The 139,763-nt window shown below is 36.9% G+C and overlaps 1 protein-coding gene across 3 annotated transcripts; it reads right to left on the bottom strand.

Annotated features, from left to right (window-relative positions):
- Positions 1–30,589: 30,589 nt before the first annotated feature.
- Positions 30,590–136,856, bottom strand: Ntmt (N-terminal methyltransferase). 3 transcript variants are annotated; one of them, XM_090396501.1, is made up of 4 exons: positions 136,432–136,856; positions 79,489–79,678; positions 50,671–50,989; positions 30,590–32,247 (listed from the first exon to the last, which is right to left on the bottom strand). In XM_090396501.1, the coding sequence occupies exons 1-4, from the start codon at positions 136,579–136,581 to the stop codon at positions 32,175–32,177; spliced, it is 732 nt and encodes a 243-aa protein (XP_090252627.1). In that variant the 5' UTR covers positions 136,582–136,856; the 3' UTR covers positions 30,590–32,174. The 3 variants fall into 3 exon arrangements, with proteins under 3 accessions (XP_090252627.1, XP_090252626.1, XP_090252628.1); XM_090396500.1 differs by having other exon boundaries at positions 50,691–50,989; XM_090396502.1 differs by lacking the exon at positions 30,590–32,247 and having other exon boundaries at positions 50,477–50,989.
- Between the last annotated feature and the right edge of the window lie 2,907 nt (positions 136,857–139,763).

The following is a 139,763-nucleotide window of genomic DNA, read 5'->3' as shown; positions in this document are numbered from 1 at the left end:
CACACATGGATATTAGAAGTTTGAGTCCAGTTCACAATGTGTTGGTGGCCTTCATCTGTAAGAAATATCTCTACGGTGTTCTTCCAAACGTAGAAGGATGGATTTAGCAGTTTGGCCGTAGTATGGCTTTCCACAATCACTTAAGATCTTTTACACTCCTCGAAACTGAGTTGGAAGATGTTTCTCTTTAGGTTTACTAAGTATAATAATACTTTCAGATCTGAAAGTATTTCTAGACCTGAAACTTACCAGATGTGCTGAAAGTATTAAAATCTCAATTTTTAGAAAGCATACTCATACTGAGAGATACCTTCATGCTTCTTCCTATCACTATCCTCTGCAAAAATTTGGTGTTATTTCCACCGAGCAAAGTCTTTACTAACAGAAGAAGCAGAAATTGAAAATGAACTCCGTTTTCTTAAAACAAACTTTTATCAATAATGGTTTCTCTCCTACTAAGATTGAAAAATTTCTTTCTCTCCGTCACTCAACTGCTTCTGAAGATCCCTCTTCCCCCAGAGCCTTCATCTCTTTCCCTTACATCAGCTCTCTTTCACCAAAACTAGCTTAAAATTCTCAAGAAATTTAACTTCAGAACTTGCTTCACTACGCTCCCAAAACTTCGTTCAATACTTAGTAAACCTAAAGAGAAACATCTTCCAACTCAGTTTCCAGAAGTCTACAGATTTTATGCGATTGTGGAAAGCCATACTATGGCCAGACTGCTAAATCCATCCTTCTACGTTTGGAAGAACACCGTAGAGATATTTCTTACAACAGGACTAGAGCCAGAGCTCTCTCTCTCTCTAGCCACGTTCTTTTCTCCGTTAACTCAGACGAAGGCCGCCAACACATTGTGAACTGGACTCAAACTTCTAATATCCATGTGTGCTATGATGAAGTTGAAAGAAAGCTTGTGGAATCCAGAGAAATTGCCTTAGATTCTTCCCATATAAATAACTCCCTAAGTTTCAATCTTTCTGGCGCACACATTGCCTCTGTTCAATACTGGCATACTCGTGACAGCACGTAGTCAACTTTTATTTGGAACTCAAGCTCGCATTACTGTTTTCAAAATGTTTGGACTAGTACTGTTAATGCAATTTTTAAGTCTCTGTTATTTTTTTGTATATTTCTTTGGTTGTGATAACTGAAGAAGGTGATCCATTCAACGAAACTAGTAAACTAGCAGTATCTTTTTAAATAAACCATGTCATCTCTTTATCTCTCGGTATCAGTCATTTAAAATAATATATATATACTTTCATAATTAATGGATAATCTCAAAGAATTATTGAAAAATTCCTTCTTATCCTCCTAGTAATCACCGAAGAAATAAATGCATTTAAAGGCAATCTATCTATTCCTTACATAAGTTCAGTGTCACAAAAATTAGCAAACGTTATAAGAAAATACAGTATCAGAACTTTGTTCACTCCACTTCCAAAAATCCGTTCCTTAATAAGCCACCCAAACCCTTGTCATCATCATCTTAAATATCCTGGTGTGTACAAAATATGGTGTGTGTTAGATCCTAAATGAAGGACTCTTAGAAGAAAATCACTCATTTAGAGTCTAACATATAAAACTTGCTGGCAAAGAGAAACCTGCACATCAGCTGTAATTAAAAGTGAAACTTCTTCACTTTATGTAAAATTTGTATTCTTTATTTCAAGCGCCTTATATTTAAGCTGATGTGATTATATTAAGATTTCATTTTTAAGTATGTCTAAAAAGAGAGATAATCTGATTTAAATTTAAGCCTCACTTAAGCTATGTAAAATCTACTGTGAGCCATCTAAAAAGTTGCTAAGTAATAATTCCTGGAAGGCCTAAAGCTACACGTGTACAGCATAACGCTAGCGGCTATGGCTTACTCGGAAAGTTACGTTGCCATGTATTCTGTGAATCCAAGTATAACAGCGTCGTAAAAGCGAAGGATGAACCCAAAGGGGTGAAAAGATATAGGATGTGTGAAAAAGGGACTCCGAAAAAAGGGGCGCTCTAACGAAGAATATAAGGGGACGAGCGTATCGGAAGACACTCTGGTCGTAACGTTTTCCTGCTTTGGTGGTTCGGAAGTTAGCGGGCAGTTTCGCGTAAGGGGGAGGGGGGTTAAGTCTGTGATAAGATGTCGGACTGCGAGTGTTCTCAAAATGAAGTAAGATTCTATGCAAAGCTGAAGGTAAAAATTCCAGTCCTAGCAGAATCAAGCCGTCGCTGAAAAGTCCCGTCGAGTTGTTCCTGAAACGCAAAGATTTAAGTCCATTTTTCGGCAGAAGGAATGAAGATAGCGTAACCCCTACGTTGGCATATGGACAATAGATGAGAAGTATCCAGACATACACGTGGTGCAGAACGACGCGGAAAAAGCTCGGTAAAGTGCAATTACTCTAATTTTGTGTGAAAGTTCATTAGAAGAGAGAAGATTGTTTACGAATGTGAAATTAAGAACTGTATTCTAAAGAACTCTGTGGACAGTCTCTATTTAGAAAGTTAACCTCCTTTGAGAGTAAGAAGAATTGTTTGGAAGAGATCTTTTATAATTTTGTATGTGATAGGATTAACTTAATGCGATAAGAATAGTAGAATTTAGTATGTCAGTAACATGAGAATGTTTGTTAGTTTTCTCTTGCGAGTAATACTACTGAAAGGTATTTAGCTTACCTTCATATCGTTTGCTATCTATCCCAATATGCAGTTACTGTGTTTAGCATGCTTTATAAGACTTAATTAATTTAGAAAGTGTTAATCTCTTAATTCGAGTTTTATTTGGTATTGAGCATAACTGAGTGTATGAGTTTTGTATTGTGTTTTAGATATTCCAATAAACATGTCATATTTGCCTACCACTTATAAAAATAGAACCTATTTTGGCGGGAAGGATTTAGAGAGTGAATATAATAATAGATTTAGGTCACGACTGCAATAATCTGAATCTATACGGCAGTTTAAATAAGATATTGTGTAAGAAAGCTAAAAATCTAGTATTGTCTCTCTGAGTAAGGATCTTTTCTACTATAGGATACTGGCTGGTGCAGCAAAATATAAATTCGCCAGTATCCGAAGAGGAAACAATCCTAGATATAAGAATAAGATTAAAGTAAGAGAAGAAAGAATAAATAAGGAAAGGTAAATATATATAACAGTAGAGCAGCCGGTAGGATTTTGATTGTATAAGGTTTTAGGTAAGAAAGGATAGATATTAGTAAGCAACTAATTAAGCATAAATTAAGTATAATATAGCAACATCCACATAGAAACAATCAATATAACAGTGTGATTGTGATATTCCTTATTTTGGCCAGACGGACAAATCTATTGAATTACGTATGGAGGAACACATGAGGGACATTGCTTACAAGAGACTGTGAGCCAGTGCCTTATCAAGCCCTATCCTTTTCTCGGCTGATCCTAATGATGAAAACCCAAGCCATACAGTCCGCTGGGACAGATCTACCAACATCTTTCGTTGCCATGATGAACTGGAGAGAAAAATCGTGGAATCTAGAGAAATCATCCTCAACTCTGAATGTCTAAATAATAACTTAAGCTACAACTTCCCAAATAGTCATTCAGCTGTAATCATGTACTGGCGTTCACGTGATGCTGCAAGCACGCACTCACCCAACCACCCCACAATGCAACAAACGAAAGAACTTCGTTTGTTGCATTCAACAAATGTTTTTTCTTTCTTTTATAATGTTACCTGATGAAGGCTGTTATAAGCCGAAACTAGTCGTGTTTTTCTATTACCTCCCCCTTTTTTTTTTTTTTACCTAACTCTCGGTTTAAGTCATTCAACTCATTTTACAATATGTATTTCAACCGAGTCAATGAATCGTCACACACACACACGAAATATATATATATACACACCCACGAGAGTTCGGAACCTACCGTACCTAATCGTACGAAGATTCGAAAGCGGTATGGTGAGCAGGCTAAGGAAAAATGTTCATTATTTTATTCCTTTTATTATTATTTTTTCTGTTTATCTTTACATAACTCGGAAAATCTGATCTAAAATCCAAACAAAGAAATTTCTCAAGCGACTTCTGGCAGCTTCTAATAATCGGGATTAACCAGGTTTGGACCGCTTACCGACAAATAAAGTTTATATTTTTTAGGTGAGAAATTCATTTTCTTCTGTTCCTGTTTAATAAGCGGAGTCGTTTGTCTAACCACGTTATGGGTAAAATAGGAGTGGGTGAATTTAATTCTCAGTTGCGGAGAAGGGACAATTGCAATCTCATTAAATTCTGCACTTCAAGAAATATAATGCTCGCATCTCCCTCCCACTAACACTTGAAATGTGGATGCATTCATTGTGTAAGCAGCTTGATTTTGAAACTAGGAACGCGACCGGTCAATCAACGAAGCTCGGCGGTCAGAAACTGAGACGGTTTTATAGAAGTGATTTTTCCTTTTCCTGCTGTCTTAGGCAGTGTCAGTAGATCCCGTTGTGTATTTGTGTAGTTAGTGCACATCAAACGGAGTCAGTACGGAGTTTTGACCTCATTTTATTGGATTCAGAAACGGGTATACTGTATTAAAAGGTCAGCACTGTAGCAGCACTCACGGTCTGTCAGCGGAGAACAGGGTCGGTCCTCGTAGCGCCTTGTGGGCAGAGAAGTCGAAGGAATGGCCCGGTGGAAGTTGTCCGTAGCGAAAGCCTCCGAGGTAAAAGCAGCACTCTTGCAGCCCGTGGCGACAGCAATTGGCGAGCACTAAGGGAGGAGCAGGAGGAGGAAGAAATTCAGAAGTTCCGAACTGCATGACGGCCAGAAGGACGAGCGCAAATCCCGGATTCATGTCTGCAACAACAAAATACAAGATTCGTTAAACCAAGAAACACGACCTTCTTCAAAGTGGAAGAAAATTATTGGAGAAGTCACCCGCAAGAAACCGCACTTGTATCTACGAAACCTGAGGAATCGCATGTTGCAGCCAGCAACCGGCGTCATCAAAGTTCTGGAGGAGCAGGTTTGGCTCGTTTGTAGGGACATAGAACAACGTATGATGGTAAAGTATAAATGTGAAGAAATTATGTTATCATTTAGACGTATACTGGTGCAATTGCATATGAATTAACTTCAAGACTTTGTAACCAAGCGAAAAATCTTTCTACAAGACTATTTTAATAACAATAAGGTGGTATGCAAAAACTTTCTACTGAATTTGTCTAAGGTGGTTAAGGCTGGCTAAGAGGTCAGCTGTGGATCAAAACTAACAGATTCATATTGGTGATCGCTGACCAGCTGGTGGACTTTCATGTAATGAAGACGTTGGTTGTTAATGACGTGCTTCGTTATTTTCGAAGGAATTGAGGTGAGGGTCATGAGGTGACAGTTTTACTGATGACTTATCTCCCTTTTAGGGATAGCCTGCACAAAGTTTTACTTCCACGTTGTTGATCACATTCCAGAGAATATGACAGACGGTATGCGTTACAGGATGGGTTTTAATTCTAGAGCAAGACTTCATTTTTATTTTTTATATCTTTATTAAAAATAAAATTCTTTGTATTGTTTGAATTGTTAATTTTAGGGTTTGGAATTTTAGGGGAGGTTTGTGCACTAAAGGGAAAGTATGATTGCAAAAGGTTTCGGAATCCTTGCTTTTCCATAACGACATTCAAACCGTAAATCGGATTCCAAAGAAAAGGAAAAAGCAAGGCTTGCCAAGACCAGCGCCTGTCACAGTTCATCTTACAAGACAAACGGACAAACAAAAAAGAGGTGCTGGATTGTTCATAGTTACCGAAAATAAATTAATAGCAAAAGAAACTGTGTATAAGTTTGAGCACGTATCGAAATAATTAATTCTGCTAAAAAGAAAATCAGAATTCTCCAAAAAATTCTTGCATAACACAAAACATAATTTTAGACATGCACAGGAATGATATCTGTGGAAAGGATTCTATGGATATGATTAAAACGAAATCCAAATAACGTTGCTTTAAAATATAAGATACAACGCTTACAACGCAGATGAGGAATGCAAAAAGAAACTACTACAGAGACAAATTAACCTCCGTACAAAACAACATGAAACAAACCTGGCAGCTGATCAACGAGATGAAAGATTGTGCTCCCAACACCAACGCCTCTGAAACCATAAAACACAGCTTCATGAAAGACGCAAAATCTATCCAACAACTGGCAAATAACTTTAACCAATACTTTGTAGACTCCATCCAAGAACGACAAAGAAAGATCCTGCAACTCTTACTAAACGCGATCCTCCACTCGGACCACAAGCAAAACAGACATTATGGTTTCCAATCATCAGAGAAGCAGAACTACTCTTTGTAATCGTCAAAACAAAACAAACCAAAGAAAGATCCAGGTATCGACTGCACGAGACCTAATGATATTAGGCAACACGTAGCTAGCCTAAAACCGATCTTATTAAAATTGATAAATAAAATCTTTAAAACTGGACAAATACCCAGTATATTAAACACTGCCATCATCACACCCACTATACAAACATGGAAAAAGAAATTTAATCAATAATTAAAGACCCATAGCAGCACTACCAATTAACAATCAAATTATGGAGAGCATCGTGCGTAGCAAACTCGCAACATATGCAGGAAACTTTCCACTCATCCCCAAAACACAGTACCTTTTTCAGAAGAATAAGTGAACACCACCTCTCTTGCCAGATTTTACAGAAGTAATTAATGCCGCCCTTAGACAAAAACAAAAGTGTCGTGGTGGTTTTTATCGACTTGACTTGGGATGCTCGAGCCGCTGCACACGTGTGTTAGAAACTACCTAAACAGAAAACAAATCCCACGTATCGGGTCAACCTGTAGTAGAGAGGTACCAGTAACTGGTGGAGTGCTACAGGGAACTGTTCCCTTCCGGAATTCTATTCAGCGTTCCCTACTACTAAAAAAAAAAGAGAAGAGTAAATCTAAATTGTGAAATAAACAGCAAACATGGTTAAAATGAAAAAGATCTTTCTTAGTGCATTAAATGAAGCATTGCAAATAGGATTGTAATCTCGACTGTCTCTCTAAGCGTATTACAAACATCTCCTCCTCAGCATCCAAAACATAAACAAAAAAGGTAAAATACATTGTTGTTATTAATATTGATGCATATTTATATAACATTATTTACTCAGTATTCTGTACTGAATATTAGCAGTGAACAGAAAACGTGATAGCAATGGTTCAATTGTATATTTTGAAATATGCCGTACACATGATGAGGTGAGGATAATCAACTTTGTCATTGTCAAAACACACACACACACACACACACACACACACACACACACACACACACACACACACACACACACACACACACACACACACACACACACACACACACATGTTTTGTACTGAATCTTCATACAGACAGAAATTATATTTTTAATCGTAAATACTCTTTGTGACAGTAAACTCATTATTACAACATGGTGTCCCAACGAGTTCTCAGGACCCATAGCAAAAAAGGTTTTATATTAAAATACTCTATAAACATCTTGTTAAAGCCTTTCTAGTAAATTCTAGCTTATTTCTTTGCAGAAAAAAATGAAAATCCTTAGCTCTATTCTTCTATATTTTTGTCAAGACCCCACTCTTTGAGCAGGATGTATCTCTCTCTTCTTGGGATGATTACAACATCGACTCTCTATCTAAGCGTATTACAAACATCTCTTCCTCAGCATCCAAAAGATTTGGTTTCTCACTTTTGCTGAAGAGGTCTAATGGTCTGATCGGCCATTATCTCTCTATAAATTGCAGATCCGGGCAACCATGAAATGCTGTTCTCCCATTTGCAACCGAGTCCTAATAATACTTGGCTTAGCAACAGAGGAGAGCGGCAAGGTTGATTAATGACCCTTCTCTCATTCCACCCACTCTCTTCTCCACTGCCATTTACTTTCTGCATTTCTTACAAATATTTGCTCACCTTCGTCAGATTTACTATTATTAATTCGCATACGTTCTTCTAAATCTGTTCAATTCGAAACTCGCAGAACAAATTCTTCTTCCTTTCGTTCATTTATTCATTCTTTCTTTCTTCCTTTCTGGTGCTGTCTATTGGCACACTCTTCCTTCTCTCACGTTTCCTCAAGAGTCCATTCTGCAGTCTCCAGTGCTCTGTTGTGTTCCTTTCGTATATCCCTGAGGAAAAAATAACACTTAATTCTGCACCTGTTTAATTGAAATGGAATTGAATTTCCTTCTGCTGTACAAACTTTAGTGTCCCTTAATTCGAAGCCTTTCGAGGAACTGCATTGGAAACGAAAGAAAGAACTCATCGAATGCTCTCTAAATTTCCCATCTTATCCATCTTAAACTTTCCATCATCATATTTGCAGATTGGGGTGTAATGTAGATTGCCTCCACGTGGTGCATCCTGGATAACGCCAAATAGTCTACAGCGAAGATGGTGCCGAACTTCCCGTCCAGCGCTCCTGGCCAAAAAAAAAAAAAAAAGCGAGAAGGATTTGTTTCATTCTACCAGACAAACAGGACGCCCACTTCAGATATGCCAACTTAATACTGAAGGCTCGAGTAAAGCAAAAAGTGAATTTCTATCTAAAATGCTATCAACCCACTCAGTGGACATCTGCTTTGTAATCAAGGATCATCAGCAAAGTCTCAGCATAAATAGGGAGGTTCTTGGGCCTTTCAGAGTAGTCAGCAGACCAATCCTATATTCTCTAGGAATTCATATACTACTTACGTTGTTTGTCTGTTCCAAATCCTAGATGGAACTTCAAAAAGACAAACTGGAAGAACTTTGCTGAACAAGTAGATGCCAATATTAGATGAATAAAATCTAAAACTTACGGCAGATTTACAGGAGTGATTAAAGAAGCTCAAAGAGAACTATCCCTAGAGGTTACACGAAAGAATATATTCCGGGTTGGAATAGTAATAGCAACAACCCCTATCATGAATCTATAGAAAAAGAAGATCAGACAGTAGCTAAGGATTTCCTGCACTCCTTGGATAATGCAAGGAGAAAGAAATGGATTGAGGCAGTTGAATATCAATTTTACACATTCAAGAAACTGCAATCTATTGATGTAGAAGAGAAGGCAAAACATACAGTTACGACTTTTAAACACCCTTATGATCGCCAATCTGTAAAAATCAACATACAACTATTGAAATTGAAGACAAACTTAAAATCAAACCCTACCCTTTCCAGACCGTTTACCATTGAAGAGGTAAATGAGGCTATCAAAATACTTGAAAATGGCAAAGCTGCTGAAGAAGATGGAAGTTTTCCTCAATTTCTTAAAAATTGTGGCAAGAAACATAACTTTTTGTGTGGCAAGAATGCTATAAAACAGTTAACTAACTTATATAATAATATCTTGGTTTCAGGAAATCTTCCCTCTCTCTCGCTTCAGAAGAGCGAATATAATAACCATTCTAAAACCAGGCAAAGATCCATCATTAAGAGCTAGCTACCGACTCATAGCTGTAATGGGTATTACTCTTAACCTTTCGGAAAGGATTACATACAACCGTATACCTCCCATCATAAACAACCTGAGAACTCCTGAGCAAGCAGGCTTCTGGCCAGGTAGAGGATGTTTTGAACAAGTACTACTCGCTCTTACATCAATTAGTGAGAATGGTTTCGAGAGACATCTGAAATCTATTGCTGGGTTCATTGACTTAACATCAGCATATGATACAGTTTGTAGAAAAGGCCCGATATTTAAATTTCTAATGATGACTCCATGTAGAAGGTTTCCCAACTTATTGCACCATATGCTTAGTAACAGATGGATACAGGTATTTGCAGGCAATTCAAAAAGTTGACCACGCAAGTGAATGATCTCCCTCGACCAGTTCAAGGAAATTTGCTTATGCAGATAACCTTGCAGTAATCACACAAAACAATAAATTTAATAAAGCTGAAAACATGATTACAAATGATTTGAAAATTCTGGACTCATAGTTCAAACAGTGGCACGTAAAGTCAAACCTATCAAAAACTGAAGTGCAAACCTTCCGCCTTAATAACCATCAGGCTAATTTCGAACCTACTGTCTTCTTCAGAGACACACATTACTGAACTTTAACAGTACACCTAAACATTTAGGTGTTACCATAAACAGAACACTCACCTTCAAAGAACACCTAGTAAAAGTAGCTCAGAAAATAAAAACTCATAATAACATAATTCAGAAGCTGACTGCTTCAACTTGGGGTGCAGATTCTGAAGCGTTACGTCTATCAACTTTGACCTTAGTTTATTCAACTGCGGAGTACTGCTCCCGAGTTTGGCTCAACAGTGTTCATACTTCTAAGGTGGACACCAAACTTAAGCAAGCAATAAGAATAATAACAGGAACTATAAGCTCTACACCAAATTACTCAGAAAAGCAGCTCTTGCTAAACTATGGGCAAATTATCCAACAATGTTAACCTACATATCCACGAAGACATACAACCCCCCCCCTGCAAGGAGACTAAAATCAAGAAATCCTAGTTGGAGAACAGCAAAGGAATTAATAGGTGAATCTTTCAACTTTACTGATAGATGTAAAGATGAATGGCTCCAACACTATAACAATTCCAGATTAGCTATATCGGACCCCGCATCTAAACCACCTGGATTTGGACTATCACCAGGGGTGGCTCGTGCATAGGCCCTGCAGAACTGCAGCATCCCCAATTTTTCCCGATATATAAATGTATTTATTATTTTATTTATATTTGCTTGTAATATTTAATTTTATAATCAACAATCCTACACAATTCTCTTATTTTGTATAAAAAATAATAAAAATCCCCCTTGTAGCACTTAGGAGGGCGTTAGCAGCACTGTGCTTACCACAGTGTCATAGTGCTACGCGGGAAGTATATGCATGTCATAGTGAGATGCGAGCTATTAGAGTAATGCGACACTGTCCGTCGCGCAGTTCCACTGTTCTTTATATGCAGTTTGCTCTAGTAGTAGAGTGTTCGTAGTGCTTGTCGTGTTTACTCCGTCTCTTTAAATATTTGGACGTTACAATTAAAGGATTTAATTGTAATGTCCAAAAATTGTAAATCCACTCCTTTAATTGTAATTAAAGTTTATTTACTTATTTTAAAGTAATTTTAAATTATACTGAACTGCATCATTTTATCGATAATAAACAATTTTTTTTATGTTTAATATTTTTTTTAATTTTTACCATAATTTTGATATTTTATCCAAACACGTATACACTGTACTCACAGTATCACAGGGCCTGCATTGCAGGCGGCGCCACTACAAGGTGGGCGTCGTTTCGAAGTGTTAGTATGAAGTTTCATTCTTTCTTTAAATTTCTGTAAACGAATTAAGTAATAATAATTAGGTAAGTCAATAAGGTAATTGCTGAAAGCAATATATTCTGCATAAAAACAGATATGTTACATATTCTTATCTTATATATTCTGCATAAAAACAGATCAGATTTTCTCCCACTAAGATTGTCATGAACACGCCTTCTTAGGCAGCAAGCGCACTGCTTCGCTCAGCTCAAAGCAGCCCTGTGCAACGACCCTATCCCGTGATGTATTTTCTACGTGACCTTAGAGTCTCATTCTGCAAAAGCGCTAGTAGTCGTTTGGCCCGGTTCAACCGGTGCAGAACTCTGTGAAATGGTCATGTCGCCAATGTAAGGACAGTAATTCTAACGATTCTAACTGATAACGAACATCCTGATGAAGAGCCACAAACACCAGAAGATAAATTTAAAGTCAATGTATTTTTATTCACTTTTGGATACTGCATGGACTTCGTTAAACGAACGTTTTGAACAACTTAAAACTCACGTTGATGATTTTAGTATTTTGTATAGACTTTTCCAAATTAATAATGAAGAGTTAAAAAAAAAAAAAACTGCGATGAGTTAGAAATTCTTTTGAAAGATGGTAACAATAAAGATATAAATGCCATGGAACTCTTTGACGAGATACAATCTTATACAGATATTTTTCGAAACGATACTTCAAAAATTGGAAATCCTCTCGATATTCTTAAATATATTATATCGAATAATTTATCTTTTCCGAATTTCGCAATTGTTTTAAGAATTATTATTTAAATTAAGGGGATATTAATTCCCAGATTGTTTTAAAGCCGAATCAAAGATCGGAATCAAAGAGTTCCATGCCATGTAATTCAATGGTGCACCTTTTTAACAACTCGTACAGCAAAGCATAGAAGTTCTTTTCGCCATACCCTTGGTATTAATTTGGTCTAGCTACTCACTGATGAGATCTCAATAAAGATCGAAACCGGTCTGGGTAATGACCTCCCACCATAATGTACAACATCATACATCTCATAGGAGATGGGTTTTACATTATGGGAAATACTAAGAATAGCGATCAGAACTTTCTCCACCTTTGCTACGAGTTGCCCTAGTTTGTACTACGCGTTTTGGCTTAATGCTAGTATCCGCCGATACTTTTATAGTTTACAAATCCCACATTGTTTTAAAGCCGAATAAGAAACTCAAAGATCGGCTTTAAAACAATGTGGGATTTAATACCCCTTAATTTAAATAATATTTACATCGCCGAAATGAAGCCTATTGGCTCTTTATTTTAAATAATATTATTAACTATTCCTGTTAGTAAAGTAAGTGGTAGCGTTTTCGAAACTTAATTAATTAAGACTTATTTAAGAACAAGTATGTCACAAACAAGGCTCGAAAGTCTAGCATTAATAACTATTGAAAATGTGAAAACAGACATTAAGAATATTAGAGATAATTTTGTTAATATCAAAACTAGGAATTTAAATTTTAATTAATAAAATGTTTTCAAGAACAAATGTGTAATTTAATTTCTTTCTTGTAAATTCTTTCCACATGATTATGACAAAAATAAAAAAAAATAAATAAATTGCCATTTCAGCTGGGTGACGTGTAGTCTAGCGCCGGCCCTGCTGCCACACATCCTATCGTAACATTATCCAATCCCGATCTCCTAGACATGCCATCTACCGTTCACTAATAGCATTTTCCCTATTATAATATATTATTATGTGACACCTCCAGGGTGTCCAAAGACTCATCGAGGGAGAGTGTACAAACAGCATCGAACGATTGAACCCCTTCATACTACTAACCGCGCTCAAACTTGCTTAACTTTCTGCGTGAGCCATTAGTAGCAGAGGCTGGCTCTACCAATCGACCAACCTTTGCTGGCATACAATTATAATAAAAACTGCCACCTCCGTACGAAATCGGCTAACTCGCCTTCTGCTGAAAGAGCCAAAACACGAAAGTAAAATAAGCGCTGCATTGGTTTGCAAAGGTGAAGGGGGAAAAGCAACAAACACAAAACATGTTACGCCGAATCACTGTGAAGAAATGCTACGAATGGCTTTGAAAAATTTCTGATTTGCGCAATGTTTCGAAGCAAGGTAGCGACGGACGGCAATTTGAACTGTCGATGACGGTGCGTAATAGATGGAAGGAGGAGAGGAAGCGAGCACGAAGAGCGACTTCCAAGTCGGATCCATCCAGCAGAGCGGTGTTTCCGAAAGTGTGGGACGCGTACCCCTCAAGGGTACGCGAAAGGTCTTTCGGGGGTGCGAGGCACTTTTTTGATGCTGTATCGTTTCAGATGATTGCAATTCCCGAATTAATTTTTCAGTTCGTAAACAATCGAAAGGATGTTTTAAACGTCTTGGCACGTATCGACTGACCTCCGTTAGGACCGCATTGTTCAAATTGTGCGCATTAAAATTTTAAATTCAAATAGTTCGAACCACGAGGTCGGAACTTTCTGCTGAATTTCATTCGTCTCATGAAACTTTTATTGAAAATTTGAATTTCGTGATTTCTGTTTTTGCTGTGTGCGTGTTAGATTCGTGAAACTCAAATGCATTTGATTACTTAAAAACTCTTTCATGTGTTTGTATGACACATATGAAAATGTTTCATACCAACTTATTATCATGCAAATGTTTAAAAATGCCTTCGTAATTATTTCTGTTTTAACGAAATCTTATTGTGACTTCTCCCAGATTGCCTTCGCCTGAGGAAGGAGGTGGAAGGGGGGGGGGCACCGAAAGCAGGTATCGCGCTTTCTTGAAATGGCCCACTTAGTAGGACTCGTAATCACTGTTCCAGTCACTCTACTGCAGCGTTTCCCAAACTTTCGGTGCCCGCCAACCTCCTGTCTCAGGCGAAGGCACAACAAGATTTCGTTCAAAGGGGAATAATTGCAAAGGCATTTTCAAACAATTGCATGATGATGCACCAGTTTGTTTCATCTGGGGGGGGGAAGCATAATATTCACTTATAATTTGTTTTACAATGCAGTGTTGCTCCCCAAACCTCAGTAAGTAGAGCGTCGATCACTTAGCGATTCCCTCACTGCGAAGTATCACACACACACACGGTACTTACCAACTGTAGAAAAAAACAAGATGACGCAAAAATCGAAACGAAATTTATCTCCCATTCAAGATTTATTCTTTTTTAAATCGAAAAGTGAAAAATGTTCTTCATTCTATGCACGTTTCGAAGGCAGAGAGACCAAAACTGGCGACATTACTCTAATACTGACAAATTCGCACCCCGAAACATGAACACATATTTGTAAATGAATGCTGCAGTGGATCTTCCACGCGTGTGGAAGATCCACTGCAGGGGATCTTGCACACATGCGAGGAATATCCGAAGAAGCGACTGAGCAAAACGTACTTACCTAGACGAGGACGGAGAAGCGACTGTCCTCCTGATGCGATGATCCCGCTGATTTGTCGACTCTCTGCATTTAGCGAAGAAAGAACAGACGGGAAATAGGAGTGGCGGACAATGACCTTCACTTTCCCAGGCTGTAATATCTCTTGACCTTTATCGAACAGGTTTAATAGCCTCCGGAAGTAAAACAAAAGCTTCTGTTGGTCGTTTGTCAAGATGCCTGCGTGAGACAGAGAGGAGGAGGATTTCTGGAAATCCTGCAGCTACGTGACTGTCTTCCACAATGGGGAACACGCCTGTGCGTGCGCGAGTTCATTTCATGTCGGTGCAACCACAAATGACACACGCGAGCAACTCGGGAGATCGGATTTCAACGGCGCGGAGGCCAAGGTGATTAGAAATTGCCGTTCTGCCGCACTCCTCTTCCACCACTGGAAAAATTTCTTCCGTTGTTTGGGTCGTCTTCGACTGCGCTTACTTTCTTGAAACGCGACCCTCGCCCGTCTGATGAGATGGCCCTACTGGGTTCAAGATCCGAAGTGATCGAATCACGTGAGCCTCTCCCCACGGCGAGTAGGGAGCAATCCACGGGGGCGAAGGTGCCGGAAATGAAAGTAAGTTTAAAGAGGGATGATGCTTGCCATGAACGGAGGAAAGAAATTTTGTTTCGAATCCAATTCTAATAATATCAAAGAAGCTTCATTCCACCCCCCCCTACAATATTGGACTTCGATGAAAATGACGAGGTGGGGGAAGATGGTTACTTCCATCACTTCCTAACATGCCCCTAAAGGGAATATTGCTTTTCTCGGGCATTTCAGAGCTTTCTGAAGTTACCGTGAGATCGATTTATTGAACGTCAGATTAGACAGACAAGGTAGATGAAAGCTGTCGTCCTGACCAGAACCTCCTTCATACCTTGACTGTAATAACCTTTGCCATACTGCACGATTTTTCTCCTTTTTATTTTAAACTCCAAGATTAGGATTTCAGGAGGATTCGGTCTCGTTGACTGGGCAAGCACCACTTTGAGATTGCTCTCCTTTATGAAGCAAAATGCCGGACATTTTCTTGTAAGTGAGGGGCTGTTGTGGAACACTTACTCCACCCCACTTCGTTGCCAGCACCTCCTCCCACGTGGATAATTTGAAAGAAGCAATTCATTGCACGCATCGAATGAATTAGTGCGACTGGAGGTGACTGCTGAGTATTTCTTTCTTTCCTTTTTTTTTCCCCATGTCTTTTCTACACACGAAAGTTTTTCTGTAAACCTACAGAACATTAGCATTGTGGGTGACTATGGATTTTATTTCTTTCTCCTATTTTGTAATCAATTTTATTTTTTGTATTTTAAATTCATTTTTACATAGTTCACAAACTCTTCTCTGCAGACCAAACGTGGAATTTTTTCAAGCCACTTCAGGCCTCCAATAAGTGATGAGGTGGGATCCCACCAGGAAGGCAATGAAAATCATCTTGTATTCGAAATTTTGTTTACTTGAAGGCGCTATCACATCAAGAATTTTGCTAATCGTCTTCAGTTCGTATCCACTGAGGGAGAGAGAGGTAACGCAGTTCATTTCTTTTTTCGACATGCTGTCCAGTAACGTTTTTATATATCGTGTGGATGGTGGTGGGAAGCGGCACGTAATATCTTTCTGTTGTGGTTAGTTTGTCTTCATACTGAAAAGATCAATCTTTTTTCTTCCTCAGATAATTCGAGATCAAAGAATGGTCATTTTTAGTGATTTTCCCGTCCAATTTTATATGTTTTTTGAGGCGAACTGTCCAGATCATCTTTAAATAGAAAAGATTTCACGTCACCTTCCCTCAAGAATGTTACGGATAAAGTTGCAAAGCTGCTTCGTAATTACATGTTAAATCCACTCCTTTCCCTTGTTTTCGAAGTTCTTCCATTCACCAGGGTTCTTCAACACATGACCCACGGGCCACCTCTGGCACACGGAGCTCTTTGCCGTGGCCGGCCTGCCATTTTGAAAAAATAACTACTTAACATTAAAAAGCGATTAAATAAAAAGTAATTTCAATGAAACCCGCGAGCCAGTAAGCCCTACTGCGGTATTTAGAATTGTAAGATGCTTTCCAGGTTCACAAGGAACGCTGTGCATTTGATACTTTACATAAAATCCTATAAAAATAAATATTAAATAGACATGCTTCTTCAGCCATCTACCAGCGCCAAGCGGTACTTAAGTACTAGTACGAAACGTCGCAGGTAGATGGCTAAAGCAGTAGTTCGTTCGAGTGCACTCTCTATTGCTTTCCAGATACATCTCGAAGGTTCTCGATACTTCATTCTTTTCACATAAATTCAAGACGATCTCATCCGCAGTCAGTCAGTGAGTCCTGAACAGTAGTAGGGGTGGCACTTCTGACAAGATCAAGATAAGATAAGGAATCGTGACATCATTGGTTGACGTCATTGTGGGGGCGACGTGATGAGATTGGAATGTTAGGAATTTCCCTGGGGGCATATGTGTCAATGGGTTCAGTCCTTGTGTTTTGGTTAACGTATGGAATTATGGGTGATGGTAGAGATAAGGATTCGTGTTGTGATTGGTGGTGCACTTCTGACAAGATCAAGATAAGATAAGAATCGTGACGTGGGTGTTTGTTGTTATCAGATGTAGATAAGTGACGTCACTTGTTAGTTGTAAATAAGTGACATTATTGTTTTGAATGGAAAAGGGAGATATATTAGTGGATAAGGAATCTGTCGTGACTGGTGGGACACTTCTGACTAGAACAAGATCAAGATAAGATAAGGAATCGTGACGTGAATGTTTGTTTTAATAGAGTTTGGAACGTTTGGAATTTCGCTGGGGCCCTCGTCTGTCAGAGACATCACATATGTGTTTGGTGATATTTAGAGATAAGAATCGTCACGTTATGTGTTTGGAAATTTCTGGGGAACATATGTCTCTCTATGATATCACATGGTATTTTGGTTTGGCTATGGAATTGTGGGCGATGTTTTTGAGATAAGATATCTTGGAATTTTCCCAGGATGACACACATCCGTCATTGTCGTCATGTTTTGTTTGGTTGTCTATAGATGGGTGTACTAATTTCCAATACATTATGGGGTATTTTTTTCCTGTTAAAGGGTGGGAATTCTTAGAGTAGAATAGAGTCTAGTGGCGGCTGTGTTTTTTGATCATTTCTGAATAATTTAATTATAAGCTGGTGTCCCTCAAACACACATACACATTAGACATGAAAAGTTGCTAATGTATCCATGTTGATACTCTAATATCTACCCTATGATCATTCTTATGCAATAATAAAAAAAAACTATTCAGTGTTAAAATCATGCTTACCAAAACATACGAGCAGTGATTATTGAAATTACAATTATCAATTGTTATGTTCAACTTTAAAAAAATTAACTTACATTTATTTCTAGAATGGTAACATCTTGGTACTATCTAGGTTTTCTGAATATTCCAAATTGTTGATTATTAACATATATTCACAGAACACAAACACAAGTCTGAAAAGGCAGTTCACTTTTTCATTATAGGTTACTGTAGCTAACATATATTCACACCACAAAACACACAAAACATAGGAGTTGAAAGATATTTCTGTAAATAGAAAAGCTAGTTGACTACTTAATTTAGATTACTATCCGATTTGTTCTCTGTATTAATTCCTTCCCACAGTTGCTCATGCTATGATTTCCCAAGCTTGGTGGGAAAGTCTACGCGCCGTTTTGTTTAGGGTAAGTGTCATTTCGGGTTTCGAATTCCGATTGCTGTTAGAGTATGAATTCTGACAAGTCAAATTATTATTATTATTATTTTTTTAAATTGCTTGGTTATTTTCTGTATTTTACTTTTAATGGTGATATTCTAACAGAATAACCGAGCAAAATTAATTCTGAATATTCCAAATTGTTGATTTTTAACATACATTCACGAACACAAACGCAAATCTGAAAATGCAGTTAACTTTTTCGAACCTCGGCAATCACCTAGGGGTGCTCAGACTATATATATATATATATATATATATATATATGGGCGCTAAGACTATATATAGAGAGACAATGTATAGGGGGTGCCTAAATTTTCTTTGCCTAGGGGTATCAGATACTCTCGGACCGGCTCTGAAAAATTGCTAAAAAAATTGCTTGGCAATGACATTGAAGGAACTTTAAAAAACCATCGTCCGAATTTGTCGTATTCACTTGCTTTAGATGAGAGCACAGACGTGAAGGATACAGCACAATAGACTATCTTTCTCCATGGCTTTGATCAACAATTCAATGTGACAGAAGAACTACTCGCGCTCGTATCTATGAAGGATACTACGAAAGGCGCTGATATTCTTATATTCTTATAGCAGCCAAGAAAACGCTCCAGCGTTTCGACCTCAGCTTAACCATCCTCTAGGGCAGCGTTTCTCAAACTGTGTTCCACGGAAGGTGAATAGGTATTCCGCGAGAAGTTTTGGAATTTGTTATTTTAGTTTTCTAAGCATTTTTCATGAATAAATATTTTATAGTAAAAATATACCGAGGAGGATAATATTCGTGAATATGTTGAATAGCTCAGACTAGAACACCTAATAACATCTGTGTATCGTTAGTTTTCACACATCGAAACCTTTCAACATTTGGGAAAGGGAATAACGCTGTTTATGACGGGTCATAAAAATTGCCTGCAAGCCCATTACAACAATTGGTGTCATATCCTCTGTTCTCAAAACTGAAGGAAATGACATCTGTGTAGCAAATGTCAGTGACCAAAAGGCGTATTTTTAAACGTGGAAGTATTCATGAATTATCGTTAATTTTCACACATCGAAATCTTTCAACATTCGGGAAAGGGAATACCGCCGTTTATGACCGATCACAAAAATTGCCTGCATGCCGATTACAATAATGGGAGGCGTATCCTCTGTTCTCAAAACTGAACGAAATAACGTCTGCATTGCAAATGTCAGTGACCAATCAGCAAGGAAGTAGAAAGAAAATTTTTTCACTGAAATTGAAGATCAAGATAGTCTGTATCCGATTCTCAAAGCTATTAATACTGAATACTTTCTTCGCAAGTTCGTATTGCAGTGTGTAAGCGCTTGTTATGAAACCGGAGTGCCGTGATTTTTTAAAAGTAATAGGAATACAGATTTAAATTCTAATATGAATAAGAGGCAAGGCACCTATTTTAATTTTGGTATTAAGCAATCTCTTATTGAAGGTGTTTGTGACGGAACAGATAGTGAGTCATCCACTTCAAGCCTACAAAGATCTCCAGGATGTACAAAAGGAGGAGAAAACTACCAGCACACAGGAGGAAAAGTCTGCATTCACTCGTAAGTAATTATAATAATATTATAAATATATTTGGTGATCAGAATGGGATATGTCAATGAAAACCAGCACAAATTAATTTAATGATGTTTGCCCGAAGAAACTACGACATGCCACAAGATTTCATTAGTCCAGTGATTGATAACTAATTTAAATGTAATTTATATTTGTCAACATGGCACACCGTATACGTACGTGTACTAATACTCTTTATGATTATGTCATAATTAATTATTAATACCTATGTTAATGTATGTATTTAAAAAAAAATTGGAAAGGTATTTACGAGTAAATTTGTTGGGACTGGGCCCTCGGAAAAAAAAAATCAGCTAACGCCTTTTTATTCCCGTATATAGGGAGGAGGCGAGGCGGCTTTTAAAAAAATAATTCTTCTTATTGCTTTTACATTATTTGATACGGTTTAGTACTTTTCTTACAAGTATTGTTACAATTCATATTTACTTTTGTGTGTTGCAGTCTTTTTTACTATTTTGCATTATTCATTTACTTTTATATTATTCGACATTTCTTATTTATAATCTTATTGTTTTTCATACTAAAGTTACCTTTACAACACAATTCTATTTGTTTTTATTATAGCTCTGACAAATATTGGAATTTGAATATTACTGAAAAAATACCCATGGATTCTTGTTTAAAGACAGAAACTTTAACACAAGGAGGAGCAAGTACTTCTGCTGACACATCTGCTCATATGATTGGAGAAGATATGGAATTGCAAACTGTGGTTTCTTCAAAAGCTAATATTAAAGAACAAGAGTCATCTAAGAACACACCAGAACGGAAGTACCATGAAAGTTATTTAAATTATGGATTTACGTGTATTGGCAATACATGTGCTCCTGATGCAATGTGTGTTTTATGTAATAAAATACTAGTAAACAGTTCTTTGGCTCCAGCTAAACTTCGTACGCACTTCGAAATGAAACACACTGATTACAAAGGAAAAGAAATACATTTTTTAAGAGACGACGTGACTCGCTAGAAAAATCTAAACTTCAAATGGCTACAATTGCTACAACTGAAAATGCAACAGGGGCGTCTTTTCGCGTGAGTTACCGCATTGCACTTCAAGGTGAAGCTCATATAATTGGTGAGACGCTCATTAAGCCTCGTGTGAAAGACATTGTATCATGCATGTTAAACGAGTAGGTTGCTAAAAAAATAGATGCAGTACAATTATCAAATGATACTGTTTCACGCCGCATCAAAGATCTTTCTACTGACATAGAAAAAGAGCTAATTCATCGACTTAGACTTTGCAGTGATTATTCATTGCAAATGGATGAATCTACAGATGTCGCAGGACTCGCTGTATTACTAGTGTTTGTTCGTTACATATTTGATAAAAGTATTGAAGAAGATTTACTCATGTGCGAATATCTACAAGAAAAAACTACCGGAGAAGATATATTCAACTGTATTAATAATTATATTACAAAACAGGAAATCGGTTGGGAGAAGTGTATTGATATTTGTACAGATGGTGCTCAAGCAATGGTAGGAAAGATGAAGGGAGTCGTAACACGTATCCTGCAAGTAGCTACAAGAGCCACCAAAAGTCATTGTGTTTTGCATAGACAAGCACTAGTAACAAAAAGAATACCGACATATTTAAAAATTATTTTGGATGAAGCCGTAAAAATGATCAACTATGTAAAATCTCGACCACTTCAATTCGGATTATTTAAAATTTTGTGCGATGAAATGGGTAGTGCACATAACGCACTTTTATTACATACTGAAGTGAGATGGCTATCCAGAGGAAAATCATTATTGAGGCTTTTTGAACTTCGTAGTGAGTTAATGGTCTTCTTGACGTCACATAATTTAGGACAAAATTTTCAATTTTAAATTATCAATCAATCATTGAATTATTAAGAAATTCTTCATGGTTAATGAGTCTTGCGTATCTGGCAGATATTTTTAGAAAGTGCAATGAAATTAACTTATCATTACAAGGAGAGAATATTATAATTTTTAATACAAGAGATAAAATTGCATCTTTTGATAGGAAGTTGCAATTCTGGATTTCTACAATTAAAGAGAATAATTTTGATTGTTTTTCCACCTTGCATGCATTTTTGACTGTAATAAATTCTAAAGTAAATGAAGAAGTATCTAACATAATTTTAGAACACTTGCATGACTTGCAATCAACCCTTTTGCAATAATTTCCAAAATCCAGTGAGGACAATTCCTGGGTTCTGAATCCATTTACAGTGACAACTAAGCCAACAGGCTTCAGCGCAAGTGACTATGAAAATCTAATTGACTTAATTAGTGACTCTGATTTAAAACAAAAATACAAGGAACTGCCAATAAATGATTTCTGGATAAATTTAACAGAAGAGTACCTCAGCTTGTCAAAACTAGCTATTCTTGTTTTACTTCCTTTTACAACGACATATTTATGCGAGGCAGGATTTTCATATTATGCTGCAACCAAATCAAAGACCAGGAACAGATTCGACGCTACACCAAATATGAGAATTCAACTTTCTAATATTGTGCCTGATATCAAAAGAATTTGTAATTCAAAGCCCCAAAATCATCGGAGTCATTAAGAACTTAATTTGCAATATACGTTTTACTATTTTTGTGTTTTGTTTTTACTAATTAACATTTGACAATAAATGAGTGCTTTTTCTGAACGCTTAGATTTACTCATTTATTTTATTTATATTTACCTACCCTACAAAACCAGCAGACAGGGGAAAAAGTCTGCATTCACTCGTAAATACTTATAATAATATTATAAATTTTTGGTGATCAGAATGGGATATTATCAGTCATTAATTAACAATAATATTAGCTAAATTACCAATTAATTATTAATCAATACATTACAAAATAACCAAGGTGTTCCGTGAACATTTCAGGATTTGTGAAGTGTTCCGTCGTAGAAAAAGTTTGAGAAACCCTGCTCTAGGGCATAGATGGCGAACCAATGGCACGCCCGAGAATTTTGCTGGCACGTCAACGATTTGCAGGTGATATCCTTTTATACGCTTATAAATTATTCAACTTTTTTTTAAATTGTTACAATATGTACAAGTTAACTTTTTTTTTTTACACCAGAGAGCAGCTATGAAGACATGCATATGATTGGTGCGGTATTAACAAAAGATCGCGCGACCCAAAGACAAAGGCAACCGACAATTGTTGAGTTGAAATGCTAATTCTCTTCAACCAAATTCCATAACATCTGAAACCATCATAACAACATTCACTATATATTTCTTAGTTTTAACACATTCATGACGGGGTGTCATTTGTTGTTCCGACAGGATTTATCGTTACCGGCAGGCTCAACTCACACAAAGTTTCCACCCTTGGTTGATTTTTATTGCTGCTTGTTTGAGCTGGCAGGGGAACTCACACAAACATTATACGTAGGCTGACCATACGTACTGTTTTGAACAGGACAGTACCGTTTTTTTTCCATATTTTCCGGCCGTCCTGTTGTTTTAATAAAAATGTAAGTTTTGCCCGTTTTTTATAAAAACTATAAATACACTTTAATGTTGGTCAATCATAAATTATTATTCATAACCTATAATCGTACATCGATATCATGGATAGCAGTAATTTGTATAACCATGGAGTCCCATTGTTCGATCCTAAATATCGAATCTGCAGTGATTTATTCAGAGAAAATAAATAAATATATAAAAATACGTATTGGCAACCCTTGCTCTTCTCAGACGCGGCATGTGCTCTATTGTAGCGTTACTTTTTGTTTTGCCTGTATGCTAACCGGTGGCTTTGTTATTCGACGGCGGTGGTTTAGATTACGTATTTTTCTAAGTTTTAAGTTTTATTTTTTAAAGCTTTAAGTCTATCTTTGCAATGTCAAAGAGGCGAAACTGAAGTTTTAATGACGATCTCCAGAAAGGATTCAAATTTATTAAACTGGACAAGCTGTGTAGTGATGGAACAAAAGTGGTAAACCAACATTGTAATGTCCATTTTTCCGTTATTCACGGAGGCAGAAGCGACATCAACCAACATCTACGTAGACGGTAGCCAGAAACATAAGGACGCTGAAAAGATTCTGGCTTCAGTCAAAAACACCAGCTCGTTTATGGTGAGACGTGATGGTGATAGTGTAAACGATAAAATTGCAGCAAGTGAAGCACTTGGTGCTTATCATACTGTGCGTCACGGCCAAAGTTTTCGCGCAAATGACTGCTATGAAACAAAATTATAGACTTTATTTCCTTACCTGGTGAAATAACCGACCCACAGTGTGCTATGTTGAAGAATCGACAAATTTTCCTTACAAAACAAAATTGTTGTTTTGCCTGCAGATAACACGATCACCAGCTTTGGTGGTTGCAAAAGACTTGACAAAAATAATGTGTGCAAAAACTTGAAGCAGAACCGAAGAGGCAGATTATCGGTATTGGTCGTGGGACAAACATTATTCACAGTTGTTTCCAGTGTGCTGTCGACTGTTTACCAATTCATATTGAATGTGTTGCAGTGAAAGTACTTCAATATATACACAGTCAGAGTTGAAGAACTGAAAAATACGTTTGTGACTTTGCAGGAAACAATTATGCTAAATTGTCAGAACATGGAAATACAAGATTTTCGTCCTTGGATCCATCATTGACAGAATTTTAAGCATGTTTGATGGGCTTCGTTCTTATTTTCTTTCTCAAGAAAAATGCCCTGTTATGTTGCGAAAATTGTTTGAAGATCCCTGTTTGAAATTGTGGTCGTCATTTGTAAGAGATCAAGTGTCTACGTTCCAAACAAACATCAGCTTAATTGAAAAATAAATTTTTCAGCCACAGAAGTAGCATTGAACATTGGAAATCTTGTAAATAATTTAGAATCCAGAAAAAAGTGAAGTGTTTGTAAATACTGACGTCAAAAGCAATTGAAAATGTTAGTCGATTCAGGAGAAATTAATGAGGCTAAGTTTTTTGAGGTAGTTGAGAATTTCTATGAAACCAGCTTAGAATATGTCAACAAGTGGAAGTGCAGTTTAGGAAACACTGAGAAGTTCAAGTGGATGCTACTAAGGAAGACACCTGAATGGAAAGAAATACAAGAAAACCTGAACGAGGAATCATCACACACACAGAAACTCGTGAATTCGATCAGTGGGCCCTGATAAAATCCATAATTGTGAGGCGGTTGGATACATGAAGTAAAGAAAACATTCCTGTATGATGATAGATGGGTATAGATTTTTTTTTCTGAAATGAGTGTAAAAACGCCTAGACTTTCAAGACTTTTGTAATATTGTAGAGAGTTTATTCTTTGTCTTCCAGGAAGTACAGCCTGTTTATTAGAGAATATTTTCTTTTATGAACAGTAGTATATGGTCAAAGGAGAAATCTAGATTAAGTGCTGAGACAATGAGGGTTATGTTAGTTGCAAAACAAAATCGTCTCATGGAGTGTGTGAAGTTTTATGATAAGATGTTGAAAGCCCGAAATTTGATGCGTAAGATCGCTTCATCGGAGAAATATTCATGGTACGATCGTGGTGAACTACAGTGCCACTCTACATCTACATAAATTTCTGTATGCGTTCCGTCACTGAAGAATTATGGGAAGCTCAATATGTTTATGTAATAAAACTTTTTTATCGTCTTACTCTTTCATTAATACAGAACATTACATAATCCCTGTCACGTTTTTGCCATCCCAATGTCCCGTTTTTGTCTCAAGAAAATATGGTCAACCTAATTATATGGCATATTTCAATTCGTGGTAGAATTTTATTTGAAGTTAGCCTTTGTGACATGCAAAATTTCAAATGCAATCAAACAAACATTTATTTCATAGAATTGAAAAATTGGACAATAGTTTTTAGTTTGATACTGTGTTTCCTGTGCAACATATGGTTTTGCTTGTGTCTATATAGCATAGTTTCTGTGAGAGGGGACATGTGATTCATTAGTTAGTGCTGCTTTTATTCCAGCTGTCTCTAAATGCACTATTTGTTGAGAAATATATTACACCCTCTGCAAATGTCTCTGTACCTTATTCAGGGATACAATAAAACTACTGGCTTTCTTGCATCTGCAGTATAATGGCTGTTGGGGGAGGGCGTGTTGTTAACCGCGGGGAGCTAGTCACTATCACCTCGACGTGAACATGTTTAAACATTTTTCGTGTGAGAGGTATATGCAAAACTTTTTAATGTTTTTTTTCATAAAGTAAAATCAGGGGTCCGAGTTATACGTGCAGGCGAGTTATTTTCGAAGAATTATGGTAAGCGTTTCGCCGACAAGTTGACATCCTCCTGCTGCTTCCCCTGCTCAGCTGAGTTCGATGGTGAGTTACAATGCATAATATTGTTCTCACTACCTTCTTTTTTCAAACCAACATCACTAAAATCAATTAAATAATACAATAATCAATTTTACTTAGTAATATTATAAATTTATATATAAATAAATATTACAAATAAAATAAACTATTATTTATAAAATTATAATTATTTATAAAATATTATAAAGAAATGTATATATTATAAATTTATAAACGAAACAAATAAATTTAGATTAATTTTCTATTAAATTTTCCCCTATTAACAACTGCTCGCCACGTCAGAAACTGGATTGATAAGCTTTTGGCACATGCCGGCACGTCAGCAACTCGACTTGTAAATTTTTTCCACGCGCACATAAAAAGGTTCGCCACCACTGCTTTAGGGTGTGGTGACTGATAACTGGCTATTTTTGTCCCTGGTATTGATTAACAACTCAATGTCACAGAACTGCTAGCGCTCGTACCTATGAAGCGAACGACGAAAGGCACTGATATTCTTGAAATCACCAAGAAAACGCTCGAGCGTTTCGACCTCAGTTTAATCAACCTCGAGCGTGTGGTAACTGATGGTGCCCCTGCTATGGTGGGAAAGAACGAAGCTGCTACGGAAAGAACGGGAACTAGAAGGAAAATATTTCGCCCATTACCACTGTTTAATCTTCCAGAATTTGTGCGCGAAAACTGTTGGATTTGAGAATGTCATGAAAGTTATTGTGACTATCGTGAACATTATTAGGCAAGAGGATTGAATCATCGTTAAAAGTCTTTGACTTAAGGAGCTAAATACAACAATTCATGCAAACCAAGGGGAATCCGATTGCGTAAATTAACGATCTGAAGTGGATGACAGACTTTGCCTTTGTGACCAACATCTCATTGCATATGAATGACCTAAATACGCGGCTACAATCCAAAGATCAACTGGTGCACACTCTGTTTGATCACATCAAAGCTTTTGTGGCCAAGCTCAAACTTTGGGAGGCACAACTCGCAAAGAAAGATAACTCATTTTCAGCTTCTTGCTGAGTCCAACTGTTCGTCTCTTGATGAATACGCTACAAAAGTAGCCGTGTTGGGAAGTGAGTTCGCAGAGAGATTTAGTGATTTTCGTAACCAAGTCTTCTTTAAATTTATTTTCAATGCCATTTCAGGTGTCAATGCTGCCGAAATGCCAAGCTCAGTACAAATGGAGCTGGTTGAACTCCAAAACAACTCTTCTTTGAGATAAAAATTATTCAATGTGCCCTTGCTTACATTTTACAAAGACTACATTTCTGAGGACGCATTCCCTAATCTTCGCTGGCATGCTTTGAAGATGTGCGCTTTGTTAGGAAGCACATACTTATGTGAGCAGTTCTACAGAATGAAGCATGTGAAGTCCAAGACAAGAACTCAGATTACGGAACAACACCTCGAGAATACCCTGCGCATCGCGGCTTCCAACATTGATGCCAACATCGACAAGCTGGTCAAGGAAAAGCATTGCTAAGTTGCCCATTGACATTGTAAAAAATGAATGTTTTCTTCATTATATCAAAAATAAAAAAAAAATCAGCTAACGCCTTTTTTATTCCTGTATACGGGAGTAGGTTATCTTTTTTTAAGTACTGATTTATTTATCATGACCACGACTCCTACCTACGCTCTTAAAGCTGAGTTCGTTTATTTTTATAGGATTTTATGTAAATTATCAAATGCACAGCGTTCCTTGTGAATCCGGAACGCATCTTACAATTCTGAATACTGCCGTATAGCTTAGTGGCCCGCGGGCTTCATTGAAATTTTTAATGCGGCCCGCACAGTCTGAAAGGTACCTTTCCATAAAGATACCAGGAGTATACAAAGGCCCAGACAGGACGGGCTTGAGATATTTGCATGTCCGGACATATAAAAGACGAAGAAGAAAAAGGAAAGAAATAGAAAAAAAAAAAATCACGGATCAGAATTAGCTTTCCACAACAGAACACCAAGTAGATTGACAAGAAACAGAAATATCATATATTGATCATAACTGTTTTTTAAGAAAATTTAAAGAAGCCTCAAAAATGCTCTGCATCCACAATGCGAAAAAATGTAGGTTTAATCCTGCACGAAGTTTGGTCTCTATTCTTCAAAAGTCAAACCGCAGAAGTAGGATATGACACGCCTTATGCCACAGCGCATGACAGCAACTATTAGCATTATTCGAATGTTGTCATGTTATATTGTTTAGATTAACAAGCCTGTTTATTTGTGGGAAGTTTTCGGTATTGAGACCACATTATGATGTATATAAAGAGTTTAATAAAAATAAGCAATTAAAACCCAACAAGTTTCGTACGTCGTAAGACTTACAGTACACCATCAGTGGGTGATGGTACGTAGACGTTTACACAACAAAAGCCTATTAACAATTCTTCTTCTTCAACCTTTTGGTTCTGTCCACTGTTGGAATGAAGGTCTCCCTCATTATTTTCCAGACCACTCGGTTTTTTGCCTCTCCCATCCATCTCACTCCTGCAATTTGTTCCAGTTCATCCCTCCACCTTCTTCTCGGTCTTCCTCTTTTGTCTTGCTCCATCCATTGTTCTCCACTCTGTTGTTTTTCTAGTCCATCTCCCGTCACTGCATCTGGTAATATGGTTAGCCCATTTCCACTTAGCCTGTTTAAGGTATTTTACAATATCAATGACACCTGTTTGATATCTTATCCAGGTATTTGTCTTCCTATCTCTTAATGTTATTTTTAGCATACTTCTCTCCATGCGATGTTGTGTTGTTCTCAGCTTTTTGTTTAGGGCTTCTGTTAAAGTCCATGTTTCTCTTCCGTATGTTAGGACAGGAAGTATGCACTGGTCGAAAGTTTCCTTTTTAGACTCATAGGGATGTCACTTCTGAATATGTCTCTCATTTAATGTATAATTAATTGTTAACATAAACGAAAGATATATTAACAATTAATTACACATAATAGATGTTTTTTGCTATCTTCACAACTGTTAAATATAATCGACAAACCAGAACGCAAATGGCAAATTCGTTACTGTATGCGTCTTGGAACATTGCATTGGAACTTCGGAAGAACATAAATCAGGCCTGGCATTCCACACAACCACTACCAGAGTACTCAAGTACTCTGGCAGTGGTCTCAAGTACAACAAACAGACAGATCGTATATTGATCGTAGCTGTTTTACAAGAAAATTTAAAGTAGCCTCGCAAATGCTTAATATACAAGGCAATAAAAACCAAGGGGCTTCATTTTACATGAAGTACGGTCTGCTTTCATCAAAAATTTAACTGCCACGGACCTACCAGTAATACCAGAAGACGTGTTCCTCCGTGGCTCAGTCGTTATAGACGAAGCTCTTTGGTCGAAAAGACCTGCGTTCGATTCCCTCCGCAATGTGAGGAATTTTTATCTGGTCTCTTTCGACGAAAGGTGAGTTAGCCGGTGTTATACAGAGGTAGGATTTTTTTCGCCAGGGAACTCGGGTTTTTCGTCTTCCAGAAAAGGCAAACGGGCCCAGTGAACTGTAATGTGTGTGACACATTACAGCGAGGAACACCTAAGACAAAGCCATAGGCCTGATTCGTCAGCTATGCCGGTCCCGAACCGGATAAAATTAGGGGGGATTGAGATGGTGCCGTACTTCCCTGTAAAAAGGATCTCGCGGCCGTTGTATCATCACACGCTAGATAAATAAATTAATTATATTTAACAATTAAACTAAATGTTAGTAGGGCTTTGTTGTTTAAAACTTTTATGTACTACTATCCCTGATCATGTAAGTCTTACGACGTACGAAACTTGCCGGATTTGAATTGCTTATTTTACTCCTTAGTTATACAGAATTATAATGTGGTCTCAAATCCGAAAACTTCCCGCAGAACTGCCAAACTCTCTCAGGTTTGCAAACCTGTTAATTGTTTAGAAATATGTGGTCTCCATACCAGAATTAATTGAAGATTTGCCAAAGCACAGAACTATTCGTCGTCGTATTTTGTAACTGAACTGCCGATTTGTATAGTTTGTTCATTAATTTCTTGTATTTTTACCCTATACGCTAAATGAATAAATAAATACCTAATTCAGACGCGATATTATTAAAATGAAAAATATTTCTTTGACTTGTGTAATATGGAGATGTAAATGCTGCATTGTGAAGATATTTATAAAAAATATAAACAGAGCATTAATATTTTAGAAAAGTTTTACTTTCGTGTAATAAATTCATACAAAATATGTACAAGTGTGGTCTGAAAAGTTCCCGGCTTAACAATGAAAAAACGATTTTATAATTCAAACTTCTTTTTATTTTTCAACATAATCTCCCTTGGGACTAATACATTTCTTCCAGCGATGTACCAGCGCCATTATCCCGTCCCTGTAGTGGTTCTCAGTAAGATCTGCAAAACACCCCTGTCCAGCTGCAATCACCTCTTGATTCGAAGAAAAATGCTGACCAGCGAGGAAGTGTTTTAGTTTTGGGAAGTGACAAAAGTCAGAGGGATCCAAATCTGGGGAATAGGGTGGATGTTCCAACAATTCATAGTGCAGATCCCTTAATTTTCCCATTGCCAAAACACCTTTCTGGGCAGGTGCATTGTCCTGATGAGAGATGATTTTTTCTTCTGCACACTTGGTCTTTTCTCACGAATTTTTTCATCTAGTCTGGTTAAAAGATTGGAAGAATATTCCACGTTATTGTTTTATCCTTTTCAAGATAATTAATAAACAAAATGCCTTTAACATCCCAAAACACCGATACCATGAACTTTCCTGCTGATGGAACCGACTTTGTCTTCTTTGACGCTGAACAACTGGCTTCTGTCCACTGATTTGACTGCTGTTTGGATTCTGGTGTGTAACGGTGAATCCAAGTCTCATCCCTAGTAATAAATCGACGCACAAAATCAGTTTTCAGTTTTATTGTTGTTAAAACGCTCCAAGCACTTAAGAGATTTTCATGCGAGTGCTTTTTTGATCTCCTGTGAGCAAGTGCGGCACCCCTCTTGCGCAAAGCTTTTTCATTTGCAGTTTTTCATTTAAAATATATCCTCCACGTTCTTTTGAAATGCTGATAGTTTCAGCAATTTCACTCGCGGGCTACCCAATATCATATCGCGGACTTGATCAATGATTTCTGGTGTTGTTACACTTTTTTGGACGTCCTTCACGGATCATCCTCAAGGCTGGTACGGCAACGTTTAAACTCGACAGCCCATTTCTTAATTGTCGAAAACGAAGGAGAAGAGTGCCCATAAACTTTTGTGAACTTCGAATGAATTTCTTTTGGCGTTAAACCTTTTTTAAAAAGAATTTTATAACCACACGATACTCAATTTTATCCATTCCAAGGGACACACACAACACCTTTGCTTCAGACAGCTGTATGAAACAAACTACTTGATAGAATGACTTGCAATTTCATGGAAGCTTACGCCAGATGCACCAACTTGGAAAAAAAAAATCTTGCCATCTATGATCGAGGCCGATAACTTTTTAGACCACCTTAGCATTTCTGAATCTTTGTTGTAAATAGAAAATGTATTTTCTATTAATAACAAAAATACTGTATTATATAAATATAAGATGATGATGATGATGATAAAGTTTGCCATTTGTCCAAAAAAAAAAAATATATATATATTATTTTGTATATCTTGGGACTTCCAGAAATGATTCGTGATGCCGGACATCTTGACAGGACGCCATCTTCGACTTCAAGCGCCTTGAAATTGTTGCTCAGCTCACCGGTTCTTCTTTTCTTTTCATTTATTTTAAATGTGCTTTCCATGCTGTGTTACTTTTTCTAGTATTGTGCAAGTACCTAACCAAACAGGGACCGCTTATTTCTTTCTTTTCAAACATTTTGTTGCGATCCTTAGCAGTGGCGGCTCGTAAGAATTTGTAGTAGTGGGGCTGTAGCAAAAAAAAAAAAATAAATAAATAAAATAAATAAATAAATAAAATAAAATAAAATAAATAAATAAATAAAATTAAAATAAAATAATAACAATAATACGAATTAAAATATATATATCATTAACCACGCTACCGGCCAAGACGTCTATAGACGTTCACGATATCATGGATGCGAAGTGCTTATTAAAATTATAATGCCATTGTTACAACAATGAAATATATGATGGATACGAAGCATATGCGGATGCGTATTTGATCCATAACGGCCGGTAAGGTGGTTAATAAAACTAAAATATAACAGAATTATCCTCTTGTTCATTTCTACAAAGATATAAATTAAATGCTATGAATTAAACAGAAAAAAGAAAAACCGCAAATTATTTACCTACGATAACGACGTTAATTTGTGTTGTTTGTGCTAATAGCCCAAACTGCGTAAATCGCGCGTTATCCCCCAGAAGGTAGTGGTTTGGTGCGGTCTGCATTGAATGCAGCTCCAGCGTTGAGTATACTAGCCAGGCCAGTACTGATACTGGCCGTAGCCCGCACAGCACATTGGCTATTGAAAAATACAACTGTTGCAACAAAATGAATTATATAAAACACTATCGAGTGGTATTGTATTACAAACAAGAAAATAACGGTTTTTAGATAATTATATAAAAATTTAAGGAAGGCAATAATAAAACAGGGACTTTCCTTTTGAACTGGAGGAGCCTTTATGGACGAGCAGCCACTGATCCTTAGGGAGTTCTGCATTTCCTTTACTCCAGCTGCTCTCACCCTTCTAAGATTACGATCTTAGAGGTGGGGCATTTTTCATTCTCCTCTTGACTCATCGCTTTCTTTTCATAGTGGCGGCCGACTGAATATTTACAGCGTCAACTTTCTTTTCTAATAATTTTTGATAGCCTCGAACTTAAGCCGTAATACCAAAAAGTCGTTGTAATCCCGGAGTACTCAAAAATAACTCCAAATAGACAGAAACCTGTCTACTTTTTTAATCTATCAAGAAATTCATCGCAATTGGTGGCCACTCGTCATCTGTGATTTTTTTTTTCTTTTCCTTTTTAATTTTTTTTTTCTTTTATATGAACTCCACAAAGGGCATGATGCAAAACCTCTGTTACACATTAATAGTGTTCGTTGAAAAAAAAAAAAAAAAGAAGGAAAGAAAGAATGCTTCGATAAACAGATGGAATAAATGAGGACGATGACAAGCTGAACTGAGAAGGAATGTTGACCAGCAGAGGCTGGCATTTTTACAGGCTTTTCATAGAAACAGATTTATTTCACGTGCTTCATCTTCCTGATTAAGTCAGTCCTTTTATAAATGTTCTAGAATTACTTGAATAATTATGAATACCCGGAACACTGCACAACTAGGTTCAGAACAACAACAGGATCGCAATGGACATTTCCATGAATGTGAAGATGAAAAATGCATTTCCTAAAGAAGTTCTGTCCTGTTCGCTAATTCTTCACACAAGCACGTGCAGTGCGGCGATGGTCCCGATGGCTGCTATCACTGTACCACATAAATACACCGTACTTAATTAAACGGGGGTTTAATACTTCTTCCATTTGAGGGCACAGTAGAAACCCCTGGACGCTACAGGGCTGAGCCTTATGGTAATGCAGCATAAGGTGGCCTTCGACCATCTTGCTGATCACTTCTCTGAGACTATTCGGAAACGAGTCTTAGTATAGCAGCTTACATAAAACACTGTCGAGGCCATGCATGCAATGAAGTCTGGGTACTCCAAGTGTGTGATTTATGTTCGAATCCTTCACCTCTTCTGTATGTCCCTGCTCTATAAATTTGGAAATTCAGCATCCACGAGATACACCGTAATACAAGGCTTGACAAATTGTGCAAAATCCTATTTGCCACTCAAAAAAAAAAAAAAAAAATGTATGTACTCGTCCAAGATCCTCCTTTTTTTAAAAGGATACATCCCAGTAATTCAACAGAAGTTCCATAAACTATCGGCGATGCTGCATCTTTGTATTTTCAAATTGAAAAATATTTTAGAAAGCTATTTTTTATTGAATAAAAAAATATTATACTTTGTCAAGTTTGCAGCTATTCTCCACGGGCGAGTGTAGTTCTCGAACCATATATATATATATATATATATATATATATGACAGAATGATCATTGACTCGGTTAACATACATAGTTTTATGAAAAATATTGAATGACTAGAACCGAGATTTAATTAAAAAGGTTTTAATATAAACACACTACTAGTTTCGGCCTGTAACAGCCTTCTTCAGGTGACATTATAAAAGAAAAAACACTAAACATTGAGGGTTAAAAGACTGTGAACATCATAGACAGTCTTTATACATAATTAGCATTAAAACGTTGTAGTTGTATTTGAAGCTGTTCTTTCATTTGTTGCATTGTTGGGAGAGTGCGTGCTTGCTGCATCACGTGAACGCCAGTACATGATTACAGCTAAATGACTATCCGGGAGGTTGTAGCTTAAGTTGTTATTTAGATGAACAGGATTGAAGATGATTTCTCTAGATTCCACAATTTTTCTCTCTATTTCGTCAGTGCAACGGAAGATGTTAGTAGATTTTTCCCAGCAGACTTTGTGACTTTGGTTATCATCATTAGGATTAGCCGAGAAAAGGATATGACTTGATAATGCACTCGCTCGCTGTCTCTTGTAAGTAATGTCTCTCATGTGTTCTTCCATACGCATTTCGACAGATTTGTCGGTCTGCCCGAAATAAGGAATATCGCAGTCACATAATATCTTATATACGCCAGGGTATTTGAGCTGATGATGACAAGATTTTGGGTGGCTAATTAAGGAACGGATCTTTGGAAGTGGAGTGAACAAGGTTCTGATATTGTATTTTCTTAGAACTTTTGCTAATTTGTGTGAAACAGTACTTATGTAAGGAATAGATATATTGCCTTTGAATCATTTGTTTCTTCTGAGTGATGTCTAGGAGGATTAAGAAAGAATTTGTCAATGATTTTCTTGGAATATCCATTAACTTTGAAAGAAGTTTTCAGATGGTTTATTTCTGTAAGAAGTTCATTTGGGTCATCAGGAAGAGACCGGGCTCTATGTACCAAGGTGGAAATTATTCCAAGCTTATGAGGAGGGAAATGATGAGACTGACTGTGCAGATATCTGTTGGTATGTGTGGGCTTTCTATATATCGATATTTTTAGTTTACCAGAAGAGCGAGTCAGTTTGACATCAAGAAAAGGCAAGGAATTATCCGTTTCAAGCTCAGCAGTAAAGTTAATACTTTGATGTCGGCTATTGAGATGTTCGAGGAAAACCATAATGGATTCATGTCCATGGCTCCAAACAATGAAGACATCATCCACATAACGTTTCCAAACTTTAGGTGTTAAAAATAACAACTTAAGCTACAGCCTCCCAGATAGTCATTCATATTTATATACAGGGTGTTCGGGATAAATTTGACAGTTTCGTAAGGAAAAAGAAAATCTTCTTTGTATCTATTAAATTTAATGAATTGACAAAAAAACATTACAGGCAGAGTTAATTACAATACTATCAACAAGATTTACTCAAAATAACCACCATTAGCATCGATCACAGCTTCAATTCTGCTTCGGAACCTCGAACAAGCTGATGCTACAGTCTCCCTGGGAAGGGCCGCAAAAACTGTTTTAATTTTATCCATTAACTGGGCTTTTGTATTACTGGAAGTGCGATTGGTGTCTTTTTCAACTGCGCCCCATACAAAATAATCCATGGGGTTAAGGTCTGGGGAGTTTGGAGGCCAAACATTTGGACTGGTGAAGTCGTAGAAATTTTCAGACAACCATTTTTGACTTTTCCCAGAGGTGTGGCAAGGGGCCGAATCCTGCTGCCATACATACGGCCTACCATTGGCTACCCTTGTTATCCAGGGCTTGACTACAGTTAGCAACTCCACGAACAAAGCCCGAATTCCAATGCCAGGGTTCTTCAACACCTGTTCCTGCAGATTTGCGAGGAATTCTGCTGTACGAACGCAATCAGATCGTCTGCTAGGGATCTTTCTTCTTGTTACATCCTCGTAGTCACCATTGCAAGTCTCTAGTTCATGCCTGATTGTTTTTACTGTATTCAGGGAGCATTGGGCAGCAGTCGTAATATCCTTATTTTGATGGCGGGCACGAATCATCATGATACAAGTTATTCTCTTCCATGATTCAGGTGGGTTCCAGCTATCCATCCTTTCTGACATCTTGTATATGAATGAAGAAGGATCCAAACTTTTAAATGAAGAGAAGTGTGTGTTAATACATGTAACTTACGGAAAAATATAATTAATTATAAATATGTCAAATTTATCCCGAACACCCTGTATATATATATATATAAATCTTTTACAGCACTTTACCAAAATCTTGTCTGTTATTATTTCTTACTGAAACTTACTCTTAGTCTCATCACATATAGTTCACCTCAAAAAATATCCCAACTTTTACATCCCAGCCACCGAATTAGAACCTTTTATTTAATACCGCTTTAGATCTTCTTTCTCCCGAGTTGCAGCGCATATGCAGTTTGAAATTTTAGGGAAGAGGCCTTTGATCTCGGATTTGTTTTTCTAACATGTCCCATCTAACACGGACCCACTGAGGATGTCCCATACATTCTCAGTGAGTTCAGATCCGCCCCACAATTCTTGTGCAATGGACAGTAACATTGTCTTCCACGAAACAACAGTCACGTGCTCGATAAGTCAACATTGCAGGATGGACTTGATTGGCAACAATGTTCCGATATTCCTTGGAGGACGCCCGAACTTCCAGCAATATCGAGGATCCGTTCTATACCAGTAGAACATGGCACCGCCTCGAGAACCTTGAGTTGTGTTTACAAGGCAACCTGGGTTCATTTCTTCATGGATCACCTGGCAAACTCTCTACCTACCGTCGGTAGAGAACAAGATATACTGTGACTTGTCGGACTACGTGACTTTTTTCTAGTGTGCAGTTACGGTGTTCCTGGAGCAACTGTAGATAAACTTTCGAACTTTCCATTCTTAGCAAAAATCAGTGGTTTCTGATTCCCAATACCGATCTTCTTCAAATCCCTGTGCATAATTGGCTGATATATGGATCGGGAACAGCCTTCATTAAATGTTTGGGTTAATTGCTGCACACAGGAAGTTCTGTTTGTCAGCATTCTCAGACAACGGCGATCTCGTTCCTGACCGAATGTCTTAGGACTAGGGACTACAGTTACTCCTCTTAGACAAGCAACGTAGGTTATTTTGCCACTGATTAAACACCAGAATATCTCATCTTTTGAGAAAGTGGTCTGCTCTCCTGTTTAAAATCTTAGCTCCAGCCAGTAGGGCACCACAATAAGTCTTTTATCGAACTCCATAATCTACTTCGTTTTTCCCATTGTGATTAAAACTATTGACGATTATTTACCAACAGCAGTATTAAATAGTTGTCTAGAACGCATGGTGACATGACACATGATCACGTATTTTGCATATGCCCTGGGTAAGTGACGTTCATGTACATCTTCTGCATAAACGTTTCTAGTTCAGTAGCTGGTATTGTGCATATTCTGCATAATTCCTTTCTTCAGAAAGGCAGGATGTTCAGATTCGATATTCCATCTGGGAATTGATTACTAAATCTTAAATTCCCTTTATATGATCTTCTATGGCTGAAGGTTTCCATACCTCACCATGTTACTTTCATTTTTGCTCTTAATTCCATCATCATAGTGACTGACCTCTTTGATTATTAATCTGTGAAGATCGAGTTTCTGTAGTCCAAGTGTTAATTTCATAGACCAAGCCAGAAAGGAAGGAGGCCAACCGTTTTGCTGAATGTCGTGATCTGACAGAAAATTATTTAACTACCAACCAAATAATGAATAATCCTCATCACTCTCTCCCAAAACTTCTGGATCTTTTCTTAACAGATCTCCTCTTAGCAACTCCAATAATCGCCATGTTGGCGTGTCCTTTCTAGAGATCGACCATCCAATGGCCAGTCTCGTCCTCGTGTCTTTTCTCACTACAACACCAAGTGAGATGACCATCGGTGTCTTTACGCCTCTTTCCCATGGTCTGATTACTGTTTCTCCCGCTCTCTCGATCCCAATACCTCATTCAAAAATTTTCCAATTTCTCACTCTGCCTACACTACAACGAAACAAGCATAAAAAGATCACCAAAAGTAGACTACAGAAGGGGAAAATGCAATAGGATTGTTTCCGTCTCTAACAGAATCATGCCTTCTGGTCCCATGCTAAGGCTGTTGGCATGACTTCTCTCTCCCTCTTTGTTTCCACTTGTCACATCTTCATAGTATTACAGTAACATCATCCAAAGACAGCCGATTTCTTGGCATGAGTGTTTTCCTTCAACTGGTATAGACAATAGAGGTAAATAACCTTCTACAATACCACGACCTGCTCACAGCATGTTTCCTTTGTTCTTTTGCTACAAGACAGAATAATTCTAATCTAGATATTAACGTTTCTCGTCTTGGTGATATCCCCCCAGTTGTATCTTGTAGTACAGAATTAATACCCATCGTGTATAGCTTACATAAGCTGTTACATATACCGCTTACTTCTATTCATCAGAATAGAATAATACTTTTTCCACCCTCTCCCTACAAACGTGAGGAAAAAGACAGCCGTCAAAGTATCATTCCATTCGAAAGTGATTGATGTCATTAGTAACGAACTTCACTAATTAATCACTGATGAATTAGTGAGTCTCTAATACGGTGTTTACCACTCATGTTTCGCAGCAGATCGCCATGGAAATGTATCTGGAGACTTAATAAATATTTTTAAAGTTTAACCCTTTATCCAGTCCGCACGGTTAGCCTAGTGGCTATGCGCTTCGCAACCATATGCCTGGGGAAGGAGTGTCCTAGGTTCGATTCCCGTCGGTGACGTGAGGAGCTGAAGGATCTTCCTCAGCCATAGCCAAGTTAGCCAGTCTTGGGCGTGGACAGCAGGGTTTTTTTCCCGTTTATTCTGGGGTTTTTAATCCCGCAAAGCAGGTAAACTGGCCTTGAGAACTCAACACTACAGGCCATAGGATACACCGGGGCATAAGGCTGACCACCTTATCCTGTAAATGGAGTGAGGTCCAATGATCAATGAACCCTCGACACCGCAAGGTAAAAGAAGGTATAAGGAAGATGATGATGATGATGAACCCTTTATCCAAGTGCATGCAAATAAAGTTTGAAGTATGAAGTATGAAGTATGCGCCTGAAGTATTTTCAGGACTGAGGCAACTCGTAGCAAAGGTGGATCAAGGTCTCATTACTCCTTGTCTCAGTATCTCCTATAATGCAAAGTATTATACATGGAGATGTGCTTTGCATTATGGGAGATACTGAGACAAGGAATGATGAGAACTTGATCCACCTTTGCTACGAGTTGCCTCAGTCCTGAAGATACTTCAGGCGCAAACTTTGTTTGCATACACTTGGATAAAGGATTAAACTAAATTTATTATAGTCTAATCAAGTGGAAAATAAACTTCCAATATCTGGAGATGTGGTCATTCGATGTCTAAAGCATTTAATCGAGTCTAGCATAGAGAACATCTTAGTAAACTGCACTAATGGTGTGTCTTTTGCCATTTATGATTCTCAAATCTCAGTCTAGGGATCCTCCACATGAAGTTTCCGTAGTAATGTCAATGTGAAATGGACATGCAGAGGAACAACAGCAGCACAATCTGGATTTAGTGGGAGTCATAAATTCACAGAGAGACCATCGAGTGCTGAAGTGAATAGCGCAAAGAAATTGCCTGTCTTCGATTGAAACTACAGAATTCTGAAATGCCTCTCCAAGCAACGGCAGCACCAGAACTGTTCGTGTAGAGCTGGAGAAAATGGGTTTCCATGGCTGCACACAAACATAACATCTGCAAGGGCAGACGCCAAATGTTGGATGGAATAAGATTGTTTTCATTGGTCAGCAGACAAATGCGTTCTCTGAAATACTGAATTGCACTTCACCAGTTGGCAGTCCAACAGACTCGGTTTAGCAGATTCCAGGAAACGCTACTTGCACGAATGTGTTCTATCAACTGTATAGTTTGATGTTGGACTGTTTTATATGGTTTGAGATGGGCCTCGTATTCCAGTGACAGGTAATCTTAATGCTGCCTATATAATGACATTCTAGACAATTCTGTGCTTCTAACTTTATGGCAACTGTTCGGTAAAGGTCCTTCCCGGTATCAACAAACTTTGTGTGTGCAGGAATGACTACAGTCCTGATATCGATCCCATCGAATGGCTATGGGATGAATTAGAAGATCGATTGCGAGGCAGGCTGATCTGCCTAAAATCACTGACTGACCTCATTACTCTCTTCGGGAAGAATGTAAGGGGATTACTGCACCAATGTACCAAAATCTAGTGGATTGGTTTAGTTTATCGAGATTTTATGGCCAAAGCAACTCGGACTATGAGGCCAGCATATTATGTATGTTAATTGCATGTGTTATAATGACCAGTTTGCCTGCTTTGTGGGATGAAAAACCAGGAGAAAATCTACCACCACTTATGTGACTGGCTAACTCACCTTCATTTGAAAAGCCTTGATAAAAGTTCTTCGCATCTTAAACGAAATCTAGTGGAAAACCTTCCCAGGAGATCAAAGCAAAGGACGGAATTCAGGTAGAGACAATGTCGATGCGTATTTAATAATCGTCGTGCTTACATGGCAAGTCAGATGTGTGAACGCTTCCAGATATGTTGCTGAAAATGTAAAGATCTGAGTCAGTAAGATTGAATTTGTGCAGCTCCGTTGGCAGGATACTGGATGATAGTAAGCATGGCTGTCAAGATGATGATGCAGTGACATCAGCGAGCGATAATTTCCTGTAACTGGTGGGAAGTTAAGGGTCAGGTGATGTCAGTTGGAAAGTAGGTGTGGGCAGTTCCGAATTTTGGTTGGTGGATATTTGAATGCTTTGCGAGCATGCAAGGTCTGGAAAGGTTTTGTGAATGTTTCAATTGCTAATACGATTTATTTTTTTCCCCCCACACAAATGCACTGGGGCTTTCCACTTGAATTCTTAGAATATCTGATGATTCTCATTCCTGCTTAGTTTCATTTATGGAAGAGAAGATGTATTTATTTGTGTGTATAGCGTTTACATTTCCAGCTCTGGAAAGCATTTCGATAAAATTTAGATATTTGGAAAGGTATTGACAAGCTAGAAATTCTGAGGATCGTGGATTGCAGGTGAAAAGTATGTCGTAGCTTTTTTTTAAAGGATATATTACAGAGTAGGTGAATATGAGTGCGTGTGTCACATGCAGTCTTGAGGAAGATTATTCTGAAGAATGTTCTTTTGGTTGCACAACAGACTAGTTCCAGACCAGACTTGCGGTTGTTTGCAAAGCAACATTTTTAGTTTGCCTTATTCCTTGTAAAACTGCTGAATTTAATATGTGGAATAAATCTTCAAGGGGAGTAAGTTCTGAGAATGCTGCTATCTGGTTCACGCCTATCACTCTTTCCCTGAGTGATGTGACGTTCGCCGTATATTTTCCGATTTCACAAGCACTTTTCTGAAGCGACTGCGTAGGTCTGTCCTGTGCAGCATGTTTCCCTTTGGGGTGGTGCTTCAGTTGACCCTAGACACACTCCTTCACTTGACCATTTGCTTGGCTCTGGTTTTACATAAGTCATATCTTTTTTAATGGTTTTAGCAGATTAGTGTTCTGTGTATATTTTGTGATGCAGAACGAGTGTTTCTTTCTCGTTTCGGTTGACTCCATCGATGTATTTATCAGCGTATGCCGATGAAGATCTAAATCCACGGTAGAAAATTACTCGGTCATTTTCAATTAAAATTAAATGAATCCTAAAATGCCTATTATTTGGCAACTGAGAGAATGCAAGAAAAGCTAAACAAGTTTATTTCCCTAATTAGGGAGTAGGAAGAACCATTTTAAGGTTTCTTACAAGAATTCCCTGGGAATGTAAGAAGAAATTTTCTAATTTGAGATTTTTTTTTTATTTAGATAATTTCATGAAAGAAAACCAGTGATATTGTCAAGCTCAAGTAATATCTTATTCCCTTCTGGTTTAGAAGGGAATAGGATTTCATTTCCCTAGAAACAGGAAAATGAAAAAATAACCAATGCAAAATAATCAAGTAATTAGTGTTTTTTATTTGCATGTACATATCTTTTATATATTGTTCTTACCAATATTTTTGTGCACTGCAGTGTTATATATTGTGTATTGAGCTCTGAGGTACGGTATACCGGTGGTGGATCTCAGTACTTGGTCCTCTGTTTAATTTATACATTAATGATATAGGAAATAATTTTATGGGAAGGATTCAGTTGCTTGCTGATGATGCAAAAACTCGGAATAGCCATAGTCAATGAAGGTGATTGTGGACAGGGAACTAAAGTTTAGAGAGCATGTTACAAAGGTGGCAAAAACACCACATCAATTACATGGTTGTTGAAGAACACATTGACAGGGATACAGAATTACTGTTCCGCTATTAAGGCCATATCTGGACAGTGGCATTCTGCGGGAATGAAGAAGTGGTGGAGAGGATTCAGAGGTAAGTGTAGCAGATTTGTGGACTCCAAAAACTAGCTGATAGGCATCAGAGATATGATAGAAGCACATACGTTATTAAAAGAGAGTTTATAGGATCGACACGACTTTTTTCAGTACAGAGGAAGAGGAGTGAGAAGAAGGGTTCGCCCCTAGAAACTTGAAAAGACTGGTTAACAACAAGAGTGTAAGGACTAGATTTTTTGCTTGAAGGGTAGTGAATGGGTGGATGTGTTGCCAGGGGTAGCTGTGAGTGCTTCGTCTGTGAATAAATTTAAGAAGTATGATAGGTATTGTGTGAATAATAGCTAGTGTGTCAATATAGGGTTTCCTATGATGAGTCTTCTGACTCCATGGAGACACCAGCATAATCTTTGTGTTGTTTATGCTGTAACTACTGTTTCCTGATCACTTTCTACCCCCCCCCCCCCATTCCAAATATAACATATTATAGTTATTATGTAAAAGTATTTCACCTGTTCTTGTCTTATTTCAGCAATATCAAATTATGTCGCTTGTAACATTTCTGTAATTCTAGTATCTGATTTTTTACTGTTTTGCCCTGGTTTCCTGATAAGGAGCCTCCTTTCACTTGGTCATATTTCAGATGTCATGATCATGCCCACATTTGGTTTTGTAAACATAATTTTCATATAAGGTGGCCTTTATGCTTAAATATATATTCTTGACTTATTTAAGTTAAGGGATATTACATCCCATATTGTTTCTTAGCCAAATAAGAAACTCAAAGGTTGAAACCGGTCTGGGTAGTGACATTCTCTCATAATGTAGAACAGTAACACAGCTCCTAGGAGCTATATTACTGTTCTACATTATGTTCACATTATGGGTAAATACCAAGAATAGTGATCGGAGCTTGCTATGAGTTGCCTCAGCTTGCACTATCCAGGAATTTGCTTACGCTTGGAATCGCCGAACTTTATATGGTTTCTATATTAGGCATGAAACTCTTTGAGTTTCTTATTCGGCTAAGAAACAATATGGGATGTAATATCCTTTAACTTAAATTAGTTCATGTCGCCGAATTGAAGCCTTTGTTTCTTCATATAATTAGTAATTTATTAGGACACCTTCTTGGCACTGCTCATAGAAGGGATGTAAGTTCTGTTCGCTACAAACTTGGTATTAAGAGGCATAAGGATTTTTTTTTTTAAATTGTATAAATGCTAAATAAATAATGTAAATTAATTTGAATCTAGTATATATAGTTTTGCGATTAGGGAGTAGTGATGATTTTATGCTAAAATTATTGATCTAAGTGTGATTTAGTGACACCGAGTGAGTTTTGATTGATTGAGTTAGTGATTTACTGAAACTTTGATGAAAATAGTGTATATTCGTGTCTCAGGATTACGGATTATTCTCAAAGTACTGGAACCTTATTACAAAAAGGACCAGGAGCGTTTCTGAGTGACAGAACTCAGAAAAACTTATTTAGGTAAGTAGCAGCCAATTCTCTATTTAACTTAGCAATAACAAGACCATGGAAAAGCCCCTAACATTCGAAGAAGTTTACAGAGAGTTCCTAAGATTAGGAAAACTCTTAAACGATAACTGGCCAGGGAAGGTAAAACTGTACGACACATTCGCCCCCCCCCCCGAAGCTGCCACAGACGACCAAAACAACGAAGATGACACACACCCTCAACAAGACTTAGTATTCTTGCCACAATCAGAAGAACAAGCAACACAAAGCAACGCCTACCAAACAGCAGAATCACACACAGACTTCCAGAAAGTACAAAAGAAAAGAAAAATATCTAACACGACGGAAATACCCAAAACAAGAGAAACAGAAACAGACAAAGGAAAGAATACCCCCAGTCATCCTAAGTCATCCTGGATGACTGGGGGTATTCGATGTCCAAAGAACACTGGACATCGATCGCCACCGCTCTGAAAACAACAGGAATCACCTTCACAAAGGCAACAAACACAGAAGGAATACGCATTCAACCTAAGACATCGACAGACTACAGAAACATAACAAAATTCTTGGATAACAGCAACCTACCATATCACACATTCCAACTCAACAGCGATAAACATCTGAAAGTAGTACTAAGAGGAATCACAGAAACAATATCAACAGAAGTCATCACAGACCTACATAACAAAGGATTTAACCCCATTAAAGTAAGCCGAATGCACAGAGCTGACAAGACTCCCTACCCCTTGATCCTAGTCGAAATCTCAAATGACCAGAAAAATATATACGACCTCCAAACCATCTGCGACCTAATTATAAAAGTAGAATCTCTGAGACGCAAATCCACAACACAATGTCACAGATGTCAGAAGTTCGGTCACGCACAGCAATGCTGCAAAGCAGAATTCCGATGCGTGAAATGCGGAGGAAAACATGCCACACCAGAATGCAAGAAACCACGCACCCAGCCGCGAAATGTGCTAACTGCAGGGGCCCACACCCCGCCAACTACAGAGTGTGTACAGCACATCCTCAAAACCAGAAGATACAACCCCAAAACAGCACACCCACCCAACAAATCACAGCCTCCACAATAAATGGAAGATCATATGCAGATGCAAGACCAACCCAACAACAAGACTCCAAACCCAAAACAAACCACCAACAGCAAACCAGCAAGACCAATCTTCTCAACATAACAAGCTGTATAGGAGAGATGCTTGCAGAACTCCGACAAACTGACCCAACACAAGAGGCCAAGGACATCATTCTAAAACACACTCTCTGCAATCCTCAATGGATAAAAGCAAAATAAAACCTCTCTCTCTACATATCAGCTGGAATGCTAACGGACTACCCAACAAAGCAATAGAACTACAAGAATTCGCGGCAGAAACCCAAGCAGACATAATCTTAGTAAATGAAACGCACTTGCGTCCATCTGACAAGACAAGAATCAACAACTACACCACAGATAGAACCTATGCAAGAGGAGGAACTGCCATCTTCATTAAAAGAAGTATAAAACACAACGCAATCGCCACACCTCAAACAGAACACATGGAAACAACAGTAATTGAAATACACATGGAGAACACAAGCAGTATCATGGTATTTGCAGCCTACAACCCCCCCCTCCCCCAGATAAAAAAACTCCTAGAATCAGATCTGGACGAAATATTAAATGCAGGTAAAGCAGTAATTATAGCTGGAGATTTTAATGCCAAACATTCAGCCTGTAATAGCAGAAACTCAAATATCAACGGAAGAATACTCAACTCTTATACTACTTCACGAAACATAGCAATAATAGGACCCACAGAACCAACAAACTACGGAGCAACCGGACGTCCTGATGTGCTTGATATATCTATATTAAAAAAACAGCGCACAGCTATCAAATACATGCAGTCAACGAATTAAGTTCTGATCACAACCCCCATCATATTGCACCTAGGCACCACACAAGATTTAACGGAAAATACCTCCACCTTTATAAACTGTAAACAACTTCCCCTCAGCCTTCCAGGAAATTCTTGGCCCAGTACCACATATAATATCCACTGAAGACATAGAAAAAGCAGTAAAAACCTTTGAAAAGCAAGTACTAACAGCAGTATCACAGGTAACATATACAACCAAATGCGCACCACCAAATAAACTCCCAGAGGACATAAAATGTCTCATCCGAGAGAAAAACAGATTAAGAAGGAAATATCACAGAACAGTGAATCTCACAGATAAGCAGGCAGTTAACAGAGCTACAAACCAGGTTCGGTATGCCCTAAAGGATTACCGTAACGAACTCTGGAATAACAAAATACACCAATTAAACACAGAGGATCAATCATTATGGAGAATGATGAGATCACTTCGTTCAAAACCTAGCACGATTCCCCAATCCAAGGAGAATATAGTCGTCTACAGTGACGAGGAAAAGGTAGAAGCATTTGCAGACAGTTAGAAAGACAATGCATTCCAAATTATGCCAATGTAGCTTTAAGTTTCATAAGAAAAATCCACACCCAAGTGCGCAAAATAACTCAAAACGCTTCACTCCAATCCAACAACAAATTCGTGTTACCAACAGAAATATATGACATCATAAGAAAACTAAACAACAAAAAGGCTCTGGGTCCAGATGGTATAAGGAACAAGGTGCTCAAGCTACTCCCACGTAAAGGGGTTATACATCTGGTAGCCATCACCAATGCCATCCTTCGGCTAAATCAGGGGTTCCCAACCCTATGCCCGCGGGCACCATGGCGCCCGTCGACCAATTTGTGTGTATCCGCCGCTGTTGAACCGTGTGCCGTATAGTTTGAAATAATCACGCAACAATTAATGGCATGCTATATGACGCATGCGTTAATGACACATGACGAGTATTAAACGCACACTATGTAAAGTAGACGAGCATTCGAAGTTGTTCATTCCAGTTTAAGAACTGGAATATCATCATATTCTCCTAATTATGAAGTACTGGCCAATGAAATGAAATGCCAAAGATCACACTAACTTACATATATATATTTAAATTTTTATATAATGTAAACTTTTAAGTAATAAAACATTTGATTATAATAAAACAAATGATTATAATGTAAACTTCGTATGTATTCATTTAACAAAATAATTCAAAAAATTTGCTTAAAAAAAGATGGCGCCCGTCGCCCTACTGGTATTTTGAATGTGCTCTAGGAAACAAAAAGGTTGGGAACCCCTGGGCTAAATTATTTCCCAGAGCGATGGAAGCTTACAGATGTCTTCCTAATTCCAAAACCTGGAAAAAATGCACAATTCCCACAGAACTATCGGCCTATCAGCCTTCTATCATGTGTAGGCAAGATAGCCGAACGCGCTATACTAACACGAATTCAAGAAGCAACAAATAACAACCAAGTCATACAAGACGAGCAATTCAGATTCAGAAAACAGCATTCTACGTCCTTCCAAATTTACAAAATCACTGAATACATCATCCAAGGGTATGAATGGCAGCAATATTCTGGCGCATTCTGACATAACACAAGCATTTGATAGAATTTGGCATCATGGTCTAATTTTCAAGCTACACCAAGTAGGAATCCTAATACCACTAGTTCTATTTATCAAATCATATCTCAGTAACATAAAATTTAAAATAAAACTGAATGGAATCAGATCTACAGAAAGTCATGGCAGGAGTCCCACAAGGCTCTCTGCTATTTCCCCTAGTCTTCTCCATATACATGGCAGCTCTCCCCAAGTTATCCCCATCCATCACCGCTCTCTATGCCGACGACACAATTATCGTAGCCAGATCCCTCCGTCCACATCTGGCCACAAACAAGCTATAGAGAGCAGTCAACGAATTAGAGGACTGGTACACCAATTGGCACATTGCCATCAATCCAGGAAAAAGCTCTGCAGTACTTTTCACCAGACGTAAAGCAGAACCGAACACAAGCATACAAATGTTTGGAAAAAATCATCCCTTGGCAAAACTCTACCAAATATCTAGGAGTTCATCTTGATAAACGTCTGAATTTCAAGACACACATAAATAGTATCTTCACCAAAGCAAGTCAGACAATAGCACAACTATATCCACTTTTGAATAGGAAGAGCTTCCTAAACATAAATAACAAAATCCTCCTCTATAAATCTGTAATAAGACCACAACTCACGTATCACCAACCTGGGGACACACAGCTAAAAGCAACATGAACAAATTACAGACGATGCAGAACAAATGCCTAAGAATGGCTTTTAATGCCCCTTGGTTCATGAGAAACCTCTAGTTACACCAGGAAGCCAACCTTCCAGATATCAAGACCTATATGACAGGCATTGCAGAAAAATTCTTCAGAGACAGATAATCACCCAAATCACCTAATTCAACAGGCAGCAGACTACAAACCCTCAGATCATTTCAAACATAAAAAACCAAAATCCTCCATCGCAAGATAAAGCTAATATAGCTTACAATGCTCACAATGGGCGGGTAATTTACCCCAAATAATCTTCTCATACACAAGCTAAAATCAGATGAAGGGATAAAGAGTCAAAGACTCGGTCAATCTCCCAAAGAAGTTCCCAGTTGGTATTAAGATGAACTCCCATTCTACCTACTCATTGATCCAGTCCGCCAGTTTCCAGCGACCGTGAAAGAGAGCTTCAACTTCCAGCCCTGCTGTATGATCGTCCTGAAGTTTCCCTTCAAGAATTATCCTGCCTGGATCGGTAATAATGTTTTTTTTAATATTATTCCGGGTTTTTTGTTCCTATCTTAGCCAGTGATATATGGTATATACTATATAGCAATTGACAAGTGACATTTATGTCTTTAGGGGTGAAGCAAGATGCTTTTTATATTCCCCGCTATCTGTTGCGGTTACAGTGAGGGTAAAATTTATGAGCAGTTTGTTTGCCCTGAATGGGCATGGAGATTATGCATCGCTATAGGAGGCTAATATAGCTTTTGGTCTTCTATATTTGAATATGTCCGTTGCCTCGTATGCTGCAGCTTGCTGAACCAAATCGTTGGGGTGTGTGGACGTCTTTAGGAAAAACTTGGATGCTAAGGATTGTAGAAAAGAGAAAATATAAGAAATATTAGTATCTCTATGAAGTTGATTGTTTCTAACATACCACAGGGCATTCAGAATCATTCTCAAGCACTTGTTCTGCACTTGTATCTTCATAATGTTAGTATTAGAAGTGTGGCTCCAGGCTGGAGAGGCATAGGTGATTATAGGACGAATCAGGTGCAAACTTTGTATGCACACACTTGGATAAAGGATTAAACTAAATTTATTATACTCTAACCAAGTGAAAAATAAACTTTCAACATCTTTCTCTAAATCCAGAGTAATTTATTAAAAAAAAAGGGTGGCACACCATTTGGCAACTCCTATAGGTAGAGATGACCTGCTAATGCTTCTGCCTGGTATCTCAACTTGGGCCTGGCTCCCACTGAAGAGACCTCAATAAAGGTCGAGACTAGTCTGGGTAGTGGCCCTTCCCTTAATGCATAACATTAGACATATCTGCAAGGAGATGTGTTTTGCATTATAGGAGATACTGAGACAGGAGTGTTGGTAGCTTGCTCCACCTTTGCAACGAGTTGCCCTGGTGTTGTACCATCTTACCCCAGTCCTGAAGATACTTTCAGGCGCAAACTTTGTTTGCTCAGACTTGGATAAAGGATTAAACTAAATTTATCATATCCTGTATACCCCTTGAGGGTACATGTCAGGAATTTGATGATGATATATTTTGTAAATTGCATGTGTTCTACAGGCAAGTTAGTCTGACTGTGGGATGAAAAACCATACCACTTCCATGTGAGACAGGCTAAGAAACCGAATTAAGCTGAAAAGTCCTGATAAAAGCTTTGCAGACCCTAGATAGGATCAAACCAGGTATTTTAACTAAAGAGTTTTGTCAAAACTTACTGAACTACAATGCTAAAAGAACTGAGGGAGTCAACATAATAGATACCATGAGACTCCACAATGTAAAAACAATCAATATTAGAAAGAGTTAAAAAAAAAAAAAGACTACATTTTGTCTTTCTTTCTGTTTCAAACAATGCAAGTTTAAGCATTATTTGAGAGCTATAAAAGGAAAAATTCATTCTAAGAGAACAATAAGCACTCCAAAGAGAGTACTTATTGTTCAGAAAAAAATGTTCATAGATTTAACTACTTTGCAATTTTTTTGGTTTTAATATTTGATATGAATTCAGTACTAATTAATACAAAGTAAAAAAGCATTTTTATACTTAAATAAATTGAAGCAACGTTTTTAACAAATTTATTTAAAATTCAACAATTTAAACATGATAAATTCAAAGAAGAGAGAGATCCATTTAAATACTTTCAAAATAAATTAGATATCACCTTAAAGCAAACATCTTTACTTCATATAGTCCTTTTGGGAATTTATACTGTTTTCGTTCACCAACCAAACTCAGCCCTGCTTCTTCAAAGAGCTTTAGAAACAAATTTCTTGGGCGAGTTACACTACTATCTTGATTATCAACGTCAACTTCATCAGATGCAGTTACGTTATCTTTTATTACAATAATACCATTTTCTTCAAGAGATAATTTACACCGCTTCAAGAAAACAATGAAGTCTTCATCTGTTAGATGTCCTGTTACCCACTGACACCAAACAACACTATATGTTCCAGCAGCAGGAATAAAATCTTGAAGACCTGAGATAAAATGACCAAAAGTTTACATAATGAAGTTGTATTATGCAAAAAATTAAATCACAATTAAAGCATCTCTGCTTAAAATGGGACGTTTTTCAAACAAATCTACTGTAAGATGGAATGAATTATCAGACAGATGTGTTAATATTGGCATTATTTTTCCAGATAACTGATGATTAACCTGAAATCTGTTTTGAAATTTGATTCTAGCAATTGCTGCTTAATAAAAATTGTTTATTTACAATTAAAAACTTTTCCCCCCTTTCGTATTTAGTACAAAATAAACGTTTTTCAACTTTTGAGGGATTTTTCCTCAACTTTTTTTTTTGCAAACTCCCGGTGTCCTTCCAAGTGCATTTTGAATGTTTAGTCATAAAAATAGTAAAGAAAATAATTTTAAATTCTTAAGATTTAAAATTAAAAAAAAAAAAAAAAATCTTTAATATAAAGAAGTACTATCAATAGTTCTAAGTGTAGTCTGAACTTGAATAGCTAAAAAACTATCAAATGAACAGTAAAAAGAGAGAAAAGTCGGCAACAAGATGGAAGGGCTAGTGAAGCTGGAACAGGGCAAGTGCCTAATCCTTGATAATAAGAAGAAAGAGTTATTTATATATATATTTTTTAGATGAGCAGTTTTTAAATATAGTACCATTTGTTGGAATAGGCACTGAATGTCCTCGAAGGTAAGTATGAAGTTACAAGGCACAACTGGCAGCTACATGTATTTTGCCATGCAAGGGAAGAGAAATCTAGATGACAATTTAATATAACAATACTTGTAATTAATTAAACTGACTCAAATTGAGATTTGAATCATAACTTGTCCAAATTGAATAATTAAATCACTAATGACACTTGTTTTCAAAGAAACTTTAAACCCAGAATTATACAATATCATCATTCATATATCTGGTAGGATTCCATTTCCGAGTTATTCAAATGTTTGAAAATCTTGTATGAAAACTGCATCCTCTTGCATTTCAACTGCCTTCAGAAAGAACTTCCTTCCACAATTGCTTTGTGTATCTCAGTTTACTAGATTCTTTATACAGGCAATTCCCCAATTTTGGCAAGAGCCACTGTACTGATAACATCTGTTATTCACAAGATGTTTTCAGTACAGTGGAATTTATCCACTTGCTTCAACCTGAACTTCAGTTGAAAAAAGGATTTTCTTGCAAAACATAGCATTTTTTTTTTAGATAGCTACAGGCTCTTTTAGAAGAATATAAAAATCTGTAATTTATGTATTTATTTTTGTATGACTCCCACTCATTAAAGGTTGTAGATCTATAGTTCATTAGCACTGTGGGTGGGGTATGAAATTTAATGATTGTTTTATTTTATTGAAATGGAGGATATTATGACTCCATCCATATTTTATAGCCAAATGTAGAAAAGTGCAGTTTGAAAATTTTACTAGCGAGCTTATGAGAACAAGACCAGAATCTGAGCTTTCTTGGCTTGCACTATTTAAACGCATGAATTCTACCCACAATCCATTTGCCTTTTATTAATGCATTAAATATGTTTCATTAGCCTCAAACACCAGGCTTAAATCTGAACAAATTTAACAAAATTACAAGTGGAAATGAAGACAAAAGCTCATTCAATGATTTAACTAAGCTCTGTCAGAAAGTTAAATTCATCATAAGTGATCTCTAGCTAGGTACACATAATAAATATTAAACTATAGAGCTGAGAAGCTTATATTTGTCTTGCATAGATGATAAACGACATTACATATTCACCTATATTTCATAGCAAAATGTGGAAACAAGCAAAAGAAAAGTAGAAAAATTTACTAAAATAAAGAGCCAAAGGCTTCACTTCGCCAATGCAAATTTATAAAAATTAAGTGGATATTAAATCCAGCATTATTTCAAAGCTGAATATAGAAACTATAAATTTCGTATGAAATTTGATGAGAGAGCTTATGGGAATACACTAGCCGATATTTATGAGTTGCCCTAGCCGGACTGAATATAGACACTGTAAAAATTTCATACGAAACTTTTACAGTGTCTATATTCGGCTTTGAAATAATTTCAGGTAAATTTTCAAAACTTTTAAGTTTCTTTCCGCATTTGGCTACACAATATGGATGAATCCATAATATTCTGCATTACACTCATTTATTTCAAAGTGAAGCATCTCAGTCTTGGTGAAGTTATGATTACTTACCTTAGTATCCCATAATGCAAAAGCACATATCCTTAAGGATATGTAAAATGCTATGCATTATGAAAAGGATCACTACCCAAACCGGTTTCGACCTTTATTGAGGTCTTGTCAGTGGGAGCTAGACCCAGAGGTGGTGATACTAAGGTGGAAGTAATGCAAAAGTCATATCACCATATACCAATTGACAAAAGGTGTCAATACCTCATTATTAACATTCTCTGGATTAAATGATAGTTGATGGAAGTTTTTTCACTTGGCTATACTACCAATTACATGTTTGGTCATCATCATCGAATTCCTGTCATGTACCCTCAAGGGGTGTACAGGATATGATAGTACTACATGATATATTTACATCATTACTAACTTCCTATCTATAATTTTCCTCCACATTAGTCTGTTACTCGTCAAGACTCCAACATTATCAGATCTTATATTTCTATCGTCTAAGGCACTTTGTACCGTATCAATCCACCTATATCTTGGTCTTCCTCTGGGTCTTTTTCCTGCCAACCTTGCAGAGACCACTTGTTTTGCTAATCTTTCCTCGCCCATTCTGTTTAAGTGACCATACCACCTGAGATTAGCTCTGCTAACACATTCCTGGATGGTGACAATGTCAAGTTCTTTCCTAATATCCTCATTTTTAATATGATATTGCCATTTGCCATCTGTTCACGCCTCTAATCTTTCTCAGGACTCTCATATCTGCGGTCTCTAGTCTTTGGTCAAGTGTTTTACTTCTGACCCAGCTCTTAGATCCATAAGGTAAAACTGGTTTGAACACTGTCTTGTATACAGCTAATTTAGTGTTTCGACTTTCTCTCTTATTTCATATGAATTTATTCATTTGACTTCCTACCAGCTTTGTTGATTCTGTTGTCTATTTCTATATTTAATTTACCATCTTCTCTAAAAACCATGCCTAAGTAGCTGAAATGTTTCACTTGTTCCACAGTTCTCCATTCACAATGCACTTGACATTTTTAGTGATTCTGCTTATTTTCATTGTCTTTGTCTTGTTATTGCTGACCTTCATACCATATCTATTACAACAGTTATTCAATTTAGTCAGGAAATCTTGCAGACTTTTGATATCAGGTTTAATACCACTTTCCTTCATAATGGGATCCATATAGATAATAAATAACAGAGGGGATAATGTACATCCATGTCTGACACCAGATTTAACATTAAACCATCTTCCTGTACTTCCTTCAATTCTAATTGCTGACTTACAACTCAAATAAAGACTAAGTATTGCTTGATATATGGCTACAATTATATGGTGCCCCACTGGCACCATATAATTGTAGCATATTGAACAGCTTCTCTCTTTGTACCATATGCTGGCAGTTTGGGATTTAGCCGACCAAATTGTATTATTATTGGCTTAAACCAAAATACAAAATTATGGTACATGTTTAGTTTAATTCTTTATTCAAGTGTAAGCAAACAAAGTTTGCGCCTGAAATATTTTCAGCACTGGGGAAACTCGTGGCAAAGGTGGTATAAGTTATCACTTGCCTTAGTATCCCATAATGTAAATCACATATCTTTACGGATATGTAGAATGCTATGCATTATGGAAAGGATCACTACTCAGACCGGTTTCGACCTTTATTGGGCTCTCGTCAGTGGGAGTTAGACCCAGAGGTGGTGATACTAAGGTGGAAGTAATATAAAAGTCATATCACCAGTTGCCAAAGGGTGTCAACACCTTATTATTAAAATTCTCTGGATTAGAGATAGTTGATGGAAGTTTTTTCACTTGGCTATGCTATCAATTACATATTTGGTTTAATTCCATAATGCATAACATTTTAAATATCCATAAGGATATGTGTTTTGCATTATGGGATACTAAGGCAAGTGATCAGAACTTATACCAACTTTACCACAGTCCTGAAAATATTTCAGGGTGCAAATTTTGTTCACTTACACTTTGATAAAGGATTAAACCAAATGTGTAATTGGTAGCACAGCCCAGTGAAAAAACTTCCATCTCAGCTTTATACTTAAAAATTTGAGTTAATATATTTAGAGAAAGCAAAATTTTATATTCCTTTTTATCAAAAACTATCCTAAAAGTCTTCATTTTGGTAATGTAAAATAAACAGAAATAGAATATATTAAAGATACATGCTTATAGGATACATTCCTTGGAATCGGAGTTGCCTTAGGCATACCAGTTTTCGCGTACACAAGATCATGCCTGCGTGAACATGTCCAAAAATACAATGGCATCCAGAACAGAACACCTTCGAATGTCAGCAATATACTGCAAATTAATTTATAGTTGTTGTTCTCTTTGTAACGTATAGTTTTGTATTTCTCTTTTCATGTTATGCACCTCATGAAGTCTTCTAAGAAGATGAAACTAGTTGTGCATTCACATAATAAATAGTTTTTGTCTATTTTACTATCTCTCAGCTCTAACCATAATTATGTCATATAGTTGAGTAAACCTGTTGCACGAAACTTATACAAATATACAGGGTGTTCGGGATAAATTTGACAGTTTCGTAAGGAAAAAGAAAATCTTCTTTGTATCTATTAAATTTAATGAATTGACAAAAAAACATTACAGGCAGAGTTAATTACAATACTATCAACAAGATTTACTCAAAATAACCACCATTAGCATCGATCACAGCTTCAATTCTGCTTCGGAACCTCGAACAAGCTGATGCTACAGTCTCCCTGGGAAGGGCCGCAAAAACTGTTTTAATTTTATCCATTAACTGGGCTTTTGTATTACTGGAAGTGCGATTGGTGTCTTTTTCAACTGCGCCCCATACAAAATAATCCATGGGGTTAAGGTCTGGGGAGTTTGGAGGCCAAACATTTGGACTGGTGAAGTCGTAGAAATTTTCAGACAACCATTTTTGACTTTTCCCAGAGGTGTGGCAAGGGGCCGAATCCTGCTGCCATACATACGGCCTACCATTGGCTACCCTTGTTATCCAGGGCTTGACTACAGTTAGCAACTCCACGAACAAAGCCCGAATTCCAATGCCAGGGTTCTTCAACACCTGTTCCTGCAGATTTGCGAGGAATTCTGCTGTACGAACGCAATCAGATCGTCTGCTAGGGATCTTTCTTCTTGCTACATCCTCGTAGTCACCATTGCAAGTCTCTAGTTCATGCCTGATTGTTTTTACTGTATTCAGGGAGCATTGGGCAGCAGTCGTAATATCCTTATTTTGATGGCGGGCACGAATCATCATGATACAAGTTATTCTCTTCCATGATTCAGGTGGGTTCCAGCTATCCATCCTTTCTGACATCTTGTATATGAATGAAGAAGGGTCCAAACTTTTAAATGAAGAGAAGTGTGTGTTAATACATGTAACTTACGGAAAAATATAATTAATTATAAATATGTCAAATTTATCCCGAACACCCTGTATATATATATATATATATGTTTCGTGTAACAGATTTATTCAATATATGACATAATTATGATTACTTTACATGCACACTTTGTTTACACTTGGATAAAGGATGAAACCAAGAATATAATGTCTTTGGAATCTTTTATTTATAATGCAGAATTACCACTGAAATAGGATTCATATAGAATCTATATGTACAGAATATATTCTCTAAGTAGTATAGTAAGAGCCTACTTATTATACTGCAAAAATGGCAGATGGTGGCAATGGAAAGTAGAATTATCTCAGAAAGCTAAGTAAGAATGTGGGGGGGGGGGTCCTGGTTCTACTCAATGAATACGGTATGTAAAATTGACTGCAAATGGGTGTGAATTTTTTTTTCTGTGTAATAAAGATATACCATTTACAGTTGTTATCCTGGCATTCTCTCTAGAAACCTGTCATTCTTCCATTTCATTGACTGCATTAAAAAAACAAAACACTTCCATTACACAGTAATGATCTTTGCCTTTTCAGATGCTTTTTAATCCTTTTCATGTTATCTTTGTTTTCCTTAATTTTCTCACACTAATAATATACTGCAGAATGGTTTGTGAGGACACCACTTTCTCTATATATTTTCTTTCTGTTTAGTATAAATGTGAGGAACTTTTATAAGGCCTTTACAATTGAAGATGGCTTGATGATGTCAAATAGAAATGCAGTTTATTCCTAATGCATAAACCAGCCAGATAATATGTGTAAGTAACATACATAATTGCCTAGTCTGTAATTCCAATCTGATCCCAGTATTGCATTGTCACATTTCATGGCTGGGTTTTATATCCCCAATTCATTTACTGACTATGCTCTCTTGCATACGGAGCAAGGTTGGGTAGTCTTTTTGATGGCATTCTCTCGACATTTCAGTACCACTGAAGTTGTCCTCTTTTGATTAATGGGGCTGTATATTTTAGGTCTTGTCTTACAGTTTCATTTGTTTTCTTTTCTGTCCATTTTGTTTTATTTATTTTTCTGAGATATTTCATCTTGAAAGCCTCCAGTTTTCGTATCTCTGTCTTCTTGAGTGTTTAAGTTTCTAAAGCATATAGCACAGTGGATATTATAACTGCATTATATAATTTTATTTCTAGAGGTTTGGAGATTTTATTATTTTTCCAGATTTTACCTAGCTTATTAAATGATGACATGCAGTCGATATTCTATGTTTAATAGTGGTCATGGTATCTAGGTGTTCTGTTATTACTGTTCCTAAATAGATGAATTGTTTTACCTGTTCAATTGTTGATCCATTCAAGGAGAACATTAGTTTTTCTTCGTTTTTTTCCAGTTATCAAGATTTTTGTTTTATTGTATTTATGGTCATACTGTATTCTTTAGCCGTATTGTTTAGTTTGGTTATTAGGCTCACCATTTTTTCTTTTGTGTCTGCTATCATTACAATGTCATCTGCGTATTTTATGTTATTAAGATCATAACCATTTACGTTGACCCCTTTTTCTCCTTCCAAGGCTTGGTTAACCATATCCTCTAGGCAGATGTTAAAAAAGATATGGGGAGATGGGACATCCTTGGGCTACTCATTTACTGAAGTTTATTTTATCGGCTGTTATACTACTGAATTTAATTATTGCTTCTGTGTGACTATAATATTTTTCTAAGAAGTTTAGGGTATCTTCATTGATTTGTTTCTGTTTTAATATTCTTAATAAGGTTACTCTGTTTATTAAGCCAAATGCCTATTTAAAATCTATAAAACAGTAATAGATATTTTTGTTATGTTCAGAGTATAATTCTGCTGGTCTTTGTATTATGAAGATCTGATCCAATGTGGAGCGATTCTATCTGAAGCCTGCCAATTCTTCATTAAGAATGATCTCATATGTGCTCTTTATTCTGTTCTGCAAGATTCTTGTAAATATTTTGTACGCATGGCTGAGTAATGTGATTGGTCTGTAGTCTTTACAATTTTTCTTATCACCTTTCTTGTAAATTGATGTGATAATTCCTGTTTGCAATCTTCTGGTATTTCTCCTGTTTTAATGATTTTGTTGAAAAGTCATCATTATCTCAAATTCCTGATACTCTCAAGGAGAGTATCAGGAATTTGAGAGGTGTATAGGATATGATAGTACTACATGAAAAATTTACATTATTACTAACTTCCTATCTACAATTTTCCTCCAAATCAGTCTGTTACTTGTCAAGACACCAACATTACCAGATCGTATATTTCTATCGTCTAAGGCACTTTGTGCAGTATCAATCCACCTATATCTTCGTCTTCCTCTGGGTTGTTTTGCTAATCTTTCTTCGCCCATTCTGTTTAAGTGACCATACCACCTGAGATTAGCTCTGCTAATGGATTCCTGGATGCTGACAATGTCAAGTTCTTTCCTAATATCCTCGTTTTTAGTATGACATTGCCATTGATGCCATCTGTTCATGCCTCTAATCTTTCTCAGGACTCTCATATCTGCAGTCTCTAGCCTTTGGTCAAGTGTTTTACTTCTGACCCAGCTCTCAGATCCATAAGTTAAAACTGGTTTGTACACTGTCTTGTATACAGCTAATTTAGTGTTCCAGTAATTTCTCTCTTATTCCATATAAATTTATTCAGTTGACTTCCTACCATACCAGCTTTGGTGATTCTGTTGTCTATTTCCATATTTAATTTACTATCTTCAGTAAAAATCGTGCCTAAATAGCTGAAATGTTTTACTTGTTCCACAAGTTCTCTGTTCACAATGCAGTTGACATTTTCAATGTCTTTGTCTTTTTATTGCTGCCCTTCATACCATATCTATTACAACAGTTATTCAATTTAGTCAGGGAATCTTGCAAACTTGTAGCAGATTTATTTAGAAGTATAACATCATCTGCATAAAGCAAAGAGCTGACACTAACATCTCCAATTCTGATATCATGTTTAATACCACTTTCCTTCATAATGTGATCCATATAGATAATGAATAACAGAGGGGATAATGTACATCCTTGTCTCACACCAGATTTAACATTAAACCATCTTCCTGTACTTCCTTCAATTCTAACTACTGACTTACAACGCAAATAAAGACTAAGTATTGCTTGATATAATGCCCCATTGACACCATATAACTGTAGCGTATTGAATAGCTTCTCTCTTGGCACCTTGTCATATGCCTTTTCCAGATCGACAAACCTTAAATACAGATCTTTGTTATATTCCCATGCTTTCTCAACTATTTGTTGTGAAGTGAAGATCTGATCCTGACAGCCTCAATTTGGCCTGAATCCAGCTTGTTCTTCACCAAGCTTTTCTTCCACAATTCTTCTCAAGTGTTTCTCGAGTATGCTTGCATAAATCTTGCCAGGAACACTCAGTAGGGAAACACGTCTGTAATTCTGTGATAAGGAATTTTAAAGTTGTTTGCTTTCCTTCTTTCTAGAGTTCTGATGGGATTTGGTCTATCCTTAGTGCTTTGTCAGATTTCATTTGCTTTAGAACATTCTCCACGTCCAATGGAAGGATCATTAAGGTGTCATGTCTTGAGTGAGTGTGGGGCTTTTTTATTAGGTAGTTATTGCTTTCATTCTCAAAGGTTTCTTGGTAGTGTTCCATCCATATTGCCTTTATTGCATTTGGATTTCCTGTTTCCTTGCCCTGATGGTTGATCATTGTTAGCAGTAGTGGTGAAAAGTATTTTGTAATTTCTTTAATTGTTGTGTTACGTAATGTTTTTGAGTTATGGTGTTTATATGCCTGATTGCATTTTTCTGCTTTTTTGTTTAGCCCCTTTCATTTTGAGTCTTGTTTATTTCTTCAATCTTCCTAATGTAGTCTCATCTTATTTGGTTATTTTTTAACTTTTCCATGTGGAGTTTATCAATTCTATTTCTTTTATAGTTCACTTTGAATTTTATTCACATTGTTGCAGAGAGGAGTTCTGTATCCAAATCTAGGCTTTTGAGCGTTATTGCTTTTTTTGAGGATTTCCATTTACTTCTAATTAGGATATAATCTATACAATTTCGTATTTCTCTATCTGGTGAGGTTCAGGTGTATTTAAAACTAGGTCTATGGTAAAACATTGTGTTTGAGATGACAAGGGTGTTTTCTTTGCAGAAATTGAGCATAGTTTCCCCCTTTCATTTTCGGTTCAATTCCAAATTTCCTCATTACATCTTTTAGCTCTTTCTAGTATGCAAGAATAAAAGAAAAAAGAAAAAAGGAAGACCAAGAACTAAATGGATAACAACAATAAAGGTCATCTCTGGATTACAAACACATAGACAGCTCACCAGCCATGCAAGAAACTGAGACTCCTGGAGGTTGTTGTGGAAACATGGAAGACTCAACCTGTCCCCGACAGAAGAGGACAGTAAGTAAGTTTCTAACTTCATTGACATCCAGTTCATGCTTATTCTGTTTATCCTCCTTGCTGATCTAGTTGCACATGTGGATAAAATCCCAATGTAGGCTTAAATGTTTCCAAAAGTCTTTAGGTGACAGATGATTTTCATTACCCTTTACAAGACCACCACTCTATCGATTTGGAGACCTGAAGTGACTTGAAAAAGTACCATTTGGTCTTGGAAGAGAACCAGATTATCTAACCTTAACCTATTTACAATACTAAGTATCGGCTTACAACCTTTTATGAATGGGATTCTCATTTTAATGAATATTAAAAAAAAAAAAAAACTTGGAAGAACTGCATTCAAATGCTCTTGAAATTTAACTCTTTGGCTTCTAATGCCATGATATGCTCTCTTCTTCCTCCTTAGCTGTTGTAAAATCTCTTGTTTAGTAGTTGCACAATCCTGTCTTCTTATTCTCACTAAAGCATGTACTTGTCTGGCCACCCTTGCCATAACCACATGATCTTTCTTACTCACTGAGTACGGGTACTTAATTTGCTGTCTGATATGTAAATTTAGACATCAACTCACGTTTAGTGGAGAAAATACGTGTCTAGAGATAATAATTGCTAACTAAATTTATTAAGATAATAAATTATTGAGCCAGTGTTTTGTCTTGTCACCAAGGCTTCTTCGTGGACATGAAGAAATGCAGCCAAACACATGCAAATGCACTAGTGGGAAGGCAGAACTGAATATGAAAGTCAGGATCTCATAGTCCTAACACACACACCAGTTAGGACAGTAGGATTCTGCCTTTCATACTCAGTATATGTTTGCATTTTGATTAGTGTGTCTGTGTAACTATGCTTAGATTTCTTTCTTTGTGCCCATGATGATGCCTTGGTTACCAAAGCAAAATATTGGCTCAATAATTCAAGTAGTAATTGTTATCTGTAGGTTATTAATAATAACCTACAGATAACATATAATAACCGAAGTAGTAATTGTTATCATTTACTATTATCACATCTTGAGACACTGTCACCATGCCAACCACTCAGATCTTTATCATTCTCACCATTATGTAGTGCATTAGGAAGCACTTCTAAGTGCACTATAGGGGCATGTTTCTTAATGTGCTATGTATTTAAGCCTTCTGATTGGAAAAGATCTTAAGTTTTAATTCCCATCATGATAAGTGGAAAATGGATTTTTTCTCCTGAAAACTTGGATTTTCATTCCATGTACATACACAAATCAGCTAGAATGCACCTTGCTAGCTGCTGTCCACAATTAGTGGGTAGCAGATAGCAATGTAATCTGTATATGAAAGGATTAAGCAATGTAGGTGGTAGATGACACTATGTGAATTGCCTTCCTGCAATGACTTCATGGACGTATCATGTAATAATGTGCTCTTTCCTGAGCCAACATAGTTGAAAACTCCTGATTGTCTTTTATTTAATCTTTATTTTTTTTTTATTTTTTAGTCCTCATCCTTAATTATGCCAAACCAGTGAAAACACTTCAGCCCTTCTTGACTTTTATTTGTTATCATTAAGAGCACTCCTTTCTTTCTTTCCATTTTGTCCTTCAAAATGCTAAACTTTTCATATGTGTCTTCTCCCTCGTTGTCATTATATTCCAGAGTAGTAATGCCTGAATGATTAACTTTATATCAGTTATTATCAGATATTAAGTTAATATCACAGATTCAGATGCAGAATATTATTATTATAATAAGTACTTAGAACAATATCTTTATTTACAAACAGTTAATATTAGTGTAAATTTATGGTATTGCTTGAACAGTGGGTGTAATATGTTGGTTCAAGCGCTATATACAACTTTGGATTATAAATAAGAACTTTTCTTCTAAACCCAAAAGGCTCACAAACTTAACATCAGACATAAAGAACATAAACAACTACAAGATTTCTTGTTACTTCTCTTTGAGATCATAGGATCTGATGAGAATACACAAACTTATAAGGCACAGTTTTTTCCTGTCTAAACAGTAGCCATAGAAATCTAATTAGCTCATACCTGTTTTTCTTTGAAAGCAAAATGATAATTTGTGCAGCTTTTCTTAAGAAAGAACATATTTCTTCTTTCATATCTTCTCTGCAATATCAGTTCCTTTTTTATTTCTTTAAAATACAAAAAGAAGAAAAGAAGGAAAGAATAATTTTAAAGTTCTCTTTTTCCTTGTGGAAACTTCTTTCTTAACCTTGAACAGAAAAAGAATTCATCTCTTTCAGGTTTATGGTGCTAATGTATGCTAACTAGAATACATTTGCTGCATAACATGTCAGAAGAAACTGTCCATTGGCAGAAATGATATATCACTTATTTAACTACAACATAGCTTCCTTTAAAAAAAATTCATCCATTAATTTTAGGGTAACTTTGTTTCCCTTATAATGCTCTTTTTTCACCTTTTTGGCTTAAGTATTCCTTTAAACTATATTTCTCCCTCCTAAACATCCAACTTTTCAGAACGACATCTCTGTTCTAATCAACAACAGTTCTATTATTCTCTTTCTCACTAATTCAAATTCCTCTTGGAAAATACAAACTTCATGGCTAAGTTCTTTAATTGGAGAGTAGAGCCTCTGCAGCTCAGTAGGTATAGGCGAAGCCCTTTGGTCAAAAAGACCTGGGTTCGATTCCTGTCCCTGATGCGAGGAACCTTTATCTGGTCTGTTTCAAATAAAGGTCAGTTAGCTGGTCTTATGGAGGTAGAGGGTTTTTTCACCTTGAAACTTGGTTTTTTTTTGTCCCTCAGAACAGGCAAACCAGCCTGTGAACACATAGATTTACAGTCATAAATATACACTTAATCCCTCATTAGGAGGACCCAACCAGTAATAAGGGACGGAGGAGGAACTGGGGAAACCTCATACAAATAAATAAATAAAAACTTGGAGAGTGGTGAATGAGTGAAAATGATTGCCAGAGATGGTTGTGAGTGCCCCAACAGTGAACAGGTTTAAGGAGATGTATGATAGGTATTATGTTAATCGATAGAGTGGTTCTTCCACAGTGAGTCTTCTGACTTCATGAAGTACCCAGCCTGACACAGTAAGCAGCACAGTGATGAGATGAAAGTTGCTTGTTGTAAACAAGACTACAGTTCTTTAATGACTTGAAAACATCACCAGAAAGTTCAATATTTTCTTCTCTCAAGTTTGTTACAGAGATAAAAAATTAAATTAGAGATGAGTCCTTTTTACAAATAAATATTGCAATCAAACTGTTTATGAAGGACCCTAACTACACAAAGATTTCTCTTATATGTAACATTAGTAAGGAAATTCTGATAACAAGAAATAATTCATTTTTGTTATTTATACATTTAGGAAATGTTTACACGTATGATAAATAATAAAACTCAGTTATCCTTTCCTTTTTATTGATTTACTTATTAAAAAGCAGCCATCACTAAAAAATAATAATAAGATAATCTGATATCACTAAATAGCAAATATCCTACACTTCCATATTGTATCTGTTCCACTGACTCATTCTTTCTGGCCGCATCACTTATACCCAGTGAGCTATGGATATTTTAACAAAGGGCTCACATCGTCAAGCAAAAAAAAAAGCCACATTTCACACAAAAACTTTTATTAATACAGCTTGTGTACAAATTCCAATCAAAAAGTATGAGAGGACAATCAACCTCTAAAGGCAATCATTTTTAAACAAATATTTCATGATCTAAATATGAAATATTTGCACACAATCAACTGTGTTAATTTATCTTACATAAGAAAAACATTTTTTTAACTATCAAAATATAAAAAGAATGAAATCTTTTATAATCTTTTATAAAACATTTGATTGGCTACTGGTTTTACCATACGACTGGCTACCAGAAGGGAAAAGGGTAAAGATAATGCACGCGCTTATTTTATTTTCAAACTTGGGTACATTCGTTATAGAGGAGTTGAAACAATAATTCCAAATAATCTATACACTGCCGAATAGATTAATTTTTGTTAGGTTACAATATGAGGTTTGTCGCTTAATATGTTTCAAAAATAAAATTTTTTTTTGAAAAAATATAAAAGTAAACAAGAACAAGGGGCTTGCAAATTTGAGAAAAATTTAACAAAGGTCTTGCATGAGCCCCCTTATAGTTCACCACTGCTTATACCTACAATTTTAAATCTGCTGAAAGTTAGCACCATCCCAAACTCCTCTTTATTCCTAATACTTTTGACATTCACATATATATATATATATAAAACTCTTTGCTGCCATATTCAGATGCCCAACAGCTACCAATGTCTTTATCTACTCTATTATCCTAAGTTGGGCCATCTAATTTTATTCCATCCTATATTTTTTGTCCTTTTCCCCATTTAGTGCACTTTTTTTTGTTTTGAGGACACTTTATCTCTTTCCCCATAATAAACTACTGCAAGTTCTTTCTCCCTTAAGATACACGGTAGGTTTTTTCTCTTCCCATATCTCTGCTTTTGAATGGTACTTCTTTCATTTGTTTTGACTTTCACTGCAGTACTTGAGAATAAGATAAAGTGTGTTGATAGCTTTTTATTTCTTTAGATGCAGCTATCTTGTCTTCAGTAAACTCCCTGATACCACGGTGTAAACACTATTGAGGCCATGGCATGGAGACTGGTTGCTCTCTTTATCAGTGTCATGTTCACAAGTCTATCTCCTCCCATTGGCGCACCCAGGGAGGGAGACAGGGTGCCCTGGCTCCCCCCAAAAGAAAAAGGAAAAAACACTAGAAAAATTTCAAATAATATTTTCCTAATTAAAATTAATTTTTTTTTTTTTTTTTAAATTTATGTTGTGTCGTGTCTTCTATTTCTATGCTACTTATGAATTAGTGGTCACATAAGGATGGGAATACTCTATAGCGCTAGGAAATCCTGGTCGCTGTGAATGCAAGGCAAACGAAGTAGTGCTCGGGCATCTAAACAGCATTGGTGGTAGTGTTGCTTAGGTTCTTGTGTGTGTGTGTATTCTGTCTGATAATTGTTTATAGATGTACATAATTTTTGTTTTCTAGCATGCAATGTGTAATGGACATATTAAGCAGTGAATTTCAGGTATCTATGGTTGGTGGTAGAATATTCCCTAGTATGCTTGGAAGAATATTCAATTTTCCAGAAGATGAAAAGTGGGGGGGGGAAGGGGATTTCTGTTAATCATTGCAAAGGAAGTTTCCACAAAGTATGGAAGTTAATGGTACATATGCAGATCTGTGTGGTGTTGAAGTTGAAATCGACAGGCTGAATATCTGATAGGATGGTGTTATAGGCTAAAAAATGGAGCATACTGATTGTGTGAAATGTTTAGGCAAATAGGTTGGGCATGGAAAAAGAAAGGGATCCTGTTGGGAGACTTTGATTACAGGAATATAAAATGGAAGGAAGATATAGTGTATAGGAACAAGGCAAGTGAGTTTGTTGAATTTCTGAAGGATAAATATCTTAAACAGCATGTGACTGAAGCAACTAGAGGCTTATGTTTGGGATTTAGTAAAAACTTCACAGCATGTAGTTGTTAATGAGATACTGACACTGCCACCAGCTGGGGAGAGTAATCATGAGGTACTTATTTGGGAAGTGATGAAACAAGAAAAGGTTATTGCCATAAAAGGATGTTGAGTTATAAAATGGTTGATAATGAGAAGCTCTGTAGTCAAATAGCATCAGTATGTTGGGTAGATGAGCTGTGCAGAAAAAAAAAAAAAATTTACAATGCATAAAAATTCATAAGCCTTATGAATCTGATACCAAAGGTTAAGAGAGTAAATATAGTAGGAGTGAAAGATTGAACAATGAAATCAAGCAAGTGGTGTTGAAAAAGAAAATGCCATGGAGGAGGTACAAGAGAGATAGTGACGATGGGATCCATGAAATGTATAAAGTGCAAGCTAGGAAGGTAATTAGTATGGCACAGAAAGAAAAGGTGCAGTAGGAGAGGAGATTGAATGGTCAGGCTAAGTTAATTCAAGGGAATTTTTCTGCTATATGGCAAGCAAGCGTGGCAGTGAATTTGAGCTGTGCAGAAGAAAGCGATTTTTAATCAGTGAATAGTCCATTTAAGAGTGAATAGTGGTATAAGAGTCTTACAGTGGCTGCACTGCATAGTTCAGAAAGCCTGGACAGAGGGACGAATTCCCGATGATTGGAGTAGAGCTCTCATAGTACCCATATATAAAAAGGGAAATAAAACTGAATGTGAGAATTACAGATGCATTTCCCTACTGAGTGTTCCTGGCAAGATCTATGCAAGTATACTTGAGAAACGATTGAGAAGAATTGTGGAAGAAAAGCTTGGTGAAGAACAAGCTGGATTCAGGCCAAATAGAGGCTGTCAGGATCAGATCTTCACTTTACGACAAATAGTCGAGAAATCATGGGAATATAACAAAGCTCTGTATTTAAGTTTTTGTTGATTTGGAAAAGGCATATGACAAGGTGCCAATAGAGAAGCTTTTCAATACGCTGCAGTTCTATGGTGTCAATAGGGCATTATATCAAGCAATACTTAGTCTTTGAGTTGTAAGTCAGCAGTTAGAATTGAAGGAAGTAGAGGAAGATGGTTTAATGTTAAATCTGGTGTGAGACAAGAATGTACATTATCCCCTCTGTTATTCATTATCTATATGGATCACATTATGAAGGAAAGTGGTATTAAGGAGATGTTAATTTCTGTACTATGCGGATGATGTTATACTTCTAAATAAATCCGCTACAAGTCTGCAAGATTCTCTGACTAAATTGAATAGCTGTTGTAATAGATATGGTATGAAGGTCAGCAATAAAAAGACAAAGACAATGAAAATAGGCAGAATCATTGAAAATGTCAACTGTGTTGTGAATGGAGAACCTGTGGAACAAGTAAAACATTTCAGCTATTTAGGCACGATTTTTACTGAAGATGGTAAATTAAATATAGAAATAGACAACAGAATCAGCAAAGCTGGTATGGTGGGAAGTCAATTGAATAAATTCATATGGAATAAGAGAGAAATTAGTCAGAACACTAAATTAGCTGTATACAAGACAGTGTTCAAACCAGTTTTAACTTATGGATATGAGAGCTGGGTCAGAAGTAAAACACTTGACCAAAGACTAGAGACCACAGATATGAGAGTCCTGAGAAAGATTATAGGCATGAACAGATGGTATCAATGGCAATATCATATTATAAACGAGGATTTTAGGAAAGAACTTGACATTGTCAGCATCCAGGAATGCATTAGCAGAGCTAATCTCAGGTGGTATGGTCACTTAAACAGAATGGGCGAGGAAAGATTAGCAAAACAAGTGTTCTCTGCCAGGTTGGCAGCAAAACGATCCAGAGGAAGACCAAGATATAGGTGGATTGATACGGTACAAAGTGCCTTAGACGATAGAAATATAAGATCTGATAATGTTGGAGTCTTGACAAGTAACAGACTGATTTTGAGGAAAATTGTAGATTGGAAATTAATAATGATGTAATTTTTTTCATGTAGTACTATCATATCCTGTACACCCCTTGAGGGTATATGGCAGGAATTTGATGATGATGATGATGAATAGTCCCCCCCCCCCCCCCCCCCGTTTTTCTACGTCTTTGAGTGCTAAATTGTTCCTCTGAATATGAGTGTACTTCAGTGGCTGTTTTTTGGAAGTTAGTTGCTGTCGCGATATAATATATTTTGGTTACCGCCGGAATCGAATGTGTAACGGTGGAAGACAAAATGAAGCTAAGTTTTCATTACTGTATTTAGTTATATTTCATTTTATTTAATTATATTTAGTGTATTTAAATGTTTTGTTTTGCTTGCAATTGTTTGTACTTTTTTCTTATTTATTTAACAGAATTTATTAATTGAATAATTAACGATTATGCTACTCGACAGTAAGGAATGATGACGGATTCAGTTGCAGTCGCAAGTGGCGTATCGCCAAGTCCTCCGCCATTTAAGAACTCTATTATAAGCAATATCATAAGGGACTTTGTGGCATGCAGTACTTGCGGCATGTATGTGTCTCGGGAATTGGATATGTGGCTTGTGAAAGAGAGCATGTGTGCACAAAATGCAGGCAGTGGGAGGAATAAGTGCATTAGAAATATCAATATCCGACCTTCTTGCTCCAGGAATGTAGAATGACAAGTAGTGTGATAGGGGAGAATGAAAAAAAAATATATATAAATGAGGAAATAATAGTTGATAGTGTGGAAGGCGTGAGTGACTGTGAAAGTTTAGGAGATGGTTTTGTTTGGGAGAGTGAAATTAGATTAAGAGTGACTGACCTACAGAGGGAGATAAATGAGCTGAAAGAGGAGGTGGAATGTCTTGTGAATGAGAGCAGAAGTATGAAAGTTAAGATTAGGAGAATGGAAGAGATAAATGCAAGTCAAATCAGAGTAGGGGAGAGGGAGAATTTTGGGAGTGTTAGAAGAGGAGAGAAAGGAAACAGTAGAAGAGAGGGAATGAGTGAGAAGTATGGGGGTGCTAGAAGAGGAGAGAATGGAAACAGTAGGAGAGATGGAATGAGAGAGAGGTATGGTAATGCTAGAAGATAAGAGGATGGAAACAGTAGGAGAGAGGGAATGAGAGAGATGTATGGGAGCGCTAGAAGAGGAGAGAATGGAAACAGTAGGAGAGAGAGGTATAGGAATGCCAGAAGAGAGAATAGTAGTAGAGGAGAGGGAATGAGAGAGACCTATGGGAATGAAAGAAGAGGAGAGAGGGAATGGTAAGAGGTATAATGTATGGGGACTCAATGATCCGTGGCGTTCAAGATAGGATGTGTGAGGAGTGTTTGCCAAGAGGAACAATAGAAAGGGTGGCTATGGCAATTAAGGGTGGATGAGATGATTGTGATGGTAGGAACAAATGACTTGAGTGGTAATGTAAGTCGGGCAGCAAGAGATATGAGATTTTTGCTCGAGGCTGTACGGAAGAAGACAGAGAGAGGAAAAATAGTGTGCGTGTTGCCAAGGTATGATAATGATGAGCTGAGCAGAGGAGCAGTAATATTGAATGACATAATAGCTAGAATGTGTGACAAGAGAGGACTGGTATATGTGGATGCTTGGAGAGCGTTTGAGGAAAGAGAGGAATTGTATGTGAGAGACCGCTTACATTTGAATGAGGAAGGACGTAGGCATCTGGAGAGACTGCTGTTCTGAACGAGTCAGTGTGTCTCAGGGAGGATGATAGCAGGGGTGGCATCGTGTGGGAATGGATACTTGGGAGAAAGGAGACGACATCAGGTAACACTGAGTCCTGTGGAGTCTAGAGGGGATAATGCTGGGTATAGAAACAATGGCATTTATATGCTTTATACTAATGCCTGGAGTATCCGGAATAAGGGAGAGAAATTGGTGGCGCAGATAGCATCAGCCTGGCCAAAAATTATCGGGATCACCGAGACATGGCTGACAGAAGAGGATATAATAACAGGAATAGAAGTCGCTGGGTACAGCATTTTTTGGCAGGATAGGAGGGGAAAGCGTGGTGGTGGTCATCATTTATCATAAGCTGCTTATGATAAGTGATGACCTATGTCCTCTAAGAGTGGAGGCTTTGAAAGGAAGTGAGACAAATGATTTTGAGAGCATGTGGTGTGAGGTAGAGGTAGGCAAGACAGGATATTTAGTGGGGTGTTGCTACAGACCCTGGAGCACAGAGGATGGGCAGCAGATGTTTAGACAGTTAAGTTTGGCAAGTGCAAGAAGAATGATTGTTATGGGAGATTTTAACTACAGCAGTATAAATTGGAGAGAGGAAGATGCATGTAGCAATAGGGGGAATGGAATTTCTAGAATTCTTGAGGGACAAATGTCTTAGGCAACATGTAACAGAGGGAACAAGAGGTTCAAGAGTTTTGGATTTGGTTATAGCATCAGAAGAATTGATAATAACTAAGATAACATCTCTCCCACCAGTTGGAGAGCGTGGCCATATGGTTTTGACTTGGAAAATGAGTAGACATGCAGGAGTATCAAAGAGATGGGAACTTATGTGGAATTATATAAAGCAGGTGATTATAATAGTCTTAGATATAACTTCGGGAAGTTTCATGGAGGGAGGAATTGGAAGGCCGGGATATCATTAGTACGTGGGAAATTGTGAAAGAATATTTGTTAGCAGCAATGGTAAGTTGTATACCACGAGTGAAGAAGAGGACACAATTCAGAGTAAAGTGGATGACAAACAATATTAAACAGGAATTGCATGTGAAAAAGGGGCTATGGAAGAGATATAAAGAGACAGGTGAAGAGAAGATGTATGATGAATATAAGACACAGGCCAGAAGAGTGACTAGTGTGGTAAGGAAGGCAAAACTGGAATATGAGAGGAGATTGGCCCTAAGATCCAAAGAAAATCCTAGGGAATGTTTTAGCTATGTGGCCAATAGGAGGAGAAATGACTGTGGAAAAATGATATTGTGGGATAAAAATGGGATAGAGTGACTGATGCAGAGGACATAGTGGAATTGTTCAATGAACATTTTATTGGAGTATTTCAACCTGGAGGAGTCAGTTTTAATGCTGGAGGGATAGGGCAGGTTTGAGGTTTAGAGGTACAGAAGGAGAGTGTTTCAGATGCTGAGTACTCTGGATGTCAGTAAAGCTTTGGAACTGGATGGTATTTCACCACGAGTTTTGAGAGAATGTGCTTGGGAACTGACGGTGCCTTTAACCTGGCTTTTCAATGAAAGTCTGGCTGTGAGAAAGGTGCACAGCGAATGGAAGGAAGGTAGTGCCATTGCATAAAGGTGGTAACAGACTGGAAGTGTCTATTTATAGGCCAGTTTGTGTGTCATCAGTAGTTGTTAAGATCTTGGAGAAAGTAGTGAGGGACTGTATACAGCATTGGGCAGATGAGGGTAATGTTATCTGTGAGAGTCAACATAGATTTGTAAAAGGGTGCACGCTAGCCTTTTATAATAAAGTTACAAGAACATTAGATGAGGGAAAGGCATATACTGCAATTTTCTCAGACTTAGCAAAGGCATTTGACAGGGTGCCACATGATAAGCTGATATTTAAGTTGCAGTACATGGGTCTGGATGTCAGATTGGTCAACTGGATTCAGGATTGGCTGTCTGATAGGTATCAAAGAGTTGTATATGGTGGAGCAGTTTCAAGGAGGAAGAGGGTTACAAGTGGGGTCCCACAGGGCTCAGTACTAGGACCTATATTGTTTAACGTTTATATCAATGACATTGCCAGTGGATTGTAAGGGGATATTCAGTTGTTTGCAGATGATACGAAGCTGAGAAGGATTATTACCAATAGTGCAGATGTGGTAGCCCTGCAAGAGGATTTGAATAAGCTAGATAGATGGGCAAATGAATTGGTGGGTGTCAGTTTAATGCAGCAAAATGTAAGGTCTTGAGGTTTGGGAAACATCGATGGGATGCTGCATTCTCTATGGGAGGAGTTATACTGGAGGAAGTAGGGGAGACAAGAGATCTGGGGTTGATGATTGATAGAAACCTGAAATTTAGGGGACATATTGCAAAGGTGGCAAAGGAAACACAGAGGATTGCTGCAATTATGAGAAAGACACTGACCTGTAGAGATAAAAGGGTTATCATTCCGTTGTATAAGTCTCTGATCAGACCACCCTTAGACTATCGTTCTCAGATTTAGTCCCCAGGATTTGAAGGGGATAAATTAACTGTGGAAAGGGTACAAAGATGGTTTCAGGACTGTACAATTTTGGTTATGAGGATCGGCTGAGGGAATGTGGACTGCAGAATTTGGTGGATAGAAGGAGAGGTGATATGATTGAGACTTTTAAACTGTTGAGAGGTGGTTACAGAGTTGACACTGGAGAGTTCTTTTGCTTGGTTGAACAGCAGGAAGGAGTGATGACAAGAGGCCATACCTGGAAGTTATGAAAGGAAACTGTGAGCAAGAGGGTGAGGAGTGGTTTCTTTGCATGGAGGGTGGTTGAACCGTGGAATGCATTGCCTAATGGAGTGGTGAGAGAGCGAGAACGGTTAATGAGTTTAAGGAGTGGTATGATAGACTTTGTGTTTCTTAGCAGGGAACTCCCCTAGATGAGTCTTGACAGACTTTATGTTCTTAAGAAGGACCTCCCATGATGAGTCTTTTGACTCCAGGGAGGCCTGAATAATAATAATAATAATGACGGGTTGACACTAGTGAATAGTAATGGTAGCAGAGTGACCTTCGCAAAGGATATAGTGAAATTATTAGATGAGCACTTCATCAACATCATATTAAATTCCTGATATGTACTCTCAAAGTGTTTACAGGATACGATAGTACTACATAAAAAATTTACATCATTACTAACTTCTTATCTACAATTTTCCTTAAAATCATTCTGTTATCTGCCAAGACACCAACATTATCAGATCTTATATTTCTGTCTTCTAAGGCACTTTTTTCTGCCAACCTGGCAGAGAACACTTGTTTTGCTAATCTTTCCTCTCCCATTCTGTTTAAGTGACCATGCCACCTGAGATTAGTTCTGCTAATACATTCCTGGATGCTAACAATGTTAAGCTCTTTCTTAAATTAATAATGTTATACTTTCAACTTCCTTCAGTTCTAACTGCTGACTTACAACTCAAATAAAGACTAGGTATTGCTTGATTTAATGCTACATCGACACCATATAACTGTACCATTTTGAATAGTTTTTCTCTTGGCACTTGTCATATGCCTCTGGAGGTTTAGAAAACTTAAATAATCTTTGTTATATTCCAATGATTTCTCAACTATTTCTCATAAAATGAAAATCTGATCCTCACAGCCTCTATTTGGCCTGAATCCAGCTTGTTCTTCACCAAGCTTCCCTTCTACAACCCTTCTTAACTGTTTCTCAACTATACTTGCATAAATCTTACCAGGAACACTCAGTAGGGAAATATCTCTGTAGTTCTGACATTCAGTTTTATTTTCTTTTTATTTTTTTTTGTATATGGGTACTATGAGAGCTCTACTCCAATCATCAGAAATTCGTCCCTCTGTCCAGGCCTTCTGAACCATAGAGTGCAGCCACTATAAGACTTTTATACTTCCATACTTGAGCATTTCTGGTCAAATATCATCTACTCCAGCTGCCTTTCCACATTTCAGGCTTTTTCTATTTCGAGTATGGATACGTATCCTGATTGCATGCCTGTTGAGTGTTTTATACCACTATGCTGTCACTGCTGGTTTAATTTAGCAATTTTTCAAAGTAATTGCTCTATACTTCAAGGATATCTTTTTCTCCTGTTTTCATTTCTGAGCTTCTCAACAGCCTCCAGAATATTTTGCCATCTTCCTGATATTTATTTTGTAAGTTCCTGCCAAAGTCTTGCCATGAATTTTGTTTAGCTAGTTTTACATAGTGTTTAACTTTATTATCTTTATTTAGATTAAGTCTCAGTACTGATGAGACTTAAGCAGTTTGGTTAGGGGCATTGCTATGTCTTCTGACCATTCCTATGACACAGATTAATATCTTATGTAACTCGTGGCAATATTTACAGTGAGATTTCTTAATATCCTTAACACCTCCAGTATGTCTACCTCTATTTACACCTGATCCAAGTCACATAAGTTCCCAAAGAAGGGATCTTGTATGGCTAAACTGACACACTTCATTTATTCATTTTGACCAGCAAGTCTATTCTGCAATGTCCTACATTGCAGGTATGGATTTCTTCTTAATTGCTACTGCTTTTTATTTGAAAAGTCTGATAATTTACATATTGCCCAAGATGACTAAAAACATTATTATTATTATTACATAACACCTCCAGGAAGTCCAAATCGAGGGAGAGTTTCTACAATACAGGTTTCCATCTCCACCACTCCACCAACCACAACTATCTTCACCATATACACCAGGGTGGCCAACATCATTCTATACGAGGGCCAATATATGATGAGTGGTAGCGTCATGGGCCGCACACTTTTAGACAGAATTTAAATAAACATAAACTCTGCATTTTTTCAAGGCAATAGTTATATGTATTGACTTACTATATTTGCTAAATCATTTTACTACTTGGAGAACAATATAAACTACTTGAAACCGAGTCTCTGAAACTGATCACTGTAACCAGATCAGAGCAAGTGACTTTCAATGATGTGTTACTCTGGAGAACATAGAAATCTACCACTCCCACTGCAACTCGCACAGAGAAGCAGTAGCTTTTATAAATTGAGTAATCTTTTTTAAAGCAATTTTGATTCTGTGTTGAGAATATAAAGTGTTTCCGTCATCAGAAATATTGACTAGTATATCAATCAGAAAATCTGCAGTCAAAATTAACAGCTAAATTTATAATACATATAATTTAATATAGTTTTTATCCTGCCGCGGGCTGCACAAAATCACGTTATGGGCCTGCTGTTGTCCACCTATGATCTACACCAGTGCCATCTACTGCCAACCACACCACTAGTATATTCACAAACAATCACAAACATCCATGCCCACGGTGGGATTCAAGCCCGCAGCCTTTTGGCTGGAGAGCGGATACGCTAACTACTCGGCTAACCAGGCTGGCACATGGAAAGAACAATTTTTTTTCTTTGTGATAATTAAAGTTGCCATTGCAAACTTTGCAAAACATGCATTTTACAATGAAAGAAAAGATTTGCCAACTTCCCTAAATAATTAATACTTCTGCTTTTTTTTTATGGAAATAGTTCTTTAATTCTTTGTTCCACCAGATAATTTATAGGCCTTATCACAAGAAGGGAGAGTATGCTGAGTGTGTAAGAAAGTCATTAGTTTATGAAAGTTTTTATACAGTTCCTCATATAAAGTTGATTCTCATAAGAATAAACATTACAATAACAAACTTTGGAAAAGTCCCAACAAAAGCCTTATTGGTATAATGCTATGTCAAAGGAAATTTATTTTAGCAAACAAATCCTATAGTCCCTACAGGTTTGTTATAACGAGAGCTGATTATATATGAAAATTTTATTACATTCTCATATGAGGGTCATTTAAAAAATTCTGCACATCATGATGTGCAGCCAGTGGATATGATGTAAATTTCCTTGTAAGCCAGACTGAGTAAAAATATCATGTGCTGGTTTTCTACAAGATTTCAAAAAAAAAAAAAAAAAAAAAAAAAAAAAAATCAGCTAATGGCTTTTTATTCCCGTATACGGGAGTAGGCGAGGCCATTTAGCCCTATTTAACTTTTGGAGACTGAGTGGGCAGTTCAAACTCCACTGGTACCCAATCAGAGACAGATGGCCTAAGGCTATCACTAATTAAGCGGTACTCAGTGAAGAGAGACGGCTCAAATGTGTCGCTATCTCGTGGTCCCTAACCCTAACACAATATATTTAATGTCTGAAATAATTTGGGTTCTACGGTCGATTTTCTTGAGTTTACAGGACGAAAAACCCGAGTTTCCGGGAGGTAAAACCTGCTTGCCCGTGCCAGAGATCGACTAACTCGGGAACCGGTCGAAAAAAGGCTTAGAAAAATTTCCTCTAGTCGCCGACTAGACTCTAAACGAAGTCTTCCTTCGTGCGGCCAAGAGTGGTGGTGTGCAAACGCCACATCCACTGAGCTACACAGGACTTGAAACAGCTACACAGGATTTCAAAATGGATGAAGAATAAGACTTGGGTTGAACAGTGTGCAATTACTGTTATTTGTATATCAAAATTGAACTTTACATTAAAAAAATCCAAATGAGATTAAAATGCTTTATGCAAAGTCTCTGCAAACAGTACAATGGATTGCATAATGGTGAATGTTTTGACATGAAGATCAGACAAGCATTAAAGTCAATCCAAGAAGACTAAGGTCATCAACAGCTTCATGGAAGATCAGCACAAAAATGAAATTGAAAATGAAGCAAACTATATTTGTTTTTAGAATTCTAAAGCTCTGAAAAAGAGAACAACCGCTGCCAAGTGAATCCCATAGCACCAAACAGTTCAAAAAAGATAGTAGAACTGCTACATCATTAATGTAGTCAGTGAACAGTTTTTTTTTAAAAAAAACAACTGTTGCCACAGACGAATATGTACAAGTATAAGGAATTTTCAACAGAAATGAAAAGATAATGCTCATGAATCCTCACAGTGAAAACATCCAACATTTCGTGTGGATAGGCTTAAGTGTTCGTCACACATGTTGAATTGGATTTAAATGGTATTGATGCGAACACAGATTGATAAGAAAATAACTATTTATTAACTTATAAGCTAATATTTTGCTGGTATTATATCCAGCATCTTCAGAGCACACAAACCAAGTTTGTTACAAATGCAAGACAACCACAATTCGGTGTAACAGTGGGGCTAGTATAAGTAATTGCAGTGTGCAGCACAAGACTAAAGTCCTAATACGGCACCATCTAAGTTTAAAAAAAAAAAAAAAAAAAAAAACAGTAGTCCAAAGTTTTGAAAAAGATATAGTAGTCCAACGTTTGAAAAAAAAAACACAAACTTTGTTTGTGCGCTCTCAAGATGCTGGATATAATACCAGTAAAATATTAGCTTTTAAGTTAATAAATAGTTATTTTCTTATCAATCTGTGTTCGCATCAATACCGTTTAAATCCAATTCAACATCCAACATTTCCTTGTTCCAAAAAAGGTCACTGCAATCAAAATAAATAAATAAAATAAACAAATAAAAAACTCTCTCCAAAACAAATTAAAAAATCAAATTCTTATAAAATTCCTCCACAATCACTTTATCAACATTCCTGGTATAAACACAAACCTAAATGATGTACAATATCTTCTGCAGAAATCCAAATCTAATTTGTTTTTTTGACTGAATCCCAAATCTTTGCTATTATAATGATGATTCATCTTAACTGTCCAAACTATAGCATTCCTTCCACCACAAAGATGGTACCTGTTTTTGTGAGATCTAATATTCCTTGCCAGAGGATGCCTAATTTCAAATCTCTCCTTTGTCTTTCTGTTACTTAAGATTTCCTTGTTTCATTATGTAACATTTATCTGCTATGTCTATCAATGACTCTCTATAGGTTCCTCACATTTTAGAATTGATTTGAATGCAGATATTTCCAGTAAGGGAAAATACATTCCTCATTCCACTTTAAATTCTCATCCCATATCAAAGTTTTGATTCTCAAATAAATGTACCAAGATTGTGATAGTGAAGAATAAAAAATATTGCATTGTCTTTCATTGAATATCTGCATATTTTTCTGTTTATTATACCAAGATTAAAATAAATGCAAGCAAATTATCAAAATAACCAAATTTAATTTTGAAAGGGCCTAAACAGTAAACTTGTATCATGTAATTGAATGGCTATCTTGCATGTTAGTCTTGTCAAATTCACTGGCTGTAACTTCTGTCAAAACCCTACTTTCATCTCTTTTTTCACTCTGATGGCTCTAATATATCATTATCCACATAAAAAGCCAATCTCATGGCATCTTGCTTTTGATTCAATTCTTGAATTGATGCTTCTGGAAATATGTCTTCCTGCTATTCCAAACATGCAATGGTTAATGCTCTCCTCCTTTGATATATCCTCAAAAGAATTCAGAAGAATCTTGTCCAAAGGGTATAAAAGTCTCCTACTTTATGTTTCCCTTTATTCTCTCTTATTTCATTAGTATCTATCCTGCAGATTGAAAATTAGTCAATATTGATGCTATCCCTTAAAAAAAAAAAAAAAGGTGGCAAATCCTTACAATCAAAATTACTATCCAATTTTTCTCACTTCAATTTTTTAAAAAAAACCCAGTCAACTTCTACACTAACTAGAAATTTCTCAACTAATAAATAACTGCATGTATGGATTCTGTCATTGTCAATGTCAATCTAAGAATGATTTTGCTTATGTCAGTCACCCGCAGACAAATTTTATATATAAAAAATAAATATAAAGTTTGGTTAATTTCAAAGTTGTTACTTTTGATGTCTAGGCATTTGATCAAGGTTTGACACAAACAAGGTATTCAGATTCAACAAAATGAGTATACTATATGATCAGAGAACTTTCAACGACATGATACAGATCACACAATCTATCATTCTTCTTTTTCAACCCTCATTTGCACCTCACACATGACGTTGATGTGCTATAGTTCTTGTACCTCTTGTGAGTATGTGTGGGAGGGGATAAATATAAATATATATATATATATATAAATGCTCTTAATAAAGAACTCCACATACATCACATTTGTTGTTCTGATAGCATTTCAAATGAAGAAAAATTCTCAATGAATTTAAAGAAAGCATGGTTCACTTCTATGAGTCATCATTTGATCTGCTTAAAATACAATTGTTCAGTTTATCTCTACTTATTGACATAATAAGATCAAGAAATATGTGTTCTGTCTTACAAAAAACTGTGTGTGTGTGTGTGTGTGTGTGAGAGAGAGAGAGAGAGAGAGCAGCTCGATTAATTCACTGTTACCGAAGCTCTGCTGTTAGTAATATACAAAACTGAGCAGAAATGGGCATAAGATTTACTGATACATGGTATTTGAAACATATTTGAGTATTATGCTGAGCTCTACTCATTATATTACAGATACTAAAAAATAGAACAAAAATGACCAAATGCATGTATTACCTGAACAAAACAAATGATCAACACGGCATGCATCTGATCCTATATACTCTTTGGCTGAATCAAGAAATCTCTGGTTTTGTTCCACCATATCCACTATATCAAAATATTTTAGCAGTAGATGCTTTGTAATACGTCCAATACCAGCTCCACAGTCCAGTACTCTTGTAGAGGGAACTGGATTTTCTTTATTCTGTAAATATTCATTTAAAAGACTCAGACATTTATACAATACCTTTCATTATCATTTTAAGCAAGATTACCTAATATTACTGATTATCATAAACAAAAATTTTGAGTGCAGTTTATAAGCTATCCCTACTGCGCCTCTCTAAGTGATCGCCAATGCTAACTAAAGTATACTGCTGTCCTGTTGACTGAGTGGCTAGCATATCCACTCTCCAACCAAGAGGCTGCAAATTCAAATCTTACTGTGGACATGGATGTTTGTGATTGTTTTTAGGTGGGAGATGAATTTCGTTGCTTGGTGTGATACCACTGCCTCATTTATTGGAAGCCTAGATTTGCAGGGATTCTATATTGTTGGGGATCTAAATAGCGGAGTAGGAAATGATTTTCAGACATACCAAAATATTTTGGGAAAATTTGGAGAAAAGAGCAAAGCTAATAATAATGACAAATACTTGTTGGATTTCTGCTCAGGACATGGACTGGTTATTACTAACACAATGTTCCAACATAAAAATGTGCACAAATCACACGGAGAGAAGACACAAGGAATAAGAAATGTCTCACTGACTATATTATATTGTTGATAGTGATGTTTTCTCTCTCTCTCTCTGGTGCAGGATACTACAGTGTACAGAAGATTTGAAATTGGAAGTGATCGCTATTTAGTCTTGAGCAGGATAAAATTGAATTTCATATTGAAAAGAAGAACATGTAAGAATGTTTTAAAGTGAATAAAAGTTGAGCAGCTCTCCGATGTGAACTGTAGAATGAAATATACAAACATTAATCAAGAAAAAAGGAGTCTGAGAACAGGAATCAAATTGGATATTCGGTGGCAAGCTCTGAAGAAAACATCGATTGATTCAGCCAGAGAGGCATGTGTTGAGGTTGTCTGCAAGGATAGAAAAATCAAAACTTCTTGGTAGACACAGGAAGTTAAACAGGCAGTGAAAGAAAAGAAGAAAACATATCAAAAGTTCCTGGAAAATAAGTCTGCTTGTGCTCTTAGAGAATACAGGGACAAACTTAAGAAAGCTAAACGCTGTGTAAAACTAGATAAACAAAAGTCATGGGAAGACTTAGATAAGAACATAGAAAATATAATATCAAGAAATAGGCAAGATATTCAAGAGGTTGTTGAAGCTCAGAAATGGAAGAAAGAGTGCTGTAAAAGGAATTAGAGATGATAAAAGTGAATTATGAAGAAAAAATGAAATGAAAACTGGAGAAAAATATATCCTTGAAGTATGGAGTAATTACTTTGAAAAACTGTTAAATGAAACTAGCAGTGATGACAGCACAGTGATAAAAAACACTGACCAGGCACATGCAATCAGGAATACATACTTGAAGTAGAAAAAGCCATTAAAAGTCTGAAATGTATAAAGGCAGCTGGAGTAGATGATATTTGACCAGAAATGCTCAGGTATGGAGGTATAAAAGTCTTATAGTGGTTGCACTGCATAGTTCAGTGGGCCTGGACAGGGGGACGAATTCTAGCTGAATGGAGTAGAGCTCTTATACTACCCATATATATGGGTACTATGAGAAATAAAACCGAATGTGAGAATTACAGAGGTATATTTCTCTACTGAGTGTTCCTGGTAACATTTATGCCAATATACTTGAGAAATGGTTGAGGATTGTGGAAGAGATGCTTGGTGAAGAACAAGCTGGATTCAGGCCAAATAGAAATTGCCAGGATCAGATTTTCATTAAAGTTTTCATTTCATTTAAGTTTTGTAGATCTGGAAAAGGCATATGACAAGGTGCCGAGAGAAGCAATTCCAAACGCTACAGTTATATGGTGTTAATGGGACATTATATCAAGCAATACTTAGTCTCTATTTGAATTGTAATCAGCAGTTAGAATTGAAGTACAGGAAGATGGTTGAATGTTAAACCTGGTGTCAGATAAGGATGTACATTATCCCCTCTGTTATTCATTATCTATATGGATCATATTATGAAGGAAAGTGGTATTAAATCTTATATCAAAATTGCACATGTTAATCTCAGCTCTTTGCTTTATGCGGATGATGTTATATTTCTAAATAAATCTGCTACAAGTCTACAAGATTGCCTGACTAAATTGAATAACTGTTGTAATAGATATAGTATGAAGGTCAGCAATAACAAGACAAAGACAGTGAAAATAGGAACTGCATTATGAATGGAGAACCTATAGGACAAGTAAAACATTTCAGTGAAGATGGTAAACTAAATATGGAAATAGACAACAGGATCAACAAAGCTGGTATGGTAGGAAGTCAATTGAATAAATTTATATGGAATAAGAGAGAAATTATTCAAAACACTAAATTAGCTGTGTACAAGACAGTGTTCAAACCAGTTTTAACTTATGGATCGGAGAGCTGGGTTAGAAGTAAAACTCTTTGACCAAAGACTAGAGACTGCAGATATGAGTCCTGAGAAAGATTAGGGGCATGAACAGATGGCATCAATGGCAATATCATAGTAAAAACGAGAATATTAGGAAAGAACTTGACATTGTCAGCATCCAGGAATGCGTTAACATAGCTAATCTCAGGTGGTATGGCAACTTAAACAGAATGGGAGAGGAAAGATTAGCAAAACAACTGTTCTATGTCAGGTTGGCAGGAAAACGACCCAGAGGAAGACCAAGATATATTATTATTATTTGATACCTCCAGGAAGTCTTAAGACCCATCGAAGGAGAATGTGCCAACAGCATCAAACGATTGAACCCTTCCAACTACTAACTGTGCTCAAACTTGCTTAACTTTTTGCTGAGCCGTTAGTAGCAGAGGCTTTACCAATCGATCAACCTTTGCTGGCAAATAGGTGGATTGATATGGTAAAAAGTACCTTAGAAGATAGAAATATAAGATCTGACAATGTTGAAGCCTTGATAGGTAATAGACTGATTTGGATAAAAATTGCAGATAGGAAGTTAGTAATGATGTACATTTTTCATGTAGTATTATCATATCCTGTACACCCCTTGAGGGTAAATGTAAGGAATTTGATGATGATAAAACCCTATGTTTAAAATTTTTCATTGCCTATTTTCACTGAACTGGAATCAATTACCATATTTTACATACACATTCAATTAGTGTAAATTTGAATAATGTGACCACTTCATGGGATTCATTATCCACACTAATCAAGACCTACCTGTATATATAAATAACTAAAAAAAAACTAAGCTGACCCACAGTACCAATTTCGTGAGTGGATATGATTTACATAAAATAAGTACATACATACATATATTTGTTATGGACTAAATGATTAATATGGGTATTATTTATAATGCCTGGCCATTATGAATTATGACAAACAAAATCAGACACTGTAATAAACTTCATGTTGTTTATTATAATTTATCACACTGAGAGGTCAATATGAATACTGCTATCATCTGGTCAGGCAAAGTGATAACAATGATATCTTTTTGGCAGTATTAGAAGCAGTAGGGGTTGGGGGAGGAGAGATTTTTCGGACTTCTTTTTGTCGGAAGAAGTGAAAGGAACTCTGTCCAGGTCACTCAAATTTTTACAAAAATAGCATATTTAACAATGATAGAAAAAGTGAAAAATCAGCCCATAACATATAAACATCATATATAGGTATTGTAATATATATATGGCAATTTGATTAAAAATTATGCTCACAATAAAGAAATATTTCAGATATTGCATGCCACCCATATTGCTATTAGGAATGGCAGCAGAAACCGCATGGACGAAAAAATTATTATTATTATCAACATTTGACCTCCATGGAGTCAGAGACTCATCGTGGGAGGTACTCGCTATTGCATAACAATGCTCATCCAACTGCATCTTAAACTGATTCAATGTGTTCACATCCACAACACAATGCATGCCACTCACCAACCACCCTCCATGCAAAGAACCTGTTTCTCACTCCTTTGCTCACACACTCCTTATACAGTTTCGAGCAATGGCCTCTTGTTCTACTCCCTTATGAAACAACCCATGACAGGGTTGTAATCTTACATGTCTCAATTAAGTATGAAATATAAAAATATTATAAGACGATTGTAATTTAGGTTAGATCAGATTAGTTTATTTTATTTTTTTGAAAATCAAACTGCTCAAAGGGAATGCAGCTTTATTCATAATGTCTGCTCAATTCAATAAATTAATCAATATTTACCAGGCTAAGAGGCCATTTTAGCCCTTGTTAATAATGACTGGACATTATGAATAATGATCTATTAGTCACTTGGCCCATAACATATATACAGGTATCCCTTGATATATGCGGCTTTGATTAGTGCACAAAAAATTATTGTGACCACAAACTTGATATATGCAGTATCAAATTTGATTAGTGCGGCCTAAAAAGTTTGAAAATAAGCAAAGCATTAGACTTGGTCAATGAAATCAATCAGATCATGTGGTACGAGTGGTGCTCCAACGTTACTAACTCACTCTCGGCCTCAGTCTCAGTGCTTCAATTTATCAGCAGAGCGTGGCGCATACAGACGTATATAAGTGTATGTATTACAGTGTACGCTTATGGTCTATCTGCATATCATGTAATTTTCAAATTATGTAAAGCATTACCCTTTGTAACCATGGCCTCAAAAAAGAGTAATAAACAAAAACTTGTTACTTTGGATACTAAAATTGACATTACTAAAGGTTTGATAACGGAGAAAGCAAAGCAAACCAGAAGAGCTCTAGGCTTTGGTGAATCAACTATACGAGCCATTTTAAATGAAGCGACTGAGTACCGAGAACAAGGCAAAGTGGCATCTGCATCTTTGAATATGCAGTGTACTAGGAATAGAAGCCCATTAATGATCAAAATGAAGATTTACTATTTCTTTGGATAGAAGATTGTAATCAGAAGCGTATTCCCACCGACAGCAATAATCTTAAAGCCTTTGTCAAGGCTTTAAGCCTTTTTTTACACTTAAAGAAAATAAATATCAAGATGTGACTGCAACATTTTCTGCAAGCAAAAGGCTGGATAGAAAATTTCAAATCTCGATCCGGAATGAAAAATGTAAAATTAACAGCCGAAGCAGCAAGTGCTGATAAAGATGTTGCAGCCAGATATCCAGCTGAATTAAAGAAAATAATCGAGGAAAATGGGTACGACGATCATCAAATATTCAACGTAGACGAAACTGGCCTGGTTTGGAAGAAAATGCCAACAAAAACATTTTTAGCAAGAAAAGAATGACTCACACCTGATTATAAAGCATCAAAAGATGCTTTACAATCGCTTAACACTTTTACTTGGAGGTAATGCCGAAGGTGATTTCAAATTAAAGCCAATGCTAATTTATCGAAAAATGAACCCAAGGGCTTTTAAAGACTGTAACAAACAATCCCTTCCAGTAATATGGGAATCAAATAAAAAGGCATGGCTCACCAAACAGTTGTTTGAAGAATGGTTCACTTCGCATTTTTTTTTTGTCCTGCAGTTGAAAAATACTGCAATGAAAATAATATAGCTTTCAAAGGTCTTTTAGTACTGGATAATGCCTCTGGACATTCCACCTCACTTAATGATTTAAATAGAAATGTGCAGGTTGTATTTTTACCATCGAACACGACATCTTTGATACAGCCTATGGAGGGAGTCATTTCTGCATTCAAGGCTTACTATATTAGAAGAACTTTCACCCAGGCAATTCAAGCTACAAATGGGGACGATCCAATCACTCTACAGGAATTTTGGAAAAAAAACGATATTAAACAAGCAGTTATAAACATTCTAGAGTCTTGGGAAGAAGTGACAGCTAACTGTATGAGAGCGGTCTGGAAGAATCTTTTGCCTGAATCTGCAAATAATTTTGGTAGTTCTATTAATCCCGTCAACGAAGTTATCAATAAAATTGTTTTCATTGGAAGTGCTCTTGGCTTTGAGAATGTGGATTCAGAAAATATTCCAGAATTATTGGAATCACATTTGAAAGACCTAAGTAACGAAGATCTTCTTGGAATCAAACATCAACAGGCATACGAAGAGGAAGAAGAAAAGGAAAGTGAAGAAATGGAAGCTGTATCTAAAGAAATCACTATCAAAGAACTTATACTAGAGATAGATCCAAATGTAGAGAGAGAAGCATAAGCATTAGTCAAGGTTTAGATAAACAAATTGATTGTTATCGCAAAATCATGGAAGAGGAAAAAAAAAAGCTACCACTGTTCAATTTACATGAGATAAGTTTTTTTTTATAAAAAATAAATATTTAGATAAGTTTTCATGTAACAAATATGTATAAATAAAATATATAAATAGATGTCACCTTAAAAAATAAATGATGTTTAAATTTTTATTTTGCAGGATTCATTATAATTATTCTCATTAATTCTTAACATTGAATAATGTGGTTTTGATATATGCGGTGTCCATCGAGGATTAATTAACCGCATATATCAAGGGATGCCGGTACTATATATATATACATTTTTTTAATTTTTATTATGTTGGGCCCATATACAGGAGGTTGGCTGGTCAACCTATAGTACGTTAGTACCGTATACGGGTGATTGGTTGTGAAAGGAGAAACTTGTTTACATTTGATTTGAACGCCTGTATGTTGTATTCCTTGGGAAATACATCAGGGGGAAGACTGTTTCACAGTACTGCGATAGCAGGGATGAATGAGGAGGAGAAGAAACTTGTTTTGTGGGTTTCGAGGTGTACTGTAAAAGGATGTTGGGGGGCAGCTGTACGTGTTCCAATGGGCTTGGTACAGGGTGGGGGAATTATTGATGCTGTTTCAGATGAACCTTTCCTGTGAAAGTATTTATAGAATATACAGATTGCAGAGACCAAGCGTCTATGTGAAAGTGCAGGGAGTAAGTTGGTGAGGGATGGGTCATGTATTAGTCTAATTGCTCTCATCTATTGAGTCAAGCATTTTGAGGGAGCTTTTTGGAGCCCCATTCCAGATGTGAGAGCAGTATTCGAGAGCTGGGAGGATTTGTGACTTGTATAGTGTTAACAACTGTTTAGAGGTGAAGTAGTGTCTTGAGTGAAAGAGAAAACCTAGTTTTTTGGAGGCTGAGGATGCAATGGTTGTGATGTGTTTATGCCAGGAGAGGTGGATGTCAAGGTAATTCCGAGAAGAGAAATTTCGTCATGAGAATTGTTTGAAAAAAAAAAAACCTGAGGGTTGTTTGAAAAGTTTGGTAAAAAAAATAAGTTAAACACATTTTTTTGGAAAAAAATCACCTTTATTTCTCAACATTGTCTCCATCGAGGTCTACACATTTGGCCTTGCGAGTTTCCAATTTTTTCATCCCATCTAAAAAGTAGGATGTACAAAAGAGTCATCGACAGCCTTGATGACATCCTCTTTCAAAGAAAATTTTTTTTCACCGAGACAAATTTTTAAGTTTGGGAACAAGAAGGGCCAAGTCCGGAGAATACGGTGGATGTGAAACCAATTCGTGCAATTTTGCCACTGCGATAGCTGATGTGTGGGACAGTGCATTGTTTTGATGAAAGAGCACTTTTTTGTGCACCAATCTTGCATTTTCCCCTCCAGTTCTTCTTTTAAATGGTCCAACAATGACACATAATAGACTCTTGTTATTGTCTTACCTTTTTCCAAATAGTCTATCATGATAATTCCTTGGAAATACCAAAAGTGGTTGTCACCTTCCCAGCTGACAAAACGGTCTTCGCTTTTTTTGGTGCTCTTTCACTGAGCATTGTCCACTGTTTTGATTTCTGTTGGACTCAGGTGTGTAGTGGTGGATGTCAAGTTTTGTACAGCTATGAATCAATGTAGAAAATCCTGCAAATTGCGATTAAACATCACCAAACATTGCATTGAAATGTCTTTTTGCATGTGTTTTCGATTGACAGTCACCACAGCACCCATCGTGCACAGTTTTTTCATGTGCAATTTTTTGCACAGGATATTATACACCAATTCAGTTGAGATACCTACAATCTCAGCAATCTCACTCGGTGGTCTTCCATAACGATACCATGGATTTTGTCAATCATTTCCTTCGTAGTGACTCGGTCGTGCGTCCGGAGCGTGCTTTGATGGACTTACAACCAAGTTTAAGTTCATTTATCCCAAATTAAATACATCAATCCCTCAATTAATGCATCATTTTTTTCAATACTCAAATTTGATCAGTGCACATATATACATCTTAAAAATAAATGTTACTGATTTTAAAAATTTTTGATCTATACATTTTTTATGGCTAGCTATTTTAAAAAATCACTCACCAGGATGAAATTATTCAGTTACTGAATTGAAACATTTTACAAAGTTATTTTTTAATGACATACTACACACTATTTCCATAAATTTTGGCTTTAAATTTGGAATGTACACTATATTCCAAATTTACAGCCAAAATTTATGTCGTCTGCTTTATATAGCATCTTGCTGATCATATCTCGTGCAATTGTTTTCCTTACTTTTTTATTTTAAATTATTTTCCTAACCTTTAATCATGAATAAAAGAATTAGTGAGCAAAAAATAGAAGTGCGAAAATGATTCGAAAAGTAATCTGATTGGAAGAAAAACTTGAAATAATAAAGAAAAATGAACAAGGCGAGTCCAGAGCAAAGATAGGACAAGAACACAAAAATGGGTGAATCAACTGCTGAATACAAAGAAAAAGGTAAGGCTGCTTTAAGTTGATCCCACTAAATACTGGCCTTATTAAATCAAAAGCATTGTCTCTTTGTAACCTGGAAAGAAAGGGCTATCAATGATGGAAAAGAAGAATTCCATGTTAGTGCTGGGTGATTTGAGCATTTCAAAAAGAGAAATAGCCTACATAATCACAGGCGAAGCTGCAAGTGCAGATAAGAAGATATCCAGAGATTTTGAAGAAAATTGTGTAAGAAGGGGGGGGGGGACTATTATGATCAACAAATATTTAATGTTGATGAAACCAGCCTTTTTTGGAAGCGAATGCCTTTCAAGACTTTTCTAGCCAAATGAGAGAAATCTCAGCCTGGTTGTAAAGTCGCAAAGACGAATGAAATTACTGCTAGCAATATGTGAGCCGTTTGGAAGACCATTCTTCCACATTGTGCAAATGATTTTAGAGGCTTTTCAAATGAATCTAAGTTAATTAAATCTCATTCTGAGAAGTTCAGTGATTCCGACCTGCTAAATTTAGATGCACAGAGAGAAGATCCTGAAGAATATGAAAAAAATTTAATTACTGACAAGCCCAAAGAGGTTTCACAGAAACAAATTGAAAATAGTTTTCATACAATCGAAGTTTTTAAACAACAATGCTTAGAGACTGACCCTGGTGAAGAGAGAACCAGTAAAATTTGCAAAAGAGGCAATCAGGCCATACCGTCAGTTGTATGAAAAAAAGAAACATAATAATAAATTTATATTCTGAATATGTGTTATTGTCTTTCAGCTTCATGGTTTTCCTTTAACCAGGCCGAGACATCTAATTATTTTATAAAAAATTTAAAGGTAAAAAAATTTTTGTGAAAAATGCGAACACGGTCATTTTAAATGTTTGCTACACAAGAACTACATGTCGCATGTGGCTAAAATTTTGCCATGGGTCTTGAAAAAGATGATACGTGCTGACACTGACATGAATGAATGAATAGTGTCACAGTCTATTGGAAATTTGCAAAACTTTTCAAACAAACTTTGCATATATATATATATATATATATATGCAAAGGTTAAAATAAAATTAAAATAACTTGGAATCTTTAAAATTTTTTATACCCAAGGTAAAATACTTTCCACACACACACACACACACACACACACACACACACACACACACACACACACACACACACACACACACACACACACCACACACACAGTAGCTTGGTACTTCCACTGGCATCCATTGGATATCAGAATAGCTCCGAATATATTGAATAAAGAGCCATGTCCAGTGGTTTTAGGACTGGTGATCCCATGTTAAAATAATAAGGCCCTCATTCCATGGAGGCCAGATTGTTACTGCATACAGCAGCAGGCAGTTAAACATAAAGGCAGAGGGTGCTAAGAATCTCCAAGTAACCAGATCACACTGCCACTGAAAACTAAACTTTAAATGTAGGACTCTGAGCAGTGATATATGGCTAATTGAAGAACTAAAGCTAAAGTGACTAAAATGAGACATTCTTGGACTGTGTAAAGTTAGATGCAATGGTGAAGAAATTCTTCAATTACAAAATGGAGACATATTGTACTGCAGAGGCGAAGATAAGCAAAGAATCAGTAGAGCAGAATACATGATTAACAAAAAATTGAAGAATAATATAATGGAATTTGTCAGTATATCTGACCAAACAGTGGAAAGTCACTAGTGGTGTGACTGAGGCACACCACTAATAACTTTTCTTGCTGCTACCTATTACTATTATTATCAACACCCGACCTCCATGGAGTCAGAGACTCATCGTGGGAGGTACTCACTATTGCATACAGTGCTGATCCAACTGAGTCTTAAACTGATCCAATGTGTCCACATCCACAACACACTCAGGCAATGCATTCCACTCACCAACCACCCTCCATGCAAAGAACCTGCTTTTCACTCCTTTGCTCACACCCTCCTTATACAGTTTCCAGCAATGGCCTCTTGTTCTACTTCCCTCTCCAATTCTATGAAAAATCTCTTCCATGTCCACCTGATAACAACCCCTGACCAGTTTATATGTCTCAATCATATCCCCCCCCCCTCTTCCTCCTATTCACAAGACTCTGCAACTTACATTCCCTCATATCTGTCCTTACTCCACATTCCAAAGACTACTGACTACCTTTGTGAATCTTCTCTGTACCCTTTCCAACATATCCTCATCACCATGAAAACATGGTGACCAAATCTGTGCACAATAATCCATATGAGGCCTGATCAAGGCATTATATGATGGAACCATAACCTCTCTATTTCTGCATGTCAGGGTTCTCTGCATCATTGCCATTATTCGATGTCATGTCTTCACATGACATCGATCTAGGTGTCGACATGTCTTCATGTAGACACCTAGATCTCTCATCTCCTCTACTTCTGTTAAAGTTTCCCCACCAAGTGTATACTTGGCATGCCATCATTGCTTACCAAATCTCAAAACCTTACACTTGGCAACATTGAACTGACAGTTCCACTTACCTGCCCGTTCACACAATTTATTCAAGTCCTCTCGTAAGGCATTAACATCAGCCTGACTGTGTATTGCTCTCCCCAGTTTTGCATCATCTGCAAACAGCTGGATATCACTAATTAAACCCAACCCAATATCATTAACATACAAATTGAACAAACAACAATGGCCACAATTGGCTGTCTAATGGCCCCAAAACTGGCCCCTGTGGGGTCAGTTTTGGGGCCATTAGACAGCCAATCTCCAATAAAATTCACTAGTCTAATATCCAACCCCTATACACTCTAGTTTGACTATCAATGTATCATGCAGTAATCTTTACAGACTTTACAAAGACTTTTGATAGATTACTATCAAAAGTCTTTGTAAAGTCTAAGTATACCACTGTGTATCCATCTCCTGTCTGATGTCATCTTATTGTAATAAGTAAGTAGATTTCTAAGACATGACCTCCCTTTGGCAAATCTGTGCTCCATCAAAGATAATACCATCATTGTGAACTCAATTCTGGATCCTGATTCTCACCAGCTTTTCTAACACTTTAACCACAACACTTGACACACAGACTGGTCTATAATTTGATGCTTGAATTCCATCACCTCCTTTATGAAGCAGTACAATCTTGCCTTCCTTTCACTCCTTTGGAACTTGACCCAATGTAAAACTGATATTAAACAAATATGTCAACTCCCTGGCACATTCCTTCAAAATATGCAGTGATATATCATCAAGTCCCACAACCTTATTAATATCAAGTTTGCTTAATTCCCCCATATACCTCTTCATCACTCAGTCTCTCCTCCTTATCATCCACTGTTCTCAAACTTCCATGATGTCATATTCACAAGGATGAAAGACCTTTATGAACTGCTCATTAAATATCTCAACTATATCCTCTGCAGAAGTTGTCCTTATACTATTTTCTCAAATTAGTGCCATCCTACCATAATCATTTTCTTTTTTCTGGTTACATATTGAAAGAACTCCCTAGGATTTTTTTGGCTTCATTAGCTAACTGCTGTTCATACTGAACTTTTGCAACCCTTATCCTCCTTGCCTGTTCTTTGCATTCCTCATGGAACTGATTATTGCCACTCCTCTTATGTTGCCTCCATAATGCCTTTTTTCCTCTATATTGCATGCTTAATCTCGTCATTCATCCATTTCATACCTACCTTATTTAACCTTCTGAATTTTGGAATACATTTAAACATTGCTTCTACTAGATAGTTCTTGAATCTCACCTAAGCAGTATTGATCTCCTTTCCACCTAACTCCTCATTCCATGCTACAGGTGCAAGCTGTCTCCTGAGCTTCTCATAATCACCAGCCTTGTAGTTCCACATATACCTTTTCCTCACAGAAGTTCTTACATGGTTGGTAACCACCCAGGTACCTCACCAACTCCATTGGGAGTGACTTCATGGTCACTTTCACCAACTGGAGAGAGATTTGACACCTCATTTATAACGTCCTCTGATGAGATGATCAAATCCAAGACCCTCAATTGCTGTGTGCTCTCTGTTACATACTGCCTGAGGAAGTTGTTCCTCAAAAACTCATTTTTTTTTAAAACTTCTGGTTGCTATTTCGTCATTGCAAGCAATACTGCAGTAATTAAAATCTACCCATAATGATCACCCTTTTCCCATTTGCTTATACATTTCCTGGTCACTACCCTCCATATCACCAGGTCTATAGCAACAGCCAACAAAGTATTTCATTCTATTCACTTCTATTTCACATGAAAATGCCTCAAAACCACCACCACTATTTCCCCATAGCAGAACATAACTCTTTTTCTTCTTCTTCTCTTCAAGGATTAAGCATTTGCCTGTTTTGGCTTCACTAGTCTTTCCATTATGTTGCTGGTCTTGATCTATATCCATCCTAGATAGATGTTCTTTTCATTTCTCTCTATATTCCTTGATGTTTTCATTTGTTATAAATATCTAGTTCTTTTCTGATGTCTTCATTTCTTATATGGTCCAATTTTGTACATGTTCTAACTACTCTTAAAAATCTAATCTCTGCAGCTCGTATTTTACTTTCATCTTTCTTTTTAACCATCCATGTTGTTGAACCATATAACAGAGTGGGAGTGGCCATTACTTCACAACATTTTAGTTGAGTTTCTAGTCTTGTTTTTTTTTTTTATTCAGCATCCTTTTAATTGTTCCACAGATTTTCTGAAATTTCTTTATTTTTTCATCTATATCTTTCAGATATGTTATTATGCAGCCTAAATAATTAAACTGTGTCATCTGTTCTATTATTTTATTTCATATAACTATCTTTGATCTAACATGATCCTGATCTTTAATGCCATGACTTTTGTTTTCTTTTCTGAAATTTTTACATTGTATTGTTGGCTAATAATAACAGTAAACTATTTCTTAGAAAGAGTCTCTTCATACACATACTTAGGTGTCACTTCAAGTAATAATTTGAAGTAACCTAAGTATGTGGACTCCAAAAGGATATAAACAGAAGAGCTCAAATGGGATGGAGTGCATTTGGAAAACTGAAAAGTATTTTTTAAAACAAGGATGTCCCATTCTGTTTAAAAAGGAAGATATATAACCAGTGTATTCTTCCATTCATCATATATGGTTATGAATCTTGGTCTCTCTCACAAATAAACTAGCAACAACTCAAAGAAAAATGGAAAGGCTGATGCTAGGCATCACATTAAAAGATACGAAAGAAAACACCGGGATAAGAAGCCAGACTCGTATCACAGATATCATTCTTTACCACAAGTGACTAAAATGGAAATAGGCCGGACATCTACCTAGGAAAAGAAGATGAGCGATGGATCACCATACTAACAAAGTGGATCCCGTTGACCAATTTGTTGGAAAAAAATTGGTCAATCATAGCCAAGAACAGAGAAAGATGGAAAGAGCTGGAGGAGGCCTTCGTCCAGCAGTGGACTGAAAATGACTGAAAAGAAGAAAAAGATTGTTGGCTTATTTTACTGTAAATTTTGTAACCTGTATTTAATAAACTTATTCCTCTATAATTTCATAATCATCTCTGTCTCCTTTCTTAAATATAGATATAACCTCAGCTTTTAACCAATGTGATGAAATTTCACATTTCATCCAACAGTTATTAATTTTAAGGGTCAAAGCTTTATAACTGAGAGGAGACCTACACATAGCCTTCAAAGGAATGCGGAGAACTGACTAGGGCTTCTGACCTAATGTTCAATCTTCACCTTCTCGTGGTGCACCCTGTTAGGTATCTACCTGGATACTGAACGGATGACGATGGGCTGGCAATTTGGGATATAGCCGACCAAATTGTATTCTTATTGGCTTAAACCAAAATTTCAAATGATGGTACGACATGACAGAATTTCATGCTGGCTGGGGCATCGACCAGTTAAACAAGGCTCCCCTTGTTTTCGCCAGAGAAAATGGGTAAACAGCTAAAAGTCAGCTACTGGAACAAATCCTAAAACTTACCCAAACTCAACATCACCAGAGTTCAAGATCGGTACTATCAACATTAGAACCCTGAATGGCAAAGAAATGGAGCTAGCTGAGGAATTGGATAAGTACTAGATTGACATAATAGGGGTGACTGAAACAAAAAAGAAAAAAACTGGCAAGATCTTTCTGAGCAATAAATACAAAATGTTATATTCAGGCAATGACAATCAAAGAAAAGAGGGAGTAGCCATAGTATTCAACTAAATACAAGCTAATCTTCTTGAATGGCAGGCAGTCTCAAGTAGAGTGATGTGGGCAAATATCAAAATGGGGAACTGGACAATGAGACTAATTTGTGCCTATGGTTCCACAGAAGGTTCTACTAAGGTAGAAGTAGAGGAATGGAATTTTTTTTGAGGCTTTATAGAAGGCAACTGACACAATGAAAATTGAAAAGTTGGTCCTTGTTGGGGATCTAAATAGCAGAGTAGGAAATGATTGTCAGACATACAAAAATATTTTGGGAAAATTTGGAGAAAAGAGCAAAGCTAATAATAATGGCAAATACCTGTTGGATTTCTGCTCAGGGCATGGACTGGTTATTACTAATGCAATGTTCCAACATAAAAATGTGCACAAATTCACATGGAGAGTAGAGGCAAGGAATAAGAAAAGTCTCATTGACTATGTCAGCGTTTCCAAAACTTTTCCTAATACGGAACACCATGGTTATTTTGTAATGTATTAATTAATAATTATTAACACATTACAATATTAATAATTAATTATAGCATATTCATAAAGAGTATTAGTATATTTATGTATACAGTGTGACATGTTCACAAATATAAAATTACATTTAAATCAGTTATCAATCACTGTACTAATGAAATCTTATAGCATATTGTAGTTTCTCAGGCCAACATCATTAAATTAATTTGTTCTGATTTTGATTGACATATCCCATTCTGATCACCAAAAATTTATAATATTGATAGGGGGCTCTTCCCCCCCCCCCCCCCCCGACACCTACGGCGCCCAAACCCCCGTGTTCTGGACTGGTAGGCTGGTTCTCCTTGAATTCCGATGACTCGAATTTTGAAGACTCAACACTCAGAGTAGCCCCTGAGTTTCAAAACGCTTCAAATAACTTGACAAAAACGTTACAAAAAAACGCTACACAAAATCATTACGGCCTACATCCGTTTCAAGCCGACATCACATCCATTTCCAATTTCAGCTTATCATTTTGTAGCATAGAGTAGATAAGTACTTACGAGTGAATGCAGACTTTTTTTCCTGTGTGCTGGAAGTTTTCCCCTCCTTTTGTACATCCTGGAGATCACTTTGTAGGCTGGAGGTGGATGAGTCACCATCTGTTGCGTCACAAACACCTTCAATAAGAGATTTCTTAATAAAAAAAATTAAACAAAGTCTCTTGTCTCTTATTCATATTAAAATTTAAATCTGTAGGCCTACTCCTTTTAAAAAATCACAGCACTACAGTTTCGAAACAGGCACTTTCACTTTCACACTTTCACTGAACTTCCGAAGAAAGTATTCAGTATTACTAGATTTGAGAACCGGATCAGTTTTAGTGGAAAAATTTTCTTTATACTTTCTTGCTGATTGGTCACTAACATTTGCAAAAACAGATGTTATTTCTTTCAGTTTTGCGAACAGAGGATACGCTGCCTTTCCCGATTGTTGAAAGGTTTCGATGTGTGAAAATTACGATAATTCATGAATACTTCCACGTTTAAAAATACATGGCTCGATCACAAACATTTGCTACACAGATGTTATTAGGCATTCTGAGTCTGAGCTTTTCGACATATTCACGAATATTATTCCCCTTAGAATATTTCCACTATAAAATATTTATTCATGAAAAATGCTTAGAAAACTAAAATGACAAATTCAGGAGAACTTCTCGAGGAACACTTATTCACCTTCTGCAGAACACAGTTTGGGAAACCCTGGACTATGTCGTTGATAGTGATGTTTTCCCACTGGCGCAGGACACCAGTGTACAGAGGATTTGAAATTGGAAGTGATCACCATTTAGTCTTGAGCAGGATAAAATTGAAAAGAAGAACATGTAAGAAAGTTTTGAAGAGAATAAAAGTTGAGCAGCTCTCAGATGTGAACTGTACACTAACACAAAGATTATTGAAGAAAAAATGAAAGAGTCTGAGAACAGGAACCAAACTTTGGAGTTTCAGTATCAAGCCCTGAAGAAAACGCTGATTGATTCATCCAGAGAGGCACGTGGTGAGGTTGTGTGCAAGGATAGAAAAATCAGAACTTCTTGGTAGACACAGGAAGTTAAACAGGCAGTGAAAGAAAAGAGCAAAGCATATCAAAAGTTCTTGGCAAATAAGTCAGCTTGTGCTCTTAGAGAATACAGAGACAAATGTAAGAAAGCTAAACACTGTAAAACTGGTTAAACAAAAGTCATGGGAGGACTTTGGCAAGAACACAGAAAATAAATATCAAGAAGGTGGGAAGACATTCTGGAGGTTGTTGAAGAAGCTCAGAAATGGAGGAAAGAGTGCTGTAAAAGGAATTAGAGATGATAAAGGTGACATGAAAACTGGAGAAAAAGATATCCTTGAAGTATGGAGTAATTACTTTGAATATTTGCTAAATGAAACAAGCAATGATGACAGCACAGTGGTAAAATATACTGACCAGGCGTTGCAGCCAGGAATACACATCCATACTTGAAGTAGAAAAAGTATCCATATATAAAAAGGGAAATAAGAAAACTCAATGTGAGAATTACAGAGGCATTTCATTACTGATTGTTCCTGGTAAGATATATGCAAGTATGCTTGAGAAACGGTTAAGAAGGTTTGTGGAAGAGAAGCTTGGTGATGAACAAGCTGGATTCAGGCCAAATAGAGGCTGTGAGGCTCAGATTTTTACTTTATGACAGATAGTTGAGAAATCATGGAAATATAACAAAGATCTGTATTTAAGTTTTGTAGATCTGAAAAAGGCATATGACAAGATGCCGAGAGAAGCAATTCCAAACGCTACAGTTATATGGTGTTAATGGGACATTATATCAAGTAATGCTTAGTCTCTATTTGAATTGTAAATCAGCAGTTAGAATTGAAGGAAGTACAGGAAGATGGTTTAAAGTTAAATCTTGTGTCAGACAAGGATGTACATTATCCCCTCTCTTATTATCTATATGGATCACGTTATGAAGGGAAGTGGTATTAAACCTGATATCAAAATTGGAGGTGTTAATCTCAGCTCTTTGCTTTATGCAGATGATATCATACTTCTAAATAAATCTGCTATAAGTCTGCAAGATTCCTTGACTAAATTGAATAACTGTTGTAATAGATGTCGTATGAAGTCAGCATTAAAAAGACAAAGACAATGAAAATAGGCAGAAACATTGAAAATATGAACTGCATTGTGAAGAGAGAAATTAGCCAAAACACTAAATATACAAGACAGTGTTTAAACCAATTTTAACTTATGGATCTGAGAGATGGTTTAGAAGTAAAACACTTGACAAAAGACAAGAGACCGCAGACATGAGAGTCATGAGAAAGATTAGGACCATGAACAGATGGCAACAATGGAAATATTATGTTAAAAACGAGTATATTAGGAAAGAACTTGATATTGTCAGGATCCAGGAAATGCATTACCAGAGCTAATCTCAGGTGGTATGGTCACTTAAACAGAATGGGCAAGGAAAGATTAGCAAAACAACTGTTCTCTGCCTGGTTGGCAGGAAAAAGACTAAGATATAGGTGGATTGAAACAGTAAAAAGTGCCTTCGAAGACAGAAAGATAAGACCTGATAATATTGGAGTCTTGACATTTAATAGATTGATTTGGTGGAAAATTGTAGATAGGAAGTTAGTAATGATGTAAATTTTTCATATAGTACTATCATATCCTGCACACCCCTTGAGGGTATGTATCAGGAATTTCATGATGCCATTAATTTTAAGAATCTGTGATATAAACATTCTCTGCCATTTTTCCAAAGTTCTGTATTTATGTCCTCTTATCAAGTTGATTTTCTATTTTTCAATACCTTTATTGTTTCTTTTAGTTCTTCCAATTTTATTGGTTCTATATGAATGCTGATTTCTTCATTATTTTCTGTTATTAAATTTGGGTCTCACCATAAATACTTATGATGTTCTATCCAGTGTTTCTTTTGTTTTGTGTTGATTTGTGCTGTATCTCATTCTTTGTTGTTTAATTTCTTTAATATTTTGTAGGCTATGGCTTGTCTTCCATGTATGCCTTTTTCTATTTTATTAATAAATCTGTCCGAAGAATCTTGGTGAGCTTTCTATACTATGGTTTTAGCTATATTTCATTTGTTTTTGTGTATTATTTGTTTCCTTTGTAAGCCATTTGTTTTCCTTTTATTACATTTTATATAGGTGTTCCAGATTTTTAATATTTTATTTTTCTTTCCAAGTACTTTTCAGAGGCTGCTCTATGGATTATCTTTATTAAAGTTTTCCATTCTCCTTCTATATCTTCACTGATTGGGGCTTCTTTTAAGTAATCTGTTAACTGTTATTGATAGAGTATTATAATATTTCTTTTTATAATAGATATACTATGTATACTTGTTCTATTTCTCATTTTTTTTATTTACTTCCTTTCTCCATTTTACTAATACATCTATTTTAAAGATATATCTATTTTTATAAAATATATAAAATAAGATGTATAAAATATAGATTATACGGGAATTGTGGTGAATGAAGTGGAGGTGAGTAGTCTATTGCATAACCTCAATGTCAATATATCTGTGGGATTGGATGGTATACTAACTCATGTCGTAAGAGAAGCGGCTAAAGAATTGTCAGTACCTTTGACTATTTTGTTTAATTTGAGTCTCGGGTCTGGGTTAGTCCCAAGGGGGTGGAAAGAGGGGAAAATAGTTCCACTGCATGAAGGAGGTTCCAAGACTTCTGTTGTAAATTACTAACCGATTAGCATTTCAGGAATCGTTGTCAAGGTCTTAGAGAAATTAGTCAAGAAAAGAATACAGGATTGGATAGATGAAAATGGGATATTGTATGGGAGACAACATGGTTTTGTGAAGGGTAGATCATACCTCAGTAACTTGCTCACGTTTTATAACACAGTGACGGCTGAACTGGATAAGGGTAATGGGTTTATAGTGATTCTACTGGACCTTGCCAAGGCCTTTGACAGGATACCACATGGAACCTTAATCAGTAAAAAGGAGCAGATGGGGATGGATATAGGGTTGGTGAGATGGATAGGAGGGTGGTGGATGGAAAGATACCAGAGAGTGGTTTATTCAGGAGTTGAGTCTAAAAGACGGCTTATGACTAGTGGTGTGCTGCAGGGCTCCGTTCTTGGACCACTGCTTTTCAATTTGTTCATCAATGATATTGGAAAGGATTTGAGAGGAAGTGTTCACTTGTTTGCTGATGATGCAAAGTTGGGTAGAGCAATTGTGAGTGCACAGGATGTCAAAATTTTACAGGATGATTTGGATAGTTTGGAGGACTGGGCTAGGAAAAATGGATGTCAATTTAATGTGGCAAAGTGTAAGGTTATGCATTTTGGGGTGAAAAGAATAGCAGCAATATATCACATTGGTGGAACCGTACTCCAGGAGATTGAAGAGGCCAGAGATTTGGGAATGTTGGTGAATAGGGAATTGAAGTTTAGGGGGCACATTGCAAAAGTGGCTAAATCAGCTCATCAAATCACTTGGTTTCTGAAAAATACTTCAACATGCAGAGACAAGTTATTGTTCCTCTGTAACGAGCCTTGATAAGACCCCATCTGGACTACTGTGCCCAGTTATAGGCATGTGCCAGGGTTTCTTCGTGATGTGGGAGGAAGTGGAGAGGATCCAGAGACGAGTGACCAAGATGATAGCAGGTCGGTGGAATGAACCTTATGAGAATAGGTTGAAGATTTGTGGGTTGCAAAAATTGGTCGATAGGCGGAAAAGGGGTGATATGATTGAGACATTCAAATTACTGAAGGGTTACTATAAGATTAATCCAGAAGATATTTTTGAAAATAGGACTGGTGGTGGGAGGACTAGGGGCCATGCATGGAAGCTGGGCAAGAATGTGGTTAACAAGGGTGTTAGAGCTAGGTTTTTTACTTGGAGAGTGGTGAACGAGTGGAATAAGCTGCCAGAGTCTGTGGTGGGTGCTACGACTGTGAATGAGTTCAAGGCAAGGTATGATAGATACTGTGTGAATGTCGAATAGTTGTACTTGACATGATGTTAGGGCCTCCCTCGATGAGTCTGTCGACTCCTTGGAGTTGCCTGGAATAATAATAATAATAATAATAATAAAATATATCTATTTTATTCATATCATTATTACTAAATAATGATATGAATAAAATTTCACTTCCTCTGCAAACATGTACATCTCTCACACATGGAGCTAGTTTCTGATTTATCATCGTCATGAACCACGGGTTCACTACTCACTGGTGTCCGATGCCTCTTTCACTATCCTCTTCCACCATTTTTTTTTTTGTTCAGAGCACAGTGTTGCAGTTGGAAGAATCTTTTTAGTGGAAAATGATATTTTTGTTGATTCTGAGTTTCTGGAAAGGGTTTGTTAACTCTGAAACAGAATTTTGAAACATATTTTCCGAATAACGTTTATAAGAAATTTCTGTGGGTTCGCGATCCATTTCAGGCTTGCAGTCATGGGAACAACCTTTCATTATCGAAAAAAGAACAGTTAATTGAACTTTCAAGTGACAGTGGACTTAAAATGCAATTCATTAATCTTGGCTTGGCTTGATACAGGATCTCGCCGTCAGTGAGAAGTGAATTTCTCGAATTATTTAAAGGAGCATCAAAAATCGTCATGCAGTTTTCTACAACCTATCTTTGTGAGAAAGGATTTTCATCGCTCCTTCAAATAAAAACAAAATACAGAAATCTTCTTAGTGTGTGTGGCGATCTTCGACTGAAGTTGAGCCAGCTATCCAGCAACTCTGCAAGGGCCGAGTCTAATTAAAAGTAAGTAGTAACATAATTTTATCATATTATTTATTTGTTTAATAAAAATTAAAACTTTGTTCAATGATGGCACACTTTTAATCACTTACTTCCAATTTAATTAATTATGTTTCCATATGTATTCAAAACATGCTTTTAGATTTATTATGTTATAAATGGCACAGTTTTTCTCAAATGCTGGTAATCCCCACATAGGTTTTTTTTTATTTTAAAAACTACATAACTTAGTGGTCTGTAGAATTAATTTAGGCATTTTACTGGTCCTTGGGTTTAGAAAGGTTGAGAAACTCTGTTCTATATTATTGCACTAGGCTTCTAATCATTTTATCTTATCTATTCTGACTGCTTTTTTCATCTGATTACACTTTCTTCTAAATTGCTCCTCTATTTCTTCTGATGTATCCCTTCTTATCTTCAACATTCTCTTCTCCTGTACTAACTTCAGTGTTTCTTGTATAATCCACTTCTTCTTGGTACTGTTTTTTCAACGGCATCTTCTATCACCTTCATTATTCCTTTCACTCTCAGATTCAATTTTTTTCTTTGTCCACACTTTTAAGTTTCTCTTCTAACACTGTTCTGTACCTTCTTCCTATTTCTGCTTCACTTATTCTTGCTATATCTCTTTGCTTCTGATGATGGGGTTTATATTTTCATTTTAATTTCAACTTGATGTTTGCAATCACTAAACTATGATCTGAATCTATATCTTCTCCTTGAAAAGTTCGACACTGCTGTTCTGATGTTATCTATCTTCGTTTAATTGTAATCATATCAATCACATTCTTGGTTTTCCCATCATTTGATTGCCATGTCCATTTTTTACACTCCTTTTGCTGGAATCTTGTGTTGCAGATCATCATCTTGTGGTCCACAGCAAAGTTTAGCATATTTTCACCCTGTTCATTTCTTTCCCTAAAACCAAATTTTCCCATGATGCTTTCCCAACCATCATTATCTATTCCGACTTTGGCATTCCAATCTCCTTAATTAATAATTAGTACATCTTGCTTTGGTATTGTTTCTATTGTCTCTGTCAAATCTTTGTATCTTATCTTATGGATAACATACAAAGATCAGATCTTTGTAAAATAAATCAATATCCTCATCTGTGCTGTCAGATGTGGGTGCATATATCTGGACTATTGATATATTAAATGGTTTTGCTTGAAATCTTGCTACTATGATTCATGCCCTGACCACATGACTTCACATCCTTTTATCTATCCTGATGATGTTCATCGCATTTCCGCCAGTCCTAGTATATCACACTGATATCTCTTCATTTCCTTGTGAAATAATTCTAGTTTTCCTGACATCCAAAGTGTCTGTACATTCCATGTTCCTACTGACAATAGTTCTGTTAGTTTCAGTTTCTGTTTTATTTCGGTATTCCAATTTTTGATCCAATCCCAATCGCTCGAATGATATCGTGGACCTTGTTCATCTGAGCGATGTCCGAGCCATCATGTTTTAGTTTTAACTGTTGATCGTGTAGACATAGTGTCTGATAGTAATGATATAATCAATTATAGATCTTATTTCTATTTATTAACTTAGAAGCTAATATTTCGCTGGTATTATATCCAGCATCTTCAGAGCACACAACACAAAGTTTGTTGCAAAAGCGAGACAACCACAATCCGGTGTAACAGTGGGGCTAGCATAAGTAATTGAAGCATGCAACACAAGACTAAAGTCCTAATATGGCGCCATCTAGGTTAAAAAAAAAAAAAAAAAAAATTCAAAGTTTTGAAATAGTACTATGTGATATATTATCTGACATTTTGAACCCGGAGCTATGGGACATCTTGGATAAAATCTCCGACTCGAAAGCCAATAAAGAATTTGCTAAAGTTAAAAACTGACACCGGAAAAAATTTGAAATCCTCCAGCAATGCAATGTCACGCAGCGGCCACAATTTCATCAAGATGGCGTTGTTGTCAACCTATCATCGACAACCTTATCCAAAGAGGCCACGAGTGCATTAAGTCTTGGACACAATTTTGCCGTTACTCCTAAAGATGTGCCTAAAACCAAAATAATGGCTTCCACTGAACACAGGATTTACCACTTGCCTCCAGCTATAGCCAATAATATTAGGTTAGATGTGGAAAATATCCTTATCCATTCTAAGCCTCCCAAAAATAATATCCCACATAAAGAAATAATAGCTCTAAAAGAACTATGCAATAATAACCACATTACAATAACCAAATCAGACAAAGGAAACGCCACTGTAGTAATGGATACAACAGAATATGAAAGTAAAATGCATGCACTGCTCCAAGACCGGTCTACATATCAAATCATAGATCGAGATCCCACCAACTCGCAAAAGAATAAGGTGTGCAAGTTACTGAACAAAGTCACTTCCTGGCCAAAAGAATTGTCAAAAAACTCAAACCCTTGCACGTTAAAACCCCCAGAATATATGGTGTTCCTAAAATACACAAACAAGGCACACCTTTGCGTCCTATTGTAGATAGCATAAACTAGCTATAAACTAGCTAGTTTATGCTATATATAAACTAGCTAGTTTATATATAGCCTACATATAAACTAGATAAACATTTAGCCAAATTACTAACCACTTACACAAACAATTCTCCCTTTTGTTAAAAATTCTACCCACCTAAAAAGTATTTTAGAAAACCACACCTTAAATAGTTCAGACCTAATGGTGAGTTTGATATCACCTCATTATTCACTAATGTACCACTGATTGAAACACTAAACTTACTAAATTCACAGTAGGGGTGCTTAAGGGTCAAAGCTGTATAACTGGGAGGAGACCTCCACATTGCCTTTAAAGGAATGCGGAGAACCGACCAGGGCTTCTGACCTAATGTCCAATCCTCATCTTCTCATGGTGCACCCTGTTGGGTATCTACTTGGATACTGAACGAACGAGGATGCGCTGGCAATTTGGAATTTAGCCGACCAAATTGTATTCTTATTGGTTAAACCAAAATGAAAAATGATGGTACAACATGACAAAATTTCATGCCGGCTGGGGCATCGCCCGGTTAAACAAGGTCCCCGTTGTTTTCGCCAGGGGAACCAGGGCAAACAGCGAAAAGTCAGCTACTGGAACAGATCTGAAAACACACCCCAACTCAACATCACCAGAGTTAAAGATCGGTACTATCAACGTAAGAAGCCTGAATGTCAAAGAAATGGAGGTAGCTGAGGAATTTAGATAAGTACCAGATCGACATAATAGGGATGACTGAAACAAAAAAGACAAAAACTGGTGAGACCTTTCTGAGCAATAAATACAAAATGTTATATTCAGGCAATGACAATCAAGGAAAAGAAGGAGTAGCCATAGTATTCAACACAAAATACGAGGCTAATCTTCTTGAATGGCAGTCGGTCTCAAGTAGAGTAATATGGACAAATATGAGAATGGGGAACTGGACAATGAGACATTTGTGCCTATGGTCCCACAGAAGGTTCTACTAAGGTAGAAGTGGAGGAATTTTTTGAGGCTTTAGAAAAAGCAAATGACACAATGAAAAAGGAAAAGTTGATCCTTGTTGGGGATTTAAATAGCAGAGTAGGAAATGATTGTGAGACATACAAAAATATTTTGGGAAAATTTGGAGAAAAGAGCAAAGCTAATAATAATGGCAAATATCTGTTGGATTTCTGCTAAGGACATGGACTAAAACCATGTTCCAACATAAAAATGTGCACAAATTCACATGGAGGCTAGGAATAAGAAAAATCTCATTGACTATGTTATTGTTGATAGTGATGTTTTCTCCCTGGTGCAGGACACCAGAGTGTACAGAGATTTGAAATTGGAAGTGATCACTATTTAGTCTTGAGCAGGATAAAATTGATTTTCATACTGAAAATAATAACATGTAAGAAAGTTTTAAAGCGAATAAAAGTTGAGCAGCTCTCAGATGTGAACTGTAGACTAAAATACACAAAGACTATTGAAAAAAAAATGAAAGAGTTTGAGAACAGGAATCAAACCTTGGAGATTCAGTGGCAAACTCTGAAGAAAACATTGATTGATTCTGCCAGAGAGGCATGTGGTAAGGTTGTCTGCAAGGATAAAAAAATCAGAACTCCATGGTGGACACAGGAACTTAAAGAGGCAGTGAAGGAAAAGAGCAAAGCATATCAAAAGTTCCTGTCAAATAAGTCAGCTTGTGCTCTTAGAGAATATAGAGACAAATGCAAGAATGCTAAACACTGTGTAAAACTAGCTAAACAAAAGTCATGGGAGGACATTGGCAAGAATATAGAAAATAAATATCGAGAAGGTGGCAAAATATTCTGGAGGTTGTTAAAGAAGCTTAGGAATTACTATTACTACGGGCAACTCCAGGGAGTCATTAGACTCATCGAGGGAGGCCTCAAATCATATTCATCACAACTATTCGACATTCATACAGTATCTATCATACCTCGCCTTAAACTCATTCACTGTCACTGCATCCACCACAGACTCAGGGAGCGCATTCCACTCATTCACTACTCTAAAAGTAAAGAACCCAGCTCTAACACCTTTACTAACCACACTTTTGCCCAGTTTCCATGGATGTCCCCTAGTCCTCCCACAACCAGCCCTGTTCTCAAAAATATCTTCTGAATTAATTTTATAGAAACCCTTCAGTAATTTGAATGTCTCAATCATATCTCCCCTCCTCCGCCTATCAACCAATTTTTGCAACCCACAAATCATCAACCTGTTCTTATACGGTTCATTCCACAGACCCGCTATCATCTTGGTCACTCGCCTCTGGATCCTCTCCACCTCCTCCCCATCAAGAAGAAACCTAGGTGACCAAATCTGAGCACAGTAGTCGAGATGGGGTCTTATCAAGGCTCGATACAGAGGAACAATAACCTGCTTGTCTCTGCTTGTCAACGTATTCTTCAGCAACCAAGTGATTTGATGAGCTGATTTGGCCACTTTTGCAACGTGCCCCCTAAACTTCGGCTCCTTATCCACCAACACTCCTAAATCTCGTGCCTCATCAATTTCCTGGAGTACAGTTCCACCAATGTAATAATCTGCTGCTAATCTTTTCACCTCAGAATGTATAACCTTACATTTTGCCACATTAAATTGACATCCATTCACCTTAGCCTAGAACGCCAATCTATCCAAATCATCTTGCAAAATTTTGACGTCATCTGCATTCACTATTGCCCTACCCAACTTTGCATCATCCGCAAACAAATGAACTGTTCCTCTCAGATCCTTTCCTGTATCATTAATGAACAAATTAAACAGCAGTGGTCCAAGAACAGATCCCTGTGGCACACCACTAGTCACAGGCAGTCTTGTGGATTCTACTCCTGAATAAACCACTCTCTCTGATATCTCTCTGTCAACCACCCTCCTATCCATCTCACCAACCCTATATTCATCCCCATATGCTGCAATTTACTGATTAGAATTCCATGTGGTATCCTGTCAAAGGCCTTAGCAAGGTGCAGTGGAATCACTGTAAACCCATTACCGTTAACCAGTTCAGCCGTCACTGTGTTATAATACGTGAGCAAGTTACTGAGGCATGACCTACCCTTCACAAAACCATGCTGTCCCTGATACAGTATCCCATTTTCTTCTATCCAATCTTGTATTTTCCTCTTGACTATTTTCTCTAAGACCTTGATAATGATTCCTGTTATGCTGATTGGCCGGTAATTTTCAACAGCAGCCTTGGAACCACCTTTGTGCAGTGGAACTATTTTCCCCTCTTTCCACTCCCTTGGGACTGACCCAGTCCTGAGGCTCAAATTAAACAAAATGGTCAAGGGCACTGACAATTCTTTGGCTGCTTCACGTACGACACGAGCTGGTATACCATCCAATCCCACAGATGTATTGACATTGAGGTTCTGTAATAGACTAGTTACCTCTACTTCATTCATCACAATTCCAGTATAAGCTGTTGGTTCTTCCATTCCTGCAAAGTCACCACCTGGATGATATACTCTTGCAAAGTGCTTGCTCAGTAATTCCACAATATCAACTGATTCAGTTACCTCCCTACCCGCAGCATTTTTTAAGATCATTCTACCATGAGCATTTTTCCTTTTACTTGCAACATAGTGAAAAAACTGTTTGGGATTCTCTTTAGCCTGCGTGGCCAATTTCCTTTCGTAATCTGCTTTTGCTTTTCTTACCACCCTTGTTACCATCCTGGCCTGAGCTTTATACTGTTCCTGCGCCTGATGGTCACCCTTCTCCTTAAATTCCCTCCACAATTGTTTCTTTTTTTGCAGCTCAAGCTTAATAGTGTTATTCATCCATTTAACCCCTACTTGATTTATTATTCGGACTCATGGTATACAGTCAACCATTGCCTCCTGCAAACAGTTCTTAACCACCTCCCATGCACTATCAACATCCAGCCCTTGCAGTTTTACATGCCATGGCATTGAGCCAAGCACACACCTAAGCTTGTCATACTTACCAGCCCAGTAATTCCACATGTACCTTGTCTTAATTGTAAATTCGACTCCTTTAGCCACCTCCCAAGTCATGACCTTATGGTGACTCTCACCAATTGGTGGCAACATGGTCATGTTCGTTACAGCCACGTTCTCAGTTGCAATTACTAGGTCCAGCACTCTCTGCAGTCTGGTATTTTCCAATACATGTTACTGTAGATAGTTGTCCCTTAATAACCGCATAAAATCCAATTCCTTCCTCCCATGTGCCCTCTCCTCTTTCCAGTCAATGTTACCATAATTGAAATCACCCATAATAATTACCCTCCTTCCACTCATTTCTTCTATTTGCTTATGCATACTATCCCCACCATCCACTCCATCACCCGGTCTACAGCACCCAATTGTATATTTTGTTCTGCTAGATCCTATCTCACACCAAACAGCCTCAAATGTGCTTTTTTCCCCATCCTGCAGTTCAACTTCTATACTCCTTGGCTGAAGCTGATCAGCTATCATCAATAACACTCCTCCCCCCTTTTTATTCACCATGTCACTCCTGAACACGCTATACCCGTCGCATTCAATTCCACTAGCTTTATCATCTTCTGTCAGCCATGTTTCACTAATACCGACAACCTGTGGCCTGGAAGTGTTAACCATGGCCAAAAACTCTTCCTTCTTGTTCCTAATACTCCTGGCATTAGTGTACATGAATCGCAGAAGCCCATTTGTCCCATCCCTACTTTGATGCCTTATACTAACTATCCCATTCTGATTTGTTGTCCGTCGTACTCGCTCGGGCATAACATACTCATTCATACACTTAACTGCCCCCTAAAGTCTGCATATCTACTCCCCCCTCTTAATAAATCTAGTTTCCCTGAGTCTGTACATCCACTTCCACATCATTCATCAACACTCTTTCAAGTCTCCGTACACCAACTCCATTCAAACGTAACCCATCTATCTTATATAAGTCCTTTCACCCATCAAACTCATTCCAAACATCCACAAATTCCACACCACTCTCCATGCATAACCCACGCATAAAGTCATTGGCAATTATGGACCTCCTTCTAAACACTTTGCTGTCATACCGCAGTCAGATACTCACCATCCTAACTCTCACTCTTCTCTTTTGCTACCTCAAACAACTCCCTCACGTTCTCTATAATTTCCATTTTGTCCTCTTTCAAATCATTCGTTCCTGCCACGATTATCATCTCTTTCACCCTCTGTTTTTGCAGGCGAATAGATTTGCTGACGTCCTTTATGTTCGCACCCGGCTGGTACGACTTCGTTAAACTCTCAATTATTACGCCTCTTAATAGCGAATCCCCATACAGCACTCGCTCCTTCATTTTATTGACATTTACGAACATTATTATTATATATTTTTTTTTTTTACGAATGGAGGAAAGAGTGCTGTAAAAGGAGTTAGAGATGATAAAGGTAACATGAAAACAGGAGAAAAAGATATCCTTGAAGTATGGAGTAATTATTTTGTGAAAACTGCTAAATGAAACAAGCAGTGATGACAGCACAGAGCACAGTGGTAAAAAAACACTGACCAGGCATGCAATCAGGAATACATATCCATACTTGAAGTAGAAAAAGCCATCAAAGGCTTTTTCTACTTCAAATGTGGAAAGCCAGCAGGAGTAGATGATATTTGACCAGAAATGCTAAAGTATGGTGGTATAAAAGTCTTGCAGTGGCTGCACTGCATAGTTCAGAAAGCCTGGACAGAGGGACGAATTCCCGATGATTGGAGTAGAGCTCTCATAGTACCCATATATAAAAAGGGAAATAAAACTGAATGTGAGAATTACAGAGGTATTTCCCTACTGAGTTTCCTGGCAAGATTTATGCAAGTATACTTGAGAAACAGTTGAGAAGAATTGTGGAAGAAAAGCTTGGTGAAGAACAAGCTGGATTCAGGCCAAATAGAGGCTGTCAGGATCAGATCTTCACTTTATGACAAATAGTCGAGAAAGCATGGGAATATAACAAAGATCTGTATTTAAGTTTTTGTTGATTTGGAAAAGGCATATGACAAGGTGCCAAGAGAGAAGCTATTCAATACGCTGCAGTTCTATGGTGTCAATAGGGCATTATATCAAGCAATACTTAGTCTTTGAGTTGTAAGTCAGCAGTTAGAATTGAAGGAAGTACAGGAAGATGGTTTAATGTTAAATCTGGTGTGAGACAAGGATGTACATTATCCCCTCTGTTATTCATTATCTATATGGATCACACTATGAAGAAAAGTGGTATTAAACATGATATCAAAATTGGAGATGTTAATGTCAGCTCTTTGCTTTATGTGGATGATGTTATACTTCTAAATAAATCCGCTACAAGTCTGCAAGATTCTCTGACTAAATTGAATAGCTGTTGTAATAGATATAGTATGAAGGTCAGCAATAAAAAGACAAAGACAATGAAAAGAGGCAGAATCATTGAAAATGTCAACTGTGTTGTGAATGGAGAACCTGTGGAACAAGTAAAACATTTCAGCTACTTAGGCACGATTTTTACTGAAGATGGTAAATTCAATATAGAAATAGGCAACAGAATCAGCAAAGCTGGTATGGTGGGAAGTCAACTGAATAAATTCATATGGAATAAGAGAGAAATTACTGGAACACTAAATTAGCTGTATACAAGACAGTGTACAAACCAGTTTTAACTTATGGATCTGAGAGCTGGGTCAGAAGTAAAACACTTGACCAAAGACTAGAGATTACAGATATGAGAATCCTGAGAAAGATTAGAGACACGAACAGATGGCATCAATGGCAATATCATATTAAAAACGAGGATATTAGGAAAGAACTTGACATTGTCAGCATCCAGGAATGCGTTAGCAGAGCTAATCTGCTAACTTAAACAGAATGGGCGAGGAAAGCTTAGCCAAACAAGTGTTTTCTGCCAGGTTGGCAGCAAAACGACCCAGAGGAAGACCAAGATATAGGTGGATTGATACGGTACAAATGCCTATAGATGATAGAAAAATAAGATCTGCTAATGTTGGAGTCTTGACAAGTGACAGACTGATTCGGAGGAAAATTGTAGACAGGAAGTTAGTAATGATGTAGTTTTTTTCATGTAGTACTATCATATCCTGTACACCCCTTGAGGGTACATGGCAGGAATTTGATGATGATGATGAAATTCACAGTACAGGCAGGTTATTTTACATGCAAAGAGAAAATATACAAACAATTAGATGGGACAGCTATGGGTTCACCCCCTTAGCCAACTTCTACATAGAACATCTGGAAAAATTAGCTATCAACACAGCCACTCTCAAACCTATTCTCTGGCTATGCTATGTTGATGATGTGTTTGCTATTTGGCCACATGGCCCAGACACATTGAATACATTTTTAGCGCATCTAAATAGCCAGCACCCTAAAATCCACTTTACAATGGAACTAGAAGCCAATGACTGCCTGCCCTTCCTGGACATGCTGATCACACGTCTTCCAGGAGGTTCCTTATCATTTTCAGTTTATAGAAAACCCACACATACAGGGAGATACTAACACAAACAATCACACTTTTCAACAGTATGATATCTTAAAAACACTAACACATAGAGCTAGAGCAATCTGTTCCAATGACATTGCTCTCACTGCTGAACTTTTTCACCTACGTCACACCTTCTTAACCAATGGTTATAATCCCCATAAGATAGATAACATACTAAATGCTACCCAGAAATCTCCTCTATCTACCACAAAAGACTACAACAAAACTATCACCATTCCATACATTAAAGGCACATCTGAAAAGATATCTAAGGTGCTTAATAAACACCAACTACGCACAGTATTCAAACCTTATGTAAAATTAGCAACTCTCATCCATTCACTTAAGGATAAATGCACTCCTTTATCACATCCAGGAGTCTATGAAGTGCCCTGTTCTTGCCATCAAGTCTACTACAGATAGACAGGAAGAACTGTGGACATCCGCCTCAGTGAACACAAAAAATATATTCAACACTTTCACTATGGCAAGTCTGGTCTGGCAGACCATGCTTTGGATACCCCTGCACACAGGATCAATTGGAAAGAAACAAAAGTAATGCACAGAAGCCTTAAAACATACTCCAAACCTTAACAAGTATGGCTGTATAAATCTACCAAAGATTTGGGAGACAGTCATCCTAAGACCAAATTAATATTTATTACTTTTATTATTTTTATTTTTTAAAACTTCCTAAGACTATCATTTGGACTACTATTTCAAAACTTTGAATTTTTTATTTTTATTTTTATTTTTTTAACCTAGATGACTTAGACTAAATGGAAGAAGAGGACAAGGAAGACGAAGAAAATCTTGGCTGGCAGATATCAGACAGTGGACTGGTATGAACTCTGAGAGACTGCTCAGAATAGCTGACAACTGCTCAAAATTTGCCAAGGTGGTCGCCGACCTCTGATAGGAGATGGCACTCAAAGAAGAAGAACCTAGATGACGCCATATTAGGACTTTAGTCTTGCGTTGCATGCTGCAATTACTTATACTAGCCCCACTGTTACACAAGATTGCAGTTGTCTTCCTTTTGTAACAAACTTTTGTTGTGTGCTCTGAAGATGCTGATATAATACCAGTGAAATATTAGCTTCTAAGTTAATAAATAGTTATTTTCTTATCCATCTGTGTTCATATCATACCATGAGATCTATTACAACATGTCTGACGAACATATAAGCCTACCACACATATAGATCTTATTCCTCTGCCATTCCAAGTATATTTAAAATTATCCATGTTACTCCTCTTAATTAATATTAATTTCAATGGCTACTTAGCCTATTTTTCTTTAGGAGTACCCTTTTCATGATGTCACTGGCATTTTACTTATCTTTTTATCTACATGAAGAATATAAGGAAGGAATAATTTTGGACATACCTTTGTAAGGATGTTCTTGGTTGTCTTCTTTGGGAGCAGCATCAGGCATATAGCAATAAACATTTATATACCACTGCTGAAGTATGACAGAAAGGAAGGAGGGAGGGGGGGGGGGTGAAATGTGGAGATAGAAAGGTGTTGGAGAATTAAGGATAAGTCAAAGGTATGTTAGTTTGGAAAATATTATGAATCAAGATTAGGGGTAGGAGTAACAGGGTGTGAGTCATTTCGACTGAGTGTCATCTTCTTGATTCATCATATTCTATCTTTCTCCTTTCCCCTAAAAATTTCTATCCTTCACATTCTTCCCAAAGAATTCACAGCTCACCCTTGAAATCAGGGTTTCAAATTCTTTGTCTTAGCATCAATTCTCCCACACCTTTCTATCTTTGCATTTCAACCCTCCCTTCCTTCTGTCATACTTTAATGGTATATAAATGTTTATCGCTATATGCCTGATGCTGCTCCAAAAGAAGACAACCAAGAAAATCCTACAAAGGTATGTCCAAAATTATTCCTTCCTTATATTCTACATGTATCTATGTCTTTAAAACATTAATAATGCTCCCAAAAATCGAGTAAAAAGCCAATGACATCATAACAGGGATAATCCTAAAGAAAAAAAAAGCTATAAAAATTAATATTTATTTACATTTTTTTTTTTTTTAAAAAACCCAACAAGATTTGTATGTTGTAAGACTTACATTATCAGGGGTAGTGGTATATAACAGCACAAAAAATTACCGTTCCTTGATATTCTTGTCGAAGTAAATAAAGAGGAAAAAAGCAATCCTTTTCTGTATGCAGACCTACCACAATGGGAAGATTTTTAAATGTTGCTTCACATCACCATCCATTGAAAAGATAGGCCTAATTCACACTTTACAATTTAGTGCATACAATATTATTATTATTCAGGCCTCCATGGAGTCAAAAGACTCATTGTGGGAGGTCCTTCCTAAGAACATGAAGTCTGCCAAGATTCATCTACCGTTGAACCCACACTATTTTCAGACATTAAAAAAAATATTGTGTTAGGGACCACCAGATCGCAGCACTTACTAGTCGCCTTCTTCACTGCATGCCGATTATAATTAGTGATAGCCTTGGGCCAGCTATCTCTGATTGGCTACCAGTGGAGATTGAACAGCCCACTCAGTCCCCAAAAGTTAGATAGAGCTAAAAAATCAACCTCGCCTACTCCCTATATGGGAACAAAAAAGGCATTAGCTGATTTTTTTTTTTTTTGATATCTGAGTTAGAGAAATTTTTTACTTGGTTACAAACTTTTGTTGCATAAGTAACCTTATGCAAAACCCCCAACCCGAGGACCAGGATAACTCTCTTAGTCTGGCCCCTACTTCTTGACCTGTCTAGCTAGGGAGGCTCTAACAGTACTTAGCTACTGCTGGCATAGCTATTGAAGGTTGGTGTGTGCAAGCCTCCTTACTGCATCAAGATGGAAATACCATTAAGGAGGATAATTCTTTCTATTATCAATAGCATTCTACCTCCCTTTTTATCCTTTCTATCTTCATGAAATACATCATATCCTTCCATCTCAATTCCTGTCAGGATGTTATCCTCATGAAACCATGTCTAACTCATTCCAACAATTTTTGGGTGAACAAACTCAAGCAATGCAACCATTTTATTTCCCTTGTTTCTGATACTTCCAGCATTCATATACAAACCTAACAGCTCATTCCTGGATCTATAAGATCTATAACAAGTTTCGTTGATACCGCTGATAAGATGTGACATCTCCATACTTTCCTTGAGCCAATTCATTTGCTCATGACTATTTTTCACGGTATTAACAACACCACAAACACTTTTATCCACAAGGATGTTTTATTAATGCTAATATTTCGCTGGTTTTTAACTCAGCATCATCAGAGCACAACACACATGTAAACGCGACAGTGAGTGGGTGAAACAATAAAATTGCGAAAGACAAAAGATCTAAAGTCCTATTTTTGGCGCCCTCTAACGGAAAAAAAAAAAAAAAAAAAAAAAAAAAAAAAAAAAAAAAAAAAAAAGGCAGCAGTTATCCAGGAGTTTTTCTTAGGATAACCGTCTCCCAAATTTTTGGCAAATTAATGCAACCATATTTGTTAAGGTTGGGAGAATTCTTCAAAGCCATTGCTGACTCAAAAAATAATCTTTCAGATCTATAACAACTCCTAAATAGCACATTCGTTTTCCTCCATCTAATCCTGTGTGAAGGAGTGTCCAAAGCGTGGTCTGCCAGTCCAGACTTGCCATAGTAATAGTAGCGAATGTATCTTTCATGTTCTTCCAGGCGGATGTTCACTGATCTTCCTGTTTGCCCATAATAGGCCAAGTCACAGTCACATGGAACTTCATACACTCCTGGGTGTACTAAAGGGTGAAGTTTATCCTTTGGCGAGCGGATCAGAGTTGCCAGCTTGACATGAGGCTTGAAGGTGGTGCGAAGGCCATGTTTCAACAATACTTTGGCTATCTTTTCCGATGTACCTCTGATATAGGGATGGAAATGGTCATGTTGTATTCTTGTGTATTGGGGGGGGGGGGGCAGAGTAATGGGCCTATGTAGTATTTTTTCTATTTTTGTAGGGATTGTAGCCGTTGGCTAAGAACGTATGGCGCAGGTACTGGAGTTCAGTGTCAGAGCTGTATCGTTAGAACAAATGGCTCTGGCTCTGTGTGTAAGTGTTTTTAAAATGCCGTACTGTTGGACCTGGGTGATGATGTGATTGTTTATGTAGGTATCTTCCTGTGTGTGTAGGCTTCCTGTAAATAGAAAAGGATAGTGATCCATCTGAAAGGCGGGTGACTAATGTGTCAAGAAATGGTAGACAGTTATTTGATTCTTTTTCCACTGTGAAGTGAATTTTGGGGTGTTGGCTGTTTAGGTAGGTGACAAAAGCGTCCAAAGTGTCTTGTCCATGGGGCCAGATGGCAAACACATCGTCTACGTAGCGCAACCAGACTTGTGGCTTGTACGTTAGCTGTGGTAAGTACTTGGTTTTCAAAGTGTTCCATGTAAAAATTTGCTAATGGGGGGAGAGGGGGGAACCCATTGCAGTACCATTAATCTGTTTGTAGAATTTCCCACCCCATGTAAAGTAACCTGCATTCATAGTAAATTGAAATAATTCAAAAATGTCTGGGGGAAATTTAGACTTGATTAAATCAAGAGTGTCTATAAGTGGTACATTGGTAAATAGGGAGGTGACATCGAAACTAACCATTATGTCTGAATTTTTTAGGATTAGATTTTTAACCAGTGTTTTGAAATGGATTGAATTTTTAACAAAAGTAGAGGAGTTGCCAGTAAGTGGGGCAAGAGACTTAGCTAAATGCCGGGCCAGTTTATATGTGGGACTATCTATGCTATCAACTATGGGGCGTAGGGGAACATTAGTTTTGTGGATTTTTGGTAATCCATAAATACGGGGTGTTTTTAACATGAATTGGTTTTATTTTCCTGATGATTTCTTTGGGCCATGATGTCACTTTTTTTAGTAATTTTCGGACTTTTTTCTTTTGCGACATTGTAGGGTCTCGATGTATACTTTGATAGGTGGAACTGTCACATATAAGATCTTGCATTTTTTTGTTATATTCTTCTTTATTCATGATAACTGTTGCATTGCCTTTATCGGCTTTTGTAATAATAATAGCTAAGCTAAGTCTTAGCTAAGTCTCTTGCCCCACTTACTGGCAACTCCTCTACTTTTGTTAAAAATTCAATCCATTTCAAAACACTGGTTAAAAATCTAATCCTAAAAAATTCAGACATAATGGTTAGTTTCGATGTCACCTCCCTATTTACCAATGTACCACTTATAGACACTCTTGATTTAATCAAGTCTAAATTTCCCCCAGACATTTTTGAATTATTTCAATTTACTATGAATGCAGGTTACTTTACATGGGGTGGGAAATTCTACAAACAGATTAATGGTACTGCAATGGGTTCCCCCCTCTCCCCCCCATTAGCAAATTTTTACATGGAACACTTTGAAAACCAAGTACTTACCACAGCTACGTACAAGCCACAAGTCTGGTTGCGCTACGTAGACGATGTGTTTGCCATCTGGCCCCATGGACAAGACACTTTGGACGCTTTTGTCACCTACCTAAACAGCCAACACCCCAAAATTCACTTCACAGTGGAAAAAGAATCAAATAACTGTCTACCATTTCTTGACACATTAGTCACCCGCCTTTCAGATGGATCACTATCCTTTTCTATTTACAGGAAGCCTACACACACAGGAAGATACCTACATAAACAATCACATCATCACCCAGTCCAACAGTACGGCATTTTAAAAACACTTACACACAGAGCCAGAGCCATTTGTTCTAACGATACAGCTCTGACCACTGAACTCCAGTACCTGCGCCATACGTTCTTAGCCAACGGCTACAATCCCTACAAAATAGAAAAAATACTACATAGGCCCATTACTCTGCCACCCCCCACCCCCCCAATACACAAGAATACAACATGACCATTTCCATTCCCTATATCAGAGGTACATCGGAAAAGATAGCCAAAGTATTGTTGAAACATGGCCTTCGCACCACCTTCAAGCCTCATGTCAAGCTGGCAACTCTGATCCGCTCGCCAAAGGATAAACTTCACCCTTTAGTACACCCAGGAGTGTATGAAGTTCCATGTGACTGTGACTTGGCCTATTATGGGCAAACAGGAAGATCAGTGAACATCCGCCTGGAAGAACATGAAAGATACATTCGCTACTATTACTATGGCAAGTCGGTGACTCGGCAGACCACGCTTTGGACACTCCTTCACACAGGGATTAGATGGAGGGAAAACGAATGTGCTATTTAGGAAGTTGTTATAGATCTGAAAGATTATTTTTGAGTCAGCAATGGCTTTGAAGAATTCTCCCAACCTTAACAAATATGGTTGCATTAATTTGCCAAAAATTTGGGAGACGGTTATCCTAAGAAAAACTCCTGGATAACTGCTGCCATTTTTTTTTTTTTTTTCGTTAGAGGGCGCCAAAAATAGGACTTTAGATCTTTTGTCTTTCGCAATTTTATTGTTTCACCCACTCACTGTCGCGTTTACATGTGTGTTGTGCTCTGATGATGCTGAGTTAAAAACCAGCGAAATATTAGCATTAATAAAACATCCTTGTGGATAAAAGTGTTTGTGGTGTTGTTAATACCGTGAAAAATAGTCATGAATAACCATCAACGCCTAAGCTTATCAGTTAGAGCAATTCATTTGCTCCTTACTCATCCCAAAACCTTTTCAAATCCAACTGTTTTCCCTACATCCCAGGCCATCCCCCTTACCTTTTTGTCTACACATGCATTTGCATTCTCTTGGAGCATCAAACTTTCTCATGCTGTGTTTCCCTGTCCACCCCGAGTCTCTCCTTTTCCTGTTTGTTTGCACACTTGTTCTCTCATTCTCCATACTCATGCTACCCACTTCCTCATTTATAACCACCACTTTGATCCCGCCTTCTTTATTCTCCTGCTCTTTCACATCGCTTCTTACTTGCTCAGATTCATTCTCTGCACTCATTACTCTCCCTTCCAGTAGCAGTTAAAACCATTATTAAAACCATTCAAATGCAGTCAATCACTCTTATACAGTTCAATTCTTCATTCAAACTCATTCCTAACATTAACAAACTGCACTCCTTTCTCTTCACTCATTTCTGCTAACATATCATTCATAATTCTTGCTCTCTACCTCATCATTGTCATACCTGGGCAACATACTGACTACCTCGTGTGGATAGGCTTATGTGTTCGTCACACATGTCGATTGGATTTTAATGGTATAGGTGTGAACACATGTTGATAAGAAAATAAATATTTATTAACTTAAATGCTAATATTTCGCTGGTATTATATCCAGCAAAGTTTGTTACAGTAACGAGAACAACCGCAATCCAGTGTAGTGGGACTAGTATGAGTAATTGTAGCGCTTTTTTAAAAATTTTTTTAACTTAGATGCCGCCTAATTAGGACTTTAGTCTTTGTGTTGCACGCTACAATTACTCATACTAGTCCCACTGTTACACCAGATTGCAGTTGTCTTGTTACTGTAACAAACTTTGTTTGTATGCTCTGAAGATGCTGGATATAATAAAAGAGAAATATTAGCATTCAAGTTAAATAGTTATTTTCTTATCAATCTGTGTTCACATCTATACTGTTAAAATCCATCAACAATACTGACTACCTTTCTTATCATACTATTATCTTTTATCCTTCTCAATAATCCCCTCATATCCAATCTTACATTCTCCTTGTTCCAAGTCGTCATTTGTCCCTACTATCACTAGCAACTCCCGTTCTCACTTACTCTTCATGTCTAATGTCTCAATCACACTATTTATTTTACCTCCCAGAAAACTTCTTGTTTACCACACCTTTAATAATCAAATTGCCAAACCACCACTTGTGGGTCTTTCGTTATCATTTTCATACCGACATAATTTGTTTTCGTCTTTTTCACTCGTCCATACATATCTCCAATTCTCTTCATTTCACTTCCAATCAGCCTCATCTTCAGCAACTCAGCTTACAAATCTTGCATTATTTTTTTCTTTATCATTCATGCTCACTAGTCTCTCTCACTCTCTCACACACACACACACACACACACACACACACACACACACACACACACACACACACACACACACACACACACACACACACACACACCTGTTCACAGTCTTTCAAATAATTACTTTAGACAACTACAATATCTTTATTTTCAATCTTAATGTCACCATTATCATCTTTGATTCCTTTTAGAATACCCTTTCCTCCATTTTTAGCATTTTTTTTTCAGAGCCTCCAGAACATTTTGCAATCTTCCTGATATTTATTTTCTATGTTCTTGCCAAAGTTTTCTCATGACTTTTGTTTAGTTAGTTTTACACACTACTCTGATTTCTTGCATTTTTCTCTGTATTCTCTCAGAGCACAAGCTAACTTACTTGCTAGGAACTTCAATAGGCTTTCTTCTTTTCTTTACATCTTTAGCTTTCTGAGTTCATTAAGAAGTTTTACTTTTTCTGTCCTTACAGACCACCTCACCATGTACTTATCTGGATAAAACAATTAATGTTTTTTTTTTTTTCCTTTCTAGGTCTGCCATTGAATCTCCACGGTACTGTTCTTGTTTTAAAATTCTTTTTCATTTTTTTCATTAATAATATTTGTGTCTCTGAAAGCCGTTCAGCTTTTGATTTGTTTTAAAACTTCCTTGCACACTTTATTATTTTTTCCTCAATATGATATTCAATTTTATCCAACTCAAGAGTAAATGGTGATTACTTCCTATTTCAAATCCTCTATAACTCTTGTGTCTGAACTGGCATGAAAATATCACTATCAACAACAGCACAGTCAATTAGTCTTTTCATGTGCCTTCTCTTCTTGTGAATTTCTGCATATCATTATGTTGGAATATGGTATTAGTAATAAATAATCCACGTTCTGAACAGAAATCCAGGATACTTGCCATTATGTAAAATATATCTGATTATAAAAATTTATCAAGTTTCCCAAAACATTTTTTCACATCTGGCAATCATTTCCTACTCTGCTGTTAAGATCTCCATCAATGACAAACTTTTTTTGTGTGTCAGCTACCTACTCTAGTGCCTCAAAAAATTCCTCACTTCTTTAGTAGAATCTCCTTGTGAGACAATAGGCACAAATAAATCTGATTGTCCAGTTCCCCATTCTTATATTTGCTCACATTACTTTATTTTATTTGGCTAATCCTTTTCCCTGATCATTATTGTTAGAATATAACATCTTGTATTTGTTGATGAGAAAGATCTCATCTGCTTTTGCCGTTGTTTTGGTAAGACCTATTACATCTATGTGGTACTTATCCAATTGCTCTGCAATTTCCATTGCTTTTCCACTGATGCTTATGTTGATGGTGCCGATCTCGAAGTCTGCTGATGGGACTGATCAAGTTCGAATTTGTTCCAGTATCTGACTTTTTGTAGTTTGCCTGGTTCCCTGAAAACAATCAGGAGATCTTGTTTAATCAGGTTAACATCCCACCTAGTATGAAATTCTATCATGCTATTTTGGCTTTAGCTTTCTGTTACTTTACTTATTCTGCTGTCTATTTCCAAATTTAATTTGCTATCTTCACTAAATATTGTGCCTAAATAGCTGAAAAGTTTTACTTGTTCTATAGGTTCTCCATTCAGGATGCAGCTGATGTTTTCAATGTTTCTGCCTATTTTCAATGTGTTTGTCTTTTTAATTTTCATACCAAATTTATTACAGTTATTCAATTTGGTCAGGGAGTTTTGTAGACTTGTCCTGAATTTGCTTAGGAGTATAACATCATCTGCATAAAGCAGAATTGAGATAAACATCTCCAATTTTGATTTCAGGTTTAACACTTTATGGATCACATTATGAAGATAACACTTTTCTTCGTAATGTGATCCATATAGATGATGAACAAACAGTGGAGACAATGTACATCCTTGTAGCCCACCTAACTTAACATCAAACCATCTTATTGTATCTCCTTCAATTCTAACTGCTATCCTAATCTATAATCTCTTGGCATCTTTAAATTACAGTATAACCAAATGAAAACTTTCAACACCTATCTCTAATCCAGAGTATTTTGTAATAAGGTATTATACCTTCTAAGTAGTTGCATATGGAAACATGAATTCTGCATTACTTCAACCTTGGTATCGCTACTGGGTCTGGCTCCCACTGATGAGACCTTGATAAAGGTCAAAAATGGTCAGGGTAGGGACCATCCCATAATGCATAGCATTATACATGTACGTAAGGATATGTGCACTGCATTATGGGATACTAATCCAATTGGTGAGAGGTTATTAGCCTCTATATACAAGTAGCCCAGTTGTGAAGTACTTCATGCACAAACTTTGCTTACACTTTGGAATAAGGAAGAAACCAAGAATATAATTTCTTGGTATCTTTAATTTATAATGCTAGCAAAGGTTGGGCAATTGGTAGAGCCAGCCTCTGCTACTAATCGCTCAGTAAAAAGTTAAGCAAGTTTGAGCATGGTTAGCAGTTGGAAGGGAATCAATTGTTCGATGCTGTTAGCACACTCTCCCTCAATGAGTCTCTGGACTCCCTGGAGGTGTCACATAATAATAATAAAACCAAGTAAAAAACTTTTTCAAACTCTACTCAAATCTTTGTTCTGATATTATCAATCTTCCACAATCATTCCTCTTCCTACTATACAAACACAGTTCCATGTTTGATTTGATCTCTAGAGAATGGTTTCCAGACGATGTAAAAAATAAATGGAAAAATACAAATACAAATATATATATATATATATATATATATATACACACACTAGGGGGCTATGCCCCCCTGGCAAGTACGGCACCAAACCCCCAAATTCCGGACTGGTAGGCCGGTTGTTCTTGAATTCTGATGACTCGAAAGGGGGTGGTTGAAGAGGTTGCAGAATCTATAGTGCATTAGTGCCATTATTATTATTATTCAGGCCTCCATGGAGTCAAAAGACTCATTGTGGGAAGTCCCTCTTAGGAAACGCAAAGTCTATCATACCACTCCTTAAACTCATTGACCGCTCTCACTCTCACCACTCTATCAGGCAATGCATTCCATGATTCAACCACCCTCCATGCAAAGAAACCACTCCTCACTCTCTTGCTCACAGTTTCCTATTGTAATTTCCAGGGATGGCCTCTTGTCATCACTCCTTCCCGCTGTTCAACCAAGCGAAACAACTCCCTAGTGTCAACCCTGTAACCACCTCTCAACAGTTTAAAACTCTCAATCATATCACCTCTCCATCTTCCATCCACCAAACTCTACAGTCCACATTCCATCAGCTGATCCTCATAACTAACATTGTACAGTCCTCAACCATCTTTGTTATCTGCCTTTGTACCCTTTCCATAGTCAATTTATCCCCTTCAAATCCTGGGATTTGAAGGGGATAAATCTGGGAACAAAATCTGTGAACAATAGTCTAAGTGTGGTCTGATCAGTCTGATCTTATACAACGGAATGATAAATCTTTTATCTCTGCTGGTCAGTGTTCTTCTCATAATTGCAGCAATCCTCTGTGTTACCTTCACCACCTTTGCAATATGTCCCCTAAATTTCAGGTTTCTATCAATCACCAACCCCCAGATCTGTTGTCTATCCTACTTCCTCCAGTATAGTGCCTCCAATAGGGTATGCAGCGTCCTATTGATGCTTCCCAAACTTCAAGACCTCACATTTTGCGGCATTAAACCAACACCCCCATTCATTTGCCCATCTATCTAGCTTATTCAAATCCTCTTGCATGGCTACCACATCTACACTATTACTAATAACCCTTCACAGTTTCGCATCATCCGCAAACAACTGAATATCCCCTTGCAATCCACTGACAATGTCATTGATATAAAGGTTAAACAATATAGGTCCCAGTACTGAGCCCTATGGGACCCTACTTGTAACCCTCTGCCTCCTTGAAACTGACCCACCATACACAACTCTTTGATACCTATCAGACAGCCAATCCTGAATCTAGTTGACCAATCTGACATCCAGACCCATATGCTGCAACTTAAATATAAGCTTATCATGTAGCACCCTGTCAAATGCTTTGCTAAATCCAAGAAAATGGCAGTATATGCCTTTCCCTCATCTACTGCTCTTGTAACTTTATTATAAAAGGCTACCATATTACTAAAACAAGAGCACCCCTTCACAAATCCATGTTGACTCTCACAGATAACATTACCCTAATCTGCCCAATGCTGTATACAGTCCCTCACTAATTTCTCCAAGATCTTAACTACTGATCACACACAAACTGGCTATATTTAGACACTTCCAGTCTGCTACCACCCTTGTATAGGTACTAATGGGTATAGGTACAACCATGTAAGATGGTTGGAGAAAAGCAATCTATCGATATTCTTCTTGAACAGTAGAGTATAACTGGAAAACACTTTGTGAGATATGCAAGAGCTAGACAATAAAGGTCAACAGAATGAAAAGGAAATGGAACAGGTTCAGATTTGCAGGTGGACTGTAATAGACTGAGCAACCTATTTTAACAGGCTTAATAAGGAAAGCTAAAGAACAATGTCAGTTCAGTGGTAGACAGTCAGAAACATTCCAACTCTTAGATGATTAAGTGAGCTGCTGAGAGAAGAAAATCATTGATTAGTCAAATGCTCTTCTGAACAGCAATAAGAATTTTAAGGCAAGCATTTGGTGCATCTGCCAAGAGGAAAGTAGTCTAAAGGATTTGGTCAATTTTAATTATGGCAATATACACTGGAATGATGAGATAGCAACTGGAAGTAAAGAAAATGAGTTTCTTGATTATTATAATTACGGCTATTTTGTCTGTTTCAGTTTAGGAGTGCCCATGTTTAAATGTCTTTGGCTATTTACTCATGAATTCTTAGGGCATTGTAGATGTAAATTTACCAAAAAGTATATGTAGCATAAGGAAGAGAAATTTACACATACCTTTTACTGGGTGTTGTGGCTTTTCTTCTTTCTGCGATGTCCAAAAACTACTGCGTGTGTGGAGGGGGAGGGTAGTCAATTTGGGAGAATTAAATTAGAAAAGCCCGGGTTTTTTTCCAGTAATATATATATAAACATATATATTATATTACTATATTCACCTTTTCCCCCACCCTATATAATATAGTATTATAATATATATGTTATATATTATATTACTTTGATTTTTTATATAGGGAAGGGGAAAAAACATGGGAGTTTTCCCAGAAATAATATACATGAGTTTCTTGAGTTTTAGGGAGATAACTACCTCAGACAGTATGTAACAGAGGGCATGCGAGGATTGAGGGTCTTGGATTTGGTCATCTTATCAGAGGATGTAATTATAAATGAGGTGTCAAATCATCCACCTCATACACATGGTGAGAGTGACCATGAGGTGATTACCTGGGTGGTTGCCAGCAGTGTGAGGACCTCTGTGAGAAAAGGGTATACGTGGAACTACAAGGGGGGGGGTGATTATGAAGAGCTCAGGAGAAAACTTGCAGGTGTAGCATGGAATGAGGAGTTAGCTGGAAAAGAGATCAATGCAGCTTGGGGGGATTTTCAAAAACTATCTAGTATATGCAATGTCTAAGTGTATTCCAAGGGTGAGAAGGTTAAATAAGGTAGGTGTGATATAGATGAATAAAGAGATTAAGCATGTAATACAGAGAAAGAGGGCATTGTGGAGGCAGCATAAGAGAAGTGGAAATAATCAATTCCATGAGGTCTACAAAGACCAGGCAAGGAGGGTGACTTAGTTGGTGAAGGCATGAACAGCAGTTAGCTAATGAAGCCAAAAAGAATCCTAAGGAGTTCTTTTGATATGTAGCCAGCAAAAGAATGATTATGGAAGGATGACATTGATTGAAGAAAATGGTATAAAGACAGCTGTTGCAGAATGTGTGGTGGAGATACTTAATGAGCAATTCATAAAGGTCTTTCGATTTTGTGAATGTAACTTCATGGAGAGATTGAGAGCAGTAGATGAAGGGGAGGAGAGACTGACTGTAAGTGAGCAAGAGGGGGTATGGGGAGTTGAGTAAACTAGATGTTAATAAGGCTGTGGGATATTGGATATTAGATTAGTGCATTGGATTGGAGACAATATATCGCCACATATTCTGAAGGAATGTGCCAGGGAGTTGACACCTGTCTTGACATGTTTTTTTAATACGAGTCTTGCACTCAGTCAAGTCCCTAACGAGTGGAAGGAGGGCAAGATTGTGCCACTTTATAAAGGAGGTGATCGAACTTAAGCATCAAACTATAGGCCTATCTATGTGTCAGGTGTTGTGGTTAAGTTGTTGGAGAAGCTTGTGAGAACTAGGATCCAGAGTTGGGTTGACAACAATGGTATTATCTTTGATGGACAGCATGAATTTGCTAAAGGGAGGTCATGTTTTAGTAATCTACTTACTTATTACAATAAATTGACTGCTTCCTTGGACAGAGGAGAAAGATACACAGTAATATACTTAGATTTTGCAAAGGCTTTTGATAGAGTAGTTTGACTCTATCAAACTACTCTATCTCTAGTTTGACTATCAATTTATCAATGATAAATTGATAGTCAAACTAGAGCAGATGGGGTTGGATATTAGATTAGTGCATTGGATTGGAGACTGGCTATCTGATAAATATCAACAAGTTGTGTATGGGGGAGCGATATCCAGGAAAAGGAAAGTCACTAGTGGAGTGCCTCAGGGGTCTGTTTTGGGGCCATTACTGTTTAACTTGTATATTAACAATATAGGTGAAGATTTGGATGGAGATATTCAGTTGTTTGCAGATGATGCAAAGTTGGGACAAAACATGAAGGGTAGTGAAGATGTTGTGACCTTACAAGAAGACTTGAATAAATTGAATGATTGGGCACAGAAATGGGGATATGAGTTCAATGTTGCAAAATGTAAGGTTTTAAAATTTAGAAAACAAAGATGGGATGTAGAATTTATGCTTGGTGAGGATATATTGTTGGAGGTGGAAGAAATAAGAGATCTGGGGGTGATAGTGGATAAGGATCTGAAATTTAGGGGACACATAGCCAAAATTGTGAAGACAACACAAAGGCTTCTGGGAATGATGCAGAGGACACTGACGTGTAGAAGTAGGGAGATTCTTGTTTCGTTGTATAAGGCTTTGATTAGGCCACACATGGACTATTATGCCCAGATTTGGTCACCTGGTTTTCAGAAGGATGAAGAGATGTTGGAAAGGGTCCAAAGGCGATTGACTAAGGTATCTGACCTCTGGAATGTCGAGTATGAGGAAAGATTGAGAAGATGTAATTTGCAGAGTCTGGTGGACAGGAGGAAGAGGGGAGATATGACAGAGACTTAAGTTGGTAAGCGGTTGTTATAGGATGAATGCTGGAGAAGTTCTACAGAAAATTGTGGGAGATTGGGAGAGAATCAGAGGTCATCCCTGGAAACTGTATAACTGTAAAGAGGGTGTGAGTAGGGGGGTGAGAGGCAGGTTTTTTTCGTGCAGAGTTGTAAATGATTGGAATGCCTTGCCCGTGATTGTGGTGTCTGCAAGGAGTTTGAATGTGTTCAAGGCACGGTATGATGAGCTGTGTGTGTATGATAAAAGGACCTCCCAGATGAGTCTTTGACTCCATGAGGTCTTGTGGGAGTAATAATAATAATTTGTATAGATGTAGTGTCTTGAGCAAAAAATGAAAACAAAAAAAGAACATCAGGTTTTTCAGAGGTTAAGGAGGTTATCAACATGGAAAAAAAAGCTACAGGTATTTCTTTTTGGACTGTTGTTTGACAATATGGGTATTATCAAAGATAAGGGAAAATGAATACCCTTTTGATTTTTCATGAGGAAATAGCCCTGCTACCTCTGTATGAGACAGTTAATTCAATGCAACACAGGGTTTTGGTGGCATTGAAGGCAACCAGGTTATCCTAACTCCAATGAATAATGGTATAAAAATTTCAGTTAAAAGCAATAATCATAAAAGATTAGGAAGCCCAGAATGTTTCTCCACTGCAAAGTGTGACAAATGAAAAAGAGAAACAAAGTGCAGTGCATTATCATCAACAAAAATATGGATAGGGTTATTAGTGAGACAAAGTCAATTATGCATGTACAACAGAACAGAATCTCAAATACACTCCTCTTGCACTGGGTGTGAAGGGGAAACAGGTATCAACTACAACATACTGCTTAACTAGTGAGAGAAAATTGACAATGTACCTACAAAAGGAGGAGGATGACAGACTACCACCAAAGAATAGCAATTTCCAAAGCATTTGACTGGATCTAACAATTGATTCTAGACTCGATGGAATACTCTGGAAATGTGAAGAGCAAAGCACTAACTGTAGTACAAAGGACATTCTCCGGATGGTGAGAGGCTGATCTCCATTATTTCAGATTGGCTGCTAGTTGTTTTTGGATTTAAGAAGCAACTCAGGCTATGAGGACAGTTTCCCTGTTCAGCATAATGAAAAATTCAAGTTTCTGGGATGTGATAGGGAACCCTGCTATCTCTAAGCATTATTTAAAGGAGAATGACATCAAAGCAATAAATCCAAAGTTTGATGTCATTCTCCTTTATATTAAAGATGTTTTCATCTCTCCCTTTTCTGCAAAAGATGTAGGATGTGGGCACGTTCCAGATGCATTACAATCAGGTTCATCCCTATGTACAAAACTGCCATGCCCTCAAATGGAAGAAGGTTTCCACAGTATGTCCGACATGTCATTCACGCTGCATGAAAAAGAAAGATATTGTTATTATTATTATCTGAGACCTCCTGGGAGTCAAGGACTCACTGAGGGAGGCTCACTGTTGTACTTTGGAGAATAAACAAGGCATTAGCCACTTAAAACTTCTAATATGTAATGTGGTGATGTTCTACAGAGCATAAACATAATCTAACACCTAGTTTTTATCAAGTCCATATAAATGACTTATGAGTTAAAATAATCATTTACTGACTCTAATACTGTAACATAAATTCAACATTTGTCAACAAACTGCAGGGTTCTAATTCCATATATTTCTGGTATCTCTGAATCCATGAGTAGAATTACGAAGAAGTTTCACCCTAATTCCAAATTTTCCTATCAACAAAATTTCTCATCTGTTACGATCTACAAAAGGCAAAATGTCACAAGGGATTGAGTAAACACCCAATCCCTTGTGAATGTGATTGACATACTTTGGAAACACACAGGCTGTTTTTTGCAAAAAAAAAAAAAATCAACAAACATCAATACTACATCAAATACCTGAAGCCTCAAGTTCATCAGCACAGCATTGATACTGAACATAATATCCTATGGGATGAGCTCATCTTCTCCATAGAGGCAGTTTCAAATATGAATACCTTTTCAAAGAAAGGTTTGGTCTTATGTCACGTCATCAAATTCCTGACACATACTCTCAGGGGTGTACCAAAAATCATTTTAATAGATTTTAATATTCTTTTCTAGAATATATGCGTGGATATTTCACTATGTCAAGTCGGGTCTGGCAGACCATGCTTTGGATACCCCTGCACACAGGATCAATTGGAAAGAAACAAAAGTAATGCACAGAAGCTTCTACAAGTCAGAGAGGTTGTTCCTGGAATCAACAGAAGCCTTAAAACATACTCCAAACCTTAACAAGTATGGCTTTATAAATCTACCAAAGATTTGGGAGACTGTCATCTTAAGACCATATTAACATTTATTACTTTTATTTTATTTCATTTTTTCAACCTTTCTAAGACTATCATTTGGACTACTATTTCAAAACTTTGAATTTATTTATTTATTTTTTAAACCTAGATGGCACTTTATTAGGACTTTAGTCTTGTGTTGCACACTGCAATTACTTTTACTAGCCCCACTGTTACACCAGATTGTGGTTGTTTTGCATTTGTAACAAACTTTGTGTTGTGTGCTCTGAAGATGCTGGATATAATATCAGCTTTTAAGTTAATAAATAGTTATTTTCTTAATCATCTGTGTTTACATCAAACCGTGAAATCTATTACAAACATTTTCTAGAACATAGCAGCTGTTCTTAATAGGTAAAGCAATTGTTTTATATACCTTCTTGTATTCCTACTCATTGATTTGCTTGTTGTTTCCACACACCAATGAATTCCTTTTATTTTCGGGAAGAAATATTTGTACTTTCATTGTGGTTATCGTGTAATTTTTGCTGAATCATTTATTGAAGTTTTCTAGCTGACAGAAAAGTAGATATGCATCTTAAAATTTATATTCTTTGAAGGAATTTTTTCTATGCAAATTTAACCAAACCATCAACTGAATGAAACATTAAACAATAAAATGATTTCTTATTTGAGAAACCAAGCAAACAAAATCATACATGAAATGAAAACATGATTATGTTAGATTCTTCAGTATCGATGGATGGTGAATTAAGCAATAATCTCTAATTTCCTTTATAATGTACACTCATCTTCATAGATTGTCTTCCAGAATTAAAAATGACTTTATCTGAATTGATGATGTAACCAGGATGTTAAATAATAGGCAGCCAGGCCTTACTACAGTTTGGATTCTCAGAGCAAGCAAGAGAGTCAAAGACACATGATGAGATGAGATGATAAGAACAACACGAAAGAAATGAATGAGGATGGTCATGTGATGAAAGGTAGAGAAAACTGTAGTGACCTCAGCAGTGGGATGCAAAAGGTTGATAACAAGAATATGAGGTTAAAGTTCAAGGTTATTCATTGGCTTGTCATATATCAAAGGGAAATACAAAAAGAATCTTATATTCCTAATTTTTATTTATTATTCTTCAATATTTTATTATTTATTATCTTCTGTTATTATCTTAACAGCTTTCAGCCTGTGATCTAAAGTTAAAATCCGACTGGTAGTGAATGAATCAGAAGTCATGTCATATTGCACTTCATATGTAGAGCCATCATCTTTATATTCATAAAGGTTAACCAAGTGTGAGGTTTTCATTCATGATATAGAAAGGTAAAATAATCATAATTATTTTTATATGGGCTAATCCAAGGAGTCAAAAGCTCATCAAGGTCATCTTCCACATCATACAGTGCATAAATACATATCATTCTTTAAAAGCATTTAATGAATAGGCATGCACGGCATCTGTAACCCATTCGACACTCACTACGAGAAGAACCTGGATCTCGCATGCTTTCCAATTATACCACTAGTTCTTTGCACTACATTCCATGCGCTATAAAATCCCACTTGTGTCTATATTAAGTTTTTTCGCTATGTAGCAAGCAAGAGAAGAAATGATTATGGAAAGATAACTTTACTCAGTGCTGATGGTAGGAAAGTGCAGAAGCACAAGAAATAGTTGTTACTAAGTGATCACTTTGCAAGGATATATCGTCTAGGCGGTGACTTTGCAGTTACTGAGGTGACACTGATGCAAGCATCGAGGTAGATAAACTGGAAGTACTCAGTTTTGAAAAATATCTGTGTGAATACAGCAGTGGGCATAGATGGTATGTCTGATTGTGTGCTATGAGAATGTGCAAGTGAACTGGAAGTGCCTTTGACAAAGTTGATTAATCTAAGTCTCAGTTCTGAAAAGGTTACAAGGGAGTAGAAAGAGGGTGAGATAGTACAGAAGCAGCAAATTAGAGACCAATTAGTATCTCTGGAGTGGTGGTTAGAATACTGAAAAGTAAAATTTAGGATTCAATGGATATGAATATGATATTTTATAGTGAACAGCATGGCTTTGTAAAAGGCAGGTCCTGCCTCAGTAATTTATTCACATTTTATAAGGTGATGACAGCAGAATTGAATATAGGAAATGGCTATATCATGATACTGTTGGACTTTGCAAAGGCATTTGACAGAATTCGCATGGAAAACTATTACATAAGTTGAAGCAAATGGGAATGGATATGAGGCTGGTGGCATGGTGGGGTAGGAAGCTGATCATTAGACAGTGGTGTATGATGGAGTGGAATCAAGACAAATGAGGGCAACTAGGGGAGTGTCTTGGGGCTCTGTACAAGGACCACTACGCTTTAATTTGTATATTAATGATATAGTAGAAGATTTTGAAGGGAACATTCAGTTGTTTGCTGATGATGCAAAACAAGGGAGGATATTAGTTGATGAAGGATGTAGATATTTTACAAGATGGTTTAAATAAGCTGGCAGTGTGACCAAAGGACAATGGTTGTCAATAAAATGTAAGGTACTGCACTTTGGGATGAAAACATTACGTGCTTTGTATCATAATGATGGTACTAGTTTACAGGAAATTGATGACACTAGGGTTCTGGGCGTGATGGGGGATAGAGATTTGAAATTCAAAGGACATATTGCAAGAATTAGCCAAAAAAAAAAATAAATAAATAAATAAAATAATAATCAATGCTTCCAAAACAGAGTTTGAAAGAGCAAAAAGCAGGAAATTAGCAGCCTGTTCAAATGTCAGCTGAGCCTTTTGATCTCTCGGCAAAGCAATTGGTCGTAACTTCTGCTCAATATTATTCCCACCCTATCATACCTAGATGCTCTACTGCATTATCACCTAGAGAAAAAAGCCAATCTCCTGGCCTCACACCTTGCTTCCAATGCATACATAATTGAAAATGGTAAATGTACCCCAACAGGGTAACAACCCAGCAAAAATTTTTGTATCAACTTATACAGGAAAAAGGTACTAAATCTGGAAAAAAAAAAAAAAAAGTACTAAATTTTTATTTGCTTTCGTTTCACTCTATTTAGGGCATTTTATGATATTACTACCTTATTTTGCTAAATTAATTAACTCTTTAGAAATAGTAAAATCTGTAGCTGATAAATGTTTCGATTTTCCTTTTGTCAAAAGGAGTCCATTCATGAAGGGAGTTTGTAGTTGATTTCTTATTTTATTATTATTTATTGTCACTGCTGAAAATATTATTTCAGTTCCTTTTTTATCCCCTGATTTAGAATCAAATTTAAATTTAGACAGTTTTTCTTGCTACTTGTCCATGTTTTAAAAGGAAAATCCAAATAATCTATTTGATGAAGAACTGAACAAGTTTTTGCTAATAAAAACACTGGACTTCAAACCCACCGTACTGAATAGAAACCTACTTCAAATCAAACTTCAGGCAATGAATTGAAATTCGTATGATATCGATTATATCTCATTGTTGAAGTTTGAACATTTTTAAACATCTGACTGTTTAAATAACCTGACAATTCCATCGTTGTGTGCTAAGTTTTAAATATAGAGCAAAATATTTACATAATGGGGTTCAAATTATGCTGGCATCAATAAAAGGTGGTTACTCCTATTAAAATATTTAATTTTTTCAGTTGTTTTCATTGTTGTAATGATCTTATAATGTGCGAGAAGTGTTTGAATAGTGAAGAATATATTTTCATTGTCTAATGCCAGTCGGATGGTGTGAGTATGGGATCAGGAGGGAAGACAGGGTTAGCAAACAGTGAGAGGAGCTATCTTGAAAGTACCCACCTAATAAACGACTGCCAGTATGGATTCCATCACAGCCAATCAACAGGAGATATGCTCATATGTCACCCATCTCTGGACAAATACCATGGAGAAGTTTGGTGAATCTCTGGTATCTAGTTGAGCTGGTCTGGCACAAGGGTTTACTAGCTGCCATATTTTGGTCTGTCTCAAGACTTCTGTAGTTGGATTGCCAGGTTTCTGTTTGGATGCATACTATGTGTGGTGGTGGATGGTTCCTTATCCTCACCATTCAACTAATGGCAGGGGTTCCACAAGGTTCTGACATCTCACCAACCCTCTTCCTGCTATATATCAATGACCTACTTTAGCTGACCTCCAACCCAATACACAGTTTTGTAGATGACAGCACATTGCACTCCTCACTTTCATTTTATAAACTTTACTCTACAAAACTGGCCTCAACCTACAGAACATCAACCACCACCACGCTCAATTCTGATCTCCAAGCCATCTTTCAATGGGGTTCAGATAACTTAGTCAATTTCAATGCTAATAAAATCCAGTAGTGTCTTCTCATAAAAAAAGAACCATTTTCTCCTAGTATTATTTTTGACAACACTCAAATTCCCAGACAATTTGAAGTTTCTCTTCTTGGAATTATCCTTACATCAAGATTCTCCTGGCATATACTCTCTCAGCTTCTAAAAACCTAGGATTTCTCAACACAGAGGAGAGCAATTAGACTTATTAATGACCCATCTCTTACCAACTCCCCCACTTTCATACAGACGTCTGGTTTCCGCAATGTGTATTCTACAAATATTTCCATTGGAAACGTTCATCTGAAATAGATCAATAATTCCTCCACTTAGTACTAAGCTCATTGGAACATGTGCAGCTGCTGCTCAACATCCCTTCACTGTGCACCCTGAAACACAGATAAAGTTTCTTTTTCTCTGCCATCCGTGCAACTGCTGTACTGTGGAACAGTCTTCCCTAAGGAATACAATATACAGTCATTTAAATCAAATGTGAATAAGTTACTCCTTTCCCAACCCACTCCATACATGGTACTAAAGGTTGATCAACTAACCTCTCGTATATGGCCTCAACACACACACACAAAAAAAATATATATACTGTATATATATCAAAGGATTACTTGGATGCCAAAGAGCACAATGACAAGTAAAGATAGGGAAGTTATTATCCCTCTTTATAAGGCTATGATTCAGCCACATGTTGACTACTCTGCACAGATTGGCAGTCGGTGTTTCTTGTAGATGAGACGATAGTGGAGAGGATTCAGAGACGAGTGACTAAGGTGGTGACAAGTCTGTGGAATGTTCCCCTATGAGGATAGATCGAGGGTATAATGAGCTGCAGAGCTTAGCTGACAGGTGGAGGAGAGGGGATATGATAGACACTTATAAGATACTTACGGGATACTATATGACTGACACTGAAGAAAATTTTCAAAACATGGGGAGTAGGGGGAAAACAAGAGATCACACTTGGAAGTTGTCTAAGAGTGTGGTTAGTAAGGGTGTGCAGACTACGTTCTTTTCTTGGAGACTGGTGAATGAGTGAAATTGGTTCCCAGCACCCCAACAGTGAATAGGTTTAAGTAGATGCATTAATGGATAGAGTGGGTCTCCCATGAGGAGTCTGCCTCTGTGGAGTGCCCACACAAATAATAATAATCCTATGACTTCCCCAACCAACATAAATGTTTCTATGATTTCTTCTCTTCCATCTATTGCTCAAGCTTGGAAACATATACCCTCACATTCCAGAGGCCAGATATCATGTTGTCTTCTTTATTCCTACAAGGAATAAAGGTGGTTGCTTCAACAGTACAACTAGTTATTAATCATGTCAGAAATGTACTCCCTAAACTTTGTTTCTTCTCTATCTACCATCACTGTGGGTCTCTAGCTGCAATGAGCCACTTGTAGCAAATTAGCATGAACACAATATCTGCTTGAAAGTTTATTTTTTCACTTGGTTAGAGTATAATAAAATTAGTTTAATCCTTTATCCAAGTGTGAGCAAACAAAGGTTGCGCCTGAAGTATCTTCAGGACTAGGGTAAAGTGATACAACACCAGGGCAACTCGTTGCAAAGGTGGAGAAAGCTACCAACACTCCTAACTCAGTATCTCCTATAATGCAAAACACATCTCCTTGCGGATATGTCTAATGTTATGCATTAAAGGAAGGGCCACTACCCAGACTAGTTTCGACCTTTATTGAGGTCTCTTCAGTGGGAGCCAGGCCCTAGTGGAAATACCAGGCAGAAGCATTAGCAGGTCATCTCTACCTATAGGAGTTGCCAAATGGTGTGCCACCCTTTTTTAATAAATTACTCTGGATTTAGAGAAAGATGTTGAAAGTTTGCTAATGCTTCTGCCTGGTATTTCCACTAGGGCCTGGCTCCCACTGAAGAGACCTCAATAAAGGTCGAAACTAGTCTGGGTAGTGGCCCTTCCTTTAATGCATAACATTAGACATATCCGCAAGGAGATGTGTTTCATTATAGGAGATACTGAGTTAGGAGTGTTGGTAGCTTTCTCCACCTTTGCAACGAGTTGCCCTGGTGTTGTATCACTTTACCCTAGTCCTGAAGATACTTCAGGCGCAAACTTTGTTTGCTCACACTTGGATAAAGGATTAAACTAATTTTATTATACAATATCTGCTTGCAATGTCCCCAGTGCATTTCCTTAATAACACTGAACTGCCATTCATTCATCCACAGAACTAGTCCATTCAGATAAGATTGTAGGGATTCTGTATCAGAAATGTCTCTTTATCACCTAACTTCATTAGCAGCAAATACTTCATCTATTACTACCCAGACCAACCCCAATGTCACTAACATACACATGAAATAACAATGGTTCAAGTGCAGATCCCTGTGCTACCCTAATAGTTATCCCTCTCTTACAATCAGTAACTCTACACATTTCTGTGATACCCATGGGTCAGTCATTCTCTTATCCATTACAGAAGCTTATTTTTACATACTTACCTCTCTGAGTTTGTATAAAATTTTCCTGTGTGAAATGTCTTGCCAAAATCCAAAGTATTGTAGTATATGCATTCCCCTTCTACAACTATGCAATCACTATTTTAAAAGGTCAGCAAACTGGTAGAGAAAGACACCATTAAACCCATGCTGTCCTCCACAGATATAACAAGAACACAGACTCAACATCAAAATTCAGCATGGAATTTTATCTGAATGTTTCATTTCACGAAAATTGAGCAGTTTCAAATTATATATAATATAATCCCCTTCTACAACTATGCAATCACTATTTTAAAAGGTCAGCAAACTGGTAGAGAAAGACACCATTAAACCCATGCTGTCCTCCACAGATATAACAAGAACACAGACTCAACATCAAAATTCAGCATGGAATTTTATCTGAATGTTTCATTTCACGAAAATTGAGCAGTTTCAAATTATATATAATATAGTTCAATAATTTATAAGAAAATCTCGTAGGAAAGTAAATGGAAATAAAGAAGTCGGATGGAATTATCGGGTCACAATCACGAAATATTGCCTCATATATTCAAAGCAATTATTATCCTTTAAATTAATCACCAAGGGGAGAGAGAGAGAGAGAGAGAAAAGTGTGTGTGTGTGTGTGTGTGTGTGTGTCGTCTATAAAGGAGGAAAAGGCCTATTAGTTCTATCTGCAGATAAGACTAACAGGTTTCAATTTCATACGAAAGGAAAAGCTATAAAGAAAACTATTACATTACCATTTTACTTTATCAACAACATTCACTCAAACATAAAATTTAACGTACCTGCAAAAATGCACTCAAAAATCTCGAGGACGCTTGGATATCAATATTTGAAATATTAGAAAACCCTCCTAGCATACCATCAACAGTGGCCGGAACCATCTCCCAATATGCTTTCCCTTTGCTGTAAAACTGATTATCAGTTAAGGACATGTTTCAGATGTCTAAGAAATATAGCAACAATTAAACTATATTCTATCGAACTAGCAAACACACGTGTGGTTCAGCTGAAAGAACAACTGAACGCAGGTCTCATTTCAAACCATTAAAAATATAACATGTTCTGCTTCGTAATAAATTGAAACAATATGTATTAATGTGCGACTTTATTTAAATATGTTCATCTTTATCACGTAAAAAACACGAATAAAAATCCAATTATTTAGCATCTCCGAAATGAAACCTAAAATAACCCAAGAAAACCTTAACACAAATCGCAACCGACAAATTCCATTTCAAACTGCCCTCTATAGCTAAATCACCATCACCAATCCCTCTGTGTGAGTGTGTGTATATATATAGATGAAAATAGAGAATTGGACACACATATATCACCTTTAAAATTTATTCGCTTTTATTATACTTATTTATAATTTATTTGATTTAATATTAAATCCTTTATTAAAACATTTCCAAAAAAGGATAAAAAACTAAAAATTAAAAAAAATGCAACAAAACACATTAATAATCTTCATACACGCAAAAAAGTTTCACATCAGTTTCGTGAACATTTGAAACCTCACTAACAACTTAAACAATGTGCAGCACCACCTAGTCATCAAAACCAGACTTATTGTTCCTAAAGGAACTTCGACTGGCGAGCTCAACGACTGCTGCCCAAACTATACTTTGCACATTTTCTTTCACCACAAGGAAGACACTTGTATATTCATATATACTGATTTCTCAGAGAATGCAAAACTTTGAATCTGACCCTCTTTGATTTACTTTTTTTTCCCTCGGAAACACGGGATTTCCGTCCCGTAAGCTTTTTTAAAAAAAATCGACTTAAAACCGCATTTTTTCAGACAATGAATATATTGTGTTAGGGTTAAGGACCGCGATATGACGGCACTTTTTTTTTTTCACTTCTGTTCCAATAATCAAGCAGGCAGGGATCCTTAAGGTATTCCCCAAAAGCAACGCCGTAACATATATAGCGCCTTCCTAAAGAACACATGCCAATACCTATCATCTTGCCAAAACCACTAGCCGTTTGTAAACAAGCACCTTCCCCAAACAAATATTGCGTTTTTAAGCGTTTTCCTGATACAAATACAGTATGAATATCCTTTTTCCCCATAGAAACTCACATCACGAGCTGAGCCAAGTTTCGTATACTTTAGAACAACCTGTACGTAGTCTTTCGTAGAGTGGTGTCCTCTGGCATAAAGGGTGCCAAATATAACGATCTCTGTGTCTTCTACTCCTCCTTCTAGTGGTATGACTACTGCTTCAGGTCTCTGATGTAAGAACCTCCACTGATTGAATAAACGAAATATAACTGAAATGAAGGTTTTATCCTCACTCTACCATCTACATACTCACACATGCCAAAAAATCTATATCCAAGGCTTGGTTCTCTAATAAGTATTCCTGAACAAGGAACTATTCATTTTTCAATACCATTTCTTATACAGAAGGGCCTTGTTCCTTAGCCAGTGACTTTTGGATTCTTTAGCATAAACAGTAAAACTTAATAATTATAAATGAGGAATTTATTTCTTAAGAATGAGAACTCAGAGCAGAAGTCTGATTGCTTGTGCTAATTGCCATATGCAGAGTTATGATTATCACATGACGGACGAAAATGACAATTTTAGATTATTTTGTATGCACTGCTTAGAAATATTTGCCAACACTGAGAAGCTCATACAAATTCTTCACATATCTATCGGATAACTCCAACCATTCCAAAAAATCCTAGATTTCTTCCCAATAGTGACATTCAAATTACATTGTGAATGTGTTTATGTCCTAAATGTAATTCAGACACCCATTACTTATTTCGTCTCATTGAAAAACGCTCACACAGATAATTTCAATCAAACATTGTCTGGCATTATAACAATGCTAACTGGGATCATGTTCGAAAATTCTATGTCCTACTCCTTTGGTCGGATTATTGACCTTTTAACCAAAACATATGCACTGAAGGTATTATTATTATTTGAGAGGGCGTTGTGTAGGCATACAAAATGGCACACAGTGATATGGCTGTTCTCGATTTTGTAGTTTTAATGTAGTTCTAAACTCTTATTTTTAATTTGAAAGTGTTCAAAAGTAATTCTACTTGTCATGCCGAAGACAGTGACATAATTTTTTTAGTGCAGAAAAATGAAAAAAATGGACCGTAGTCAACAACGAGCGATGAACAAAGGACGTCGCCATCTTTACGGTCACACTACTGTTGCTCAAGGGAAGAAAGGAGAGTCATGAAGTGCATCAAATGCATGCAGGATTTTCCATTCGATGGAAATCATATAACCTGACGGAAATGCCATAGGAATCTTCACTTTGCATGTTGCTGCCTTTCAGAAACAACCTGTCAATATAAATCCAATGCAAAACGTTAGGAACGGAACTGCATATTTTGTAGGGAGAACAAAAAAACACTGCCATACACGGTGCTGCCGATTTTACCAGAGATAGAATCAGGTAACGAACTGAACAGACAAAAAAATAAAGGAGAGTCCAATAATTTGAATTCTTTAAATATACTAATAGAAAACGGTTTAGAGACTATAAAAACCAGCTTAGTAGATCTTGTCCACAAACTCTTTGACAAACACAATGAACTGATAAAAAAGTCTCGTGCATATGAGGATTTTGCTAAACATAATAATTTAGCAATTCTCGTGTAAAGGCTTAGACGTTGGTTATGCATTTTCACCATATAATTTAAGGAAATTACAACGTTCTAGGATATATATTAAAATAAATTTTAATATATTTCAATATTTCGGCAACGTCACGTTGCCTTTTTTCAAGAACTTAAGTACAAGACACGTCCACGCAGGCTCAACAAAACAGTAAGTGAGGAAGAAGTAGGAAGCTATTATTTCTTCTAAAGTCCTGATGGTGTCCTCTAGCGGGCAATGCTGGTATTCATGGAGATTGGGCTGCAGGTCTTCTGATGTAGGTTTCCCAAATTTGAGAAAGTCTCATGCAGCCAAATTTGTTGAGGTTTGGATCGTTTCTTAGGGCTGAAGCTGATTCCATGAAAAGCCTTTGATATCTGTATTTGCTACAGTGCATTATCCTGGCTTTCTTCCACCGTATTCTATGGCAGGTAACCAGCACATGATCAGCAAGACCAGAGTGGCTGTATTGGT

Source organism: Typopeltis vanoorti, chromosome 8 (assembly GCF_054136105.1).
Source record: "Typopeltis vanoorti isolate ZY-2024b chromosome 8, IOZ_Tvanoo_1.0, whole genome shotgun sequence".
Taxonomy (NCBI): domain Eukaryota; kingdom Metazoa; phylum Arthropoda; class Arachnida; order Uropygi; family Thelyphonidae; genus Typopeltis; species Typopeltis vanoorti.
This window is presented reverse-complemented; position numbering and strand designations above follow the sequence as displayed.

Coding starts and splice junctions, on each gene's coding strand:
- Ntmt (XM_090396500.1), bottom strand. CDS start 136,581: ATGTCCTTAACTGATAATCAGTTTTACAGCAAAGGGAAAGCATATTGG. Junction 79,679..136,431: donor TTTTGAGTGCATTTTTGCAG/GTACGTTAAATT, acceptor GAATATTTACAG/AATAAAGAAAATCCAGTTCC. Junction 50,990..79,488: donor TGATCATTTGTTTTGTTCAG/GTAATACATGCA, acceptor ATTTTATCTCAG/GTCTTCAAGATTTTATTCCT.